This window comes from Xiphophorus hellerii, chromosome 24 (genome assembly GCF_003331165.1).
Source record: "Xiphophorus hellerii strain 12219 chromosome 24, Xiphophorus_hellerii-4.1, whole genome shotgun sequence".
Lineage (NCBI taxonomy): Eukaryota > Metazoa > Chordata > Actinopteri > Cyprinodontiformes > Poeciliidae > Xiphophorus > Xiphophorus hellerii.
The window spans coordinates 3,876,735-4,002,588 of record NC_045695.1 but is presented as its reverse complement, the minus strand read 5'-3'; the positions used below and the strand labels follow the sequence as shown (position 1 = coordinate 4,002,588).

The window sequence follows — 125,854 nt, the reverse complement described above, 5'->3', positions numbered from 1 at the left end:
TATACAGAGGCAATTTTCAGATCATATTTTTAAGTTGTCATTTTTGTTGGCATTTGCTCAGGGTGGTATTAGTAAGCGGATGCAAAAATACAAAGCAAAAAGAAAAATTACTCTGAACAAGTTTTCTGTTGCTTTACTATATGTGCAATCAATACTTTTTTTATTTCTATATATAAAAAGAAAAAAGCCAAAGCGATATGAATAGCTACGTTCATCCTCAAAGCATGGATTTTTCTTCACTCCATAACGTGTTTTTGGAGCCGGCGGCTGGCTGACCTTTCTGCAGCCCCGTGGTCAGACGTGACATTAAAGACATCAGTTTCTGCTGCCGTCCTCAGAGATAAAGTCTCCGAATTCGGCAACGAGACGAAAGCCAACGCAGGCAAAACGAAGCGTTTCATCTGCCGCTGATCTGTCTCTTCGAAAATCTGAAAACAAACACTTAAATAGAAAATATAGAAATACTCCAACATCAACCTAAACTTGTTGTGAAGCAGATCTGCAGATTAGAAATAATCTATCTCTGTTTTCTTCTCTGCCTGGGGAAAAAAGACTGATGCTCCTATGAAGGTTTTAAGAGATCGATATTCTATTCAGTGCCAGTTTGGTGTACAGAGATGGAAATGAATTAATAACTTTACCTGGGATACAATTTATCCTGGTGATGACGGGGTGGATTTTAACATGGATGTTTAACAGTCTGCAGCAAAACACACGTATTCCTCTACAACATCACAAATATACACCGATTCTCAGAGGCAGTGATGGAACTTCAAATTAGAGAACCTCTGTACTTTTAGAGCTTTGCTCAAGTTTCTGAATGAAAGTACCTTTCAATTTCAGGAACTGAAAGAAGTTTTTGTCTCAGTATTCATACAAACTGTATTAAAACACGAAGTGAATGTTGCCGCCGGGAGTTTCTTTCACTCAAAGTATCATTTACAAGCGTTTGCTCTAAAAACGGCAAACTGAAACACCGTGTTGGGGAAAGTACATGTAGTAGATTGTAGAAAGTATGGTTAAGGATTTGTATATTTTATTTGGTTTTTTTTTAATTTTATGAAATCACTTCCTGAATGTTAACACAATCCATTTCTGACCTCCCTGTAATTACTGTAATTATTTTTTTTTAAATAAAATAAAAATGCTCACAAGCTCATTTGCTTTAAAGAAATACCTGACCTCCTGTATGGAGGTCTGAAACTGCCAAAAAGAAGAAAAAAATAATGTAAATGCCAAATCTTTTTTTTTTTTTTTAAATCCTTTTTTTTATCCTTGTAATAATTAATTCCTATTTATGTTGAATTTAAAAATTACTTTACACTATTTTTTGTAAGTTCACATTTAGGATTCATTCTCTTAATACCTTCATAGGAGATTTTCAGATTCATACAGTGCAGCTGGAAATTTTTTACATTTTATTCCAAATTGCACAAAATTAATCTCTTTCCTCAAATTTGTACACACGCATACCCCGTTATGAGGATGTGGGGGGGGGGGGGGGGGGAACAAGAAATCACTTTTACATAAGTATTCACAGCCTTTGCTTAATACTTTAAGTGTGCCAAGCTTGTGGCTTCATATTCAAAGAACTGAGGCTGAAAATGCTGCCAAAGGTGGATCGATAAAGTATTCAGTAAAGTCTGTTAATACTTGCGTACAATTGATCAGTCTTTGTTTTTAATGAACACTTTTGGGATTCACTGCGTATCAGGATTCTAATCTGCAAAACTGAAGTTTGTGGTTTGGTATCTTTGCCCCACAACAACACGCTCCAGATTCAAAGTCCTGCACGAGACCCTTAAATGGAGGAAATTGCGAGCGCTTGTTCTGGGAGACCTGCAAAGCCCTGGGGGCCGGCTGTGACCACACAGCAGCATCTCGTATTTGATCTCAAGTGGCCTGCCGTTTGGGTTTTCCCGCAGACTTTGATCTCTGCAGCCGTCCGGCTTCAAGACAGCTTAACCCTTATCGCTTTCAGGCCAGAGCCCACGAGCACCGGGGCCAACCGCTGAGGGATTTATAGCTAGGCTCCATTTCCCCCCGGATATTTTCATCATGTAATCCATTGTAGATTATTACAGATTAGCTCATCGGACATTTCAGTCGTTGTTTATACGAAGGAAAAATGCCCATTACGAGTATCTGCATGCTGAAGAAACGCAGGCATGTTATGCTTTCAACGTAATAATAGTGGAAAGGAGACAAATCTTAGAAATCTGAAGAACAACTAATCCTCGTCTACATATATATAAAGACATTTACAGAATACAGACAATGTTGTGTTCCCGACCCTGAACTCTTTGTCCTTTTGTCCTCATTTAACAAAAACCTCACCTAATTTGCTTGTTTCATGTTGAATTATGAGGGTTATAGATCTTCCTGAATGAGGTCGTCTCTTCCTTATGTAGGAGTTCTCATTTGAAGAGTGGATTGATGATAGTGCGCAGGTAAGAATCCAAAGAATTGTGCCCAGAGACCGTTTTAATCCTCCGAAGACGTGCTTGACATTTAGCACTTCAGCACCTGAATGTCCATGATTATTTTACAGATTAAGACAGTTTCATTTCCCAAATGAGCCTCTTAACACGTTTAATCCAAAATACAGAAGTCTTATCAATGTAAGAAAAAAAAAGAAGCATTTGTTCCTTCACAGATTAAATGTTTCAGATCAAGCACATTTTTATATCAAAGATGATCAGAAAATATGATTTTCAAACTGATGACAAAAAATGATTTACATCGGTGTGAAGAAATCCAGACCCACTCTTCTTTGCAGAATTGTTTTCAATCTGCCTCATTAGAGGGGTTTCCTTTAAGGTCAATGTTCAATCTTATTTAAATAGACAACTTCAAAACCTTCATTTTGTCTTTTGAGCCATTTGGAGATGGACTTTTTGATTTACTTCCAGTTGTCCCCATGTGTTAGAGTAGGGGTGTCCAAACGTTTTGTCACTTGGGCCAAAATTGTCAAAGGACTAAATGGGTAAGAAAATAAAAGGAACTTAAATCAAGCTGATTTTCTCTTTCTGCCTTTTCTTTGTTACCCTTCCCAAACTGGTAGATTCGGTGTTGGAGCGCAATGTGCTGCTTTTTAAAATCTTTTAACCCGTTTCATGTTGTAATTCCACAGGTTAGGGCTAGGGGCTAATTAGTGCTAGGGGCTAATCAGTGCTAGGTGCAGCTAGCATCTCGTTAAATGTTATTACTTAGAATTGATTATGTTTGACTAATTTGTTTTCATTTGAAACAAAAGTCAGGTTGGCTTGGATAGTTTTCCATCTTTAGGAATGAAATCAATTTTAAAACATATTTTTGTGTCTATCTAGGTAATCATAGTTTCAAATTAATATGTTACGAACCAAAACCTTGTGTGACATGATTGTAAAAACAGAAAAAAAATCTACATTTCCATATCACTGCATATGGTGTAACTTCTTCTCAACATTTCTATCATTCCCAAAGATCCACACGAAGATTTGTATTCAAATCACACCTCTGTCATTTGCTCTGTATAATTCTACAAAGCCTGGGAAAAAAAAAAAAACATAAGCAAGAGCAGAAATCCCTTAAACAGGTTCTTTGTTTTGGAAAAGCAATCAGTGGTCTCCTCTTAGCGTCCACTTAGCAACTCTCTTTAAACCGACAGTAAATGAAATGGATTACAGCGTCTTATTATTTCTGCGTGCAAACCTTCAGGGAGTGCTTCATCTGAAATTAACATTCTGCTTTTGTAGGACAGACGCAAAATAAGGGAGACAAACCTGAACAAAGCATCAATTATTGACTGTATCCCTCGAAAGGTGTTTAATGGAGTATGACAAACTAAGAGGAGGTTAAGGGATTAGCTTAGTACAGAATTTCGTCTTGTACTCAAATCTAGTTTACAAGTGTCGTGGTAACCAGGAATTAACCAGCTTAAACGATGAAGATCTTGAGAAACGTGAAACTGGGGTCACCAGTGTTGGCACAATGCCATAGAGGGACATCAGAAATGACCTCAGAGAAGCAATTGTAGTTGCCCATCAATCTAAGAAGGGTTCTAAAACTGTCTCTAATCTATTCCAAGTCCTCCATTCTCTTGAGAGAAAAGAAATATGTCCAGGTGGAAAGATGCTTCTCACTAGCTGAATTTCTATTAACCATAAAATGACACAAAAAAGTAAATACATATGCTTAATGCTTAATCAGAATATGTCAATTTTGAAAGAAAACATTTTTTTTTTCCTTTGGTAAATTTTTTTTTTGCGCTCTAATGAGGTTGGCTTTTCAGACATCAAAGCACTTCCGTCACATCACAGGATTCACGTGATCAACAGCCGGATGTTACGACACGGACGAAAGAGGAAGGTGATGGTTTGTGTTTGGGATTTTTTTTTTTTTTTTTTTGGTTTTTGCGGACAATGTCCAACTGGCTCCATAGCGTCGCGCAGTTCATAAAAAGTTGTGTGTCGTTCGAACGTGTTGAATCCCCAACTCTTCTGTAAAATGAAGAGTGAAATGAAGAAAACTATAATTTCCCCCAAAACGGCGCATACGTCAAGAAGTAGGCGGAGCTTGTCGCTCCGACGCCTGAATGAAACGCCGACGCCTCCTCAGACGGCTGACAGATGGTGAGCGCCAGAATTATGAATATATCTCACGTAAATCTTTACACAAGTCACTGCCATGATTTTTATTGACTTATCGCGTGAACACGCATATTCACGTGTGATTGTAATTTTATAGAAACAAGCCCGTTTCCTCCACTCTAGAGAAAATAAATAAAAAATATCTCAACATAATGAGATACTTATCGCTATATTGAAATACTTATCTCATTATCTTACTATAATGAGATACTATTTCATTATATTGAGATAGTTCATAGTGTTGGATTTTTTTTTCCCGCCCTTATTTCAGCTTGTCGACACAGAAAAACTGCCCGAAACCACAAGGACTCTATGGCACTGGTTAGAAGGTTGAACATGAAAGTTCATGACAAGACAGCTGAAAAACAAAACAATGCACTTGTTATGAAGGCTTAAAAAAAAGAAAGGTATTTTGTCCAAAAGGACATTGGAGTTCGACGCAAGTTTGTTCTGAATGAACCTCAAGATTTCATCAACAAATTAGACCGAAATATAAATGTTGGCGTATTTTAAAACATGACAAAGGCAAGACTATTTTTAATGTCTTGATACATCAAGAATTTCGAGGTTGTATCTTAGAAATACAATCATTGTCTCATCTGGAATTAGTAAGTTTCCCTTTAAAGGGGTGGCCACATAGAATCCTTTTATAGCACAATCAAGTGACTACGTAACCTGCAGTTGTTATAAAAATGCTGTATATATCAAATATGACTTAAAAGAAATTCGACTTTGTAATTTAGCATCTTGAAATTTGCTTGTGTCTCTTTAAGAAACTCCTATTCTTCCCAACACTCCGCCTTCAGGAAGTCATCACAACGTGGCTCCTCTATTAACCCTTTAGCAACATTTTCACCAGCGCTGCACTGAGAAGTAGCTCCTACGGTGAGCAGATGTGCAGTTCCACCAGGTGTTTGCTAATTTATGCTGGCTAGTCTGAAGGATCGGAGAAGGGGAGTTACGCTCTGTGATTTCTCAGACATGCTCGCAATAATCAAAGCAACGCCGCAGGTATTTGTTTTTTGATAACATGACATGATGTAAAGATATATATATATATATATTCTACATAATACTGCACCTTTAAATATGGTTGTTTATTAAAAATAGACTGAGTAGATATAATTCCTGAGAAACGTGGACTTCTAATTACGCTCAAACTCAAGAAAAGCTCCGATAAGAAAGACTTAGTCTCCGGCCTGAGAGAGATTCAGGAGGAAAACAATCTGTGGACCTCCAGCACAAAAAGACCTCTGCTATCTGTTGATCACAATCCGTCTCTCTTCTCTCTTTAAAAAAAGATGATTGGTGGTATTTGAAGAGGAGCTAAAGGCTCAGGAGGACTCTGGAGGCCGGTTTGAGGATTATGGCCACGTCGACCATCAGAGACGATGGCCTGGTGAGATGTCTGCCGTGAATTTCAGTCGGTCGTGATGGATGGGAAAAGTTCACAAAGACTTTCACTTTCGCTGTGGCACCGAGTGTTGTAAACGCCAGCAGAGAACGGAGCACTTCAGCCGTTGTAACCCTGAAGATGTGCAAAGCTTTCTCTTCTGAGTTGGACCTGGATGCTGTTTAACAAAGCAACATTAAAAAAAAACTGGATTGAAAATCAGTGATAAATCAGCTTCCTGCAGAGTTACTGATCAGAACCCCCTTTAACGATTACAAGAAAAAGCCTCAGAAATAGAAGATAGAGAAGAGAGGTGAACTTCTCTTGAGTTTAATCCTGATTTTATTAACTTTTCTCTTAAAGGGGACGTACAAAGGCTACCTGCTTAATTTTCCAGCTGCGTTCACGGTCCTTCCTCCCATTCTAGAACTCGCTCATAAATCCATGTCGAACCTTCTTATTTATCCTTTCGAAAATGGGCTAAAATGCCAATTTCCAATGAAGTATGGGAATTTGATTACGTGGCTTTGACATAAAATATATTTCAGGGGCCCGAACTGTAACTTATGGATCGTAATTAATGCGCTTTGTAAGCAGAAGCAGTCAGGAGGGAACCGCATGAAGAACACGAGACACAAACGTAAATGATTAGGGCGCCATCTAGTGGTTGTGAAGTGAATTACAGGACCAATAAACGGTCGTTTTTATATTTGCATTTTAAATATCAAATGTACTTGCTATAAATATATAGTACTTAGCTATAAAGATTGATAGTTTTATATTGCTTTGACTGTTTTGTGAACAAACGAAAAAAATATTTAGTTTTGTAGAAAAAATATTTTTATCACCCCCCTGTCATTTTAATATAGTTAAAATGACAGGGAGCAAAATATTACCTTAAGTAGTTTCTTATTTTTTGCTTTTAATATTTAAGACTTTTTTGTTTTCTGATCATGAAACACATGTGTTTGCATCTCTACTTACTAGATTATGTATTTATCTTTGAGAGTCCTTTAAAACTAATTTCTTGCTGGTATGTTTTTTAGGAAATATATACTTTGTAAAAACTGACGTAAAATCAGAATTAGGACTACCAACATTTTTTTCCCCCCCAATTTGCTAAGAATAATGAGAGAGAGAGAAAGAGAATTTTATTCAGGCAATTTGTTTTACTACTTTCTTCATTGTGTGTTCAGGGTTCAGTTTTGTTAAACCTTTTATCACAGAAAACCACATTTTACTTTAAAATCTGAACGTTTTTACCGCCCATTTTATTATGAAAAGCGACCAGGAAGATTTGGAGAGTGGAAGAAAGTTGCAGCTGTCGCCGGCTCCGCCTCCTCCGCCCTCCTTCCTGTGCAGCTATATAAAGGTTTCACCACCCCACTCTGACAGGACTTCACTCACAAAGATCTCCTTAAGGTTGCACTGTGAGAACCAGCCTGTCTAAACTTCTCCTTCTCCCTGCTCCCCCCCGAAAAGGACAAAAAACAAAATGGTGAGTACTTCCTCATCGTCGATAAAGAGGTCTTATCGTCAAATCGACAAAAGGGGTCCGTGTTCAGGGCTTCTTTCTTTTTTTGTTATCGAAAGTTTGAAATGTGACTCACTGTTTCCTGCTTTTACACTTCCTTCCCAAATTTAGCCTCTCGTCTGAGCTTCTCTGTTGCCTCGACAGGCTGCGTTGCAAATCAGTCCAGCAGGCTGCCAGTCTGCAGAGGTTAACCGTTTCCATATGTGGACTGCTTGTCGGCCCGGGAATGCTGCTTGCTGCTTGCTGCGGCTTTGGGTTGTTTACACAACGCAGCTGAAAATCAGCTCGGTACACAGAGAAGCTTTCCTCTCAATGAAATCCACAAAGTCGGACTTTGACTCTGCGGCATGAGGGCGAGCCGTTCTAGTGTTTGGAGTTTACACAATGCTGTTTCTCTCTGGTCTTAACCAACAGGCCCGTGGCGCTTGAACGACCTCATTTAGTGGCATATGAAGCACAAGTTTACTCTGATTCTTTGTATTTTTATTATTTTTACTGTGCTGTTCTGTGGGAAACTCACCAATAACCCCCTGTAGCTCTTTTCCCCTTCCTGTGTTGCACAATGCCCCACTGTGTTTGCCCTCCATGTGTGACCTCGTTTCAGGCGGGACCAGATAGACGTAGCAGATGACTCCCTCCACTCCCTCCACTTCTCTTAAAGGCTGATTCAGCGCAGCGTGTTGCAACAGGCAGCCACACCCACATCTCACTTAAATCTGCTCAGGAATCACCACATAATGATTTAAAAATAAAAAATAAAATCTGCACAGAAACTCTCTCTGACGCTCTGCGCTTGCTGGAACATGTGATTAGAGGTTAGTGGGTTAAAGCGGCGCTCTGTGCGCAGCGACTCAAAATAGCTGGCTGCTATTGCCAAACTTAGCAGCTGACAAGCCCTCCCCCTGTTTTAAAGGGGACCAGCGCTCAAAACGACAGCTTTAAAAGTGATCCAAGAGGCTTTTTTTGTTTGTTTGTTTTGTTTCTCGAACCAAAATGGGGAAACGATTCCCATCAGCAAGGAGACATCGGAAAGAATTTCGCCTCGTTGTGTCACTGTCTAGAACAGAGGCTAAAGATGGCAGCCGCAGTCATCGTTAACGCCGAGGTTTGGGATGCCTGAGCTGCGAGGTATGACTGGCGTTTTGATTGCATTTCCACAAGCGGTCGGCACATCGAGGCGCTGATCTGCCTCCGAACGAACTTTCCTTTCAAACCCGTTTCAACTGTTCTGCTCCGCCCTCACCCTCCCCACTGCTACACCTTTACAACCAGCGCGCAAAAATACTTCAGCAGGGCGTGGAGGCCCTTTGGCCCCTGCAGACATGTTGATGATTTTGTTTTGACTTTGGCGTCACATCCGTGCAGGTACGGCTGACGTGTTTGATTGCAGATAGAGACCGTTGTTTGGAGACCTTTTCATGTCACACACAAGCCGCAGTGTGTTTCGTTTGGATGTGAACTATGTGGCAGAAAGTGAACGCTGCATTTCCCCATGAATAAAATGGCGGTGGCAGTATAATTCTCTGGCATCCTTGTTGGAATTATTTTTCTTCTTTTTTTTTTTTATTTAAAATTTTTTTTAATTTGGCAAAAAACGAATATGGTGCCTTGTCTTGAACATATCACGACAACTAGAAAACAAGGCAGAGGTTGGTTTTATTTTTGTGCTTAAATGCAGTGCGTTGTCTTGGAAACATCATTCCCACATCAAAAAAAATGGTGGTGGCAGTATCATTCTGTGGGGTACTTCTGATATATGCTTACATTTTTTTGAGGTTGTGGAACCGTGTTTTTTATTTTTTTAAATTTTCCACTCAAGATTACATTGAACCTGTCAGTCCCCACCATTGGATTTAGTTTTGGACTTTGACTAGGTCATTCTAAAACATGAATATCGTAGCTCTGGTTCTGAGTTTACAGTCCCTGTGCTGGTGGGAGAGGAAACTGTGACCCAGTTTGACCTTCTTCTATTTTTTTTTCTGCATCATGAGCATCCACACAGCATGGTACTGCCACCACCATGCTTCACAGTCAGTGTTAGTTTTCTTCCACACGGTTTGTATCGCACTCAGTCTAAAAGGTTTGATTTCGATCTGCTCTTTTCATAGCATGTTCTCGCATGTATTTTCAGACTTTAAATACAGATTCTTATAGCTTCCAGCGTTTTAAAAAAAACCTTCAGTCGGTATAAATACTTTAGCGAAGAACTCGTTTGCCTGCAGTGTAAACTCCACCCTGTTTTATGATTTTTTTTTTTTTTAAGCATTCAATCGACAGTTTAATCGAGTTCAGACACGACTGGCTGAAATCTAATTAAAAATTCAGCTTTTTGGCTTTTAGTTTGCACTAGAACCTGAAGCGCTCATCTGTTTATACTGGATCCCACCCTGTTGTCTTCCCTCAGAGAGAGTGCATCTCCATCCATGTTGGCCAGGCCGGCGTCCAGATGGGCAACACGTGCTGGGAGCTGTACTGCCTGGAGCACGGCATCCAGCCCGACGGCCACATGCCCAGCGACAAGCCCACCGGCGGCTACGACGACTCCTTCACCACCTTCTTCAGCGAGACCGGCACCGGGAAGTACGTTCCCAGAGCCATCTTTGTGGACCTGGAGCCGACCGTCATCGGTGAGGCCTTTCACTGCCACACAAGGCGTGTTTAGCTGCAAATCGTTCCCTTTTGTTGTGACTGAAACCAGTATCCCAAGGTGTAAAGGAACAAATGTTTGTTATTGAGTGAAACAAAAGGCAGAGGGTGGAACCGTCAAGAAGCCGTTTTTTTTGGCAGGGAGGGGAGATTAATCTCAGAAATACCCCAGGAAAAAGCCTGAACATTTCCCATAATTAAAAAGGGGGGAGAAAAAAAAAAAGAGAGAATTCTGAGTTTGAAAAGTCCAAAATTCGAAAGAGAAACACTTCAGAGATTTTGGGACTTGTCTCAGAGGTTTTCCAGAAAATGTTCGACTTTTGAAACTCAAAACATCCTTGAGAAATGTTACTTTTCCTCGTTGACTAGCACCTCAAACCATCTTACTTTAAATAACGTCACTCCAGGATGTTGTCTTTTCTCTTTATCCTTCTTCCTCTTCTACTCTAACCTCGCCTCTCTCCCTTTCTTTTCTTTTTCTTTTTCCGCTTCTTTTCTGAGAGAGATTGTTCTTCATAGATGTCAACTGGAGCATTGTAGCAAAAACCACAATGCTCCACTTGTGAAGCATTGTGACTCGGCCCACAGCTCTCAGTGACACACTTTCCGGACGGTATACTTAAAAAAAATAAATAAATAATAGCTCCACCCACTATTAAAATGGTAGCATCTTAATAGATGTTACAATTACAAAACTCATTAAAGCCATTAAATTAGCTCACACCCCAAAGAACTACCACACTCTCCAAATTTTGCATTAGCTCCACACATTTCACTTTGTATTAAATGAATTGAATTTACTTGCTTGCCCCTCCTACATCCACTCATTACTCCACACTTCCACTCCCCTGCAGCGTACAATGTGCTAGTCATGTTTCAGTCACATGGTTAAAGAAGCATTTGAAATGGCATTGAAAGGCAGTTTGGCACAGTACTAACCCTGTCTCTATGGTTTTTTTTTTTGGTTTTTCTTTTCAGACGAGGTCCGAACCGGAACCTACCGCCAGCTGTTCCATCCCGAGCAGCTGATTTCAGGAAAGGAGGATGCTGCCAACAACTACGCCCGAGGCCACTACACCGTCGGGAAGGAGCACATAGATTCTGTCCTGGACAGAATCCGCAAACTGGTAAGGAGAATAAAGCTAACGCAATATTTATCACGGGGCAAAAAAACAAAACTAAAGATGCTGTCAGCCATGGAGGTGGTTTATCACACCAGCGATTTGAATTGACCTACAAATCTAGATTTTGAAGTCAAAGACCAGACATGACATTTGATAGGCTGTTAAGCCTTGAAAACCCTCCAATGTAGGTAAATTAAGAACAATTCTGGAATGAGAAGTGGGGAAAAATGATTCCTTAGCAATTTTCATTACTACTTGACGATGCTTGCTTGCCCCAAAGAGTTTGAGGCAATCATTTTTCCACATTGAACCTTGTTGATTTGGATAACTTCGTAGGGAATTAAATCATTTGAAAATCTGCACTTGGTTTAGGTACAGCTGCTGTACCACTTTAACTAGGACACTCCAATCTTTTAGCCTACTTTATGTTGTAAGACATGTTCTGCTTAATTTAGTTTTTGTAAAACCTTTAATTGGACTTTTTTGTAATGGTGTGACGTCTTGGCAAGTTCTTCTTCACAAAAAGTGGGTTAGTCTCAAGGTAGAAGGTATAAGAGTAGAAGTCACTTTTAAAGGGAGTTTTATATTCAAAAGCACAACTTTTTTTATTCTGATTAAAATTATGATAATTTATAAACACATTTTCCAAGTCTTTCATTGTAACTTGTAACTGTCTTGTTCAGTCTGACCAGTGCACTGGACTCCAGGGGTTCCTGGTCTTCCACTCCTTTGGAGGAGGAACCGGCTCTGGCTTTACCTCTCTTCTCATGGAGCGGCTCTCAGTAGATTTTGGCAAGAAGTCCAAGCTCGAGTTTGCCATCTACCCAGCTCCTCAGGTCTCCACAGCTGTGGTTGAGCCCTACAACTCCATCCTGACCACCCACACCACTCTGGAGCACTCCGACTGCGCCTTCATGGTGGACAACGAGGCCATCTACGACATCTGCCGTAGGAACCTTGACATCGAACGCCCGTCATACACCAATTTGAATCGCCTCATCAGCCAGATCGTCTCCTCCATCACCGCCTCCCTGCGCTTTGATGGAGCGCTGAATGTAGATCTGACGGAGTTCCAGACCAACCTGGTGCCCTACCCTCGAATCCACTTCCCTTTGGCCACCTACGCCCCAGTCATCTCCACAGAGAAAGCCTATCACGAGCAACTCACTGTGGCGGAAATAACCAACGCCTGCTTCGAACCAGCCAATCAGATGGTGAAATGTGATCCCCGTCACGGGAAGTACATGGCCTGCTGCCTTCTGTACCGCGGCGACGTCGTGCCGAAGGACGTCAATGTGGCCATCAGCAACATCAAAACCAAGCGCAGCATCCAGTTCGTGGACTGGTGCCCCACTGGCTTCAAAGTGGGCATTAATTACCAGCCTCCGACTGTGGTTCCGGGTGGTGACCTGGCCAAGGTGCAGAGAGCCGTGTGCATGCTCAGCAACACCACCGCCATCGCAGAGGCCTGGGCCCGACTCGACCACAAGTTCGACCTGATGTACGCCAAAAGGGCCTTCGTCCACTGGTACGTCGGCGAGGGGATGGAGGAGGGAGAGTTCTCCGAGGCCAGGGAGGACATGGCCGCCCTGGAGAAGGATTACGAAGAGGTCGGCATTGACTCCTACGAAGAGGATGAAGAGGGTGAAGAGTATTAAAATGAGACGCATTGGAGAATGCTCATCCATAGCCTGAACGAGTGCTGACCTGCCGTTAGTGGCCGTTTGCAGACAATTGGTTAAACGCTGTAAAATGGCAGTTTAAACGAGCTAAATCCCATGGTGTTGGGTTGTGTCAAAAACCCAACACCAGAAAATGTCTTTTCTAATAAAGCTGTTTACACCAACATCACATGTTTTACGCATTTCTTGATTTTAAAACTAAAATGACTTACCTTTTTTCTTTTTTATATATTTATCTTTATAAGACAGAAAACTGTTTTTAAGAATGAGCAAACTATAATATGATGTTATTAGTATAATGAGGAAAAAAATAATTAGGTAACAGCTCTCTGGACGAGATGTGGGTATTTGGCCACAGGATGGCAGCAGGCTATTACTATGAAAAGGCGATTAAAGTATGATAGAGACGTAAAATCCACAAAATTAAAGACCAAACATAGAATTAATTGCATACAAAGCATTACGGATGCCATCAAAATTCTACATAAGCACTGAACTGTGTAAAATTAATTTTCACTCCATATAATTTTAATAGTACTCATAAGAAATGACCAAATATCATGAATAAGTGAGAGTGTTCTTACAATTACACGCATTAAAATGTGTCACATTTGTTATGGCTCACCGAGGTAATAATCAGCAACGAGAATAAAGTTGATTAAATGTATAATATAATGTATATTGGGCAATGCTACTACCGGAACGTCACTAATTGTGTGGCCCTGCATACAAACGCCACACAAACACATGCTAAATTATTAAGACAACCGATTTAATGGAAGCTTAGGTCATGAGGAGGGTGCGATATCTTGTGGTGCCACCTGTTACACATAACCACAAAGCTACATAAAAGTATAAAGTTTTTATTGGGAAATTATTAGTGCTGCCTTGTACTTTTCTGTCTTTTTTTATGCCAACCATCTGAAGACTCTGCTAGAGTACATCTTCTATCTAAAGTTTCCCCCCAAAAAGCAGAAATGTACGTTTTTCCTGTTTCCCGGCGAGAATTTCCGAAACTTTGAGCTGCTGGCGTTTCTTCCCCTCCTCTGAAGACGGAGGCCTCCATGTTGGTTCTGTAATTGCCTCGGTGTAATTACGGCCCAGTTGGAGCGGAGTCTCTAGTGTTGGCCGTGGGATTTAGAGAAAGGCCGCGAAGGACAGAAGGGAAGATAAATGCAGCTACAGTTTACTGAGTCGCACTTTTACTTCCTGGCCAGACAGCTTTGAGTCTCAACTTAAGGTTGGTAGAGTCTAGAACAAGCTAATTAAAGCATTTTGTACAAGTGAAAGCCATCTTCAATTTTCTTGGAACAAATTCTAGCTCTTACTGACAGCTAGCATAGCATCTTTAGCCACATAAAATAGTGTCTGGAATACTAAAACTAACTATTTACTGTATCTTAATAGATTGTTATACTTAAGATATTGGATATTGCTGCTATCAGAGCTGGTTGGTGATGTACTTTGGCATTCTTAGAAACATTAGAGGTGATTTTATATAAAATCATCTTTATTGAGTTGTACATCATGTTATAATGTTATTCCCTCATAAAAAAAAAAACAAATTAAGTCATATTTGACATATGCAGCATTTTTATAACATCTGAATGTAACACTTTCAGTTATTTCAAAAATATATTTTTTAAATTATCTTGCTCAAAAACTTTCTTGAGAATTTTAATATGCAACTCGAGTTTTGTTAAACCTGTTCATGTGACTTACACAGAGGGAGACTGAGTGCCTTTTATTTTGATCGTCCTTTTGCCGCTTCCTGTGTTTTATTTTGCTAATCATAAAACGCAGCAACTGCTCTTCTGATTTCGGTGTAATGAGGAACAGCTGCGAGTGAACAACTTGGTGGGAGTTCAATAAGAAAGCAACCGAGGCTTCAAGGTATTTAGTGTTTCATTGTCGGCCAAAACATAATTCTGTTGTGAAATTACAAATTTGCATTACAAATCCTGCCCATTGAGTAGATTTTAGAAAGGCAATTTTTCTAAAGTCCTTAGTGTTTCTAAGTGAAAGGTGTACAAAAACTGAAAATGAATGACTAATGAAGTTCAGTTAAAAAAATATTTGTACACTTTACCATTGCCTGGGTTGGTTTGCTACATAGTGTTTATTCCTGTTGTATGTGAAACTTTTCTACCACACTTTCTCCTCCCACTAATCATTGAATTAACATGTCTGAATGAACAGGAAGTGTTTGTAACACTGATATTTAGTGTGGGCGCTCATGTCTGACTTCTTCCTAATGACTATGTTGGTTCTAAAATGACCATGACAAAACGCTGGCTCACCGAGGACATGGATAATATTCTGACTTTTCTCATACATCTGGTTTTCAATAAACTATAAGCAAAACTATTTTCAACCACACTTTTTCCTTACAGTCAACTTTCCATAAATAATTCTGTTTATTTATCTCTCTTTTTCTTTTGCCCAATACATAACCCTTCTGTGTTAAAAAATAATTTCCCTTTATGACTGATCTAATTTTTTTTTTAAAAGAAAGAAGAGGAATGTCTTTTTATTTTTTTTTTGTTAACCTTTTATTAAAAAAATTCTGATTTGAATTTCTGAAATAAATGGCTAATTTTAATTAGCGTGGCCATGAAGAGAGGTGTAACCGTGGAAAAACATGATTTTTAGGTTCTTTATTTGCACCGATTTAAGTAAAAACAAAAAATATGAAACTTTCGTCAATCTTTAATAAACAGCAAGACAAAATAAAAAAACAAACAATCTTATTCATCCAAAGCCTACAGCAGTTTCCAGACTTAATATTTCCAAAGAAGGGTGCTTCTCACCCCTCGCCCCCATATGTAGGCATACAGATTTGCCTATGTGGGTGTGAATCAGCCATTTCAAAATGGGAAAAAAAAAAAAAAATTTTGAGTGTCCACATGTAACTGGTCAGGACCCTCGCCTCCGCTCCAGTCATGGCTGTAACTGCAGCATGGTTGTTTACTTCCTGGTGTTTTTCATATGGAAATGAAGCTCCGCACGCAGAGAGGACGTCGTCGAGGACACTCATCCTGTGATCAGTGGCTCTCCTGTGAGGCGGTCGGTAATTGTGCGGCTTGCTCTCTTAACCACGATGGCACAGAGCGGTTCACTCTGCTGCTGTGGACACTCGCGTTGCTTTTAATTGCAGAGCTTCGTGGGCTTGCGCTTTAACTAGGAAAAGGACGGAGCCCTCGAGGAAGTGCGCCAACTCTGCTGGAAATGTTCACCGCACGAACAGGAAATTAGGTTCACAAGCAAAACACTGCTTGAGTTTTGACGTTGGAGTAATTAAGGGGACATCGGGGGACTTGATAATAACAAAAGAGCTTACACGAACTATAAAAAAAACGTTGAGTTTTACAGCAAAATATGTAAGATTGTCACCTGGACTCAAACGAAAACACCACAAAACTGGTGTGACAATAAATATCTATTCTTAGAAGTAATAAATCTGTACAAACACCTAGAAGACTGTTAAGAAAACACACATTAACCTCAAAGATTACACATTTAGTTAGCGCTGATGCTGTGTACAAGCTGGCTGAGATGCCCCACAATAATGTAATAATAAAAATAATGTAAAAAAAATAAGAATGAAACTTTCCACCCGTGAGCCAGGTTTAAAACGCGTTTTAAAAAAATATAAGATTAAAATGTAAAGCGGGTCCAAACTGACATTAGAGTAATGCTTTAAATGTTTTGTACTTTTTGTTGGAAACTGAATGTTTTTGAGGTGGACGGTGTTTGTAGTATAGCATTTTTTCTTGTAGGGTTAAATATAACTAGATTAAAATCTTATGTACTCAGTATTTTGCATTACAAAAAATATTTAAATGTCTGTAGAAAAAAAAATACTGCCATGACAATTTAGTTTTCAAATGTCTGCTGATCCATAAGAACAATAAAAATGACAGAACCTGTTCTCAAACATTCCTGAAATTGATTATAGTGGTTTAAAATGATCATTGAATTGTGTTCCTAAATTTTAGAGGGAATTCTGCGTCGTAGAAATGAACATTGGACTAATTGCAACTGTGTTTCTTTTTCAGACAATAGATTTTTAAATTATACATTTGAAAAGTAAAGATATGTAATTGTAATTGTAAAGAATTGGATTGGAATGTCAATGGTTTAGCAAAACTGAACACAGAAAACGTATTCTAGAAATAGCATGTCATACAGCAGTAGTCTTTAGTCAGAGGCTTCTCCAGATTTGATGCAAGACTGACTGCTATCAGAGGAGTTTTCGGCCGACAATTCACAATGATTGTTTAAAGCTACTAATATGAGTTACGAATTTAATTTCACTTTGGGATAAAAACAAAAAAGTATTGTGAAGTGCAAAGGTGTAATGTCCTATTTCAGTGAAAACATATTTCTTCATAAGCGTTATATAGTTCAAATTTGTTTCCATCTTAATTTGTGGATGTTAAAGAAAATCATCAAACCACAAAAACCTGTTTTTAAAAATCATATAACAGCCAGTTTCATGTATTTAAATTCAGCAAATTTTGAGTGAACTTGACGCTAAAATACAACACCCAATGATGCTCCACCGTACAAATACTATCTCAGCATAGCTACTCTGTGACCATAAATAAACGCAAAACAATCCTAAACTTATATATCATTTATGTTTAAAAATTAAAAAAAAATCCAAAATGCTAATAAAAAGTGTCAAGGCAATCCAAAAGTTTACAGAGATTTCTGTTTTTTCTTTGTTTTTTCAAAGTTTTGGTCATCTTACTCTTCTTCTGCTTCTGAAGTTGTCTTCAATCATGTGTACAGCGCCCCCGTGAGGAAACGTAAGGAAGTGACCTCAAGAGAAAAAGGCCTGATTCTTGTACTTTCAGAAGATTAGTCGATTAACATTTCATTCCAATTTTAGTCTTTTGGTTCCTCTTCTTTGAAAAAGGACCTGAAGACACTTATTTCTGTTTATTCTACTGTAAAAAATACTTTGGTATTGGATTTTTAAACTAAATAAATCAGAAAAATCTTACTAAATTGATGAATTATCTTGAAGGGGACAATGTTTTTGTTGTATTAGAGCAACTTCGGCCTTAAAATTCCCAGTCGGGTTGATAACAACAGTCTGGCTAACAACACTGAATGTACAGCTGCTGGACTGTGAGAGCATATTGGATATGTCTGATATATCACACAGAAACTGATTTTGTCCATCAAACGTGGCGCTACTGGCTTAGAACAGACACATTTGGTCTTCCGCACATGTTAATAAACCCCGTCCTCCTTTCACTCGTCGTCCCGCTGTTCAAGCAATAGTGACGTGTCAAGCAAGCAGCCCCTGAAATATCCAATTAGAGAGTGAGTCAGCTGAATCCGGCTGCGTGTCGACAGGAAATGGCCTTCGTCCGGGTAGATCTGAGTTCGGCAAGAAATGGAGAAAAAAAACAAAACAAACAAACGAATTCAGTCACAGCCTTTTCTGCCCAGTTCAAGAAACTTTAAAATACAAACACGAGGCGTTTCTTCTTCTATTGTTCTGTTCAAGGTTTATTATCGGGAGATCTTCACAAAATGTCCTGTTTCCAAAAGTACCCCATTATCGACATGGGGAACTGAGCTGAAACCCATTTACCTACTACGTTCTTTTTGCATTTTGCTGAAAGAAATGCGCCATTTTCTCTTATTCTGACTAGCACCAGCAGGCAAGACGGAACTATCAGAATAAGAGGAAATGGCGCAAAATGCCAGCCTCTCTTCCTTCAGACTGCCTCAGGGCAACTGTGGCTACAATCCAGTAGCTTGACATCAGTCTGTAAATGTGCTCTTTGAGATCTCATCATACTGAGTGAGATACAGAAATATAAAACTACAATTTTCTCTGCCTTACAAATCTAAATCTTTTAGAGGTGCTAGTACAACCGAAGACAAGTAGAGTTATCTCCTCTACTTTCAACCTGTTTTATTGTAAGTTATGTTGATGCAAGGTGTTTAAAATCTCTCGTTCTATGTTCTCCCTTTTAATCCATTTTGCATTAAAAAGGGGCGGTAATTACCTGCATAGTGTAGTTGGCTCCGATCTTTATTAAATGTTTAATGAGTTCGGCCGAGTGTTGGAAGTGAACGTTCGCTGTGGACGAAAACACAGCAAACTTCCATGTTAAGTAATATTTGTGACAGGAAAAAAAAAAGAAGACATTTTGTCATTCAAGTGCATTTTACAACACACATTACAGCAATAACAGGACTTTTGAAATCTGTTTTCAGCATGAAGAGGTCAGAGATGTTGGTACCGTCAGCAGTGCCGTGGGCCAGAAACAGAGTTCCTCCCTCAAGACCTTTCATGCCGGGCAGCACTTTGGATGCCTGAAAATGAAATGTAAGTAAGACTACTGAAACTGCATGTTAAAAATAACACTGGAAATCCAGAAAGTATTGGATAAACTTATAGAAAGTGCGGAGAGTACGACCTTTTACATCACCTCGGAATCAATATCGATGTTATGTCAATTGTAGGGATTCGTTATCCATTCTACTAATTAAAAATAAGTATAATTACATGTAGGTTAAAACAATTAAAGATATATCAGCTTAATCTGGGAATCTATGAATATGGCTATTAATGGGAACGATATGATTACCGTAATTTAGACTTTAAAAGTGTAAAGATGATTTTGTTTTCTTGCTAATGCTACGTCAGATAACTGTTTGCGAGATTCAGACTGGAGTTGGGTTTTTTTTTCCAACTTTTAGATTCCTTGGACTAGCAGCACTGAACCAAAATATCTGCTTATAATCGTCAAATATATTCCATGCGTTTTGTTTCTTTTGTAAAACAACAGACGAATTAGGCCAGAACTTCCTGCAAACCTTCAGAATAAGAGCTTTAGGTTAAATAGCACACATTCCAAAATTTGAAAAAAAACAATTGAGGACAATTAAATTGCTTAAAGCATATTTTTTTCTTACTTGTAAAAACTCAAAAGTCTTGATGTATGAGGGCTCAACCTTGTTAATATGCATAATATATATTACCATTTTTATTATTATGAATACTCCTGAACTGTACTACAATTGTAATAATGTTTGCATATTTTTGTACATGTAGCAAAACCTTGATATAAATAACTGATGAATTTGCTCATAATAATTATTAAATTTACGTCAGAAGCATAAAATTAGCTCACAGACATAAATTAGTGGGCACCTAGAAATTGGGTTTCTTCTCTGGCTGAAACCGAAGAAATCTTTTTATTTTTTAAATTTTTTTTAAGGTTAAGCACCAGCTTCCACCTTTGAGACATCATATAAACTCCTTGAAACAAAAAGCCAGACACTATTTAGGATTCCTTCCTCCCGGGGGAATGATTAGTTGTAGAGCTGGAGGAATTCCCAACTTCTCTCTCCCATTATTCACTTACTCCCTGCTGGGATTTGGACCTGAAGACATCATGAATAAGTCGTCCACAACCTGACTTTTTCATACTCTGTCACTCTTAGTAAAACGAATTTCATCTGATCAGATCAGGGTAACATTTCCCCCCCCCCCCCTTTTTTTATCTTCTGGATTTCATTTAAAGCAGATCTCCCACCTCCTGCTGCGAGAGACACAAAAATAGAGCAGTCTGGCCCAGTTATAAGCAACCCACTTCGCAGGAAAAATGCACTGCAACCTTCACGCAGAGGGCAGCCGAGGGAAAGGTTTTTAGGTTTAAACGCCTGGCATTTCCACACCTACTGCCTAGTTCTTTATTGCTACAGGAGCTTTTGAAGACACAACATAACAAATACACAACATTATTTTACTAAAGAGAACCTGTGAGTGAAAAGAGGCATAAAATGCTCATTGTTATTGTTTTCAGGCTAAAGGTTGCACCAAGGATTCAATAGACAATGACAATCAGAACCATGAATGATAATATCGAATGGAAAATGTAAACAGGTCAGCTGTCAGGTGTTAGGATGACCCTGAAATTATGATTAATTCCAGTTAAAAAATGTGCCTCTCCTCGACACAGTAGAGTCATAATATTATCTAATAATTACTAATAATTTGTGGACTATTGAAAAGGAGAATTACACAAAATAGGTGTGTAAGCTGCAGGTGTCCACAATGTGTGTATCCTGAGGTGTATTTATTGCTTTACTAGAATGAGGGGGAAAAAAGACAGAAAAATGATCTTTGCGTGTGGGTCAGATGTCTGTTGGTTTTGTCGCGCACATGGGGATGTGGTTGTGTGGGTCAGGTGATGGGTTTTGTGCGTGCCCTCCACCTCATTCACACTTCCTCAGTCTCTTTTTTTTTTTTTGGTCAGTGGATATTGTCAGCTCAATTCCTGCTCCGCTCGCCTCTTTCATTGTGTCCTTGGTCAAGACACTTCATCTGTCTTGCCTGCTGGTTCTAGTCAGAATAAGAGGAAATGGCGCAAAATGCCAGCCTCTCTTCCTTCAGACTGCCTCAGAGCAACTGTGGCTACAATCCAGTAGCTTCACATCAGCCTGTAAATGTGCTCTTTGAGATCTCAATTTGATATAAAGGACATTATAAATAAAAGCAATTATTATTATTATTTATCTCGCTACTGCTAGACATCTTGTAGAACAGAAATATCTATCACACATCTATCCATCCATCTATCAATCTAGCTAGCTAGCTATCTACCTATCTGGGTCGCTAGTGCTAACCATCTTAAAGTCCAGAAATAGTTAGCTAGTTATTTAGCAAGCTATGTAGTCATCACTAGCTATCATATAGTCCAGAAATAGCTCACTAGCTAGAGTAGAATATACTTTCTTGATCCCCAAGGGAAAATTGATAATTAGTTGAAAGGCTATGGTGATAAACAATACAAATGTAACAATAAGAGATAAAATTTATGAAATCCATGTGCGAGCTTTATAAAAGAGACCTCTGGACAGAGTGTTTCACCTTTGACACTGGAACAAAAGCTCCAGTGACAACTCTCTTTTTAGTATGCGTCATTCGATTTACGGGATGATCAATTCAGTGTTTTGGTTTGTTTGTTTTTGCGGTTTATAAACCTGAAGGGAGACGAAGTAGGTATTTGCAGCTCGAACCCCAGATTTGAACAAATCTCCACTGGGACATACAGTAATAAGCAGCAGGATTATAATTAGCAAAAAGCTTACATGGTATCTGCTGTCCTCTGTTGAAGGCAAGCCGAAGTATCTCTCTGAGAAGGCTGAGGCTGAAATTGAAGCAGGGAGAGGTTGATTAAAGGCGACTCAACGACACACTTTTAATAAATGCAGGAGCTTTTCATCTTAGAATTTCTCTGAGCCTAAATCCCTAAACGCAGAGCCAAAGTATAATTAAAGTCCCCCTACCCTGATGAGACAAATGAGAAAGTCTACATTCACAGAGCTGGTGGTTCAGCAGCACAGGTATTAAACACGTATTTTTCCTCAAAGTTTGTAGTATTTTACCTACCATACATGGTCCAGTCAATGATGGGAGCCTGAGCAGCTGCACATCTTATCAACCTTCCTGAATCCAGCATCATCAGAGTGATGTAACCCCCATAACCCTGCAGAGGAAAGTCAGTAATGGGAAAAAACACTGAAAACAGATTTTATCCTGAAACCTTGAGTTCAAATCAGCATGTGTAAAGTGACAAATGATAGAATTAATAGGCTTTCCTAACCCGTAATGCAACATTCAGTACTTTGTAGGAGTTAAATGAAAATCTATATAAATTCTTCCCTGTTACAAAAACAAATGTTGTTTACATTACCAAGATACTATAGACCAAGAGTCTGCAAACTGCAGCTCTGAAACCACAAGTGGCTCTTTCTCTCCCATAATCCTAACAACTCTGGCTTAAATTTAATAACAAATGGACATTAAGGCCATGTTTTCGTGTACTAAGTGGATTTTCCATAACAGAAGGACAGTAAAAATACCAGCCATATTGTTTTAGATCTCTTTTTTTTGTCATTAAGTTTTTTCATTTTTCATGAATTTACAAATCCCACTGAAGGAACCATATCCATCCTCTTTTCTGCAAATGTTTTAATGTTTTCCTTTATCTTAAACCCCCAAAACAGAAATAATATGTGGTTCTACAGTAAATATTTATATATATATATATATATTTTTGCACCTCTGAGGAAGTCTTGTTTAGCTGGTCTAAAGGCAGACATGGCTCTTAGAATTGTAAAGGCTGCAGACGTCTCCTATAGACTGAGGTATTGAACTATAGCTGGACAGACGAGACTAACCTGTCCATAAACTCCAATACGAGTCCGATCAACATATGGCAGCTTCACCAGGAATCTGAACAAAAACAAAAAAGTTGTATTACATTATCATTTGGCATATTTAACTCAGATCAGGGTCAGAATGAAAATAAAAATGATAAATAATATATTGCCAGAGTCGACCTTCTTCGTGTCACGTTGGATTATAAACCTAGTAAACTACAAAACAAACATGTAATCCACCATTTTTGACCTGTATGACCTGCCTGGGGTTAGGGGTTGAGCTAATATGTTAGCATTTTGACAAAAGAGGAATCTTCACTTAAACCCGTTTGAAAGGAAAATGTTTAGTCCCCTAAAACTCTGCTTCTGTGTGGCACAGACCAGAAAAATTGTTCCTGTGTCAACGGAGAGCAAAATGAGACACTTAAAATCTAAATTTTCTTTGAGCTACTTTTGACTTCAGTAATAACTTTATGACGACAATGCTGATGCTTTCAACATACTCCAGAGCCGCTATCTGGTCCTCGACATCCAACGTCTTAAGTCTGTGGTAAACCTGCTCAGGCAACCTGGAAATACAAAAGAAAACTGTCAGGAGGAAAAATATAGATCAGAAAAATATACAGCACTTATAGTAGTGCTATATAAAAAAAAAAACGAAATATTGTTGCACCTTTGACCACCAAATCCAGGTCCTCTGCCGTCGAGCTGAGCCACTATGATCTGCTCTGATACGGCAAGCACCAAGTCCCAATTCAACCCGAATTTCTCCGTCACCGCCTGTTCTCCTGGAGCGCTGCCTCTGCCAAGAAACATTTCTGATTTACTCACTGCTTGACTCTGGCTTTATCTGGGAGGCAAAGTGACCGAGGGAAGGGGTGGATTCATTTAGAGTCAACTTCTCTCCTACGGCTCAACATCAAGATCCAAACTCTAAGTTGGGAGAGCTCTCATTTAAATTTTTTACATGCAATATTTGCCACATTAATTACCTCATCAATCCATTTATTATTTCTATTTTTATTGCCAATATTTGCAGGAATCAATCCTCCATAGGAAAGAAGGAGCTCCTAAAAAAAACAGGCTAATTTATTGCAGAAGCAAATATTCTAGAAAGAAATGAGAGTAGGGAGAAGGCAAGAGAGAAGAGGAGCTAGAGCGATTACAGTCGCAACCCAAAAGGTTGGGGAGAGATGCAACTGAGAATGATGAAAATAATATTAGCAGTAGCTCATGGAACCAAGAGATGTGATGAATAGAAAAGAGTAAAAGGAACAAGGTCTTCAGCTAAAGTAGGAATGTGGCGTTTTAAAAGAAAATCTTCGCTTGGGTCCCTTTTTCCATTGTGCATCTCTGGATTCCTTCACAATATTGTGTGTAATCTATGCACATTGCTTCTTTTCAATGCTAGTCTGGTTTTCCACATGGAATATAAACACTTCTACTTCATTTTTTTTAGCACTCCCAGCTATAAAGGCATATTTAAATAAAAGGGTGTCAAGAAAGGAATGTATTTCCTAAGTTGTAGTTTTCTTTATTTCATCCTTTTTCAGTAGTTTGACTCGAAGAATTTTTTACTTTGATCTCAGAATTCTGTAATCTCAGAATTTTCATTTTAATCTCAGAATTTTGGCGTTGATCTGTGAATTCTGACTTAATCTCCCAATTTTGACTTTGATCCCAGTTTTGAGTCAAAATTGAAAGAAAAGGGTTAGAATATATACAGTATATATATATATATATATATATATATATATATATATATATATATATATATATATATATATATATATATATACTGTATATACTGTATGTAATCATCCTCTGCAAAAAAAAAGAAAAGAGGCTTTGTTATGGGTGCAAACAATTATGGCATAGGTTAAAAACAATAATTGAACAATTTCCTTTGGGAAAATGTACTTCAATTAAGTTGGACTTTCCAACATCTTTAGATTTGGATTGAGATGATGCAGTAAAAGAAAATTATTCACAGTAATGTGCTTTTACAGATCTAATCAGCGTGAAGCCTGAGTAAATTGCCTTTCATCTTAGATTAGTTGCCGTAAAAACGGTATCTTAGCAAACTGGGAGAGAAGTGTTCTGTTGTCCTTGTCAAACTGAGCCCAGGATCAATATGACATTGCAAACATGCAAATGCAATACAGTATGGAGGGCTCACATGACGAGGAGAAGGCCGTAGAGGTAGGAGTCTGAGAAGTCAGGAGGATAAATGAGCTTCAGAGGCAGCTCTGCGGGAAGAGACAGAAACATTACCTGGTGCAGAGGTGACCCACAGGAGGTTTAAAAAAAATGTAAAGTAGGTCGGGACGGATGCCAGGCACACACACACACACGCACACGCACACACACACACACACACACACACACAGAGATTGTGCTCTCATGTGACGTGTGGCTCGACTATCTCATGGAGCACAAACTGTTGAGGGATCATTTGTACCAAAATTGTCCTGAGTGACATTCAGGAAATCCGTCTTAGACGTCCTTCTGGCGTCCAGCGCAGATCGTAGAGGAACGTTGCTCTCCAGGATGAAGTATGCTGCCAAAGATAAATGATTACAGAACCACTGTTGTTCATATATTTAGGAAATATAACTGGTGTTTTTATTTTTCATAAACAAGATGGTTACATTTAGAGAAAAAGCCCAAGAAAACAGCAAAACATAATGTAAAATGAACAAAATGCACCGGTCTGATCTTAATATCCGTATCGGTCTTGATATTGAAACAAAAACTATATTGGGTATTGGTGACAATGTTCCAGATCCATAAGGGCTGATTTATTTAGTCTAATTCTATGCTTTGTGCTCTGAGTGATGTCATTCTTTATATCTCGCACATTACACGTATTTATTTTTAAATTATTTTCAACCTTTTACAGAGGTATCATGATTTTTTTTATCCAGGCCTGTTTCACCAGTTTAGTATTTTTTTATTATTCTGTTGAACCACATCTCAAAATATCAGATTTTTCACTGGTTATTCTAATTTTTTTTGACCTGCATCATAACACATTTATGTTCTTCTGTTCTCCAATTCATTCATCAAGCCACTTAGAAATCACTTTACTATTAAATTCATTTTCAGCGCATCTTTTCATGATATCCTCCTGGGAACCGAAGAAAAAAAGTGTGTTCCAATTTCTTTTTTTGTGTGATTTCCTATCTAGTTGGGCCTAAAAAAACACCTTACAATTAAAATTTTTTTAAACATATTTTTATTTTTAATTTCACAGCATGTCCACTGTAGTGGACAACAGGATGATTTTAGTGTGAAAATACAACTGAATTTAGAAAATGAGCAGATTATGGATTTAGAGTGATATTAACAAAAGAATAAATTTAATTTGATCAAAAAACTAAATTCTTTATCACTCTTGGTTGTTTTCTGTTGCTTATTGCTTGCACGGACAATAGTTGCCTGTGTATTTAGTTTAACATTGAACGTAAGCAGTTCTACAGTTCTTCTTTTGGATATTTTAGCGGTGATAATCCTGGAAGCACGTTTTCCTTTTGGTGATGCAGAGAAACATCTTGCATTTGGTACACCTCATGTATGTCTTGCCATTGCAGCCCTTATTCCTGCATCTTTCTGCATGCTTGATATCCACCATCTCTGGCATGTGCCTGGCCCCTAGTCTGCGTACAGAGGGCTCTGGTTGAGGAATCCTTGTTTTGGTTGGTGGCTGATACTCTTCTTCACTGTCTTCACTGCTGTCATCAAATGAAGGACTATCCAACAGCTCTTCAGCCAGGTGCAATTTGAAGTCTAGATACTGTTGGGTGTTCTTAGATGATCGATTAATCGCTTTACTGTCAGACTTGTACTGGATCCAAGCGTTTGTAATGGCAACATCAAAGAAATGAGCGATCACACGTGATGTCCATTTCTTGGTCCTGGTTGACATGCGATAAAAGCTCAGCATTCGGTCACACAGGTCTACGCCACCCATGTTGTCATTGTATTCTCTGATCACTGCTGGTCGTCGCACCTGGACATGAGCCTTTTCTTTGTTGGACCATCTGCTACAGATATCTTCTGGATCTTTCCCATACACAGTGGAAGCCATCAACACTGGTTTATTGTCAAACCATTTAGTGATTGCCAGCTCAGGCCTCCTCCGGACCACCGTCACTGATGCTCCTCTCCCTTCTTTTCGCAACTGCTTATCTCCTGGTAGCTGGCATGGCTTTGGTACTCGGTTCCTCATTATTGTTCCAGTTGCTGGAAGACCCTTTGCAAGCAAAGCATCCATGAGATTGATTGTTGTGAAGTATCGATCAAAGAATACACAGGTTCCTGTGGGAAGAGATTCAACCAATCGCAAGACTGCTGCAGCTCCAACTCCCAACCTTTGGCCCCTGAACGTATTCTTCCCTTGATACACCTCAAAATCCAGCACCAGACCATTTGGAGAGGCAAGGACAAAGACTTTTAGGCCAGTAGGGTTTGGCTTGCCTGGGACATATTGCCTGACTGGACAGCGGCCTGTGAAAGGGATGATTTGCTCATCAATGCAGACCTTCTTACACCTTGGAAGTCTGAGACAACCTTGCCTCACACGGTCAAGCAATGGTCTGACTCTCCAAAGAATGTCTGACTCCTTTGTCTCTTCTGTTACATCCAGATCATCAACAATCTTGAGTGAGCTTCTCAGCTTGTAGAACCTATCCCTTGTCATTTTCCTGCTAATAACTGGCACTTTAGTTTTTTTAGCCCAAAACATTTTAACTCTGGGATAGCCAAGGCAGGCCATGTGTACTGATATGCCAAAGAAAATCTTGATTTCTTGAGCAGTAGTATTTAATGACACTCCTGTAGTTTGCAGCTGTCTTTGATTTGTAAAAGCTGCCAAATCTTCAAAGATTTTGTCGTCGATGTACTGCGAAAAGTATTGGATTGGACTCCAGTGTTCTCGGATTTTAGGGTCATCTTGACAGACAGGAAGCCCAGGTAGCACAGGTGTGAATCTATTATGATGGATGGAAAAAAAACACAAATAAGTACTAAAATACTAAATACTAATACAGCAATAATCTAATATGATAATAGAATTGGATACATTAGCCTAGAACTAAATAAAACATACAAGGTAGTCCTGGCCCACAAAGCACGACGACTTTCCTGCTCCCTTTCTGGCTCTGAGTCTGTCTCCTCATCAGATACTCCTGCATCTTCTTCCTCTCCTTCTTCACCTACTTCTTCTTCACCATCTTCTCCTGTCCCAGGCTGATACTCATCCTCATCCTCATCTGACAGCTCCAAATCTGAATCTCCCTCTACTATTCGGTATAAAATCCTCTCTGCTTCACTTCTTTCTCCTACAACAATGTTGACTCATTAGATACATTAAAATGGTCCTGGTGTCCACTACAATTGACATTCATAAAAGGACTGATATTTCAAAACAGAAATAATTAAACTGTTTTCTGAGATAAAAATATTATTATTGACATGTTAATAAACAAGACTATATATAATTATCATGGTAAAAATAGCAATAGATAAAGAATAATTTGCTTACCTTTCCTCTTTCCATAAAATGTGGTTGTTGGTATGGCAGCCATTTTGATTGAAAAGAAAAAGTGAGTTCCCAGCATGCAAACCTATCACATGACACATCACTGGAAAGCCCAGGATGTCCTCTAAAGAGTATTGCAGGGCTTGATAGGGTAACTCAAAATAGTAAAAGAAAATACAGGTGAACAAAATGTCCACTATAAAGGACACAAATGAATGGGCTGGGTCTCAGGAGGTTAAAATCAACACATCTGTGCTGCATCACATTCATCTGGCATTCAAAAAAAAAAAAAAAGAATTAATTAAATGCTGCAAGGCTGTTTTCTGTTTCACAACAGCTGCGAGGGGGGAAAGAAAGCGTAGTTCCAAACCACAAAAGTAAAAAATACTTACAGTCCATGTTGCTGAAACTGAGAAGCAGCACAGCTGGAATACCAGGACCTGGAACGTAAATACTACAGATCAGGTGATTTGCAAAAATGAAAAGTAAACCCAGTTTAATTTTATTTCAATAAAAGTCAAACATTTAATTGTGATACTTAACACATTATCAGAAACCTAGAGCTGCTGTTGGTCCTACTTTGGGCTTAGAGTAAATCTTTGCTTAAAACTTCCACCTTGTCTACTTTCAGAACGATTCTTAATCTTAAGAAACTTGTTTCAGAAACATCTGTGTTCATTCGGTTCATCATGTTTGCAGGGAGAGGTGAATGTCGAAGACCTTGACAGTACAGGATGGCGTTCTGTGCGTTTGGACTGATGTCGGTGTCGAAGAACAAGCAGTCTTTCTTCATGTCACAGGTGAGGCATTCCTTTGAAAATGAGCCATTGGTCGACAAACTGCGGAGGAAATGGGGACCAAAATGTTCCTGTTATCCTTTCTGAAAACGGGGAAACAAACATAAAGCGGACTTGATGGTTTTCACCTGTATAAATGTCTCTGTTGTGGCGCCTTCTCAGAGCTCAGAAAGTATCTGTGGGAAGGAAAGCAAAGCTGCTAAAACTAGGACAAGGTCACAGAGCTACTGCATTTTTCTGGCTACATACTCAATAAAACATCCGTTTGATTGGAATTTATTGAGAGAATTGCAACAGTTGTCCCAACATTTAGTAAAAAAAAAAAAAATAAAAAAAAAGATACTTACATGAGGTTTTTGCTTTCGTCGTAAGCTACGATTCTGATCACCTCCCAGTTTCCAGATGTTAAGTGGCGAACTTCAACTGGGTCACTTCTCGACTGAAATAGAAAAAAAGTTGTTGCTGTTTGCGTTTCAGAGTTGGACAAAAACCAAGGGAGTTATATTCTGTAACTAATCACTATATATTCTATAGGAAAGGGCTAAGGAATAAGATTCATATTTTCTGGTAGGGCTGGATGATACGGCTGTAAAACCTAACAAGTTATCAGTCTATCAATAATTATTGATTCGTTTTTCGTTTCAAATATCAGAAATACTGCCAAACTGGTGGCGTGACCTTTCCTGTTTTATCCACAGTTTTCACTCCATGCTGTTTTTTGATTTTTTAAGCAGTTATGAGACACGGTGGCAAAACCTGAAACTGCTGCTGTGCAAGTTACTCAACGGGTTCTTGCTAGGTAACCAAAGAGTGAGTTAGTTGATGCCACCAACCTAGTTTAGCTTGCTATATCTCCCAAAATGCTGTGCGGTTCTGGCTCAGAGTTCAGTTCATATTCTTAACATTATTGAATATTGAACATTCTACCAGATATATTCTTTATTAATGTTGATCACGTGTCTATCATGATGTACATTGTTGTTGATTTATTGCCCAGCATTAAATGGGTCAACAACTGTTGTCCAATTTTTCTGTTGTTGAGGTTTGGGTTTATTTTGTTCTGAAATTACAATGAAGCTTCAGCTGGAATAAATAGTTGGTTCAGTTCTATTGGTTGTGAATAAAATGTTAAAACGTGGAATCTGACCTGCAGCAGAATACAGGGTTAAGACGTGAACAATGTTTCCTTGAAGGGATTTGATTTTAAATTACAGCAGCATTCGTCGGAAAAGCAGCATGGCTGGGATTAAAATCAAAGCTCCCCATGATAAGATCGCCCTGGAAATAAATCCTTTCCTTGCTCTGAGTCTTATTGCCTGGATATTTTCTTCTGCTGGAGGACAGAAATGGCACAAGAGAGACGTAGAGAACGAGGAAACAAAGTCTGTTTTCAGTCACCTTTTTAGAGAACATGGCGACGTGGTGGAAGTCTCTGTGACCTCCGTGTCTGACAGGCATTATGAGGAAAATCCTGCTCAGGTCCTCTGAGAACAGCGGCTCCTGACTCTGTGGGGGAAAAACGGGGAGGCGAAACATTTTCAGCATGAATGCTTCCTGGTTTCATATCTGTCTGTCGATGTTTTTGGGTGATTCTTATCATAATTTGCAAAAATATTTGCGTTGATTTTGCTTGCGGACGAGGTTTAACACATCATGATGCAAATCTTTAGTTTTTGCGTCATGTGGGTCCTCTTTCTGCAACCTTTTAATCATTTCTCAGGTTAAAGATTGTCTTCTACTTAAATTTAGATACAGATGAGCTTCTTCAATTTTGGGGGGGATATTTCTAATAAAAATCGTTTTTACCTTGAAATTGTATACTTGCATATGACTGTTAAATAATTTGAATTTCTTTATTTACCTGCCTGGTGAGCCATGTGTCTGAGGACTCTTCATGTCTCTGAGGAAGAAAAAGCAGTTTTTATTGGCATATATAAAGAAAGTACATTTTACAAGCAAAAATAATATAATAAAATACAATGCGAAAGTAAAGAAAAAAAGCATAATAAATAAATGAAATCCAATTTATTCTCATGTATTGTTTGAATCATGCTTGAATGTATTAAAATTACACTGACATAATTTAATGTTTTTACATATATGTTTTTTCAGAAGATGCATAAAATTAGCTAGAAATATGAGGATAATACAAAAAAGTTACGGTAAAAAGCACATATTTTTAAAAGTATTTGCATTTTTCAGAAATATACGCGTTAGGGTACACAAACAAGAAAATACAGGATGATTAGCACATTAAATGTAAATTAAATTATTACAGCTTTCATTTTGTAAGTTTGATTGTGCTAACTTTTATTTTTGTATTTTCTTTTTCTTTATTTACTTAATATGATTTTTAAAACTAACAAAAAAAAACTGTTAGGTTTAGAACTCAAAACTCAGTTAATTTAAAGAGCTTTGCAACACATTTTTATGAAACTACAAGGACATGCGTTCATCAAAGCCAGTCCTCAATAAACAAACTTTAAGCATCATCAAAAGAGATGTGTCCTTTATTTAGAAAAAAAACCCTGACATGATAAATCCTCCAAGGCTAATAAAAGCACTCGAGAAGTTTTCTGCTTTTGTTCAGATATTCATGCTAACATCCCTGAAATCTTTGGCATAAAGGGGAAAAAAACAACTAGACCAATTAGCATTTCCTGTGAAAGCGCCGTGTGAATACTGACTACAGAATCATTTGAAGTTAATTGCAGAAATGTAAGAAATTGGAAAAATGCCTAAAGAAAAACAGTTTGAAAGAAGTGAAAACTTTCAGTCAATTCAAAATTTCCACTTAGTCTTAGAAATCAGTGCAGAACACAGCTTTAAAAGCTAAACTGTAAGGTCACAGCAAGTTTAGCTAAACTTAAAGCTAAAGCTAAAGCTAGCTCGTTTTAGCTTTTGTGCTAAAGTGGCAAAAAGAGTTCCAAAAAGAAATGTTCACATTTTCAAAAACATGAAAAGAAACGCTCAGACCTGGTGACAGACTCCAGTTGTTGCTTCACAGACCGTCAGAAGGGAGGCGTTCTGGGGACGGTTGACCCACCGCACAGCAAGGCGTGTGTGGTTTATCCACTTCACCATGGTAATGTAGAACTCTCTGATAATCAGATAGAACAATAAGACAAAATGATTGGATGTTTTGATGCTCCCAACACTGTACAGATGTTTACTTGTCTTCACCTGAGTCTGAGCTGATCTGGGGGATGGAGCTCCTGAGTGTTCGTAATGCCAAACAGGTTGACAACAAACAGCTTGACAGTTGGGTTCCTCTGACCGGCCTGAAGTAGAAAGCATAAAAACAGATTAGGTATATAAGGAAGAAAAAAAATTAATGGTGCAAATGTCTTGAGTCTTCCCTTATTTCTTCCCATTTTCGTTCCAAGCAGTCTGACTTTGACTAGTCCCGTGTATGTACTAGTCAAAGTCAGACTAGTATAGTATTGTTGTCAATTGTAAAAATTTGTGATGATGTGCTGCAAACGACGTGTTGGAAAGAGTGTTGGAAAGGGCCTCTGTCTCTTCTTAAAGGGACAGAGGCCCAATTTCAAGTTTTCAAATTGCGAAGACAAATTTCTTCCCCTAACTGTGTGTATAATAATTTTGTTTGATAAACACAGCATTTTTATGACGACAGAAGGTGCCGCCGTTGAGGACAAATAGTGCCATTTCATAGCACTACTGGTGCCCAGAAAATATATAATGCCTCCCATCAAAACTCTTATTTTTCATCACAAATTTACCAAGAAACAAGAAAACATAATTTAATTTGAAAATTCCACAAAAAAATTAGTTAATTTTTTCTCAAAAACAGCTCGTGCACTCATCAGTTGCCTGAGGTTTTACGAACCCTTACCATTGGGTAGGGGTACTGGATTCCTCGGGGGTAAGTGCTGCCAGTGAACTGTGGCAGAGCCATGTTAGGCACCAGGGTGTTGTCGATCCTCAGGAAGGCCAGCCGCTCTCCGTCAGGCGACCACCAGTGAGCCAGATGTGAGTGGAGTATCTCCTCTGACAGAACAAAACTCATTTAAAATCCCCCTTGTTCTTTAATTGTCTGGTTAATTATGTAAGCTGCCCCTGCAAGGAGTCTCAAGATTAGTCGAGAATAACAACCAACTGATTATACGTTGCTAAGACAAACAAAAGCTGAATCACCAAATGTCCTTCATCTGCCAGGTTTTTTTTTGTGCTGCTGCTTGTCCAAATCTTTCCCAGACACTTCAAGGATTGCAGAGGCTTGCTTGTTTTCCATAACTAATCTCTTTAGTTTGTCTCATCTGCTCTCCTGCAGTCTGAACACTAAAAACAAAGCTTTGGAAAACCTGATTTTTCACACTAAACTGTATCCACCAATTGTGACTGCAACAAATTTTCCTCTTAAAGAGTCAGTTTTACGTAAAATAGATTGGTTTTTTTTCCAGCTTTACATTATGTTATGTTATTTACTCATCAAAACATATCTGAAATGTTGCCTTGATTTTTATTTATTTATTTTTTTCATGAATGTTTGAGAAATACTTTAATCTCCCATGGCAACCACTCAGTAGTGCAAAACGCCTGGGTGGCGCTAGCCCCGCCTTTGAGGACGAAACTCCTCCTTTGAGCTGCAGTGTCTAAGGTTCTGAGCTTTTGCCTCACTGACTCTCCAACTCTGCTCCTTCAGACTAGCCAGGAGGAATTAGCAAACACCAGGTAAAGCTGGGCATCTGATGAGCTCATTATGCAAACTACTTTTACGTGAAACACCGATAAAGACGTTGTTAAAGGGTAAATAGAGGACCAAAAGAACGGGAGTTTTTAAGGAGACAGAGGCCCAATTCGAAGGCGTTAAATTACAAAGTCAAATAATATTTTATATATGTAGCATTTTTTTCATGAAGTTAACATAGTTACTTGATTGTGCTATAAAATGTCATTATGTGGATGGACAATGTATAATATTGCCCTTTTAAACATCTGAGGGAAGGACAAGTGTGGTGATTTCTCCAAGAATTAATCTGCATCAAACAGCCATCAAAGCCACAGTTTGCTTTGAAAGCCCAAACATCCAGAGAACTGGTCTGAATAAACCCACCTTCATACAGCCAGTCAGCTATCCCGTTGAAGATGGCGCCCTCCATCCCAGAGGAGGTGATTCTCAGAGAGCTGCTCTTCACATCCGACTGATAGTAGATGTTGTTCTCAAATATGTAGATCTGAAGAGGAAGAGTGGACTTTATTTTATCTTTATTGCTTCAAGAAGGTGTTTCTCCACTTTGGTAGGATTTTTATGGACCACTAATGCAGCTGGTTTGGATCATTGATGGAACAATAAAACCTGTACTCATCAGATTGTCTGGCAGATTTGCCAATCCCCCTGAACAACATCTCAGAAAAGCCCAGGCAATTTTTGCCTTTAGGTCAAAGCGGGTCCCTTTTCAGAATGCTAATTATGTAAATTTAAGATGACTAAAACCTCCAGTTTGGATTACAACCATTATTTGCAACAAGTTCTGATTCCTTGACAGTGGTTGCACTCTAAAACATCCCAAAGAAGAGAAAAGAAACTTCAGTTGAGAAGACAGAGCAGTACTTAATAGCGATGGAACATGAATATCAACATTTTTATCAGTTACACTTTAAATATATATATATAATTTTAATCCTGATAATCTATAGCAGCAGGAAATTCAATAAGAGATGAGAAGAAAATGGTTTGGATTGTAAATGTTTACAATTCGATTCTTTTACAGCAGTTAAGGAACATAATTATGCATTCTCTGAAAATCATAAAACTCCTTTAATTTCAAAGTTGTTTTGTAGTAATAAAAACATCAGATTCCTGAACAACAGTAACCATCTAAATCTTAAGTAAATTCATCATTAAAAACTGTAACAATGTATATAAGAACAGAATGGACTATAAAGAAGTGATTTACAGCTAAAAACTACAAAATATCTCATTTTTGACAAGAAGTCTATAATACTGGCAGTTTCTTCAAATCGACAGGTAATTTTAAGAGAGATTTCATTTCTATTTTAAAAGTTAACACAACAGGACCCCATCAAATAGCAATATTTTAAAAAACTCAGAAGTGTGTTGCTGTATTTTCATGATAAAAATCTAGTCCTTTATTCAAGCGTCGGAAAGTAACAGCTGTATAACGGTTTGAGACCATACAATGTAGCTTTGACTTATTCCCTTTCTATTACAAATCCTGGTTCTTGCACATTTCCACTGGGTGTGGAGGGATTTTAGTAAAACTTTAGAATGTAACCGCTGTTAATCAGTCTCAAGTTTCTATATAAGGGGATGTTATGGCGCTTTGTGCTCTTAGTAATATCTGCAAGCCCTAAAACAGTTAATTTTGCTGTTTACAAAATGTGATAGTTTCTGTTTAAACCTTATATAAATTGTGTTGACTTGATCATAAAGTAGTATATTGAAATAAGTTTAAAAGTAAGATTTCTTATACTCCACAAAAACTATAAGAAAACAACTTTTTTTCTGCCCACCTAATTCCTCTCAATAAGCTGGTGAGCAGGACAAAATGTAGACATGAACACAAACTCAGACAGAGAAGGTAAACATGCAATATATTGTTCATATACGTCGAAGCGGCTCCCTCTGAAGAGACAACGAATTTATAGCAATAACTCAAGCGAGGGAAGAGGGAAAACGAGAGAAATGTCTTACCAGCTGCCGTCCCTGCCTTCCCCAGGCTGCATGCTGGAGAACAGAGTTTTGAACCTCAGGTGGGTTCAGCTCCCATACCTCCCTGATGAAACACGACAACATCAACAACCGCCATCTGTTTCCGCACGCAAGCAGCGACAGAGGAGCTAAAGCCGTTCCTTACCTCGTGTTGATGTTGTACACAATGTACGATGCCGTGTACGAGTGTCTGTACACCTGCAATGACAGCGGAGACAATCACCAAAAGCAAACACTGATAAAGTGTCGAGGCTTTTTGATATTAGCCGCTCTGAGTAAATAAAACGGCAAAAGCTAATGACCCTGAGACGTCCAGGGAAGTAATAAAGTGTATGACACAGTGAAAACGCCGCATTCAAATCTTATATTTTAAACTGAATCCACTGAAAGTAAAATGTTGTAGTCCTACCAGTACTGTACATTATGTAAATTAATTGGTTTGTTTGCTTATTTGGCATACAGATATAATTTTATGCCTATTTAAAAAATATTGTTGAGCAAATCTTTGAATAGAAATGTAAGTAAATGTGTGAACTGTGACAGTTTGTCCTAACATCATCTTTTAAAAACAAGAACAAAGAAAAAACTAAACAGAGATCTATAATAAACTACTAAGTGTTTTTCATGAACATTTATAGAGATTAAGAAGCCTCCATGTCATATTACATTTATACACCAGGTAAAATGGAAGTTAACTTATCAGAACTTCATAGAAACTTTAGCTAAATGAAAAAAGTCACAGTACGTATATTTTAAAAGTCCTAAAACTACATTTTTTTTCCAAATGGGACAGTTGACACCAATTGTCCCTCTGATAATTGCAACAAAAACAATCTTAACATTTTTTAGGTAGCACATAGATGTAGCTACATAGATGTAGCAGAGTTCATGGTTGAATTGTTCACCAATCTTTAGAGTGAGACAAAAGAGAAAATCCACAACCAAAGTTATGTTAAACATTACTATGACATTGCTAGCTTTTTGAGTTTCTTGATTGAAGTATTCAACTATAAAGCTGAATAAATTTTTTTTCAAACTCTTGCATTCATGCGTGGCTAAAACGCTGGACCGTGGAACCACAAGCACCACCAGTCAAAGTTTAAAAATCGGGTAACATTTCTCCAATCTAGAAGAAATTTCCTGACCCTGAAAGCCATTGCTTCTGCACAGAAATGCTCAAAAGCCTCCTTTCCATAACGCCTCAACACGCTGAGCACCTAGTTAGTGACATGCACTGATACAGTAGGCAGGTCAGATGATTTAGTTTCCTCCGGTGTACTCTGGCTATAAAGTTGAAAACGTGTTTGTGTCTGCACCAAATGTCAAAATGACAGATGCCTTTCAGCTGTTTTCAGTCATACTTTTAAAATACCGGTCAAACACGGAAAATATTCGGGGAATTGGGGAGTTGTCCAACAATATAGTACCCACCATGGCCAGAGGCATTCATTCTTGAAAGCTCATCTTTGTGGCTGAATAAAAATAATTCTGCAAAGAGTGGGCCAACATTCCAACATAGTGATGTAAAAGAGGAAAAAGCAGATCTTACTGCCAGAGCCTGCACAAGCGTTAATAACATTTATGATTAGGGCCACAGTCGGTTCGGATAGTTGGAAATCGTCATTTAGAAAAGAGCATTTTGCATTTCATAAGGAACTGAAAGCTTCGGTAAGAGGTGATTGTCTGTTGCTAGAGCAACAAATGAAAATGGAATTGAATTAATTAAGGTGAATTTTAAGGTGCACTCTTCCTTTCAAATGAGAGGCTGACAAGCTAAGAAATTATATTGGCAAAGCAATCACTGGAGAGCATAATGTAGAACACACACCCTTTGCTCTATCAGCTGCAGCCATATTTCCAGATAATTGATGGAAGACCTTCACTGTGGGGAGAAAGGAAAGCCCTCCTGCAGGTTGACTGATGGCACAAATATTACTGGGAACCCGGTGTTTAAAGAAAACCCCCGAAATTATGCAAAACAAATCAGCTCGGTGCAGGTGGTACAATTTGTTCTCAGAGGGAACTGCAAGAACTCATGAGAGGAGCAACGGATTTATTCAGCCCTCAAAAATCCAAATGATCAGAGCAACCCTTCGCCAAAGCAGAAAAATCACTTGTCAGAGAAACGAAGCCAGTCAATATGAATAGAGACATCACAGGCAGGTGGTGTGTGTGTGTGTTCTTGTTTTTATCACGTCATTGGGACCTCAATCTGTTTACACAGTCACGTCATGGGGACCATCTTTTAGGTCCCCATGACGTGACTGTGTAAACAGATTGAGGTTTTAAAAAAAGACAAAATGGGGTTCATTGTTTAAATTTATTAATAACTGAGTATGAAACAGAGTGCATAAAAGAAACGTGTAAGCATTTGTGCAAATATTTAGTTAACCAATATCCAACACTACCGTTTTGGAACAGTTTTAAGACAGCTCTATATACAGTATTTGTTTATCCAATTTTTTTTAACTACAGTTATTTTGTAATAAAAAATAGGCAAGTGTTTTAGTCTATATCTACATTGTTGTTGAAGCGGTTGAAAAAATTAACAGCAAAAGAATTTTACAGCTAATTGGCCCAAGTGGACTGTTAACAAATGGAAAATCTTTCAGTTTTATTGACAATTAAATTGTAAAAATGTACAATATATTTCTTCAACTTCACAATTAAAATTCCTTTGTGTTTACTTCCAAATAAATTGCACATAGCATATATTTAAGCTTGTGGTCATGAAATAAAAAAGTTAAAAGGTCCAAGGGGTGTACCCTGTTTCTGACAGTGACTTTTTAGCAATCACCTCTCCTAGATTAATATTCAGTAAATGTCAGTCAGTTGTATCAGGTGTGTATTGTACTAAACTTCTTTCACCAGTTCCTGATGTTTAGAAGATAAAAAGTACTTGTGGAGATAAATTTTTTGAAACCTCTATTAGAACCTAACAAAGTGTCAGTGACTATTTGCCATAAACAACTAGCATTTGGAAAAGACAAACCTCCTCCCCGGAGCAGAAACTTCGTGAATGCAGACAATATCTACATGCATTTAATTTTGAGCCAAAAAAATATTAGGACATCAAAATGTTGATACGAAAACATACTATATACTGAAGTTGAACAGGTTAACAGGTAAGGTCAATACCTGCTAGAACACTCCTGCTGTCCTGCAACAAGCTACATTATTACATTTGCTCTATCACTAGTTTTTATTTAAAAAAAAGAAAAGAAATCAAGCAGGGACACTTACTAGCAAAGCACAAATGTGGCCAAATTTGCATCAGTTATGAATCTTTTCAAAATACGTAGCTCAACACAACCTCAAAAATGCCTCTTTGATGTTTACCCTCATTTCTGATGAACCTCAGCAGAGGTGAATTTTTACAAATGGGAATGCAACTAAGGGGAGGTGGCAATGGAGCTGGATTTCCCCCCCAATTATTATTTGTGTATATTCCAAATATGTGTGAAAAACATTGTCCGCTCCTGAAGCTCTCCTAGCATGCTGCCATCTTCTCTGGTGGTGCTATGTGACTCCTCTATTTTTTTGCCTTTTCTGTCTCCAAAACTTTATTTAATGAAATATGCAGGGCCCATATCGCCATAACTCTAGATAGGAACAAGCTACAGCAATGGGACTTACATTTCTGTCATTGTTTCAAAGACTAGATGTCAATTGGCCTATACCGTATTTTTATCTAGTGTGGACTGGCAATGCAGTGCACTGAGTAATCCAGTGTGCACGGCATTGTGTATTGCATAGCTCAGTGCACGGCACACTTGATTTTGCCGTGCGCTGTGCACTGTGTTGTCGGTGCACATTGCATTGGGTTATGCAGTGCATGGTACATTGTCCAGTGAATCTGATGTGTTGTTTTAGAAACTTAATGAGTCCTCATGAAGCATTGTCCAGACAGGCTGATGACCCTACTTTTGAAATTGAGTTATTTGAAGCTGTGTATAGGGTAATACAGCCATAAATATTGTACAATATTTTTTCATGAGCCTATAGAGTCACTAGAAAGTGTGGTCCCCACAAATGATAAAAAGATTGGTCCCCACTCCCCATGGAAACCAGTCGGGGTGTGTATGTGTGTGTGTGTGTGTGTATGCATATGAGTAATGGCAGCACTGGGTATTTCACGGGAGCACAACGGAAATCTGGCAGGATATAAAACAAAAGGTGAGAAGAATGGCTGACACCCAGGATGTAATAATAATGATAAAAAAACTAAACACCAGCTGTTATGCATGGAACCTTTTATTTATAGAAATCAGCTTTAATTTGAAGCTCACCTGTTTGACATCGTATGCGAAGAGTGCATACTTCAGATCTGGAGAGAGTGAATATTTTGCCACCTTGAAAGACACCTAGAGGTAAAGAGGCGATCATTAAAATGGGTTTAAATGGGATGAATTATGTCAGACACAAGAAAAGATTTCACTACAGTGAAACGCTCAAAACTGTTCATCAAACTTCAAAGACTTGGAGCTCATCATTAAAGGTGAATTGTCTAAATAGTAGTGAAAACAGGCAAAAAAATAAGAATCACAAAAGTTATACAATGGGGTTGACTATTGGAAAAGGTAGAAATATTAGCTATTAGACATGCCATTCTTTTAATAAAATCTAAATAAAATCATGCCCGATTTTCAAAATTGAAAATTTACACCCTTTTCTTATGTTTGGAGAGATGTCCATCTCATTTCCTGACAGGAATAAAAAAGGAAAATAAGATGGTAGACGAGGCTGGAAGAGTTGAACAAAGGCAGGTAGGAGGAAGGATGAAAGGACTTTGGGGAACAAAAGGAGCCAACCAAATAGAGGCACAAAGAGGAGAGAAAATGAGGGTGGAAGTAAAGTACAGACATGGAAAAGACGGGAAGAACAGGCAGAAGAGAACACATAAGCAAGAAAAAACAGGGAAGGAATGGTAGATGGGAAACAAGGGGAAATGATGGAAGGAAAACACTGGGAAAGAGAAGTATTGGCAGAAGGAAGGGAAGAAAGATGTTATTTGAGCAAGGGATTGAGAGTAAAGTCTACAAATACTACATTATCTCATTTTCATATACTTTTAGCTGGAAAACACTGAAATCAAACTCCAGATTTTTTTCTTTAAAATTTTTTTAAAACTTTTATTTTTGGGGCAAGGGGAAAGTTTGTGTTCAGAACGAGAACCAAACATGGAAAAGCAGCATTCAGCTTCTATGCACCACAAATCTGGAACAAACTTCTCCCAGAAAACTGCAAAGCAGCCAAAACACTGATTTCCTTTAAAACGAGGCTAAAAACCCGTTTACTTGCTTTTGAATCATAATAAACGGAATATTGTCCGCCATTTTTGATGTGTATTGATAATTTTTAACAATGGCACTCAATACCATCGTACCGATAACAACGGTCTTGATGTACTGTCGATTGTGTTTCTTTTTTTGGTCATCAACAATGTTTTTGTTGTTTCATCAACAATACACAGCGTTATGTCCCAGTGGTGACAAATAGATCTGCACCTAATGACAAGATACATATTTATGATGTGTGCAGAGAGATCCTGATGTGTTTCTGAGGTTTTGCTCTTATTTTACATAAATCAAGTGGGAAGAGTTCAGACACATTTCCATCTGTTGCGTCAGTTTCGGAAACAAAACGTCTTCTTTTCTCTAAAAGTCCCACAGTTTTGAGGAAACGGGAGCAACCTGCAACACTGGCTCGAACGCTAACCTCCAGTCTGGAAAGGCTTTAAAGCTTTCCAGTGATTCTCAGTGAAACGTGGGTGAGACGATGACAAAAAATGGAACGATTTGTTTCACCGCACAAGGATTATGGAACAGCAACAGGATTAACACGATGCCAGCAGAAAACGGCTAAATTTAACAGGAAACGTCAATTATTCACTGAGCTGCAACTCAGGATGTGAATGTATATTCCTGAAGGTAGCGCAGCTGCAACTATTGTGGAATATCTGGCAAAGTTTGAGTTGAGATGGTCGGATTGTTAAAAGTTTTCTTGGTTTCATTCTCATAAATATGCTAAATAAATATCATTTTAAAGAAATACTATTAGTTGAACTGATAATATACATAAATCAATATCTTCCATCCTCCATTTGTGTTTTTTGCCACTATTACTGCAAGATTTAATGCAATTTCTCATTTCTTAATACAGTGAAACTGTTACAAAAACTGCTTCAGCCTGCATGGAATCAACTTTTCGGTAGTTAAAATGCAAAATGTAACTGATCCCAGTTGAAGTTTATGCACGACAGCATAAACTTCAGCATAAAGAGCATTTTTTTTAGTCGTGAAAATGTGAAGAAAAGAGTAATAAGAGCGGTAAGAATAGCTTACAAACGTGGTGTTCTTCAAGATGACCTCTGTCTCGTTCAGGGCGAAGTTGAACCTGATGACATCACCGTCTCTGTTTCTGTACACCACCTCTGAATCTGAGAGCAAAAGCAAAAAAATATATCAGTAAAAAAATACAAAAGGATCATTTAAATCCAAATAAAACAACATAGCATAACTTTGTGCTTTAAAACGTCACCTAGACTCATAGACGCTATAGACAGAAGGGATATACTTCAAATTGTTGTACCGAACAACCCTTCTCAGATTGCAACAATTGCTTCTTCCATTTAATTGCTACGGTTTTTCCATTTTGGCATTGTTAATACTCACCTGTAACTTTCTGATTTTCCATTATTTACATCATAAGTTCTCCCTGAGGCGCACTGCTGTTAGTTTTCCTCTTAAAAAGGGTTTGTTGGGGCGTGCCGTGGTGGCGTAGTGGTTGGCGCGACCCGTATTTGGAGGCCTTGAGTCCTCGACGCGGCCATCGCGGGTTCGACTCCCGGACCCGACGATATTTGCCGCATGTCTTCCCCCCTCTCCTTCCCCGTTTCCTGTCAGCCTACTGTCATATAAGGGACACTAGAGCCCACAAAAGACCCCCTGGAGGGGTAAAAAAAACCCAAAAGGGTTTGTTGTGTATTAATGTATGTTTTTGACTTTTCTTATCTATTTTTTAACATTCTCAGGTGCATATACCTTTTTGTCCTGGCATTGCTTTGAGAACATTTTGGTTCCAATATAGGTTTTGTTTTTTTGTGTGTGTTTTTTCACAATTCATTTTTTTCTAGATCCTTAAACGTTTTGTTGCGTCTGACAAAGGTAACCAATGAATGCTTCCAAAAAATTACATCAAAAGTGCAAAATACTCACCTTAATTTCATGAACAATTTGCAACAGTACGGTACTAATTTAATAATAATAAAAATCAACAAGAATAATTAAAAACCCATTATGAAAATCAGTGCCCACCACATAATAGGAGTTATTCACTACAAAGAGTCCACCACTCTGGTTTCACATTGAAGTGTTGAGTCAGAGCTTTTTATTTTTTTTTACCTTCTGCTTGGACTGGCCTCTCTATCCATTATAGGTTCAAATATCAACACACACAATGTCCTGGATCTGTCTCATTACGGTCCGGTCCTGGCTGCAGCCAGCAGCGAGAGGCTAATGATATGCAGGGAATAAAGAACGGCTGCTTCATGCAGCTGCATAGATCATGTTCATGTCTTTTTAAGAGAGAAAAAAAACAGTAGATGTGTTTTTTTTAAATCGGTCTGTTTAATTTACACAAGAGCTGAAAGTGCAAAGTCTCTGAGTTTTTCATAACCGTTCCATTGAATCCCGGTAATGTATATCTTCATAAAGTCAGTTTAGGTCAATAAAAGGTCTTTACAATTTAAAAAAAAAAAGTCTAAATATGCCCACATTATTGCCTGTGTATTTAAATACACAGGGACATTTTAAAAACTGGTTTTTAAGCTAGCTTTGCATCATTTTTACAAACGTCTTTTAGTGCCCGAAATCCCAACCTGCATTCTTCCCCTCATATTTCACGCTGAACCGTTTAATACACACTGAAACGGGGATTAGTTTTAAATTCCCAGAGTCATTTTCTGTCATTCTAATCCAGAAGCAGCCGCAGCAAGGCCTTTCTTCGCCTTGCCTCCTTTTGGAATCTCGGATCTCATTTCGGAATGAATTTGTAGCTGATTGCAGCTGAGAGAAATCACTCTCCTGCCGCGCGACGGGTTCAGGCTGGGCGTGTGCACTAAGGCAGTTGGAAAAAGAAATCCAAATGTGGATCCACATTTCTCAGTAAGCTGACTGGCGGCGAGGGTTATGTGAAGGACGCCTCAAATTTAAATGCGCAGGGAAATTAAAGTGTTTTTAGGCTAGCTTTGCATTGTTTTTACAAAATCCTAAGTGGTGCATTTTCTCTTGTAAATCAAGCAAGCATTGTGTTTGCATTCAACTTCGTTGCCCCATTGATGAGCCTACTAAGTTGTGTTGACAGATCCATTATCCTTGGTAATTGAGCTTTTTCAGCAGATCTTTTAAGACGGCCTGTTTCGGCTCCAAACTGGAACAGGAATTAAGCTGTCCTTAATTTGTTCGTACTATAAGGTGTTTTGTCCCTTACAGACATCTTCTGCTAATACTTGTCATACCAAAATTAGTCAGATTATCAAAAACAATAATAGTATCAGAGAGGTTCCCTGGCATAATCGCCTGTTTGTGATCTTGCAATAATATCTCAGACTTAAAAGTGAAGGATGCAACTTTTTATAAACAATGGTTATTTTTACATATTTGTGAAAACTGTCCCCATGTTGTGACAGTATAACATGAAATAAAAAAAACAAAACAATCTAAATCGTCCGCCGCCTTGTTGTGGTCCTACAGCCATATGCAGAAATGCACTGCTTGGTCAGAAGCAACCATTCAGAGAAAGGACGAGGGTGCTGTCAGTCATGCTTGTGTAAGCTCTGGTCAAACTAATGGTGGAGAAAAAAGTTACCATTACAGGAAAACTGTTTATCCATCACCATCGGTGGCCGTGCTAACTAGCTAACATGACGTTTTTGTGACATTTTGTATGACGAGAGGGAGTCATTTCTGTAGTACAACATAATTATTACATTTTTGTGCAGACATCAGGTTTATTGTATTGCAAGAAGCTTTGAGTGTGAAAATAACTATTTTCAAAGTTTTTTTTGTTTTGCTGATAATAGCTTTTAGCATATTATCAGCAGGTGGAGCTGCGGAACCTAACAGCAGACTGATATAAAGGAAAGTCGGTTAGTTACCAATAATATTTAGATTTTCTTACCCTTTCAGCCTTTCAGTAACATGAACAATAGTGTATCAGTGAAATATCCCACAATCCTCTGCTGCATCATGGTCAGCCTCTGACACTCCCCAAAACAAAACACAACACGTTGCCTATTGTTGGCTTTTCATATTAGCAATGGTTACCTACTGAGAACTAGCCTCAAAATATTTGCATAAAAGTGTGTAAAATTGATAATAGTATTGCACCTGAAAGAACAATTTTCTGCATCATTAAATACTTTAAAGTGAGATGTTCAGCTAGAATGATGGTCTCAGATTTATGTGTTTCCTGAGGTTTTTCTAGTGGATTTACAGTTTACTGGTTCTCGTCCTGCATAAGCGTTTGGATTTTTCCACCTTGTTCTCGGCTAAATCCCATGTAATCTATTCAGAACAAACAATGTAAACTTCATGAATAAATCACTCATACACAATTCAGGGGTTAGTCTGAACACACTCATCACACAGCGATTATACCGTTCCCGTGGAAACATCAGATCACCGTAGCATCCATAACGCTGATAAGCAGGGAAACAAAAGGTTCGTTTTCAACTCTGCTTTAGTTTGATCTGCCTAATAGGTGTTGAATCAGATTCCGGTGCGAACCGAGAAGAGGGTTTTTCATTCTAACCTTCACAATAAGCTGTATTTGTTCGGTCGTTTCCAAATTGTTCTGTTTTTAACTTTACCACCGAGCCAGTAGAGTCTGTGATGAAGCTGCTGCGTTTTCGGGTTGAATTTCCTCCAATATCAACTCCTGGGAAGACTGGCGGCTGCTTCCCGCTTGTGAATAATCCTTCTCTCTGTTGATTTTTAGAACTTTAAAAACCTTCCGTGGTTGTTCAGCTATAACAGTTCCTTATCTATGGTCATTTCTTTTGTGTGTCCACTCTGTAATCATGTTACCAAACTGCCGAAACTCCCACTCTCACAGGAGTGATGACACTGTTTTCATAAGCAGCACCTTTCTTCCCCTTTTCCCACTTTAATCCTATATAAAACCAGGTATGTTAAGTTTCTACAAACACTATTGTTTGTAGAAACAATTTTCTCATTAGAATAATATGGAGGAGGGCATCAATAATCGGCCTCGCTGTGACCAAAAGCGAGGCCAGTCTTCTTAAAAGTATCAATTCAGCAAATAAACACAGAACTTCCTGCAAATCTTCACAATAAGAGTCTTACATGTAAATAAACTGTGGACCAAACATATTTTAAAGCTAATAAAGTTGTTGTGGGTTCAGACTGTAGACTGTCCCTCACATCATTTGATGAATTTAATAAAGGACGGTTGTTAAATCCAATAATATATTTTATAACTATCCCTTCTTAATAATTAATATGACTAAAAATGCTACACAATATTAACACTACTTGTAATATGATGTTGATGACAACATTTATGTGTTGTATTGCCTCAGAAGATTTGCTGCAAACCAAATCTTAGTTTTGCTCTTGTTCCCGGGCAGCACTGATGTGAAACATTAATTCTAATAATATTCAACTCTTTAAAATGTTTTCTTTTTTTTTATTAAGACTGAACTCCGCAAGCTTCAATCTCCCAGCGTGGCTCTCTTTCTATGATTACGTTTTCAAAGCCCGGCTTGGACGCTTCCCCGCTGGAGATGCTTTGCGCTTGGTTTCCTGGAATTTATGAACAGCCATTTGAAGAAACGTAAGAAATCACTTCATACGCGTCCCCTGGTCTGTTAAATGTCTGCGCGGCCACCGCCGAGACCCAACTCCTATGGCGAAAATAAGTCTGAGGATGTCAAGAAATGCAATTTCCATCGGAGGCCTGCTCGGAATTAGAGCTGCAGTGAAGTCGGAGCCGGAGCCGCGTCGTCTGCACCGCCTCTCGGTTTTCATCACACCTGATGGAAACTACTTTTACAGCACACAGTGCGTCAGGCTGCAGTTCCCCCCATTTCATCATCAATCTCAATAAAGCAGCTAATGGGACAGCTGACCCTCTGGGGCTGAAAACAAATCATCACAGCGGTGCAAACGGGCTTCCTGCGGTTTGGACGAAGACGAGCTCAAAAAAAAAAAAATTCATTCATGTTAATGTTTTTTCTGATGAAATAAGAAAGCATGTCTGAAGTCTAGGGAAAAAAAAGACTTTTGTGTCATGATTGGTGACATGGTGATGTAGTTTTCTTACTTAAACAAGTGAGCTCCTTGATGGACTGGTCCGCATGCAAACCGCTAAATGTTTTGCCTTAAAAGAAGCTAGATGTTTGGATTCTGCATAGACATTATCATTGTGATTACAGAGGTCAAATTTTATGTCTGCATGTAGCCAGATGGTCATGTTGTAGTTTTTCTGCTTTGTTGTCAGAAAGGGTATTAAGTTTGGAGTTTTGATAGAAAAGTTTCCCTATGAAACCAAATTTTTAGTTGTGGAAAGCTTGTGCAAATTTTTCTACGACACTTTTTCCTTCCACTTAACTTTCCACCAGTATGTTTGGGAACAGACTGTCGTCAAGAGTCTTTTCATTATTATAACTATTGTAACATAAATATATTTATATAAATTAGATTTTTTTTAAATCACATTTTCTACCAGTTTTTGCTTCCACTTAACTTTCCATCAATATGCATGGAAACCGCACGCCGTGAACAGCAAGCTGTTTTTAATCAATGATTCTTGAAACTACAACGTCTCTGCAATATAACATTTCTGGATGAAGCGTTCTCTTTTTATTTGTCTGATGCAATATTCAGTATTTTGGTTTTATCTGTCAAGATGTCAACCTAATGAGCTAAATCTTAAATGTACGCATGATGTATAAAAGAAAAAGGGACGCAGTGATTTTCTATTAATTGTCAACACTATCATAGCTCGATAACAAGGTCCAAAGGTAACAAGTCAGGAAATATTTTTAAGGAAGTAGGCCAGTTATGCTAGCTTGACTTTGACATCTTAACATGTAGATGTGCTGTGGAATTCAGTGTGTTTTGGCAACGGAACTGTGCGTAGCGTAACTGATGCAGAGCGATGAGAAAACGATGAATGCGAGTGTTTTTAAGTTGTTCAACTGGTTTTATGTGTTATTTTGCCTTTGTTGTGGCGCACTGCACCAAATTAATAATACCTACATCTCCAGTTCTGCTGCGGCAGTTTATTTTATTTTAGTATTTTTTATTCAGGGGCGCTGCAAGTTTAAAAAGAGTAGTCTTCTTGCCCTTCAGCATTGTGTGCATGCGTGAAATTTCTGGATGTAAACGACATGAAGCGCGTATATTTGAGCTTTTTAAGGTTGTTTAATTCCAATGAACACAAAACTAGACTCAGCTGAACAGTGTGTAAGTGAATTAACTTACATTTTTTTAGACTGAATAAGGTTCCACATAAGTAGACCTGTCCAGCTTGTTTTGTAAAGTGCCTTTACATGAGTTATTTTCTTTACAAATTGGTACTGTATTAATATAAATTCAACTGAACAAAGTAAAGTAAATGTGCCACATGAAACCACAATTTAAAATACAAATAGAGGGACAATTGTAAATCGACAACAAAGTTGGCAACAGAGAAAATGTTGAAAAACAGCAGTGAGAGCTTCAGAAACCCCATAATGAGCAGAGAGATGATGAAAATCTAACATCCACGGTTGCAACTGGTTGAGTTCGGTCAGTCGTGACATTAAAATGTAGATCCACAGGAAATTAGCCCTTATAAATATATTTACCAACACACCAGAGTGTGTCAGAGGCTCAACCATCCAATAACAAGAAGCCACAGGCTACTGAACTAGTCATTAGTATTATCTCCCTGTGAAAGGGAAGGACTCAGCAGGCACTGGATCTTTTGTTTCCCTTTCAGAGCAACAAGGTAATCTTTCCCCACTGTCCTGCGCTTCCCACCTTCCCCTCACCTTCTGTCACCTTAGCCAGTCTCCACAGAGGTGCTACGGATATATTTAGCCATCAACACGTCTGAACTCGCCACAAAGACAATAATTTAACTGTCAAGTTGTCAAAGAAAAAAAAAATCCTGCTGCCATTCTTTAAATTGTCCTCTTTCTCCAATAGGTTATTGTCCGTCTCGCCTTTTCTTAAACGAGAATTTTTTTTTTTAGACATTAACACAATTTCTCAGTGCTGTAGGGGAGCCGGTTAAACAAAACGCTGGAAATTCATCCCCAATATGAGCGAGGGGAGAAGGACTTGATATAGATCAAGGTCGAAAATATGATCTTGAGGCGTTGGCAACGTGGCCTGGAGGCAAGCTGAGGTAAGGAGGGTTCATTGTGATGCAAACCAGAAACGGGTTTGCAGCATTTCTACTGATCCCTGACAGTCTGGATCCCTTTGTTCTGAGCTACACCTGGATGCTTCAGGCACGAAAAATGCTCTTCTGCAGATCGTCATAGAAATAATGTGCGTCAACAGATTGTTTTTTTTTTATGAGTGCCATTATTAACATCCGTCTTCACCATTACTGCCACACATTTTAACCCCTTAAAAGCCAGTTTTTTGCTATTAAAATGGTCAATTTTCTGCCAATTTTATTCACTTCAGTTCCAAGAATTGGCGATATTTCTTACAAATGTACACAAACCTTTGTCAATATTCCGCAAATCTCAGAAAGAACAACAATTTTGCAGCTGTGACGTTTCGATTTAATAAGAAACACAATTGAATTCACATGTGAATACGTTTGTTCATGTCATCGTCCTCCGACCACTTCCTGTCACCGTCACCTTCGTGGTTTGTGCTAGTGGCAACATCCAGATGTTGATCATGTGACTTGTGCGATTAGGAAAAAGTGCTTCCATTGCGGTTTTGCGAAATAAAACAATTACAATACGGGCAAAAAGAAACATCTCATCTTAGCACCGAAAAACAGGAGTTTTGTCGGAATTGGTGTGTTTCCATTGAGCGAATTTATGTTTGAAATGTCAAATTTTGCAATTACAGTTAGGGCCAGAAATATTTGGACAGTAACACAATTTTCGCGAGTTGGGCTCTGCATGCCACCGCATTGAATTTGAAATGAAACCTCTACAACAGAATTCAAGTGCAGATTGTAACGTTTAATTTAAAGGGTTGAACAAAAATATCTGATAGAAAATGTAGGAATTGTACACATTTCTTTACAAACACTCCACATTTTAGGAGCTCAAAAGTAATTGGACAAATAAACATAACCCAAACAAAATAGTTTTTTTTCAATATTTTGTTGCGAATCCTTTGGAGGCAATCACTGCCTTAAGTCTGGAACCCATGGACATCACCAAACGCTGGGTTTCCTCCTTCTTAATGCTTTGCCAGGCCTTTACAGCCGCAGCCTTCAGGTGTTGCTTGTTTGTGGGTCTTTCCGTCCGAAGTCTGGATTTGAGCAAGTGAAATGCATGCTCAATTGGGTTAAGATCTGGTGATTGACTTGGCCATTGCAGAATGTTCCACTTTTTTGCACTCATGAACTCCTGGGTAGCTTTGGCTGTATGCTTGGGGTCATTGTCCATCTGTACTGTGAAGCGCCGTCCGATCAACTTTGCAGCATTTGGCTGAATCTGGGCTGAAAGTATATCCCGGTACACTTCAGAATTCATCCGGCTACTCTTGTCTGCTGTTATGTCATCAATAAACACAAGTGACCCAGTGCCATTGAAAGCCATGCATGCCCATGCCATCACGTTGCCTCCACCATGTTTTACAGAGGATGTGGTGTGCTTTGGATCATGTGCCGTTCCCTTTCTTCTCCAAACTTTTTTCTTCCCATCATTCTGGTACAGGTTGATCTGTGTCTCATCTGTCCATAGAATACTTTTCCAGAACTGGGCTGGCTTCTTGAGGTGTTTTTCGGCAAATTTAACTCTGGCCTGTCTATTTTTGGAATTGATGAATGGTTTGCATCTAGATGTGAACCCTTTGTATTTACTTTCATGGAGTCTTCTCTTTACTGTTGACTTAGAGACAGATACACCTACTTCCCTGAGAGTGTTCTGGACTTCAGTTGATGTTGTGAACAGGTTCTTCTTCACCAAAGAAAGTATGCGGCGATCATCCACCACCGTTGTCTTCCGTGGACGCCCAGGCCTTTTTGAGTTCCCAAGCTCACCAGTGAATTCCTTTTTTCTCAGAATGTACCCGACTGTTGATTTTGCTACTCCAAGCATGTCTGCTATCTCTCTGATGGATTTTTTCTTTTTTTCAGCCTCAGGATGTTCTGCTTCACCTCAATTGAGAGTTCCTTTGACCGCATGTTGTCTGGTCACAGCAACAGCTTCCAAATGCAAAACCACACACCTGGAATCAACCCCAGACCTTTTAACTACTTAATTGATTACAGGTTAACGAGGGAGACGCCTTCTGAGTTAATTGCAGCCCTTAGAGTCCATTGTCCAATTACTTTTGGTCCCTTGAAAAAGAGGAGGCTATGCATTACAGAGCTATGATTCCTAAACCCTTTCTCCGATTTGGATGTGGAAACTCTCATATTGCAGCTGGGAGTGTGCACTTTCAGCCCATATTATATATATTATTGTATTTCTGAACATGTTTTTGTAAACAGCTAAAATAACAAAACTTGTGTCACTGTCCAAATATTTCTGGCCCTAACTGTATATTGTCTATAGAGATGAAGCTACTAACTAGCTCCAATTGATGTTTGAGAACCTCAAAAAGTAGTAGATTCCCAGACAGAACCAATAATTAGAGATATTTGCCATTACCAATTTTTTTTACACCTTTACACTTAATTGCAAAATTAACAGCAACATAACTTTCTGGTTTAAACTTGTAATTCTGTTGTTTATATTAAAATTTGAGGCTTATAAATAAATACTTCAATTATGTAGAGATAAAATCTCCAGGGTCATTTGGAACGAAGGAAAAGATTTTTTTGAAAGGCAAAATCGACTTAAAAAACACAGGAAGGCCAAGGTCTGCATCTGGAAAAAGCGAGAAAAACTACAGGAAGGTCCATCAGAACCACAACGGGGGCAAAACATTTTAGTTCCAATTTTCAGAGTTGGCTTAAAGCCTAAAACTCACCACTGATCCACCTGGCTTCTGGGTCGTGAATCTGGAACTCAGGTTTGAACAGATCCGCCACGGTCAGCTTGGACTTGCTGCTTTCTGGAGGCTCAGCTGGGAGGAAAACAAGACGCTGTGTTTCAGCTTCACATAAAAACACTTAACTGCTAACCAGGCACTGTAAATAATCGGAATAAAACAAATTTTAACGTACTGGGTGTGAGGACGACTACGGACAAGGTGATGAGCGAGCAGACCACCACTATAACCAGGAGAGAGATGGCGATGCCCTTCCAGTTCCTCTGTGGGGGGCTGACGTCCACAAACTCCTGCAAACCCATTAAAAAAAAATACAAATAAGAATCAGCAGAAAACTAAACTTTATGACAATGGCATCAAAACTCCAACGGTCAGAAACACCCATCTGTCTGGCTATGAGAGTTTTCTTCATTTCCGGTTTATTAAACTTGAAGAGCTGTTGTGTTTAAATATCACTCTGTGAATAAATCAGTTATTTTATATCATTTACAAAAAAAAAAAACAACTCCAGATGGAAGACCGGGTATTGCTTTAGAGCCATTTAGCCACAAGATAAAAGCAAATGCAGCGTAATCATGATGTCTAGACAAAAGATTGTCTGCAGAAAGAGCTACTGTTTTTTTTGGGTTTTTTTGCTTTAAATTATATAACCTAAGATTTTGTATGAATGCTTTCAGCTCTTATTTGAAGAAAAAAAAAGCCGTAGCAATCTTTCACAAGGAAGATTTAACCTGCAGTCACAACTCGTAAAAGAAAAAAAAAAAGAGAAAGAAAAATGGACAAAAAGATGCAGGCTTCCGGTTTAACCTCACATTCCGAAGCGGAAACTGAGCGAAGACGTGACGTCAGGCGCGTTTGGCCGGGGGCCCTAACCGGCACCCGACACACGGCCGTTTCTAAGAGACAGAGAGATGCCGAGGAAGGAAGTGAAGCTTCGTTCAAACAGGAAAAAAATGCATCCCACAGTGAATTTTTCTTATGTTAGAAAAGAAAAAGAAAGGCAACAGAAAAACTTGCCTCAACAACAGCTGAAATCCAACTGCAAAGAAATGAATTTCCTGTTAATATAATCATGACTGGACATAATTTAGGGATATTTTATAATTTAAAAAAAAACAAAGAAAACACTCAATTCCTTACATTCTATTTCAGAATTATGACCAACTATGTAGTCCTACTGCGTAAAATCCCCCCAAAAATCTGTAAAAGTGTGTAGCTGTCACATGGCAAAATGTTAAGTATAAACTACAAGTGGACTCTTACGTTTGTTTCAGGAACATCAAGAAAACAGCAGCACTTTTTTATTTCAAATTTTTTCCCTCAATAGGGAAAGAAATAGTGTCAAAATGGTCTGGAAGAGATATAATGGTGGTAAAATGAAAGGAATTCTCAAACATATGAGATAACAAATACAAATTTATCAAACTTGGTATTAAAGATGCAAAATGTCCAAATGCTTCCAAGTTTCATCAGGAAATAAAAATGAACATTTCTCCATCTGGATCAACGTCAAAGTAGTGTCGCACCGCATATCCACACAAACCCCTGATCCCGCTGGTCGAGCACGGTGGTGGAGGGCTCATGATGCGGGCTGAGCACTTTGTTGTAAATGAGTCAGCCGTGAACTCCTCTATTTAACAATCGCAGATTCAAATGTGACCCAAAAGCGTTCTCCGTTAACCGTGATAAAAAATACGTTTAGCTGTTTTACCTCTTCTAAATATGTCCCATTCCATACAATAAACAGGTCTCACCCAGTAGACCGCACACCCAGTTAAATTAGCATCAAAATGAAAAGAAGGAAGTGAGGTTAGACCACAGCTGGCTGCCTCTCCAGCCGCAGATTGCTCCCGGCCACCATTTCAGTACAAACAGCAGCTAAAGCGACATCGGTTCTCAATTATCTTTTTTTTTTTTCCATGCACCCCAGGATATATTTTTTTATTGAAGTACTATGGAGAATCTAATCGTATTTATCTGTACAAACCCTCTGTACGAGTTTCTGCCACCAGTATTCTGCATTTAGTCACCTGAGTTTCAAACCATTTTCATTTTAAATGACCTCATTTTATTATTTGATGACTTCCAAGTTCAGTTCTTGGAAAATCGATTTGTAACATTTAATTAAGACTGTTCAAAAAAAGAACAAAAAGTTCAAATGATTCACTAGGACATGCACAGTCAGTCGGGTTGGACTGAGGTCTGAAATTGCAACATGATACGGCGTATCAAACGATCCCAACTAATTCAAAATCTTGTTGACCTCCTCGCCTGTGGTGGCGCTGCAGCAAGAACTGCTGACGGAAATTACACGAAAACATCCAAAGACGACTTCCTTAAGAAAATGGAAACAAAAAAAAATGGAGTCGCCATTTTCCTTTTTTCCATCCGTTCTCCTCCGTCAGCTTTGTACTCCAGTGTACCTGTGTGTTGAAATCGATGCCGGATGTCGATTAGTTTGAGCACTGCTTCCACTGATTGTGACTGGAGACTTGTTTATCAGTCAAGCATGAACAGAGACACTAATACTTAAAAGTCTGACCATCCTACCAACACTCCACTGTTTGAGAAGTACTAATGTAAGAGGAAAAATCTGAGTAAAAGGATGGAAATTGAGGTCTAAAGTGGTTATTCGATGACGGACATCCTCATGCAATAAGAGTGATTTCGGAGTTGATAGCAGAAGAATCACTCTTCCCCATGCCGAGGATAATTGAGGCTCTTCTAACAGCACTTGATGTTGCGACAATAGAACATCCCAATAATTGTTTTTTGTTTTATTTTTTGCCTTTTATTTCCATCTCTGAGAGCCTGGAGTCACAGTTGTAACCATGAACACCAGCTATTTTATTTAACATGTCAGGAAATACAACGTTTACGACCGAAAACAGGAATCCTGGTGGTGTTGCAGGTGTTACTTGTGCGCTTGCAATTTGAGGCAAAGGTGGGATTTCAATTGATGAAAGTGTTTTTTTTTTTTTTTTTTAAAAACCGGTGGTCATTTTATAGGCATGTGCTTTCTGCACTTATCAAGAAACGTATTCATTTGTAGTCATTTTTGTTTTTGTAGAAAACATATCGCAGTGGCGACTCTGTTGTTTTGCAGATGAAAATAATGCTTTTTAAGCACTGAAAATGGAAAAGTGAGGCAAAATGCTAGGTTGTTTTTTTTCCCCCCCTCAAGACAGCTGGTTCTATATTACAGGCGAAAATCCTAAGAGTGAGAAAATTTCACAGCCTCAGGGCAGAAAGAATAAGGCACACTGCCTTAAAAAGAGGAAATGCAGGACCAAAAAAACTAACTAGCAGAAAGTCTGACATCTGCAACGACCTTTCCGGGCAACTGATATGACATTGCTATTTCTGAATATTTTAAGGTGTGCAACAGAACGCCAAGAGATTCGCAATGCCATTCGTGGGTACGTAAGTAAGGTTGGACAGTTGTAGTGGTTTTTCACTGTCATTCAGTCAGACTCTGATTAAGGTCAGTTTGTTTCAGCGAAGGTAAATTCAGGAATAATAATAATAATAAATGTTCTATTCTGTTCTTAACACTCTGAGATTTACACACATTTCCTTCGCATTTGGTTGTTTCTCATCCACCTTGTCGCTTATTTGGCGGCATGCTTAGGATCATCGTCCATGATGCGGAAACCCGTTTGTACCCAAGCCTTATCTTGCTTTCTGTTTTGTGATGTTGCTTCAGTATGCCCACATATTGGTTTTTCCACATAATGCCATCTGTTGCTGTAGTCTCCATACTTCACAGCTGGGATGCTGTCCTTTTATATACACAATGTTTTTAAGATGTTGGGATTTTTATCTGTAGCTGCGGTTCCATTCACCATACAACTGCGTCATTTGACATTTCAAAAATAAATTAACTCGACGGAAACGCGGCAATTTTGAAACGACTCGTTTGTCTATAAAAGGTTTTGGCGCTGCGATGAGGTGACATTTTTTAGCGGTATAGAAATAGTTCTACCTCACAAAACTGCAAAGGAAACACTTGTTTCTCATCACACAAGTCACTTGATCAACAACCGGATGTTATCACTGCTGGAAACCACGAAGAAGAAAACAGGAAGTTGTTGGAGGATCATGACGCGGCAAGTTTTTTTTATGATTTATCGTGCCAACAAACTTGTTCACATGGGATTTTATTTGTGTTTATTCAATCTGAACCGCGATTATGTAGGGGGTGGGGAGTTTTGACAATAGTGGAATATTTACAAAATTTTGTGCACGTTTGTAGTGGAAACACAGCTAGTGAGAATTACAAGAAGGAGTAATTCACATAAAAGACACCTGAGTTTTAGATGTATATATTTAGCTGCAAATCTTTCACAATATCACTAAAATGATCACTTAGTCATTTTTGACGTTGTAAGGAACAATTTGTTTTCAAAGAAACATTGTATGAAACATTTTCAACATTGAAGTAGCTCCTTTTTTCTGTTCTTTTGTTTTAACAAAGTACACCAGCAGAATCCACATCGTGAGGATAACGAGGCGCAGAGCAATCCGTATCACATGCGCAGCTGCCGAGGCGCACAGCGTTTAATCAATGAAGCAAGAGGAAGTGATTCCCACCGACACACTCGGCAGTCGGTGGAGTTTTTCTGGACACACTCGCTGAGCCGTCATCGACTCCTCTGTAAGCATTAATTCAACACCTCGGAGCTAATTCCCGCCGTGCTCCCCGTGCGCGCCATCAGACACGGTCCGCTGCAAAAGAGTCCTCGTCGGCCTCGAATCGGCGGAAAGCAAAGCAGGCGAGGAAGGCAAGTGTGATTGTCGGTGTTTTGGGGTGACTGCCGTGTGTGTAAGGACACAAAAACACAGAGAAGATTTAAACCTCGCCTCAAGATTGGATGGTGGGAAGCTGCAAACGGACAGAGGTGTTCCTAACTGGACTACAGAATAAATCAGCCTTGGGTGTCTAGCTGAACAAAGCAGAGTGGCAGATTATTATCAGAGTAACTGTGACGACTAAAAGCAAATATAATGCAGATTGATGCTGCCAGCAGGGCCAGTCAAAACATTACCATGGTCCTGAGCACAATGTGATCTGGGGCCACCATTTCCTGTAAACACGGTGCTGTGTAGTGACCAAATATCTCTACTTTATTTTGACATTGATCCAGAAAGAAAACATATTTTGTTTCTAATGAAACCCCAAGTTTCATTTTGACATTTAACATTGTTATTACTAAGTTTGATGAATTTATGTTTTATTACTTTATAGATTTAATAGATTGTTTTCTTAGTTTTGCCACCATTATGTCTCTTCTTGACAATTATGACGAGCAAGTTAAGTGGTTTTAATGGAAGAAACCATTTTTTTTTTCCCTTTGAGGACCAAATAAAGAAATTATACATTTATCTACAATTTTGTTAGAATTTCCTAAATAAAAGCTGCACCTTAAATCCAACAATTGGATCTGGTTAAATGTTCAGATTTAACAATACTGCTGCAAACTAGTGACAGGCTGCAGTTAGTTTCAAAATAAAAGCTATTTCTTAAACCAACAACAACCTCTGACTAGTTTCAGAATTTACAAGTGTAACTATAAAGAATTTCAAAATAAAAGCTTCCACTTGACTCACAAGACTATATCTATTATCTATTAAAACAAAAAGCTACCGGGTTTAAGTTTAAGAACCAAAGCTATTACTCAGAAGTGAGACAATCGCTAGTTAGAGGTTTGAAATAGAAGTTATTTCTTCAAACTAACAACCACATCTGGTGAGTTTCAAAATAAACATGGCTGCTCTTGATTGCCCCCTGCTGGTCTGGAGGACCTAAGATTTAACTGTAATAAAAGTGTAGGAAATAAGTACAATAAAAGGAAATTCAGTCTTCTTTTTCCCCCCATAAAAACAGCACAACTAATTCGAAACATTTCAAGAGTTTATGAGGAAAAGAAAATATGGAAACTTATACCTGTTTTATAAATCTAAAGATTGGGCAATAATTAAAAAATACAAATTAACTCATAATGTTTTCTGTGGTCTCATGGAGTCAGACTTTCTTAAAAATAAAAAAAACCTGCATCGCTCTCACTAAAACTGAATAAATGTTGACTTGGAGGACAGAACTAAAACTCAATATTTGCTTTTGGAATAAAAGGCAGGAAGCCATTTGGCAAAACAAGTGGGAAGAAACACACAAAAGTAAGTCAAATTCTAAAAGAAGAGAGTATATTTATGAATGAAGACTAAACAAATAAAGGTATGTAAAAGCATTTATATTCACCTATCATATTGACACATTCCCCAAATAATGACCTAAGTCATTATTTCCCATAAGTGATTTTTTTCTTCTTTTTTTTTGCTTTAATCATTTTATGAATGCAATAAGAAGGGGGGTAATTTGTTTATTTATTTACATACCGGTACTTTGACCATTACTTTATTCAAAATTATGTACATACTGTATATTAAAAAGGATGTATTATTTTCTCCCCACTTACAAATCTTAGTACCCGTCTATGTACTTGTAAAATAAAAGAATGATACTCCAAAATAAGCTGAAATTGAGCACAAAGTCACAAACCAATTTTCAAAAGTTGAAAGTCATGAACAAACACAACCAGGAGCTAAACTGAAGCTTTAAGCAATGAACAAGTAAGTGAGAAACACCTCAAAGATCACAAGTCAACTGCAGTAAACTGACGGTCACAATAACACCAAACAGTAACGCCAAGAAAATACCTTTTTTTTCTCCTGTCTGTCTAGAATAACTAATTTTTTCTTTGAACCTGTTGAAGATACCGTTAACAGCATATTCCTAAAATCTCATTCTGGTTGAGCTTTGAAGGAGGCTGATAGCTGTGTGCTGACAGACTTTAAGGCTTCGCAGCTTGCAGACAGATCCTCCTGTGAGATAGAAAACGACTGGGTGTGATGCAGCAGCTGCAGCTTTCACCTGGGATTTTAAAACTGTCAATATCAAATCCCAACTCCACTCGTGGAAGTGGAGAACACTCTTTCTAAACGCATGGTGTTGCATATTAAAACCCTACATTTAGAGAATACGCGTTTTTTTTTGTTTTTTTTTGTATTTGTCAAATATGTAGTGATTTATAAACCTGTAGAATGCTCATAAATAATCTAACTGACCCCATAGTGTTGGTGTATCAATGCTCTAAGGTGACTGCTGTAACGCCTGTCTGAACGTGTGTTTTTCATAAAAAACAAAGCGGGTATCAGTGGCTCTACCTCGTCCTGTTGAGAGTCCTTCGGCTTTTTCCTGACCGGATCTTTAGACGCCGTCATTTCTCCCGCTGCTTCTGTCTCAATCCGCAGCCTCAATTCAGCCGTTCTCCCGGTGATAATAACATTCAGAGACCCCGTCGGAGCGATTATTAAGCAGCGGGGCGTCAAGTTCTTGCTCTGCAACAGCGACTGCATCCGGTTTGAGCTTCACAATAAAAGCTGTGGCATACGCGTGAGCGACCACATCTTGCGGTAATTTATTTTATTTTTTTTTTAATACAAAGCACTGCCTGAAACCGGCGACATACGTTATCGCAAAAATACAACCAGCAAGTACATCTGGTTACGGTTTCAAAGTAAAATCACAATTATATCGGCGGAAATGTGAAAATATTTGAGGCGCTTCGAAACCGACTTAAAGCAGCGTTCGCCTGCCAGAGCTTGAATATGAAGTTAAAGAGCATCATTTAAATATTTATCATTTATCTGTCATTATTTAAATGAGAAAGCTTTCTCATTATACCGACATGCAAAATACTTTAAAACGAGAAGTCTTAGATTTTAAAAACTCGTTATAGCAGTTTTTAAAATGAAAACCAAAATAGTAAAATGAGGTAGGAACAGGAAAACTGAATGGAGAGAATCAACGAGCCCCTTCATGCCTCGTTGAAGGGGCATCTGTGGGGCAGTCGTGGACTATCTGTGATCAGCACATTTTTATCTCGTTAAAACGAGAAACTTTATCGTCATAATGAATTATCACCTCATTAGCATGAAACGAGATATAAAACTTTCTCGCTTTAACGAGTGCAAGTTTTATCATTTTAACCAGAAAGTCTTTCTTTATAAGAAGATTTAAAAAAAAAAAAACTCGTCTCGTTATAATGAGAAATGTTCTTGTTTCAACGGGCTTTTCATGTCGTTATAACAAGAAAGCTCTTCCTTACCGCTCCTTATTTCCAAGCTCTGGAAATGAAATACTACATGCAAAAAAAAAAAAAGAAAAAAAAGGGCGATGAATGAATTCAGTTTATTTTAAATAAACCAGGCTGCTTGAAATCTTCTGATTTGGAATTTGATGTGAAATATAAGGTATGATCAACAATAGACAACTGTATCTGGTTGGCGTTTCAAAATAAGAGTCGGCATGCAAGCAACAACAGGACCTGGTTTGTTTCTATAAATTCTGAAACGATTACCAAATGATAAATAGTTGATACAATGATTGAGAAAGAAACCGGTCATTGCCGAAATGATTTCAGACTCACCTTAATTTTTCTCCGTGTAACTTCTTTTCATAGACAGCAATATAACACAATTTAAAACTAACAACCAATGTTGTATTATACAGTGTATGCTTATTGAGAATTGATTTCGGGGATTATTAAACCAACAAAAAGCCACCAGTTCAATTTAAACTACCAACCTTCATTCATCGCAGCTGTTTATTCTCTACCACTCAGACGGTCCTCTGGTATATTTCTTTGTAATCAACATTCTTGATAACTATAACATCCCCACAGAGAACTGCAGTCAGTCTGTGCGATGACTTGTTATTTTTACCTCTGATGTCATGCCACTATTTCTACTGTATCACTGAAGGGACCAGGAGTCCTTCTGTGATATCTGCCGGTAAAGCATCTCATCTTCTAAACGACGGGATTACGTCTCTGCATGTCACCGGAGAAGGAACGGGTCCAAGACTCCGTCCGAAATCCCCCTGGACGACAATAAGGCGAGGCTGTGGAGCAGATCAGTGACCAGCTGGTCTTTACAGCTGCCAAGTGGCTGAATGCAAATAGATAGGTGTCACCGAGAATGCCCTGAAGGAAGAACGCAGACACTTCCCCAACACCCCATCTAAAAATAACGATTATAGCACGAAGGAAGGAAATGGAAAACCAGACAAATGAAGATGGGGGAGTCAATGGAGAACACAAAATATCCTGAGGGGGTTTTCTGTATCTGACAAGAAAATGACGTATTTCAGCTTCCGATGCCAACATGTACAAACATTTTTTAAATTTTAGGATTCCACGCAGTGCACCATGAATTTATGGGTAGAAGGATTTACAGAACCCACCAGATCTGACACTTCATGCCCTTCTATTACCTTTGAAATTTCTTTTTAGATCAGTCAAAAGAATCTCTCATCCTGCATAAAAAAGAATCCTAAGTCTTCAAAATATTCAATATTTTTATGACCTTGCCTGTTATGATCAAAAGAAGTCTTCTTCTGCCTATGAAGACCTGTCTCTTACGTGAATGATCTTATTTTGATCTTGAGATAAAACCCAAAAGCCAACCAGTAAGGTTATTCTACTCTCTTGTTGTGTAGCCTGATGATTGATCAGGTTGCACAAAGAAAACGTAGTTCACCGTCTGCTCTCATTCACAGGCATACTTATCTTTATTAAATATGTGTAACAATATTGAGTGTCTTTTGCACACATCAGACAGTCTCTCCTGGAAATGAAATCTAGCAGGTTCAGTTTTTCCAGACATGACCGATCGTGACGGGGACATTCCATCGATTAGCTGATGTCAAGGCCAGGTTTGGCTGTCAGACGAGGTATGAAAGAGTGATACAAGGATGAAAAGTCTTGGACAGCAGGAGTAATTAATCCATCCAAACAGAATGATTTAGAGTGGTGTTGTCTAACCTCAGACACAGAAGGACCTTTAATACTCAAAGACTGACTTTACTGACCTAGCATTACGAACGATAACACAAACAACACAAGTCTTCCTGGGCAGGAACTTGAACCGACAACCTTCTTGCAAACAGTGCTGCCCGCACTTGTAAATAGTTGTTGCCAACATCTGATCTTTGGCAGCAAAGCAAAACAAAATTAAGTCAGAACTTTTGTTAACATACAAATTTCACTTATGCAAGTACTTCTGTCGTGGAAAATGCTTTTGCTTTTGTAAAACAAGCTCGTTTAAAATAAGTCTCTACCTCTTTCTTAAAACAGAATACTCACGCCACTCTGATCTCATGACTAACAATTGCCTTGAGTGAGAAGAAACCACATTCTCTAAATAACTTGGTTATAAATATGAGTGTTTGAGGTTGGTCTGGCAGAACAGCTCCGTCTTCAGAATCTCATTGCTCTCACTTGCTGGAATTCCCAATAAACTGTTTGAAATGGTCATACTTTGATAATTTTCTTATTTTGATGTGGCCTGACGTTTTTTTTTTTCTTAACACTTCCCACTTGGAAAAAAATTCTCTTACCAGTCTGAATTTTGTTGAACAGCTGAACTCTGTTTATTAGCGACGGAATTCACCTCTCTATTCACACAGCCCAAACTTCACAACCAATGCATGAGTACCGTCTTGGCGTCTATCAGTTTTGTGTTGCCCAGCATTATGCTAGAAATTAAACAGTGTGAGCCACCAATAAACATGCCACTAATGACACAAGCAGGCAGAAAAAGCAGGAAGACAAGGGAACGAGAAAAGGATAAAATAGCTAGCTTAAACTTTAACCTGAGCGGTTGTTGCGCTTACGCCTAAGTAGACCGCGGCAAATGTCACGGTCGGACAGTGTGGAAGTGACGAGGGTGTTCCGTCAACTCTTAAGTTCCCGAAACCAGAGGGGGGAATACAACTTGTAAAATTGCTGGACCACGCATACAGTAAAAGTTAACATGTTGAAAATAGATGCTACTAAAAATACAAGCTACTTTATTGCCACCTACTGGACTAGGAGTGTAAATTTACTCAAAATTTGCTCAACATGAGTGCTTCCATTGGAAGTAACCTTTTTCTGCAACCCAGATGAGTCTTGAAAGCAAATGAGCAGCATAGTCAGATGAAGAGGGAGAATGTAAAGACGCTTCAAAAATTCAGGAGAATGAAAGCAAACAGCAACAGAAAGTGAAGGTGATAGAAGAAGAAAGAAAGGAATAAAAGTGTAGGAGGCAAAGATCCTCAAAGCTTATGTTGGACTTTCTTCCTTTCGCCATTAAATATTCAACAGACGGAATAAGAAACCAGATGGAAATGATCTCTATCTCTCTTTCGATGACCTTTCCTGGTGATTTGGAAGTTCACCGCATCCCAAAGGCGCCCGATCCCCCAGCAGCCGTCGCACCAAAAGCTTTACTGTCGCATCTTTGCTTCAGCCGTTATTGCGCAGCTCCTTGTTCTCGTCGATGCATATTGCTGCAACTTTCATTAATCTGCTTTACAAGCTGCAAAACAGAACATTTTAGGTTATCGCCGCTACATGTTGCTTTTCTTATTAAGAGCTTCATAGCCTCCTGATGTGCAACCTTCAAACCTTCAGTGCCTGTTTTCCTTGCAGCCTGGACTTTTAAGAAAGAGCTCTGCTTAAAACCAAAGAAACATCAATGGCATACATAAGATAGAAACACAGAACTTATAGGAGCTGCTGTCTAACCAAAGCTGATTTACACCTGGGCATGAGGTGAAGGCAATTAACCTGCTGTCTGGGTGGAAACCCACAGGGCTCTGATCTTGGACCCACTGAGTACTGTTTTGGTGATAAGGAAGCGGGTTAATTAACTCAAAAGATTCTTGGCCTTCCAGTCCTTTTCTGAGGATGTGAAGACTTTGCTGGCTACTGAGGGGTTTGCTTTGATTTATTTGAAAGAAGGAAGAAAAAAAAAGCTTAGCTGTTTAAGCACAAAATATTATAAGTGTAGGAATAAAAATGAGTCCTAAAATATATATGTATTTCACTTTGTGACTCTTTTTCTTTTTTTAGCTTTTCTTTGGTTAAGATGCACCTAAAAGACCCGTGAAAGTCTTATTTCTGTGTAAAGCATCAATAAATATGTAACGTATGTATGATTTAGAATATTTTAGGTAATTCACATAATTGCGTATGTATGCGTTGACATTTTTTTTTTCAAGTTGCAATCAGAAACTTCATTATATCTTAGTGGGATTGTATGTGCTGGACCAACGCAAAGTAGATTTTATAAGATACAGATTGTGTAATCTTCCTCTAGAAGTATTCATACCTATTTTAAAGCTTCTTTGTTCCAACTCAAATGAAGATAACACACCATGAGGGGGAGTGTAGATCAAAACAGAAGTGAGGCGCATTTATATTTTAATTTATGCACAGAGATTACATAATATTACCGCTCAAATTTGGTTAAAAATATATTTTTTTTCCTTTTCAGAACATCAGGAAAAGCCTACATAAAATAATTGTTCCCTCTCTCTTCTATAGACAGTTGAGCTTTTAGTATATTTTGCTTATTTACAACTTAAACCATCAAAAAATAAATTTTTAGTTTCTTGCATTGATTAACTGAAGCAAAACTATTCCAGTAATGGAATAAATAGCTGCTGTTTGGGTGATGAAGCGGAACCTTAACCTTGGAAAAAGTGGGTCAGTGTTGATTTATTGACCCATTAACTGGTCTGAGGCTCTGCTGGGCTAATCACAAGGGGAGACAATTAACTGAAGGGAAAATCATCTGCAATTTTCACATTCAAACAAAGTCTCCTTCCTTCAGTACCCAGCTCTAACTGCAGGAGTCTTTTTTTTTTTTTTTTACACCCGTATTACGGACACAAATATCAGCACTACCGGCAAAAAAGCTCAGTCAAATTCCAAATCTTAGTCTCAACTTTCAGGCATAAAGAATGAGGGGAGAAAATATGGAAATACAAGTGTTTTTTTCATACTCTAATGAAAACCACTCAAACTGAAATATGAAACACTTTATAATTCTTGCATCACAAATGGCAGGCAACAAAATGCACTTCCTACCAATGATGCTTTACAGAGAAACCACTTAAAACATTTGCACTTATTACTTGGTTAATGATGATTAATAAAATTAATAAATATTAGTGTTTGTAGATTTTTCTTCTGCCCTCCCCCTTCTTTCCTGCCGTCTTTGTCCTTGTATATATTCTTCCTTCCTGATGTCTGCCCTCCTTTTTTGTGTCCCACCAACCTTCCCTTCCATGCTTCAGTGTTCCTTCCCTCATTTCCTTCCTCCTTGAGTCCTAAGATCCTCCGCTCGCATCTCAAACAAACACAGCCTGACACACTTTGAGTCCCAGAGGAAACTATTTCAGCTTTTTAGAGCTTCCCGCCTCCCTGAACGTAGTTAGTCCTGCTGGGAATTTTCAACGCAAAGGAGTCTTGAGAATGGTCTCAACACGTTTGTTGAATTCAAAACCAGCAACGCTTAATCGACTGGAGTTGACGTGTACAAAATGTTGTAAGCACGCACGATGCTGTAAGTGAAACAGTAGAACCACCGTAAAATCTCACCTCTATAAACCTGAGCTCTTGGTCCATGGTTTATCCTGAAATCCAGGCAGATCACCGCCTCCTGCCACCTGATTCCACGTAACTTTGCCCAAAAGTGCCTGCCGTTCTTTCCACTTGAGTCCAACTGAAGACGGACTTTTGACTTTTGTCTTTTGTCTTGTTCTTGCCAAGAGGACGTGTGTCTTTTGGTCTTCAGGATAAACAGAAGCTTAGCACACACGTGTGTGCACCAAAAAAAAAATGGTGTCATTCACACGTAAAGTCAGTCAACCCAGTTTCACTTGACATCAGTCTGATAGACTAATCTGTGTCAAGGCGATTATGGTTGGCATTGTAGTAAATTAACTTCCTTTTCTGGGCTAAAAGGCAACAGAGGAGTTCAGGTACAGCTGTTTATTGCTTTTGCTTTTCCATATTTTGTTTTGTAACAGCACAACTGTCGACACATACTACAACTCCAGGTACAGTGAAATTAGGACATTGTGGAAAACGTAAAAACAGAGTTTGAAGATTCTGTTTCCGATCTAAATTCATTTGAATTATCTACAAAGACCAGATGTTTAATGTTTTTTTGTGGTTTTGCAAATATCCACTCATTTTGGGATTTGATGCCTGCAACACGTTCCAAAAAAGTTGTGACAGACGCAACAATAGACTAGGGGCAATTTAAGAGACCAGTTGAACTAACAGCCATGCTTTTTGGACTGTGGGAGGAAGCCAGAGTGCCCAAAGAGAACATCAGAAAGTCCTGGACCAGAACCAGGACTAGCTTAAATAAGCTATTAGCTAATTTTCTTACTTATTAGCCATGTTTAGTATACCGAATGGAGTAAGTAAAGTACAGACAACATGCTAGTGATGCCCCACATGCTACTGACAGCATTCATGCTAACATTAGCATTTTGGCTAATTTCAGCTGATACACTTACTTTAACATACTCAATGGTGCAAGTCCATGTTTTTCAGCATCAGAACGCCTTTAGCAGGCCCAGGTTAAATTTCTTCAGGAATTTTCTAGTTCTCAATTCTGCCACAGGATGGAGCGGTTTCCCCCACAGGGTGAAAAATTCATAAAAAGCTGAATATTATAAAACGTATGAAGGTTATGACTACCAAGAGATACAGCCGGCATTAGGAGAGCAAGCTGAGTAGTATAAAAGTTGAATGGTGAAAATAGCACAAAGTATTCAGGAGAAGAAGCGCGGCGAAATTTACGGAGCAACCAGAAAAGTGAAACTCAATAGTGTGAATGAATGCCTACAGCATTCACACTAATAAAAATGTGTTGGGCGGTAAAGTGGAGGGGCCAATGGTTCCCTGGCCCCCCCTGTTACCGCGAAGCTGCGCAGGTCATTTCCAGTTCAGACTTGTGGGAATAATGTATTTAGTGCCCACAGATTTTTTTTTTTTCATAGCGCATGCTCACTGTGAGCTGTTAGTACCCCAGCAACAGTTGCCATGCTGCTGACAATGATGTCATCAGCCTGATTTCAAATGATGTCAGTGTCATGAGGCCCTTCTAAGGATGCCTCTGTGATGTCATAAAGTCCATGACATGACCAACTGATCAGTTAAGTCTCTGGTCAGTCAACACAAAATTCATTTGGACATTTTAGCTAACTAAATAAAGATGAGTAACGAAAGTGAAGTTTATGTGAGACCCAAGGTCTCTTTTTGGAACAAAGTAAATAAAGACTTGTTCCAACAAAATTCATCCTGGGCAAACCACCCCAGATTACCGGAAGAGGAAATTTCTTGGTGAACTTCTTTGGAAAGTCATTGAGAAAGTGGCAGACGGCCCAACAATGCATCTCGTCAGAGAAATCTTTTGTGAACAACACAGAAAAATTTTGGCCTTACTGCTGAGAAAAACAGGAGAAGTAAACGTGGACGTTCTTTCCGAAGTATCAGAGGAACTCAGCGAAAGGATTTTCCAGAGCATTGCGAGAGATGCATTCCACTTCGCTTCTGGACTGAATTTGATTGCACTTCTCGACTACCCGGAAGGACACACAGCAATTGTGAAAAAATTCAAACGCCACTTGGAGAATCCTGTTCCTACAAGGAAATGTTTACATCTACAAAAAGAAACTTACAAAAAGACTTTTTCTCCGGCCTCTGACTTGGGACCGGCCTGTGACTCGGGACTGGCCTCTGAGTCGGGACCGGCATCTCAGTCAGGACCGGCCTCTGACTCGGGACCGGCATCTCAGTCGGGACTGGCCTCTGACTTGGGACCGGCATCTCAGTCGGGACCGGCCTCTGACTCGGGACCGGCCTCTGACTTGGGACCGGCCCCTGGCTCGGGACCGGCCTCTGACTCGGGGCCGGCCTCTCAGTCGGGGCAAGTCTCTAACTCGGGACCGGCATCTCAGTCGTAGAGGCCGGCCTCTCAGTCGGGGCCGGCCTCTGACTCGGGACCGGCCTCTGACTCGGGACCGGCCCCTGGCTCGGGACCGGCCTCTGACTCGGGGCCGGCCTCTCAGTCGGGGCCAGTCTCTAACTCGGGGCCGGCCTCTGACTCGGGACCGGCCTCTGAGTCGGGGCCGGCCTCTGACTCGGGACCGGCGTCTGACTCGGGACCGGCCCCTGGCTTGGGGCCGGCCTCTGACTCGGGACCGGCCTCTGACTCAGGGCCGGCCTCTGACTCGGGACCGGCCTCTGAGTCGGGGCCGGCCTCTGACTCGGGACCGGCATCTCAGTTGGGACCGGCCTCTGAGTTGGGACCGGCATCTCAGTCGGGACCGGCCTCTGACTCGGGACCGGCCTCTGACTCGGGACCGGCCTCTGACTCGGGACCGGCCCCTGGCTCGGGACCGGCCTCTGACTCGGGACCGGCCCCTGGCTCGGGACCGGCCTCTGACTCGGGACCGGCCTCTGACTCGGGACCAGCCCCTGGCTCGGGACCGGCCGCTGACTAGGGACCGGCCTCTGACTCGGGACCGGCATCTCAGTCGGGACCGGCCCCTGACTCGGGACCGGCGACTGACTCGGGATCGGCATCTCAGTCGGGACCGGCCCCTGACTCGGGACCGGCGACTGACTCGGGATCGGCCTCTGACTCGGGACCGGCCTCTGACTCGGGACCGGCCTCTGACTCGGGACCGGCATCTCAGTCGGGACCGGCCTCTGACTCGGGACCGGCCTCTGACTCGGGACCGGCCCCTGGCTCGGGACCGGCCTCTGACTCGGGACCGGCCCCTGGCTCGGGACCGGCCTCTGACTCGGGGCCTGCCTCTCAGTCGGGGCCGACCTCTGACTCGGGACCGGCCTCTGAGTCGGGACTGTCTGGAACAATCGCATGTACAAAGGCAGGTGTGGAAGTGGAATCGACATAAAGGTGGGTCCTTGTGATTCTGTTTTGAAAAGTCACAAACCAGACAATCCTGAAAGAGAAGACAACACCAATGAAGACCCGACACATGTGAACATCGGTGGCACAGTTTTGGAAGAGCCTGAATCGATAGACATTGAGGACCATGACAGAAATGAAGACCCTACATTGGTGATACTGTTTTGACGTTATTGAATCAGTAGACTAGGAAATAAATGAAGACTACACATATGAACATTGTGATCTAGTTTTGGAAGACATTTGGAAGACATTGAATCATCAAACTTCGAAGACCCCGGTCAGACTCAACAGAGCTCAACAGAGTACAGATCAGGAGAGCAAACATAGGATCCAGCACCTAACATAACACACAGGTGATCTTAAATAGACAAGGGAAACATTAGAGGTCCAAGGGACAGCTGAAACCAATAATGGGGTAAGAAAGAAGAAGAAAAATTAGAGAGAAAACTGAGCTGTACTGTAACAGAGAGAGTCTGGGACACGTGGAACCAGAACCACAACATACTCTGTTGTGGAGATGATTCAGACGTTCAGAGGCAAGAACCCTTTAACAGGGGACCGTCCTCCGAGTCAGGACCTGCCTTCGAGTCGGGACGGTCCGCCGAATTGGGACCTGCATCGGAGTCGGGACCGGCCTCCAAGTCCCTCTGAATCGGGACCGTCATTCGAGTTGGCAACGTCCTCCGAGTCTCTCTACCTTGGGCCATGCCTCCGAGTCGGGACCTGCCTCCGAATCAGGCCCTGATTCCAAGTCGGGCCCGTCCTCCGAGTCGGGACCGGTTTCTGAGTTGGGACTGTCCTCCGAATCGGGACTGGACTCCAAGTCCCTCCGAGTCAGGACCGGCCTCTGAGTCTGGACCAGCCTCTAAGTCTGGACCGGCCTCCAAGTCCCTCTGAGTCGGGAGGAGTTGAAAAAGACAGAAATGTTCCCCTGTTCCCTCTGATGAAATCGGTGGGTGAATGAAATCCAAACCTTTTAAGGTTCCTGAGATGTCAACATTTGTTTGGAGGCATCGGTTAGCACACAAAAAGCATGCCTCATGCAGCACGAAAAAAACCAACGTCCAAAGCTCAAATTATTTCCAGGTGTTAAACAGCACAAAAGCTGTTAAACTGTCCAACTTCAAAATGGCCACTGCCTTGTGTCCTCCATCAGCCCTGAAACTTGATGATTGATTGCCATTAATAGGCAGGACCTAAAACATTCACTGTGAAACACAACAAACATTTTATATTGTAATTGGGGCCTGCCCATAGCAATGCATCAGGAGAGCAGTGACTGACTTGCGGAGAAATTCTTAACATCTTCTTCCGTCACCGTTAATGTGGCTCGTACCGCTGCGAGCCCACCCACAAAAGTGGTATCAAAACGTGCGGCTTGATGACGGGAGGGGAGTTATTATTTTTATTGGGATTCAGACTTACGATGGCGACGTAAAATGCGAAAAACGAGCAAAATTTCCAACTGCCGAAACGCAGAGTATAACTGACACCAACTGCCGCTCCATTACAGTGAGAAATGAAGCGAATTTTTGACCCCAAAACAATTTTGAAATCGCCGTCCCACAAATATCGCCCAATTGGTATCAAACTCGGTCATGACATTGATATGAATGCCTGCTCCCGTAAAATGTTTTCGAAATTTCTCTAGGGCTTACGGTTTTCTGTCAAGGTGCTTCAGAGCGAAATCATGCTCCAGGGTAACTGACAGATCTCACAGATTCACTTCCATGTATTTCTGAAAAATTTCAGAGCTCTGCACACACCATCTTTCTCTCATCACTGCAGTTACTGTGAGTGAGCTACACATATGAATCGCGGTACTATGGGAGATGACAGATAGTCCTCTCATACGCTTCAAACAGTTTTCCAATACGTCTCTCGGTTCCTGAACGGCAAGGAGTTGTTCAGGCTGCTTTTTCCATATAAACTGACTGGGTGTCTCACAAAGATAGAATTCTTTCTCCACCTCTCTGTCTCACACACACATGACAGTTAGCAAAGGATTGATAACCATAGCAACGGAACACAGGAAGTGAGGGCTGCTGGTTAGGACTACAAAAACGCATCACTGTAGTTCAAACTAACACTCAGTTAAAACAGAGTGCTGAGCTGCCATTTAGAGTTGCTGGCTGTTTTCGCCAGTATATAACTGATTTAACCCAAACACTGTTAGACATTTTAATTAGTGTGGTCATTTAATATGAAGCTTATGTTTTTTTTTTCAAAATAAAAGCCTCAATATCCCCCTCAGGTTAATGCACCACCATAGACAGTGCAATAATATTAGCCTGCATAATATTTTTCTCTCAGGTTAGGGAACTGCCTTGCACAGCAAAGCAGTTCATTAGCATTAGAACTGCCTTGTTCTAATGCTAATGAACTTCTTGTTTGCTTTCTCTTTTCATCATTTCATCAAATTTGTATTTTTAGTAGATCTGTTTAGTAATTTCTGAATAATAAAAATTTGAGACAAGCAAATTTGAGAAAAGGGTGGTGAAGATAACGCAGGCTGGTTAATAGCTTATTTTACCTTAAATAAGCTATTAGCTATTTTCTTACTTATTAGCCATGTTTAATATACTGAGTGGAGTAAGTCAATTACAGACAACATTCTAATGATATCCCACATGCTATTGACAGCATTTAGAGAAAGATATGTTCGTCCTGCTTTGTTCAGAAAAACTAACTGCTTCAAACAGTTAGAATTCTCTCTCTCCCTCTCTGTCTCAATCACATGACAGTTGAGCTGCTCTTTAGAACTACAATGACTGAAGGTTAGGACTACAACATGGCGGAACACTCAGTGCCTACAAAAGAGGTCAGAGCTAAATGTAAGAACTACAACATGGCGGAACTGTCAGTTACTACAGAGGAGGACTGAGCTGGCCTTTAGAACTACTTGTGTTTTGGGCTTTTTATAACTGATTTTACCCAACCATTGTTACACATGGGTTTAGTGTGGCCATTTAAAATTAAGCTTACTGAAAATTTCAAAATAAAAGCCTCAATATTCCTGTTAGGTTAGTGCACCGCCATAGGAGGTGAAATAATATTAGCCTGCATTATCTTGTTCTTTTAGGTTATTTCTTGGTCTAGCTTGGTCTCATCACTGCTATTACTGTGATTGAGCTACAGATATGAATTTAAGCCTGAGCTGAATGTCAGAACTACAACATGGCGGAACTGTCAGTTACTACAGAGGAGGACTGAGCTGGCCTTTAGAACCGCTTGTGTTTTGGGCATTATAGAACTGATTTAACCCAATCACTGTTACACATGGGATTAGTTTGGCTTACTGAAAATTTGAAAATTAAAAGCCTTGACCTTTTTTATATCAAGTAATTGCTATTTTGGGCTTTATGTGACTGGTTTAAACAAACCACTGTTAGACATTGGATTACTGTTTCCATTTAATAAGAAGCTTATGTTTTTTTTCAAAATAAAAGCTTAAATATCCCCATCAGGCGGTGCAATAATATTAGCCTGCATTATCTTTTTCTCTCAGGTTAGGGAACTGCCTTGCTGTGCAAGGCAGTTCATTAGCATTAGCCTTTTAGCTTAAATAAGCTATTAGCAATTGTTCTTACTTATTAGCCATGTTTAGTATACTGAATGCAGTAAGTACAGACAACATGCTAGTGATGACCCACATCCTACTGACAGCATTCAAACTAACATTAGCATTTTTGCTAATTTTAGCTGATACACTTACTTTATCATACTGAATGGTGCAAGTCCATGTTAGTAAACATTCTTGTCATTCTGCTCATATGATTGCAGCTTTCTTTAGCATTGATGCTAATTTTTAGCATCAGAACGCTGGGTCCAAACCGACGGGCACTTTGGCAGGCCCCGGTTAAATTTCTTCAGGAATTTTCTAGTTGGGGTTATTCTGCTGCATCCTGGACCAACACAACCGCTGGTGATTAACTGAACAAGTGCAATGCGTAATCTTCTTCCTTTAGACAATCAAATGTTCAAACTGATAAAATGCAAATAATAATACCCAATCTGTATTAGGGGAGAGATGAACTGATTGCCTACAGTTTCAAAATGGCACAATCAGAGATCAGTGTGTTCAGTTATAGCAGGAAAATAATTTAACTCCGTTCAAAAAATACTTTCCTAATCCCAGATGGAACTTAATTGTTGTAACTCATGCTACTCAAGGCATCTCATCAAGGACAAAACTTTCTATGTTCTGACATGGTTGGGGAAAGTGTAAATGATGGGCATTAGCTGCAGAATTGCTCACAGAAATGCAATATAATGAACATTAAAAGCGCACCAGCCAGTTTTAGGTGTTACGCATGAATCTAAATCCCTTAGAGACCGTCTTCTCAAACGTTATGTTCCAAAACAGACCCCAGGTTAAAATATGTCAGTGTTAATTGGACGGCTATGGTTTTAGGTACGTTTGTAGTGCAGTTATGTAGTACAAACATAACTGCACTTACATGTTAATTATAATCTTGGAAATATTTCATCAAATTTTATACTTTTCCAAACAACGAAGGAATCCTGGAAGTGAAATTTGATGCCTCATGTAAACTGAGGAATCTTAGGTTCTGGTAATCGATTTCTGCATTTTCCAAACTGCAGAAACTGTAGATTAAGAAAAACAAGAGGGAATATATACACTGAATCCATATTTCCTATGTTATGGCCTTATTCCAGATTGTAAATTGATTTTCTTACATTCTGTCCTTCTCACTTCTTGTCTCCTTTGTTTCTTCCTCCTTTCATCCTTTTTGTTTATCTCCTACCATCCATTTTCTTTCTTCATCCATGGATGGATGGATGGACTTGGTCATCTTAATTTGCATAATCACCAGAGACTAAATGATTAGAAACATTCCATCCGTTCATCCTTTCATCAGGTCCGTCTCTGAAAGGTTCATGTGTCTTTGTGGTGTTTATCTTCAGTAGATGATGAGCTGCTACAGCTGCAAAGGTCAGACCAATATCACATCAAACTCTTCGGATCAGGAATGTGACGTCACACAGCTTAACTTGTGTGACGACAGGAGAGAGTAAATGTTAGTAACATAGTGTCGGGTACATTCCCTGTATTTCCGCTTTGGTATGCAAACGCAGCCGGATCTCTCCTTGAATCTTCCGTATGCTACGTGTGCTGTTTAGCTATGCTGGCTGCCTCCCATCACTGTGCTGGGATGTACAGGCCCAGAGCAGCCTGCGGCCTGCAGCCTCCGTAGCAATGACCTTCATCTGGGCAATTGTGTTTGAGAGCCACCTCTAACCTGAGATGATTCCTGAGGTGGTGCGTGGCGCCGAGTGGGCCACGCTGTGACTCACTGTAACAAAAATAAAACCGCGTCTGAGTAAACAAGCAGCCTGAGACTAGACCAGTGTGGACGCTTTCATCAGCAAACGCTAGAATGAAAAAAGATGAATGGGACACATTAGAGATTAAAGGCCTTTAGTTTCTATGTTTCATTGTTTTGGAAAGAAAACTGTTTTTGCTTTAATTTTAGGTTCTACTTCTATATATTTCATATCCACTTTGTTGATTTGACAGCAAATGAAAAGAAAAACACTTGTGCAATGCTGCCCTCTGGTGACAAAACCTAAACATAGCAATATACACAATAAAATATGTTACAATCTTTAATTGTTTGGTCTCTCAGTGTGCAAACTTACCAGGTACTAAATTATTAGAAACATTGTAGTTTTACATGTGCACCATTATTTCTATATCTCTTACATTATGATGAATGTATCAAGATGTAAATAAAAATTATATACTTTTTTGTACTCTGTTTTCTTCTTACATGTTAATCATAATCTAGGAAATATTTCATAAAATTGTATATTTTTCCAAACAACGAAGGAATCCCGGAAGTGAAATTTGATGCCTCATTTAAACTGAGGAATCTTAGGTTCTGGTAATCGATTTCTGCATTTTCCAAGCTGAATAGCTGTAGATTAAGAAAAACAAGAGGGAATATATACACTGAATCCATATTTCCTATGTTACGGCCTTATTCCAGATTGTAAATTGATTTTCTTACATTCTGTCCTTTTCATTTCTTGTCTCCTTTGTTTCTTCCTCCTTTCATTCTTTTTTATCTCCTACCATCCATTTTCTTTCTTATACCCTTATTTATTTATTTATTTATTTATGTGTCTTCCCTTTCTTTCCGTCCTTTTCTTCTGTGTACTACCTCAATTATTTCGTCTCTTTGCTTATATCTATCCTTTCCTTCCTTGTGTCCTGCCTACCTTCTTTCCTTATTGCATTTAGCCCTTTGCTTGTATGCTTCCTTTATCCTTTTTTGCGTGCTTCCTGTCTTCTTCTTCTAGTTGTATTATTGCCGATTTCCAACTTGAGCTCGTTTCTCATAAATCTGCCCAAACGTTGCCACCCTCAGTGAGCCGTTCACAGATTCCCTTGTTGACACTTTTCTTTGGTTTCTAGTGTTAAAATCACACGTTGCATCACATCGTTCGGAACTTGGTCAAAAAACTGTGTGTGAGATGACAAGTCACGCAGTTTCTGACCAAGCATGGGCAAAAATGAACCTTTAAGACGCCTAGATAACAGCCTTGTTGCCTTTAAGTCAAATATCAGTTGAGCTTAATAAAGATAACAAAGATTTATTAGTCATTTCCCTCCATTTCTGATGCTAAGGACCTGTTTTCCTTCAATGCCCGTCTCCACGGTAACAGATGGTGTTGACAACGTGGGGTTAGTGTTAATATTCAGTGGCTGTGACGGTTGTTAGGCACAGCAGAGGTGGCTGAACCCTGGCAGGACGGCAATCTGCTCACTTTCGCCCATCGTCAGAGTCTTGTTAGAAAAAGATCAAACGTTCAGCCTGATGCTTCTCTTAATCACTCCTAAGCCTCACTAACTTCTTGTATATGTTCCGTCCAAGTTGGTTCTCTAAGCCTGTATTTGACAAATCAACAAAGTTGTTGAATTCTGGTCCACGGGGACAACCTGCGGATCCAGGATTGGCGTAAATAAAAAAAATATTACACTTTCACTCATTTTATGGTTAAAGGAATCTAAAAACTGCCACAGAATCATAGCGACACAACTTCTGGCCTCGGTAGGGAATTGGTCTTAAGCCAATAAGAAGTGTTGGATTCTTGTCTGCTTCTTTTTTTTTATCACAGCTTTGATAAAAAGTGGCTGCAAAGTGGAGTTTCTTACACTTTGCAGTAAGAAAGTGTAAGAAACTCAAATGAACCTCAGCAGGTGGACCAAATGTTCTGAATCTTTCCGTTTATCCTGACATCTTCTTCCTTTGTTCTTCAGCGTTCTTATCAAAGCTTTGAGCGCAAGAACGTATTTTAAACATGTTTTTGTATACTCAAAAAATATTCTAAAGGAAGGACGTTGTCTATCGGACTCGGGCTCTCCAAATGAAAGAAACATTTCAGTGTCTTTTCATTCTTAAGAGATTCTTTTTTCTTTTTTTTTCCCCCCCGACAACTGACTCACAGCGAATTCCATTGAACAAGCACACCCACTCCTCTGACCCTGAGCGAGTGGGATTTAACTGAGATATATATGATAAAAATGTCCCAGAATAACAAGTTACTTAGCAACAGCCGACATGATCATAGCAGCAACTGAGAATAAGGAAGCAGACGAGACTAATGGCGCAGAGAAGATGATAAACCTTTCTTTATGTTTTATTGTTGCCCAGGCATTAACACAGACTAGACCTAAACCCGATGTCTGCTCTGAACATGTTCGCTCTGCAACACTCGACGGACTGACATTCTTCCTTGCATAACTTCATTCTCTAATCAAAGCTCCCTTCTTTTGATATTATTATTATTTATTTTTAACTTTGCAAATACACAATATTGTCCAAAGTATTCACTTGTTTACTTACATATGCACATAAATGCATCTTATTCTTTATCCAGTAGATTTAATATGATGTCTGCCCCACTTTTTTGCTGTAACATTTTTATTCCCGTCTATGTTTTTGTTTCATTCCACCAATTGAAGTTGTGTGCGCTTAAGGGACGTTTTGACCATTAGCGAGGTCAGACACTGATGTTGGACAACAAGGCCAGTTTTGCAGTCTGCACTCTAATTAATCCATTAACTCAACTGTCCATGTCTTTATGCTCTGGTATACATGCAGCCAGATGTGTTCACCATTGTGCTGGTTATTAGTGAAGTATATGCCTGGGTGTCTTTCTGTTTATTCTGATGAGAATAGTAAACAACCACAATATACTGCTGCCCACTCAAAGTCCTATCGCGACCACGTCACACAACTTTTCTTATCAACAAAATGAACTGATAGTTTACTTTGTTGATCCTGAAGGAATCAATTGCTTCATTCCAAGATTTTATAGACTTTTACAGAAGTGACTGGATCAGCCGAATTTAATGGATGTGAACACTTCCAGCAATATAGACACGTCTCATGTTATTGTTTACATCCAGAAATTTCACATACGCTCAACGCTGGAGTGCAAAAAGACGATTCTTTTACTTGCTGCAGTAGAACAACTCAATTTAGTGCAATGCGCCTCATCTAAGGGAGAATTACACAGGAAAATCATTGAAGAATAACTCAAAACCACTTGTATTCTTTTTTCTCGCTGTGTCAGCAATGCTACACACAAACTTTGTTTCCATAGCAACTGACTAACCAGAGCTCTACTAGTGTATCAGAATTCAACACCAAAAAACACACAGAACAGGACATTCAATCTGTTACAGTATTATGTTTTCAGGCTTGATGTTTATTTTGCAATTATTAACAAGTGATCATCTGAACGTAGCAGTGGTTGATTAGCTCATTTAGAAACCTGCTCTACTAATGATCAGTCAGAGAGTTGTTAGAGTCGAGTTTATTTTTTCAACTGAACCAAAACACACCAAATTCCACAGCATAGTTACATGTTAAAATAGTCAAAGTCAAGCTAGCATAGCTGACCTACTTCTCTCTCCCTCACTATAATTTTTTTTTAATTAAAGCTTTTTCCTGACCTGTGAAATGTGATACCCTTGGACATTGTTATCTAGTCGTCGTAGTGTCAACAATTAGTAGCAAAGCACCGTCTTTCTTTTCCTTTTTTTAATATCATATTTATGATTTAGTGTATTATGTTGACAACTGGACAGCTAAAACCAGTGGTACACATCGTCGGTGAGCAGTTTTTTTGCGTGAGACGTCACGTAGCAAAATGTCTATAGTGGACATTTTTGTAGTCAATATTTAAAACTACAGTGAGCCAAAGGAAATACGTACAATTGGGGCATTCAATGAACCACTGAAACAAGCAGCTACAGTAGGAAAGTTCAAATCAAAATCTTCCAAACATTATACAGCATGTAAGCCTTGCATACGCTATCCGAACCCACTTGTATCACAAGAACTACTCAGTAAAGTGACGTGTTTTTTTTTAGAGGGTTTGGTTTTCCCTTATCAAGGCTCCCTTCTGTCAGATTACACTAGTCCGGATGAGGGACTGCAGCAGCACGCAGGATTAGACTTTGCCTCACTGTCAGTCCTCACTTCTTAGGGATATGCTTACACTGAAAAACCGCTTTGCATAAACTGCAAGCTGCAGTAAAGCACTTTAGTTTGAAAGAGTTTTCTGTTGAGGTTTCTCTGCCTCAATGACAAAACATAAGGTCATTTTACAGTTTAAAAATGACATTGAATTCAGGTTTTGTTGCTAAAATGTGTTTGTCAGGGTACGTATCACACCAACATACATGTTAAACCGGTTTTCCACAGTATATCAGTGTTTTGAGGCAGCCTTACAGCTCTTTTCGCAGAGCTTTAATTTGCATACCTCAGATTTAAAGGAGGAACTTTATGTGCTACTAAGCTTTTTGTTCAAACTGTAGCTTTGAATAATTTTGGATTCACTGGTTTTAAAATGTACACGCTTGAGAAAAGCTCTGTATTTTAGATACGAAATGTTGCAAGAGTTGGTCTTGTTTGACATTGGGCTGATAAAAACAAGAATCCAGGAAGAAACTTGAGATTTGAGGTGATAGAAAAGTCGAAGATTAGCCTCCAACCAATCCTCTATTGTTTTTCACAAACAAGAGTACAATTACAATTTGTACAAGCACAACTTATTTTTACTATTGCCAAATCTTTTCTCCAGACCTCAGTTCTCCTTGCTTTAAATTGTCAGAGAATTGTTCCATACTTCTGACACCTTTTTATTAATTTAATGAAAAGGATTTTTTTTTAAGGGGCGGTATTATGTATTTTCCAGGTAGACAGTGCCATTTTATAGCACAATCAATTAACTGTTAATTTCAATTGTTTTATATATCTATATATCTATATACATATAGATATATAGATATATATATATATATGTGTGTGTCTTGAAATTGGGCCTCTGTTTCTTTAATAAATCCTGCTATTTCTGAAACTCTGCCTTCAGGAAGACCTCACAACATCGCTCCTCTGTTAACTCTTGAAAAATGTTTTCCACCAGCTGTTGGCTAATTGCTGCTAGCTAGTCTGAAGGGGCTCCAAAGAGGAGCTGTGCTTGGGAGGCGAAGCTGGGTCCAACCAGACATTTTCCCATGGAAGATTAAAGAATTTCTTAAACCTGCACGAAAGAATCAAAGCAACACTCCAGGTATATTTTTGATGAGAAGGTAACATTACAACATGATGTGAAGCTCAAAAATAGTTGATTTTGTACAACGCCGCCCCTTTAATTGCATGACAAAAGTGTACGAGAAGGCAAGAAACTTAAAACATCACAAAAATAAGCAGTTATGAAGATAAAATTAGATGTAGGGGTTAGAGAATAGCAATATCCCTAAGAATTGTGACCTTTTAAAAACCCTTTAATAACATAGTCTTAAATAGCTGGAGGGGAAATATTAAATTAAAAGCCAAGGCAAAAAAGTACTTCCAGCTCAGCAACCCAAATGTGAAAAGTTCAGAGGCGCAACACGAGCAGATGCACCGTACCTTGCTGTCTCTTAGGGGCTGAGAGTCTATCTGATGCGCCACCGATGCAGTTTGGTTCATCTTGGCTCCACAAAACGCTCCTCAGCCTGACAGAAGGACCAGAAAACAATAAAATCCAGTACAGAACCAAAGTTTCCCCTGACTTCCTTATCCACTGGAGCAGCCCCTGCAAGTGTCACCAGACGGAACACATTTCCACCAACAATCTGTTTTCTTCCCTTTGTTTCTCTCTCCGTCTCTGAATGGCTTCCAGTGCGTTTACATGCGGCTTCTCCGGTCTTTCTTTTTCTCCTCTCTGCGCGCCTACCCCTTCTATAGCAACGATGCGCTGCTTCACATTCAGCTGACGGGCAGCTCATAAACTAGGATGTTTGCCAGCGCCTCCCACATTCGAAGACATTTCTTGATCAGAATGCAAATTTGCTCCAGGCGAAGACTTTGCAGGCGTTTGGTTTGAGCTCTTACATCCAACGCTCCTCGTGTAGATGTTTACTTTGACAGACTGTCACTGATAACATTTGTGTTGAATTCATCCCTTCAGCCTGTCAAAGACTCCCAATTCAAATGTGAGCTAGGCTGGGATTTTCAATTATTATTATTATTATTAATTTTTTTTAACGAGCATATATGGAAAATATTTTGGTTGAAATAAAAAAAAAGATTTTCATTTATGGTCTAAACGTACTTATGAGATTTTATGATGCAAAGCACTCAAAACACATTTATACTAGAATCTCATTCTCTCATCTCGAATTTTGTTATGAAAAACCATGTACTTTGTTAATAAGTACGTTAATCTTCTATATTTCCTATTTCTCACTAAAGTTTTATAAACCTCTAGTAAGCATCATTTTGAAATAATCCAACTGCTATATCAGTAATATTTTTAATGTCTTGACTGCTTGAGAGCATTTACATCCCACATCATGTGAGCCAGTTATTATTATTATGCTTGTCAGTTTGTGGATCATATTTCAATGCTTGCGTCCAGAAATCCCACAAAACGGCAGCAAGCCAGATGATCCAGTTCTGTTGCTGTGTTTGCTTGAGAAAACGCCATTAAAGGTTCGCCGTCATCAAACCGGCTGAAGCTCCCAGAAGATATTTGGTGTGAAGCAAATCTTGACAAGATGCATAATTTTTAATTTGCTGGCTGAAGTTAAAAAAAAAAAAAGAAGAAGAAGAAAAAAGATCTTCAGAGAGAAATTGATTTAAAAAGCTAATGCACATAATTATTCTGCGTTTAGGCCTAAAATGTTCCTCAATAAACCATTTATTTGAAGTCCCTCCTTTGATTTTTTTTCTCTCTCAATAAAACAGTTAATTTCATACTGCGCTGCTTCTTATGAAATAACAAAACGCTATAATCGCTGTGGCGCATGTTTAATTAAAGCAGCCGTGCAGACGACGCAAAAGCAATCAGGACAAACGCGCGAAAGCCGAGCAGTTAGTTATTATGTGAACAATATTCCTGAGCCTGTTGTGTGCATGCAAAAACGGTGCTTCGCATAGTTTGAGATTTTAAATAGTTCTTAACGTTCTGCCTCTTCATTTTTGCTGCTTGTTGTCGTTTGGAGTCGTGTTGAAAATGTTAGATGCCAACCTTGCGTGTCGACCCACATCCTGCTCCTTTCAACCGAGCTAACAATATGTCCTCATATACTGACCCATTTCTGTCCAACTTGTTGCCTGTTTTCATCACTTTTATGTCTTTTTTTTTATCTTCAGTTGTCATTGTGTGTCTTTGCCTATGAAATATTGGTCACTAAAACCTGAGCTGAGCTTAGAGTTTTGCCTCCAGCAGGAGATGAGGAGATACCGTCTGTCTCCTGTTCAAGGCTTCCTCCCACAACAAATCCACGCTGTTTGTTATCTGTTATGACACTAAACCACTGCACACAGTTTCAGGTGGAAACTCTGTCATTGCAGAGCTTTACTAATGTAATGCCAAAGGGACACTGTTTTTTGGGGGTTTTTTGCATTCTCATATACAGTTGAATTTCTTTGATGCCCCTAAAAGTAAGAGTTAGCTTCCTCTGCTAACTGTAAAGACAATTCATCCCAACATTTAAAGCTTGCCGGGCAGACGTACAACTTTAACCTCTGGAGGTTTATGAGAACACAGGGTCATAAAAGAGTTGAGTGGACTAATAAAAGGGAACATTAAGACATCTAGTGCTCGAACTCCTCTTTCCTGAGTTTAATAGTACCTGTGGGTCCTCTCCCTGGTTTCAGATGTACTGGTTAAATGGTGGAATATACAGCAGTGTATTATAAGAACTGCATCACGTCAGATAACTGAATCTGTATGTTGTCAGAAATATACATCATGGGCATCAAAATTCCATTTGCTTTTTAGTTCAGATAACAAAAGTTCATTTTTAAGGTTTATGCATTATTTGTTGCTACAATTCAAATACCACTTTAAGAATAAAATGTTGTTTTTTTTTATCAAAACAGTTTCGTGAGTATAATCCTCATTTTATAGCTGAAACAGCGAATTTGTAAACCATGTATTACTTAGATATTTTGTTGTCGTTTTTCTTCCTTTCATTAGCTGGCCCGTTGCTTTGTTCATTCGGTGCGGATTTGTCGCCATCTTCTGACCACAATTATTATTGTTTCCCGCCGGAACTTAAACAAAAGCTAGCCTACACGCTAATCTCAACAGCGACCCAAACAAACTTTATTTATCTGATTTCCCGTTCCCCTGGTGTTCTGCATGTGGATTAAGAAACTGGAACCCATCATGACAGTTCCATTATTATTATTACTATTCATTAGGTATTTGTCATGTTTCTTTTCTTTAATACTTTTCCCTAAGTAATAGTAAAAATCAGTAACTTTTCCTTTACAAGTTTTAGCTTTTACTAATAAATAATCATACAAACTTATAGAAATTTTCCGCCTTTTCAAAGTGCAGTTGTGACTCGCTACAAAAAGCTAAAAATGTATCTTCATGAAATTAGTTTTGACTTTTTTTTTGTACTTCCTGGTTCTGCTTATATTATTTTGACTGAAATTTGTTCTGATACAATATTAATATGTGCAGAGAACTGAAGCCTGGCCAAACATTCAGCAAATTGCCCTTTTTTCACTTTGACAAAGACGGCTTTACGTTTTCATTTTGTGAAATTAATTTTGACTTCAGCGTCTCGCTAATTTTAGCCAACACTCTCATCTTTAAACACACCACGCTGCCATCTGTTGAATTGGCTGGGAGGACATATTTTGCTAAGATAAGGGACCGTTGTGTGTGGGAGCTCAGTTAGTCAACCTTTAATCTTATGCGAATGCAAAAAAACAGCAGACTTTTAAAAATATATATTTTAATAGTGGCATTACATAAAAATTCCATTTATTTTATCACTTTTGGCTCAGGACAGTTAAAACGTAAAATAAATGCATGCAAATGAAGTCCTCAAATATAACAATGGTTTAAAAAATGACGGATTGTTGGGTCCTGGTTAACATTATACAGTACACTTTCTATTGGAAGGTGACTCTGTAATAAAAGTTTTAACCTGCTGCTCCACATTTCTAGATTCAAATTGCACATCCATCAGAAAGAAATAACATGAAATAAATAAATACCCAGTGAAATAATTACATATATTTTTAAATATGTTTTCTTTAAAAATACTTACTACTTTTAGATTCAATTGTTTAGTTGCACATGTCATACTTTCATGATGTAGTTATTAAATTATGCTTAAATTGTTTTATGATAATCAATTAATGCAAGATTTACACTGATGTATTTCTTTGTATATTTAGTTAATTTTGCCATACCAAAAACTTTCAGCTAGAACGGTGTAAAAAACCAACTTGAAATGTTTTTCTTTTTGGCCACTAGAAGGTGTAAGATGATAAGTTGGCACGTGTGTTACGCCGTATCATCATACATCTATATTAAATTTGTTTTAAATTCTAACAGTATGAATTGTTTTTATATTATTCATAAAAAACAATTAGATTGTAGTGATTATATTTTGTTACAGCTCACTCATTCTAGTGGCAATTTTATCAGAAAAGCCTTTATATCTGTAGGACAAGACTCTTCGTCTCGCAGATTTGTTTGTTTTTCAGTTGAACTGTACAGGATAAATAATTTGAAATAATTTACTATGGTCTTCTTTCTATGTGGCTTTAGAGGGGTGTGTGAACTTTTAGGAACCAGAGTAGTTCCTGTCTGTGCAGGATGTCGTCAAATCTTGACTTCCCATCGACCCCTGAGGCTGGAAAGTTTTGTGGAAGAACAAGTTTGTGCTGTAATGCTGAAGGAAGGTGGGAGGAAGCCCTCACGAGAGGGGTGTAAGTGGGAAAAAAACAAGACAACATCCATAAAGATGTTATGTTCAGTCAGATTTCCAGATCAAGATCCACAGCGGGCAAAAATAAATGCCATTTCCTCTGGCAGTAATGAATCTTTAAGCATTAAAGGGTAAAAAAAAAAAAAAAAACACTCCCAGGAACACATCTACAGAGTCAATGACTGGCATGTCGGCCAGAAAGGCAAACATGCTGTAGAGGACCTGAAGCAGCAGAAAACAAATTAGTGGAAAACTACTGTTTTACTGTCATAAGAAAGATTTCAAAAAGCCAAACAAGACGAGATATTAACCTAATTATGGTTCTAATCAAAGAACTTTTGATTAGAAAAAAAAAACATATATTATTTCTCTGCTTGAGAATCTGGTGTAAACTTCTTGCTTATTTACTCCACATGCAGTTGTAAACAATGTGCCAGCAGGACTTGAACGTTCAAGTGACACTCAACAGAAACAGTCGGTATTGCTACTGAGGCGGCTACACAACAAAGGCAGGTTAGGAGGTTTCCCTCTGAGTCTCTTTGGAGCAGATTTCATGCATAAGAACTGTTTGGGATTTATTTGTTTTTATTTGCCTTGCAGAACAACCTGCTAATCTGATTTTTAAGCCTGTGTTGATTTGGCCAAATGTTTTTACGAAAAAAGAAAAAAATACGTTTATAATTCTCCTAGATTTAGAGGTACCTGAACAAAAGAACCCATTGTTAAACCTTCTTGTAAAATGTATCTTAAAAAGGGACATCTCGTTGCTGATCCTTTGCTCTCTAGACTTACCAGGATCAGACATTTAAACTGGACCTGTGTGTGTGTATGTGTGTGTTTAAAACTAGGTCTGGATTAGCTGTCACACAAAGCAGTGGAACTCCTTTTTTCTGAAGTTTCATAAATAGATGTATAAGCTGTGTTTTATATTAGGATAAGTTTGGTAATTTAGCCTTACCAGTTATTAATTTTCTGTGTTACAAATAATTGCCCTTTACTAAAAAGTTGGATTTGAAACTTGCTAACCTTAGTTTTGTGGGGGGAGGGAGGTATATGTATATAATTTTACAATGAATTATAAACACAACAAAGTTATTTCTTTTGTACTCAAAGATCCAGAAAATCTTTAAAATTATAGTCTGAAATTTGGAAATAATTGTGTAGAAACCCTGCAGCAGTGTTTGGATCACTCCCATGCAGACCTAGTTTCACTAGAAACTGAGAAAAAAACAGCAATCACTACTTCCATAGTGTCACAAGGTTCAGGACTGAGGTGCAAATCTGGTTTCGACCGTTGCTAAATCTGCTTCACCTATTTGCCCTGCACCTACTGGGTGGCGCTGCATGTTGAAAATAACATGAAGAGGAAAACGAATCACTGTCATTGGCATGATGTAATCGAGTCAAACCTCTTGCTGTTTCTGATGAATGACTGGGACTCAGAAAAGACTTGATTCAAGCTTTAAGGCTCACCTAAAAAAAAACTTGTGTGGGGACCTGCAGTACCTTATAAAATCCACATGATGGCAGCAGAGCACAATTCTGTGATTCGCTTAACGACATGGCTTTAAAATATGACAGATACAAGTTAATATGATGTAGGCTACTACAACAATGTGACTGTTACAAGTTTATGTAAAACAATATTTTCTGTGATAGATAAAGCACTTTCCTCACATGAAACCGCAAAAGGTTTAAATAAATAAAATGATTAAGAAACAAGTGGCAGGTTTGTGAGTGTTTGTAGTATGCTAGCTGTACCAAAAAAACAGGTTAAGCTATTGGGGAGATAAAAGCTATAACTAACAAAATTAACATTTTCGCTGGATTTCTGGATTCAACTTAACGGGTGATTTACTACCTGTTGAATTGCTTAGACTTCCCTAAACAAGTAGAACAAGTTACTAGACTGATACAAGCTAGCTACAGCAATGTGAAAAATATTTTGCTGCTTTCAGACTTCTTCTTTTGCTTTGTATTGTCTTCTAAAATATTAATATACTAAGTTAATTTAAAAAAATGCAACCCAAATAGGAAGTCGTTTTCAAGGGTCAATTGCCTTTATGATGGGAATGGGTTGAGGAAAGCTATCCAAAAAGTCTATCACTGAATGGCTTGTGAGATGAAACAGCTTAATCAAAGTCTATACATCTATATGAGATAGGATGCCATGATCTTAAACAGACTTTCAATCCCTGGAAACTCTAAAATTAAAACAATTTTACGTAGAAGAATGGCAAATTCGTCTAAAGGAGTGTGCAGAGTTATTGCTGGTGTTACAAAGTGGCAGTTTTGTTCCCAGATATTGAATGTTTTACTTTTTCAACATTTTGATGTGGATTTCCTTCCTAATAAGTCAAATCATTGCTTGAAAACAGTTTGTTATGTTAAGTCATGTGTCCTTTGTCTGATAACATTTGTTTGATGATCCGAACATTTAAATGTGACAAGAAACAAAAGCTGAAAAAATCTTGAGGTGGGTGAATACTGCTCAAAATACATGTGCATTTACAAAGAATAGTTTGTACAGATGCTTTCTTATGTCATTTGTTTGTTTGACTGAATCCAATTTTATCTTCAATGCAGACTTTGTGGATACTTAGGTTTGTTTGTGTGGTTTTCACTTGCTATATAATTGCATTTTCATGCATTATCCAACAAACAAATTTCTATAGTTCTTTTTGATAAGTATCATTTTTACAGTAGCAATTTTCACATTTGTTAGTGCTACTGTATCTACCACAATAAAATGAAATTAATATTTGCCACTAAAACAGACATAGAAATACAGATGTGTAGAATCACAATTGAAGTTGCTATGTTGAAATACTAAAATAGGTAAATTATTACTACAAAACTAGCCTTTTATAATGAATAGTTAAATAACCAAATATCACAAGATAATGACAAAATATATGCATTTTCATTTTAACATGTAATTTCTAATATTTTATGCCCTTCTCTTAAAGTATTTCCAAATTATTAACCAGACTTCTCTAAATCAAAATACCTAAAACCCGACAGTATTTTTTTAAGCCTAAAAAAGACCAAGTTTTGTTTTGTTTCGTTTTATTTTATTTTCATTTTTATCCAGTAAAAACTGAACGCGCTGCGTAAGACACGCAATGACGTCTGGCTGTTCTTGACACAAGGGGCGTGGCTAAAGGCAGTCACTGCTGCGGCTTGGGTGACGTCCAGAAGGAGACATAGTGAAACTGCTGCAATTTTCAGACACCAACTTTCAGACGGTTGTCGTGTTTTCTTGGCGCTACCCGTTTTATTTTTGTTTTTTTTCTTTCATGCAGACAACCGAGCCAAACTGGTATGTAGCTGCGACACATATGCTTTTTTTAAAACCCGAAGTTGTGAAATAGCGGCTGTTTTTATCGTCTGTGGGAAGCGAACTACCACGGCTTTATTGTTTATAATGCTGGGGATAAGTTCTTAAACGGAAGGAGTTCATTTCTGCCTATTTGTAGGCAGTTTGGTATGTCTATGTTGTAAACCCTGCATATGTCTTGTCTACTAACAGCTTACAATACACCGAGTTAGCATTATGCGCAGTATAAGAAGCTGGAATTTAGTTTGAATATGGCAGAGGACTACTAACCTTCTTTAGCGGGAAGTCTTTTGAATTTAAGTGGTTTATTTCTGAGCTGCGGAGTTATGAAATAATGTATCTTCAAGGCTGTGTTTGTAAGTGAGTAACATTTCGGCTTTATTGCTATAGGGCATGCTTTTTCCATTGCACCTGAGCGGTAAAGGTAATGGACACCTGCGCGCGCGCGCTACAGTATACCCTGCGTGGACGCTGACTGCACGTGTGTTCCTGACAGCTCGCTGCAGACCTGCTGCTTTTTAGTTTTCACGCCGAAGGAGTCCAGGCCAGCGGTGTGGAGGAGATGAGGATGCTCCTCGGCTTCAAAACGAGGCCTTTTTTTTTTTTTTTTTTACCGCGACTGGGATGAGTTGACGTGCAGAGCCAGTGTTTACGAGCATATGTGCACCCAGAGTGTTTTCTGTTTTCCTTTTCTTTTCTTCAGGGTTTAACAATCTGATTTACTGGAAGCGAACTGCTTGAGAACAAGAGCAAACCTAAAGCCAGCTTTTCTGTAGCTTCATTTAAAGAAACAAAAACAGGCAATAAAATGTTTAGGTGGAATCTTGGTATTTTGGGGATGAAAAGTGTAGAATTTGCTGGATAAGTATGGACTAAAAAAAAAAGGTCTATGTTTGGGTTTTCGTGCTTTACTCCATTTTCTGTTTAAAATATTTTTTTAAAAATAGAAATTTCTAGACAAAAATAAAACAAAAGATTAAATTTTAACTTGGTTAGAAAAGAAATCAAGAAAATTTAGAATTTGTTCCTATTTCATAAAATCTTTTTTAAAAATTGTGGAAACAATTTATTTTCCCTTTGATTTTTTTTTTTCTTGTGCTACTTTTAAGGACTATCATATTTGTTAAAAATAGAATAAAAAAGAAATCAACATTTAGATGGAAGAACAAGCGATTTTTAAATTGATTTGATGAGTGTCTGGAAATTATTTATTTATTTTATGGACCGTTTTGTTGTCCCCTTTGGGATCTGGACTTATTTACATCATAATTGGACCTGAATCTTGTTTTGGGAGCAAATAAATAATTCTACAACCGCTGATTCTGTCACACCGACTACACTGTAGAACCTACTTAGAGCATTACAGCACAAACTTATTCTTTCACATCTGACAATTTTAAAATGGATTTCACCAACGCAAACTTCTGTGTTGTATCGCTTTTGAAGTGAAAGGAGAGAAAAGAGAACAGCAAGGATAGCTATAAACTTGGGAGTGTTTCTCATTGCTGATGCAATAGGCTGTTTGCTTGTTCCACAACGTAAGCGCTGTGTTTTACTTCAAAGTCAGAGGAAGTTTTTAAGCCCGAAAGACGGGTTTCGAAGAAAAAATGTTACACAAAGAACAGGAGCAACGCTTCATTAAAAAAAAAAATTAAAAATGTTGTCCCAACAAGACATTTGTTTTGGTTAAACTTGTACTTCTTCCTAGTAAATGCTATCCACCACACAGGGAAAACCCTGATCTGCAAAAACCGGTGCCACATCAGAGTAACGGGTAGTCACTTTCTAATCAGTTACTCTCCCTCAATAGTTTAAGATTTAGCAAAAAAGCGATGATTTCCATCATCTCAACTGATCTATTTGTTGATCTGATGATTGTGTTTGTTGGATTTAGCAGGGAGCCAATTGGAGTTTCACCAGAAGATTTTCTGGATACCTTTAGGGTAATTTTGGCACTTTTAATACATAAATCACTCTAGTCTTAATCCCCCCCCCCCCCCCCCCCCCCCCCCCCCACGCTGTCTCCTCCGACTAAATAGGAGTCCCTTGAGGTTACCGGCAGAACTTATCACCGACTGCATCTGAGCATCTCTGGTGGACTGTAACGCGACGCCATGTGCTTGTCGTGACTCATCAAACCCGTCCAATCAGCTGTGAGCAGGGAGTCTGTTGATCCACGCTCCTCTGCTTCTGTGCATCATCTTCCCCCACGTGTGGGTAGTTACCAGCGCATGCCTGCAGCCCGCTGGTTGTCTGGATGCTTGGGAGCTGGGGGAACACTGCTTATCTAATGACGAGACAAATCTTTATCAAACATGTCATGTAAAGGTCACACAAGAAGATTCATTTAAGGCTTTTATTTGCTTAACATGAACTAAAATGGAGTTGTTTTCAGTTATCTTACAAATTAAGAACACTGAAATGTCAATGTCCTTGTTCTTTAGCTCAGTAAAAGCAAAATGAAAGATAAGATGCAAAAAATTCTAATATTTATTGACTTAGAGCTAAAAGCCACAGCAGCTTTGTGTCTTATTTTAAAATGAATTGCTCTTCTTCTGAGCACGTTAAAGCTGCAGAACCTCCTGAACATCACCCTCTCTAATTTGTGAGCACATATGCGGTCTGCTGCTGATACCGGCTGCTCTCAAGTAACGGCCTCTTTAATATTGATGAACTCTGGGGGAGGTTAGAGACGCATCAGCACTCCGCCATGTAGCCGGCAGCTCGGGTTTAGCAGCGGTTTCGCTGCGCTTCTTCGTGTTGAACAGCTGTCGCAGAGTGACGTGGGGCGTGACGGGGCTTCCTGCGCGGTGAGCGCTCTTGAAAAGCATCTTGAGACGGTGAGAAAGAGCAGCTGAAAACAGATTTGTGTCAGATGCTCAGCTTCCGATATTAAAATATCGAAAGCTATTCGACTAGACGTCGGTGTACATTCTCCTTTCATCTGGTGTCTGTGATCAACAGTTGAGTGTAGGAGGAGTTATGGTGGATTTTCTTCAATTGAGACAGTTTCAAAAATTAGACATACAGGCTCAAATAGATCATTCTGTCTGGACATGTGACTGCTCTTTCTGGTAAAAATCGTAAAGCTCATTTAAATCAGTTGGTTTCCTGGCCTGCAGTGGAGCCCTTCGCTTCAAGGTGAAGTTGGAGCACAGACTTATTCCTTGGTTGTACTTTCTGAAACCTGGTTTCAGTGGGGACAGTGTCGCTTGTGTTGTGGCAGTCTGCAGTTCATGGCTTGAACTTCGTTTGCAGTTTGGAACACCCAGGTCTAGCCTCCATTGACCAAAACCGACCCCTTCATCTCTCTTGCTCCTCTAATCCACATCGACATCAGAAATGATAAGTGGGTAATCGTGTTTTCGGTCGTTTCTGTTCTTTGCACTTTGCATTTCTTGCTCACCCCGTCATTGCGCCTAACGTGGGACAGCCGCTGCGGTCCACAAAGTGTTAACTGGATCAAGTGTTCAAGAGGCAGCAGCAGTTAGAGTGAGTATTAAAAGTGCAGCAGAGGAAATGGGTGAGTGCCTGTGCACTCGCGGCTGCTGCCTCGTGACGGCATCTGCAGCGTGAGTTTGTTTACACCCCGAGGCTGCAGACCGTCGTGCACTGGAACGCTGATGTCATGCATACATTTGGCTGCAGATTTGTGCTGCGATGTACGGAGGATCTGAGGGGAAATGCATTGTCACGCTGTTTGCTAATAGGACAATGCAACCTCGTTAGGAAAGACGTGATATAAATTGTGACTGGACTCAAACGGAAGCACAGACGTGGATGGACGGTGCACACTTTAGTACTTTAGTACGGTGCACTTTTTGTTTGTGCGTCCGCTGGTTGTTTTTCTGACACTGCAGGAAGTTTAGCTTGTGGTGTCCTTTCAGAGAGACTTGAAAGTTGACCCTCTTGGCTCACTTCTGCTTTCAGGGTGGTTCTGCTGTGAGTTCTTCTCTCTTAAGTGAAGTCTCACAGTACAAACACAATGTTCCATCGAACTTGTAAAGCAATTGTTGCTGCCTGTCAATCTAGGAAAGGTTATAAGGTAATTTTCCATCTACTCAACACAATAAAGTTTCTGCAGATGTGCAAAACTTTAAAGATGGCTGCTGATCTTACAAAGAGAAAATTCTCTGAATATTGCATATCAGAACAAAAGGTGGACCTTGCAGTCATTGGGTGTATCACGATTTCCTCTGTATTGAAAAGTTGTACATGATCCTATATGGTCAGCAGTGACTGAGGATCTTACAAGTGATGAGCAGGCTGTTCATTTTTAATCTGGTCTTATGTTGGGGCTCATTTCTATTTTAACTTGTCAGTAGGTCCAGCCTGGAGAATGTGAAGTTGATGATGCTATTTTAGACTTTGCTGTTAGGCCAACTTCTTTTAACAAAACCTGAACACAACAGTAATCTTCTCCAGCGTCCAATCTGCTTCTTTTTTTTGAAATAACAATGTGCCTCAGTGGGCCAAGAGAAGTGGCTTTGTTGTCCATTGCTGTTGTGTGCAGATGTAACTTGTACGTCAGATTTGGAGGTGTACCAGTATGTTGAAAAATATTTAAAATGCTTTAAAAATTAATGTAATAAATTTATCAAAGTGAATAAATTAAAGTCCCATCCCTATGTTTGATATTAGTATCAAGTATTTCTCAGTGGGCCAAGAGAAGAGGCTTTGTCATCCCTTTTTGTGTTGCGGATGTCGCTTGTGCATCACGGATTGAGGTGTACCAGAAACGCATCAACACAAAGGTTCCAGCTGGAACATTTTGCATGTTTAAAAAACAACAACAAAAAACATTAAAGACCCAGCTCTAGATATTGGTATCAAACGTGGTACGGCTTAATTCCATTCAGAAATGTCCCAATATTGAAAACCCATCCTTAAGATGATAAGATGGCATTTTCTTTCAGCTCTGTCATAATTGTCACTTTTGTATTTTTATATTTTTCTGGCTGCCAACCAAATGACCACCCATTAATGCCAAAGTTCAGATGCGTGTGTGAGGTTAAGAGTACCTCGGGCCACGCCCTTAAAAGTCCCACCAGAACTGACACTACACTGAATTTAATTTCAGCTCTGACTACGTGAACCTGGTTGTCTGTGACTGCTGTCAGACACAGTGAACGCTCTGCCAAAAGCCACTCCTCCACAAACAATAGAAGGAACATGTCATTTTTTCTACTTTGAGTCCCTGACAGTTTTACAGTCTGACTTTGAGAGGCTAATACGTGTTGCGTCAAGTCCTCTTATTAGTGAAGTAAGAAAGGGCAGGAAGCTCAATGCACTGCTTGTTCAATGGTTCAACAAAGACACTGAAAGGACCTGGAAATCAACCTGGAAACTTAGGTTGCTTTATTTGACGGTTTACATTTGGTTAACGATGCTTATGTTATCTCACTCTTTGCTCAGTCAGTGAAAGCAACTGTAAAAAATCAGACAACTGGATGTGGCTCTGGGAGATGCTCGCTACGTCACTGTGTGTGTTTTTGTGTCTGAGGCCTAGGCCGGAGCTCATTTTCATGTGAAAGGGCCACAGCTGCTCTTTCCCCATAAAGAAATTATTCATGTCTCGTTCTGATGCCCATCCCTGAGGGTGGACGCGTGCTGTCGGGGGAGCATCTCTGATTCTGGTTCAGTCCTGCAGCCTGATGATGACTAAGCCAAGGCTTATTTTACAGTGTTTATGTTCAGCTCTAGTGGTGGAAACCAGCATCAAAAACAATGTGAAAATCCCAGAGGGCTTTATTATTGGCTAATTTACATGTCCTGGATGATTTTGATGAGGCATTGTTCCACAATGACTGACATTTTAACATTCAGGTAAAGGAACAGACAAGAAAACGGATGTTGTTGGGTTTTTTTTTTTTAATGTTTACAAAATACAAATTTAGCCAGTTTTGCTATATAAGGACATAGTTGTTATTTTTTCAAATGTAATTTTGTTTCAGTTGTAATTATAGATGAATATGTCAATTTTGTAATAGTCCTTATCATTCTAATTTTGATTTATTTGTCATGTATTATAGCACCATTGTGTTGTGGGAATTCCTTTTATTTACTTAAACTTAAATTAATACATAGAAGTTTGTGTTGCAATGTGAGAAAAAAACAAATCAACTGCTACGTTAAATATTGACGACGTACAAGGTAGGGAGGTCCATAAAGATTCATTCTTAAGCTAAAAAGCATCAGTTGAAAAACTTTTCAGAGACTTTTCACTCATGATAAAATACCTCCAAGAAATCCACACTTCCTATAGAGATGTCTGCTTTTGTCGAAGGAACTCTTTTTCTCCTGCCACAACCTATCGGATGATTTTACATTTAGGTATCTAAATTTAGAGCCTTAAAATGCCTTAAATTCATGTTTTTAAAAAAATGTAAGTTGACCTTAGATACGTCCACCACGGGTCTTAAATTTTGTGGCGACAGGACTATTTAATCTAGCTTTTAAACATTTATTTTCTCATGGGACTTTTCTGTCAGGCAAAAGTTGAGTAGCGTGCAGATATCTTTATTGCGGTTTGTGACTTGAGGTTGTTGCGCTAGCGGTGACTAGCTGCTAGTATATGCCTTCTCGCTAAGTCAAGTAAAGTTTATTTGTATGGCACATTTCAGCGACAAGGCGGTTCGAGGTGCTTTACATCATAAAAACGCAAAAATATAAAGTCACAGAGCACACAGTCAGCAATTATAGCTAGCTTAACTGTTAATTAACTGGCCAGCTTTTCTGCGTCTGTCGTGGAAAAGAGCAAATGTATCACCAATCGGCTGGATGACGTTGGTTAACACCGCTAGTTTTATTCTGTTCAAAAAATCTTGGCAGTAAGAAGATTAAGCCTGTAGAGAGCACTACAAAATATGACACTCTTTGTTTAATTTCCGGTTAGATACAGGACTGAAATTTCATTCATTATGGTCTTAAAAACATCTTAAAAAGTCTGTATTTTGAGTTGGTGAAACCTGCAGGAGACCTGTTTTTTGCAGTCTGATTAAATCAGACCTAGTTACATGCGGCTTGTTAAAAGTGAAACAACATGTGTCTACATCACTAACTTCCCCCTTTTTTTAAAACTAAAATCTTTTGAACTGTTTCCGATTTGTTTCATATTGTCATTTTTCCGTCTGCTGTGTTTTACAGGCATCGAGCAAAGACCCAAATTTGGCCGTAATAAACCGTTCTCGGTCCTCTGAGTGAGAAAAAGTGCTGCTGCTCGGAGAGAGGAAGCATTGAAACGTGAGTTTTGCCATGTATGGTCAACTGGACTGTCCCTGAATCTGGCTTTTGTGCCTGAGGCTTAAACCAAAGACAGAAGCTGTAAACACTCACAGACGCTGTTGCTCTTTATACAAATCAGTGCAAGGACAAGCCTGGCGCTTCTTTCTGCTGGGATCCTTAAACAAATTCCTAAAAGTGTAGTGCAAATTAGAAACTCCCTTCTACTTCTTTTTTCAGATCATCAAACTTAATAATCATTTTTTAAAGTGAAAAAGCCATCAAAATCAACCTGGATTGAAGTGAACTAGTGCCTCATACAAGCACCTACAAATTTCAGTCCAGAAAAAGACGATCTGTCAGCATCTTTTGTCTCTGCTGTGAACAAGCTTGAGTTCATGACAGACTTGAAGCTTGCTGGGCTTTTCCTAAGTATCCTAACCAACTTCCTGTAAGTAGCAGCTTGGGGCTTCCTGCCAGATCCTTGCAAAGTAGTGATAGACTTGAATAACCTCTGCTTAGTTTCTAACAGGAAATACATATATTTAGTGAAATATGACAAAGTGAATATAATCATAGATGACCGGAGTTTGTGTTGCTCTTGGTTCCACAGAGCAAAATTTATGCAATACACCCCAGATATGGGTTATAAGTGTCAGGAGCTCTGACAAGCCCTGTCTAAGATTTATACAAAGTTTGTGTGAGTGTGTGCCCCAGGTTATGTGACTCACAGACATACACACTCTTGGATCTCATGTTAGCTAAATTTGGAGCTGCCTTATATGGCTGCTTTTCCTCATTCCTTGTAGCAACACCATGACTTTATTGTATGACTACATTTCAAATTGGTAAATGACTGTCATCTACAGATCTGACCAATAAACATTTCTATTCTTCATTCTTGCTTTGTAGCAGTTAAGGCCTTCCTTACATAAACATAGAAAGAGCTTTGTAGAGATGTTTAACTGTCTGCAGAAACAGAAGAGAGGCAATAATGAGTTGAGTTGGTATTTATGAAGAAACATAAATTAGGATGATGTGATGATGAAAATGGAAGACAAAGAAGCCCCTCTAGACGTTTTTGGCATTGGAAATGGAAAAAAGTGACTCCAGCCAGACGAGAGACTGGAAAATTCTCCCTAGTTTTCAAAACAAAGGAGTACAAATGCATCAATTCTGGCAAAGATGAAGAGTTTCAATCAATGTTTCTGTCTCTAAAGAAAAATCAGGCTTCGGGGTGTCTGCACATCCTCAAAACATCTTCATCATGTAATGTGACTCACTGCTAAGATTCCCTTGCTAGCTAGCTACCTTACTAGCTTTTTTTGTGTTTATCTTTAGTACAAATGTATCGCCAAGCTATCTCTGCAGTAGCACACAGGCATACAAATGTTCTGTCCTCTGCCAGCATTACCCACATTGTTCTCTTTAAATTGTAAACACCTTTGATAGAGTGCAGGACCTCGGAAACTTTCCACCTATGTCTGCTTTTATTCCAAAGGCTTCACTGATCCATGATCACAGTTCCACTTCAGGGAAATAAAATTGCCAGTGCTGGCTAAAACACTTCCAGACCGTAGATCTCACTCATCTGGTCATCAACGCTTCAGTTGTGTTTCAGCTGAAGCGTAACCAAGTTTTGTCAACAAGTATAATGACAACAAACAGACAGTTTTTGTATGATAAAATCAAATTCTATTTTATTGAATTTCAGTCATTCACACCATTGAATTCTTTGCAGTTCATTCTATAAAAATGGCTGTTTTGGAAAATTGAACAAACCAGTTGTTAAATGAAAACTATAATAAGAGATATTTGAGGTTTCATGCTCAATGATTGCTTTTATTCAGAGCCGTAATGCATGCCACCTTTCAAGTTTTTCTTTGTAAAAAAATTACTGAAAATGAATATTTGTTTACAAAAACCCAGTAACATGCATGGAAGGTTTTCTGTGGGTTTAGCATGTCAAAATGGGAACATTTGAGGAGGTTTGCACTCCATTTTCAGGTCAGGCAATTTAATCCTTTCTTTCAGCTTCCTCAAAATCCAGGCGACAACTGTTGTTCGTTTTGGAAACAGTAGATTGTCAGGTCGTCTCGGTTTATGTGCTGGAATATGTAAACCATCTCGTGCTCTCATGCAAACGGCATTCAAATTCGGATGGAAATCAAATCGACTTGCTTTGATCCGCGAAGGACACCAGCTGCTCCAGATGTTTGACACATGTGGGTCGTTCATAAAGTGGGGCACTTTGAGTGCTGGACCCCATACGCCAGGAAGTAGGCCAGACCCACCGTAAAACAAGATCCTTCTGTTTTGAATCGGTACGGAATATGAATGTCAGCTTTTAACACTTAGAAACTTTTTCAGAAAACGGAACTTCTCATTTGTATGAGAAAGCTGGTTTAATATATTTTATTTTTAATGTTAGCTTAAACCCGAATCATTAATATTGTAGATATTTGTATTGTAGATGGAGCTGAATTTGTCTCTCCTTCTTTGCGCGTTGTTAAAGCAGACCAGTGAATCTCTCCATTGGAGCCGCCTACTGTCCCCTGTGTTCACAGCTTTCATCCAAATAGGCTAATTGCTCTTTTATTAAAGTGGGACAGAAGCAGCGGAGACGCCCGCAGTGAGAGCAAGACGTCCTCATTCCCAACAGGGAGCTCAGAATTTCCTAACTTTCCCCAAAAGCAAAGATGGCGACAAGGACGTAAACATGGAATATGTAAAACGAGTTGAGTACAGCATTTAGTACTGGATGGACAAAAAAAGCTTTGTGAAATACAAATTTATCTTCTTTATAGAAGTTCTCACTGAAACCCCCCCACCAAAGTAAACCAGTTAAAAGTGAGAGTCTTTGTGCAGATGAAGATTAGATCTTTTTAGGGTTCTGAAATTCCTTCACCAAACCTCAAGCGTACAGCAGATTGGGTAAGCAGTGGGTGGAAAAACTAATTATGGCCCATGAATCTGTAGTTTAGAGAGAGACAGCAGCTATAACTCTTTTTATCTGCATTGTTTACAGTCTCTGGGTGGCTTTATCAGCTTTTCTCATCGTTATGGAAGAATTTCAAATAAGTTGAATTATGGATATTGACCAGCCCACTGCCACACCATAATACTTTTGTTTTTCAGCCATTCTGTAGATATTATTCTGTTGCCAACCCAGATTGAACCAAGCTTCTGTTGTCAAATTGAGAGCCTCGCAGTTTTACACATAATTACAAAAACCTTAAAGAAAAAATGGTTTCAAACAAATATATATGGTTATATCATTATGAATCAGCAGTTAACTCTAAAACTGATTGTTTTTCTCTCTCTGGGTTCCCTTAGAGGTGGTGAGGCGTTCAGCGGATCAACCGTGGATCTTCACAGGGCCTCGCCACATGGGAGTGCGCTTCCGCACTCATAAGGGTGTGCGTTTGGGGCTCCCGCCGTCCCGTCGCCTGCTGCTGCTGGACCGACATGGCTGGTGGCAGAGAGCGCAGAGAACGAACACAGCGGCCATGGTCGGTGTACCGGGCCAACACCTTCGAGCTTTCCAGCGAGATGATCGGCCTGGCGCTCGCAGGTGAGGAGTCACAGGATTTATGGAAACCTTCTGAGGATCGGTTGTCTTGGAGTCTAAACATTGCGGGTTTGATTCCAGCTTACTCTCTTGGCACATATCGCTGTGTTCCTATTTTCCAGGAAATAGTCAGGATCCAGACGAGCCTGTTTTGGAGTTCAATGTCGGTGAGCATTACCACAATCTTCTAGAAACTACTTGAATACCTCTTGGTTTGTGCCTCGGTGACTGTAGAAGTGTTGTCGGTGTATTCCAGCCTGCACAGAGCTGGCCACTCCCTCTTTGGAGCGAAAACCTAACAGCTTTGTAGCAGTGAGCTGCACTACCCCACCACAGGCCTTCTGGACCAAACACGCCCAGACCGAAGTCATAGAGGTCAGTCTGTCCAGAGGAACCGATTATAGCCGCTTCTCCATCACCAAGTCTCACTCTAACCGGTTAATATCTGGATTTGTTCAAGTTTACAGCATCTCCTTTGGAGTCTGTTCCTCACTACAGACATGCGAACGTGGTCGACTGATGATTTTGTTTGTAGCGACACTCTGCAATGGACAACCTTGAGGTTGTGGATTTGATGGACTTAAATAAATCCATATATTTACTTTAGTCTCATCAAAATGGAATATTTTGATATTTAATATCAAAGTCATCTGAATTAGTCATCTTATTCAGATTGTGGAATTTCATTTTTTGTTTTTTTAAGCGCTGGATTTAGGCAATGCAGTCAAAAGATGTACACCATTGTCCATGCATGAAAATAAAATGCACGACAAACTATTGTTATGTAGTATAAAATAGGATTCTGTTTGACCAGAAAAAAGTTGGAATTTCTCTGTTTGTTTGTTTTTTTACTAGATTGTTTATACATATGTTTAGAGTAGAAAAATATGTTAACATGGTGTAGACACAGCTAACTATTGGAACTGTTTTCTCCATGCAGTGTTTCAGACTTGTTGTTGTTCTCTGAAATAAATAAGCGGCTTACATTTCAGGATCTTTAAAATAGCAGGACCAATCCTATGTAAACCACATTTGGACATTTACTCAGGCAAAGCTTTCATCACAAGAGTACCAGCAGAGTATTGCGTGCAAACGAGTTGATTGGCCTGTAGAATCTGCGACAAGATTGTAGTAGTTGGCGAGATGGAGAGATCCAGATTGTTAACTCCATGGTCAAACCTTTAAGTCTGAAACTTTTTAGCAATTGTAGGAGAACAGCACCGAGAGTGTCAACTGGACAGGGACCAAATAAATAAATAAATATACAAATAAATGTACAAATGCAAAATTACATCATTGGAGCATCCGCCCACGTTCCTGCTCATAGTCAGGAGACGCACCCAACTTGGGTAAAACCAAATCAGACATTAACCAGATGGAGTGAGACTTGACCACGGAGAAGGGACTTAAGAGGATACTGTCTTAAGAATTTGTACCATTAGTGATTAAAATCAGCTTGTCAAGAGTGCTAAGTTGAACAAAAACTGCTTTATGTAAAGCATTGTGTAACGCGAGTCCCCTTGGTTTCCCCTCAGGGCACCAGTAACCCCACGTTCCTCAGTAGCATCGCCTTTTTCCAGGACTGTAACATTAACCCCCAGACACAGGTCAAGCTGGTCGTGTACGACGTAAAGGACCGCTCGCAGGGCACGGTACGAGTCTTCTGTCATGTACCTGTGGCACCTTAAGAAAACCAAACATAAATCTGAGCTGTTGTCTCTCTCTTTATGTTCAGATGTACATGTTGGGGTTTGCACTTTTTGCTGTGAAGGAACTTCTGCAGGAGAAAGGCCACAGATTAGAGCTTGAACTGCGGTAAACCACCTACACATGAAATTAAAATCCTGTAGAGGACGCATAGCTTCTAAGATATTTTCAGTCCTTTGTTCAGCAGTTTTGATTAAAGTTTGTTTTCCTGTAAAATAAAACCCAGCTTGTGTTTTTTTGGATGGACAGATCGGCAGAGAACCAACAGGTTGGGAAGGTCACCATCGCGGCGTGGCAGATGGAGGACAGGGGTGATCATAGGATGCCTGTTAGAAGTCTGCCAGAGAGCATCAATGGTCGAGTAAGGAACCAATTAATCAGCTTTTTGTTGTCATTTTTTTCTCCTTACACTCTAGGTCAAGACCATTATTTCGTCTCAAGAAACCTGATTGGGTTCCTGGAAGTTTGGAAGACCCTATTCAGTGACACGGCTCACCAAATAGCATGTAACGCCGCATTGTGTAATAATCGATGCAAAATACGGTAGATCCTTGGACGCATTTTGCAACACTTTCGGCCGCATTATGTGATGACATTATTATGTTTTGTGGAGGTTGCTCCTCTTTTGGAAATGGTAATATGATAATGTAGCGCATTGTGCAATAAATGATCACACACTGTCTGTTCTCATCTTAATCATTAAACTTGTAAGAACGACCATGTTGTAAATACCAAACCTTTTGGTCGTTTAGTTCCTTTTCAGACTCATAGCCAGAAACCTTGGTATTAACCTATATGTCAAGGCAAAATGATTCAAAATGTGTTCAAGGATTTTATTACATTGATTATGACACAATAATAGTTTTAATGCTGTATTATTGGTCTCCCAGCAACCAGCAGAACTGAGCCTGGATGTGGTTACAGTTATTGCGTTATTCCTTGCCAGTCTAGCTCCAAATCGCCTTGTGACTCATACATGCCGGTGTATTCTGCCTCACTGACAGCACATTACTATATGCTCTCTGCCTATGAGAAAGACACGGTGTCTAATTTCTGTCTTGATTCAGCGTAAAGCAGGTCAAATTTGCACTCAGTCTGTGTTTGTTTTGGCTGCAGATGGTACTTCCCGTCGATGAGAGCCTGACTGAGTCGATGGGAGCCCGGATTAAATACGCCTCGCTGTCTAAAGACAGCCTACTACGCTCAGGTGAGACTTCACTGACTTCACAGCAGCAGATAGATTTAAGCATAAGACACCACAATAGCGTGAGGGAAAAACTAGGCCAGGAGCACAGAGTACCTGCAGGAAACAAGGTAACTAAGTCACAGAGAGCTGCCAGGTGAGGGAATGAAAGCTCCTCAGTGTTGTAGTTACATGCAGTTTTTTGGTATGAATGATTGTTTGATAAGAAAAGGTGCTGGCGCACTTGCGAAACCTGTCAAACTGCATTACGATGTGCATGTGAAACAGTGTTTGGAGGAACCATGTCCAGGATGTACCACTTCCCAACCACTGACGGAAAGCACCTGCGCGTCCTGGAGCAGATGGCCGAGAGCGTCCTGTCCCTCAACATTCCCCGGCAGTTTGTCAAGCTGCTGCTGGAGGAGGACTTCGCCAGGTACTGAACGATTATTTTAGTTATCGATTATTCTGATGATTAATCATATTTTTAAAGAAGTGGCATTTTCTTCAGATTTTTCATCTATACCTTTTTAATACAATACTAGAAAACTGAAAAGATACATATAAACAAATATTTCATATTTTTAAGTGGAACATTATTGCCGAAAATGCAATAACGCAGAATTCCTTTAGCGAACGCTCAATCATTTGTAGTAAAGAATGCATCTGCAGCTAAAAAACATAAAAAGCTCAACCCATTCTGCAAGACTTAAGGTATAAAAACACGGTAGGCAGCTTTGCTTCAGCCTATTCCTTTTTTGGTAAATTGTGGGTTTGTTCATTGTTTTTTTCCTTTCTTGTTTCCTGTGTTTAATGTGGACAATTTACCAAAATAAAGTGATTGATGATGATGAATTAACATCAATACTGTACACAGCTGAGGTGTTGATTGTTTTTTAGATTAACTGATTGCAGAATTTGAACCAGATGAAGCTAAAACTATCTGATTTGAGGAGGTTTGGCTCAATCGTATTTGCAGACAAAGTATTTTTTAATCTTTCACGCTAAATGTATGTATATTTTTTTCAGTTTTGACTCGAGTCTGTACACTCCAGTTAATGATTAATCGGTTACTAAATTAGTTTATGATTATTTCAATAATCAATTAATCACAATTAATACAATTAATCGTTCCAGCCCTACAAAATCTGCAGTTCTAACCTCCTCAGAATTTAATTTTATTTATTTTCACTCTTGTTCTGTGGTTTCTAGTGTCTAAAATCAGGAAGTACATCCATAACAAGCAAACACAAACTTAACAAATTGAAACCTATCTTTGCATAAACAGCAGGAAGTAAGCAGCTATTTTATTTTACTGATTTAATAAACTTGCCTCAATCTTCAAATTTTTACAATTTTGTGGAATTGAATCAGTTTTGGGATACTGCTGTAACATTACATTACTACTCTAACACTTTAGTAACATTAAATGTTGCAAAAGTGAGGCGCCACCGTGAACATTTTCTGGCACCAAAATATGATGAAATATGCACTTTGAGGTCATTTCTATTGAGTCTCTCTTTTTTTTTTCTCCACCTTAAATATCTCTGCAGGGTGTGTGAGCTGGAGGAACTGGGAGAGTTATCACCCTGCTGGGAGACTTTGCGACGGCAGATCGTGTCCCAGTACCAGTCCATAACGCTCGCATATCAGGAAACGCTGTGTGACCTCAACAGCTACCGAGGTCGGTGTCTTCACGGCTCCCCAAACGTTGGTCAGTGAGTAAAAACTTTAAGCTTTCTCCCTCATATGCTCTCGGCGTCAGGTCCCTCCTTCAAAGCTAGCAACCTGAAAGCAGACAGGAAGCTGGAATTCATGCCAACCAACCTCCATGTGCAGAGGATGAGGGTGCAGGACGAGCTGGACTTCAGTAAAGCATCAATTCTTGGAAGCATTTATTCTTTTGTGTGCTGTCCTTCCCTCTGTAAACGGTCATCTGTTTCATCGCAGAGCACACCTATGATGTCATAACGATTGGCGCTCCGGCTGCTCATTGCCAGGGATTTAAAAGTGGCGGCCTCAGGAAGCTCATCCATAAGTTTGAGGAGGCCAAGAAACAGTAAGTTAACGTGAATGTGCACGGATTTTATACAGTTCAAAAATCCAGATAAGTCATGTTTTTTTTTTCCTTTTCCTTGAGTTAATTTTTTTTTTTTACTTCATTCATATTTCAATTTTTATTTCAGATACTTCCAATAAGCAAATCATTGACCTGCTTTGATTTTACATTCAATTAATGCAATAATATTTTGTAATATTTTCTGGCTTTCTTCTTAATTTGTTTCTGTTACTGTTTTTTTGATCAGCGTTTGTGAGGAGGGATGGTGAGTTGCTGCCTTAATTTTGCTTGTTTTCATTTCACAGTTTGTATCTCACTGCTACAATGGAAAATTCCAGGTTATGGCTTGTTTACAAAAACATGAAAGCAATAAAGAAACTGAACTATTTGTCTTTAAACGTGAGTTTCAACATGTCAAACTGAACTCACACAACTTTGACATATCTTTAGACATCCTTTCCGAGAATTTACAATCTCCACCAATATGTTTATATCTTGCTCTTATTTTGAAAAGCAAAAAGAAACCAGTTTAATAATTCATTAAAAGTCTATGCCTCCTGGGTGGTTTTGAAGTGAATGGTGACGGAGTTCATCTGGCTGCGCTGCAGGGCACGTTTACAAAGCGAAACTGCAAAATATATTTCCTTCTTCTTGTCCTGTTTGCAGAGTGCGCCCTGCAGAAAATAGAAAAATAGCAAATAGATTCTTATTTTCTGACAGAGATCCTGTAAGTCACATGGACACATAAATTATCAAAAGACTGGAAAGAGAAAGTTCCTCTGTTACATTGTCTGAGGAGGACAAAAAGTGAGCTATTATAGGTGCATTTTCTAAGCTACAGAATAGTAATTATTATGAAAGTTAAAGGTAGGACACAAGCAGTTTTCCTAATGCCATAGATGGATGTACTGGAGGTAATTTTACATGTACATGGCAAATGCTAATACTTTTTATTTGTCTCAAAATTGGCTAACAGACTAGAGTTATATGGGAGAGACGGTTTACCGTCACCTTACAATCTTTTCAATTTTTTTTGTAGTTATAAAAAGCTTCCATCTTTTGTGGCAAGCCTGTTTTCGAGTGGTAGTTGCCACTGCTGCAGATTTTCTTATTTGTGATCAGAATCAGATTCAGAAAGGTCTGATCAAAGGACGACCAATCAAAATCAAGGTTTGATACCAAGTTGTTGAAAATTTTAAGACGTGTGGTTCAGCTGGTCATTACAAGATCAGTGCTTAATTTACTTCATTTAACAGGCTATGAACTGCAATTTTCAAATAACACCGCCTCGTACCACCACACAAACTGTTAATGTTTTTAAGTTGTCAAACCCAGAAATGACGTAAAAGAGTATCACTTTATCGAATTCATTGAAATGTCAGTTTGTAAAGTTGTAAGTTGGCTTTTTGTTCAAGTTTCTAATAAAAGTCACTTGGAAAAAATCATTTTTAGAACTAATTCTCAAGTTCAAATGTCAGTGGTATTTCCCTCTGCTCAGAACATGTTAAGGCACAGCAGGCATGTGCATGTAAAAGCTGTAAAGTCTTATTTGACATGTCAGTAGCATCCCTCCCTCCTGTTTTGGAAACAGATCTTCTTAAAATCAGGAGCTGACTTTTTCCCGTTAGAAGTGTAGAGCAGAGTGTCGTCAGCGTATGGTTTGGTAACGGTCTTTTCTCCCCGCAGCAGCGCGCTCTCCAGCTCACAGTCCATCGTCTACATACCCCAGGACATTGTCCGAGCCAAAGAGATCATCGCCCACGTCAACACGCTCAAAACTCAGGTCAACTACTACGCTGAGAGGCTTTCCAGAGCCGCCAAAGACCGATCGGCTAGCGGGCTGGAGAGGACACTGGCTATCCTGACGGATAAGGTACCACAGGCAGTTTAATTTGGGAGTTTGTCTCCTTTATTCCACGACTAAAAGCGATATGTTCTCATCGGATGATGTCAGACTCGTCAGTTGGTGATGGTGTGCGACTGCAAATTGCTGGCTTCGGCCATCCAGGCTTTGAACGCGGCGCGGCCTGACTACATTGCCTCCAAAGCATCACCTACCACCGAACCAGAACAAGTGGTCCTCCGCAACGATCAGGACACTCTGCTGGCCAAGTGGAGCGGTTGCAACAGTCGATCTTCGCTGCATGTGGACTGGCACGAAGAGGAGTGGGTAGGTCTTTACAACATTCCTCGACGTTTTGTCATTATTACTGTTGGCTATTTTTAGTTTTCTCTTCACATCCGGCATATTTGAGTTAAAATCTTTTGCCTTCTGCCCAGGAGAAGGTTTGGGTCAATGTGGACAAGTCTCTGGACTGCATCATCCAGCGAGTGGATAAGATGCTGCAGAAAGAGAGGAGACCCAGCAGCAGTAGCCTGGACAGTACCCAGCATGACCTGCAGGGCGGCGACAGTAATAAAGGTGCACCTGTTCACCATTTAAGTTTTAGCTCTAACATTTCTGCTTAATCTGCTCAGCTGGAATCAGTTTTCATCATCATACGTTATTAAAAAAAACAAAAACACAGGAATCACAATCAGATGTTGGTGTAAATTGACTCTTGTGTATGTGGCTATGAAAAGGTGAGGAAAAACGACGGGCTTTCTGGATCAACCCAGGAAGTTTGTCACAGGACTCAATATCATCAGAACCACCTCCACCATCTTCATCAGCACCACCATACTCTTCCTCTTCGCCTGCCCTCTCCTCATCTGCACGACCCCCCTGCCCCGAACAGGAAAACTGTACGTTTCTGTTTCTACTGCTTTGTTGCTCAGTTTTTCCACAGAACCGCATAGAAGTTGCAGTCAGAAGCTTACATCCACTCAGAATACACTCATTCTGGGGTAAATTTTTGAGCACTGGGCTCAAATCGGGTCTATTGATTCATCGGATTTTTCGGTTTTGAGGATTAAAGTTTTGGAAAATCAGGATTTTTTTCACCAATTGACTTCTTTGGTTTTTATAGTTTGAAGTGATGTTAGCACAGCCACGGCCGCCATTGTGTTTGACAATGTGTTTTACAGCTTCTATTTATTTGGATTTTGAATTAAGGTCAGCTCTACGACAAAATATAGATGTAAATAAAGATTTATATTTTTTTAAGTTATAATGTTACCAGAACAAAGTCGTAATATCAGGAGAATGAAGTACCCAGAAACCATCTCCCTCTTTAACTGGTAGTTAAAACTCGTTGACCCTATTTTTTTTTAAGCATCTGAACATTCAAAAACTAATTAATATGACATGAGTGTATGTAAACCTCAGACTGAAACCGAACTTCTCTCACCTCCTCGTCTGGATCATGTTCTTCTATTCGATCGAGTCTCATTGTTTAACCTTTGTTGTTGTCCACAGTGTTTCAGTCAGTATGTTAAATGTTGTGGACCATGGTCAAACATCTGTTCCATCTACCCCTTTAAACCAATGTGGGAATAAAGAGGAAGCCTTTGCTTGAGATATCTAATCATATTCAGGCAGAAGAAGCTGTATAGTACATTTTTATTGTTAGATGTTTGACCCTGGTCTGCAGTGTTTTCTATGTGTGTCTGCTAATCATGCATGTTGCACCTTCACTCCTTCCAGATGGAAGCCCGAGTGCAGAGGAGGCGTACCCAGGTAAGAGCCGCTGCCTCTTAACTTTGAATTAATGTAGGTTTGTTTTTGTTTTTGAATAATCACTTTCCATAAGTCTTTCTATCATTTCAAAAAGGAAAAAGACACACAGTGTAACTTGGCTTTCATCAGCGCTTCTGCTTTTCTTGCCCTCTAACTGTCCAGTCTGTTTCTGTCTCTTAACAGTCTAATTAAGATTAATTTCAGTTTCAGTCTTCCAGCTAATAACCTCTTGGTTTTATTCTTGACTCCGTTTCATCTTTGTTCCCAGGTGAGTGGAGCGAGGCTCTGTACCCGCTCCTCACCACGCTCACCGAGTGCGTCGCCATGATGACCGACAAGGCCAAGAAGTCCATGGTGTTCCTGCTGATGCAGGACAGCGCCCCCACCATAGCCATGGACGTGTCGCTGCAATATCGTCGGGACGTCGTCTTCTGCCAGACGGTCAGCACGCAAAACATGACTCAAGAGACACTCGCCCCCTAATCCAATGAAAAAACTTTTCTTTCCTCCTGTTCTGATGTCTCTCCTTGTTCCTTGCAGCTCACTGCCCTGATCTGTGGCTTTGTCATCAAACTGAGGAACTGTCTTCGAGACAACGGTTTCCTGCGGCAGCTCTACACAATCGGCCTGCTGGCTCAGTACGAGTCCCTGCTCAGCACCTACGGTCCGAAACAGACTCTGTCAGGTCTTATTCGTTACTTTTTTAGCTGGATTTACTTCGCTGAGCGTCTCCTTGTGCGTCTAGGAGAGGAGGTCGCCATGTTGGAGGACATGAGCATCGGAGTCATGGATCTGCGGAACGTCACCTTTAAGGTAAAATAACACTACATAATATTTACACAGCAAAAAACCCAAGAAGTTTCTAGTTAAAATATTTTAGTACATTTGAATTTGGGCAAAAAAAAAAAAATTTAAAGCAAGTTTTCAGCAAGATATATAAGCTAAGTAAATAATTTTTCAACAATTCTAAAAAAAAGATGTAGCAGTTCTAGTACTTTTTATATCTAAATTCAAGAATTATTTACTTAAAACAAGCTTGCATATCTTCCTGAAAAGTTACTTGTAAGTTAGTTTTATCTTATTTCAAGATATTTGCACTAGAAACTATATAAAAAAAATACTTGGCAAATTTGTGCATTTTTGCAGTGTAATTTGTGTGCAAATATTCTAAATCAAAAGAGAAGATTTTGTTTTGTTTTTTATTTTATTATTTTGACTCAGGTCACCCAGGCAACCGGCAGCTCCGCCCCCGACATGCTGCCGATCATCACGGGCAACAGGGACGGCTTCAACGTCCGCATCCCTCTGCCAGGCAGCATGTTCGACGCGTTGCCACGGGAGATCCAGAGCGGAATGCTGCTGAGGGTCCAGCCGGTGCACTTTAACGTGGGCATCAACGAGCAGCAGACGCTGGCCGAGAAGTGAGACAAACTCACATTTTCTCCTCCAGAGAGTTTGAGATGAAGGGGGGAAAAAAAGAAACCTGAGTTTGTGTTTGTGCCGCTCAGGTTTGGTGACACATCCCTGCAGGAAATTATCAACATGGAGAGTCTCTCCAGGCTGAACTCGTACTATGAACAGTTCAAAGAAGTACTTCCTGAGGACTGTGAGTTTGTAAAAGCTTCTTCTTCTTCTGTATCGTCTCAGAATATGAGAAATGAAAGAGTTAAAACTCCTACAACCATCCTTTCCCACACCCAGGCCTTCCCAGGTCCCGTTCCCAGACTTGCCTCCCTGAGCTGCTGAGGTTTCTGGGCCAGAACGTCAACGCCAGGAAGAACAAGAACGTGGACATCCTCTGGCAGGCGGCCGAGGTGATTAAAAACCTCTGAATGAGGAAGAAAGGACGAATCTGCCTGTTGAAACTCAAACCTCTTCGCTTTCCTGCGTTAGATTTGCCGCCGACTGAACGGCGTCCGTTTCACCAGCTGCAAGAGCGCCAAAGACCGGACGGGCATGTCGGTCACTCTGGAGCAGTGCCTGATCCTGCAGCATGAACACGGCATGGCGCCGCAGGTCTTCACGCAGGCGCTCGACTGCATGCGCAGGTAGGAGAATCAACCTGTTCTGTTGGGCCGTAATTCCAGTATCACAAATCAGCTGAAATCTGATTTGTCTTTATTTGATTGAAAAAAATAAAAAGCAAAAACAAATCTCAGACAAAAATGTGTAAACTTTGTTTTTAACTGGCAGATTTATTGTTTTTGCCACAATCATCGTCATTTTTTCCTTTGTCATCCTTTTGCCCATCGGCTACCAGTAATAACTAGTGAACTATTATTTGTTTAAGATTTGTATTGACTGCAGGAATCGGGGCCCAGCTAGATTACACAGATTGAAATTAAACCATAGAAGCAAGAGGTTATATTTCAGGTCTTAAAATAAACTTTTACTGCTACTTTTTGTTGGAAATTTGAGGTGCACAACAACTAAAACTGCTATTATTTGCAAACACATTTAACTCATTTCTCGAAAGCCACTGTAAAATTTCTCCAAACTCCACAGAAGTGTGTAAGAATAACGCATTACAAAGAACATAAGCTAGTTGTTGATATTTACTGGTGAATTACACGGCCAGGCCAGTTAAACCAAAGTTATACAAGATTCAAATTATGTAAATTACAAAGCATATAATTTATTTCTTGGGCACTTTACAGTATATAACACCAGAATGAACCATACCGAGCAATAAACAAAAGTTAGTATTTTGCTAATTAGCTGCTAATGTACAAAATAACCCATAAAAACTACTGGCATTTTAGTTAGCTTAAAGCTAATCTCCCACACAACCTGTGGAGCTAGTGGAAGTAGGCCCATTGCTATTATTGTATGTTGATGACTGGCAGAAATTTCCGACTAAACTCAAGAGGTAAGTGGTAACAGTAACTAATCTTTCTAAACTCAGTTAAATTTTGTGAAATTTGCCAATTTTACAAGTTGTTGAATCATAGCCGTTACTTTCGAAAAGAATCAGTAAAGTCAAAAATATATATACAAAATTACAAAGTGTGAAAGCAGTCCTGTTTACCTCCAACAAAGGGGGGAAAAAAAGAAACAAGCTGAGCTTTTTTTCCCCCCGCGAAATACGACGCTGATCTGAGACAGGAGACAGTGCGACTGAGCTGCTGCTGCTGGTCGTTATTGATACCGATATTGATCCACAGCAAATGTGATTCCCAGGTTCTCCAAATGCCTCTGTTTGGTACAAATCCCAGAGATGCTCGCACCGCTCTGTTTAAAGTCTCTCCATCTTTCTCCTTCTCCTCCTCACGTCTGCACGCGTTCCCCTCCTCCTCCGCAGCCGGCCGGCATGAACTCAGATTTGATTTGACCCCAGACGCATGTCTGACAGTAACAAATTGTCCCACACCCGTAACATTTGCATGCCCTGAGCTTCGCTCTTCTCCTTCATCTTCCATCCATGTCTAAAGAGAAGATAAACATGGTGAACCATTTTGCTGTTTCCTCTTTCCTTTCTTTAAAGAACATCTTTCCTAATTTCTCTTTTTTTCTCTCTCCTCTCTTTCCTTCCTCTGCTTCCCGTCTCATGGTTCTTGTCGTTTGACAAATTTATTTTTGCCGGATCGTGTTTTATTTGTTTATCGATGTTATTGTTTTGACGTCGCCTTGTGGGAGCTGCTTTCTGTCAACACGTTTTTGTTTTTTTTTCCTTGTTCTCACATCCCACTTATTAATTTGCCATCTCTCCGCTGGCATATCTGCGTGCCATCTGTTTATATCCCTTCCTCCTCATCCGTCGCTCTGTTCCTCCTGTTTTGCCGCTCCACCTCCTTCCCGTTCTTCTTCCCCACACCGGACAGCGTTGGGACGAGGGAAGGTGTGATCCAGAAGAACCTGAGCGGCTTGCTGCCAGTGCGCGACCTGCGGCTGGACCCCAGCCTCATGTACTCCCTGCCGCTGTTGGCGCTCAGCCCCAACCTGCTGGTGGTGTGCATCTTCCTCAGCGTGGCGTATTTCTTGGCCAAAGTCCGCTGCAGCTGAGCCAGGCCTGGTCAGGTTTTTTTTTGGGGGGTTTATTTTGAAACGCAGTAGGTCACACACTGTTTCACCTGAACAAAGGGCTTTCCACAACCCCCACCGGAGTTTCTTCATGGAAAAAAAAAGACAACTGAATTTTCCTTCACTTCTTTCTCCTTTTGCTGAAAGTGAGGCATCACGCATCTGATTTACCATTTTAAAGCTGCAGTATGTAAATCTATCATAATTTCCCAACCAAAAACAACCAATCAGAGTCAGAAGGAGGGTCTTAGTGCTGTCAATTAACCTTGTGAGAGCACTGCTAAACATGCTAACCACGGAGAAACAACTTAGCGTTACAGAAATCCGCCGTTATTGGTAGCCATGCTAACTAGCCTTAGCACTAGTTAGCATTTGCTGAGCAACAGTTTCAACAAATATAGCAAAAAATATTTTTTATTAAAGTTATACCTACTGCTGCTTTAAAGTTTAATTTTTGTGTCTTATTTTCATATTTTCTCTCTAAATGCTGCCGTTCCTGTAATTGGTCACTAAAGTGCAACATTTTGTCTTTTTTTTAACGTGATTCCTCACATAAAGAAAGAGGAAAGGCTTCAAAACAAAGTTGCTTAACAATAAATGATGTGTTTTATGGGGAACATGCGATAGAAGAAAAAGTATTTTTAAAAGGGATGTAATGGATATTTTTTAGCAAATGACTTGATGTCACGCTGCCTTATTTCTCACAAATAACACCAGAACAGACAGAAGTTCAGAAGTTCTGCTCGTCGTTGTCATAAATATTATGATATATATATTTGGTTTCATCCGATGCATGTAATTTTAGATTAAAGACGATCCAAAATATGATGCTCACACCAACTTGTTCACTCAATGACCAAAAACTCAACTGTAAGATTAAATAAAATTTAAAAAATAATCATGGCCACGATGAGAGCACATAACCTTCTGACTAAAACTGTAGAAAATGACAGTAAATTTGTGAGTTTATGTATATAAAGTAAACTTAAAATATATTAAAAGAGCTTCTGGAAGAACTGAGAGTAGCTTTTATTTAAAAAAATATATATATATATATATATAAACAGCTTCTTCCATTTATGCTTTCATAGTCTTCCGTGTGCGTCGCTTTAGCTTTTGAGCGAATGTAGATGAACCTAAAGCTTTTGATGCAGCTATGCTTAAGCTTACATATATTTATATTTTTGTCAGCCTTGTTTTTTGCTTTTCAGCGGGTCTTCCTGGTTTTATAGAAAGTGTGAGGCTTTTTGCTTCGACCACATATTGCTTTCATGACAAAGCAGCCATGGCAGATTGTAGGATATCCAGGTGAAATGTGTTTGATTATGCAAAGTGATGCTGCCGGTTGTATACCGTTTACGTCCATAAGCTTTAGAGGCAGTTATGAAAGTCAAAGACTCTATTTAGGTTATTATGCAACAAGATTTTTGAATTATTGATGGATGTATTCCATCGATAGCCAAATGCTAGTCAGGTTTTACTGCAGGGTCTGTTTTCAGATGTTTGCTAGATGCAGCGAGGCCTGTCACAAAAAGCAATAAATCAATTCATTGCATAATAAATTAAAATTAAAGCTGCAAGCAGCCTCGGGCGGCCCTCGCAGCAAGCGCCGCTCCGGCCTATTGGCCACCGCGGGGGTTCCAGCCACCGCAGAAGCTCTCGCACGATTTCCAGAGCCGCAGCTAACTCCCCACCGCAGAAGCTCTGCCGCAGTTTCCAGCACCGCCGCCCGCTAGCCGCCGCAGAAGCTGTCGCGCATTTTCCACGCCCGTCCACCGGGCGACACGCGTGAATGCGTTCGGCGGCGCTCCCCGACGACTGTCAAAAAATCTGGTGCAGATCGGTCGATGCGTCGAGGAGATACGGCCGATGTATTAACTTAGGGGGCGCAGTGGAGCCAAATTACATCTCAATCCCGTTGGGCTCTTTAGAGGTGAACAAAGGTCATACATATCCAGTTTGGCGCCAATCGGATGATCCATGTGTGAATTAGAGCCAAACGTATGTATATGGCGAGGGACTGATATTCGCCGTTTGGCCACGCCCACACGGTTCAGCCCGCAGCGAGCAATGACAGAGCTCATCATCCGAATCATCTTGATTAGGTCAAGAGAGCCATAAACGGAGCTTTCCAAGGAAAAAAACGGCACTTCCGGTTCCGAGGGGGCGGGGCTTAGATGACGTCATAATGTGATGACGTAGGATCGACGGGCAAGCCTCCAGGATCACTCAGGCCAAGTTTGATGCAGCTCGGTCAAAATATGTGGAATGTAGAGGCAAACGTATACGAACGGCGTTGCCGCCATTGAAAACTCTTGGCACTTTAAAGCAAGCGAGACCAACTTCCTATCTGTCATCCAACACAGAATCACCTTGATTAGGTCAAGAGAGCCATAAACAGAGCTTTCCAAGGAAAAAAACGGCACTTCCGGTTCCGAGGGGGCGGGGCTTAGATGACGTCATAATCTGATGACATAGAATTTTCAGACATCACACCAGCATCACTCAAGCCAAGTTTGGTGCAGCTCGGTCGAAACATGTGGAATCTAGAAGCAAACGTATGGCATCGGCGTTACAGGTCACTTCGCCACGCCGCCACACCCAGCTGCTTCATCGCAGCCGGTCAGGGCTTGGATCCACAACACACCAACATGTCTTCTGTCTCTGGACACAGTTTCATGTTGATTAGGTCAAAGGGCTAAGAAAGCGACCGTTCACAGTAAAACATGACACTTCCTGTTCTCAGGGGGCGTGGCCTAAGCGATGTCATAATTTCACCACAGGGTATTTTAGGACACCTATTGATGATCAATAACTGAAAGTTTGGCGTCTCTGTGAGTTTCTGTGCAGGATATATAAGAGTTTCGTGTTTCATGGCGAGTAGGTGAACTTTGACCCCTGGTAACCCCCCTTCAGCAATCTCAGACAGTCACCAATTTGATAACTTTAAATCAGACATGCCTTATGATCAGACTGACCGAGTTTGAAGCCGATCAATCGAAATCCCTAGGAGGAGTTCGATCAAATACGAAGGCTGTAAACGTCAAAATCGAGGTCAAATGAACTTCAATCTAAAATGGCCGACTTCCTGTTGGGTTTCGACCATGGCTGTAATAGACTTTTTTGTACGTCCTGACAAGATACACATGTGTACCAAGTTTCGTAATTCTAGGTTAAAGCATGGCTTAGGGCTGTTCATTTAAAATACTCTAGGGGTCGCTATAGAGAAATTAGGCCACGCCCACCACATTTTGTTATGAATTCCTGTCGGTGGGTGGATAAGGATCCATCCTAGTGAGTTTGGAGCAGCTGGGCCCGAAATTGTGGAATTCAGAGCCAAACGTATGGCAACGGCGTTACAGGTCACTTCGCCACGCCGCCACGCCCACCTGCTATGTCAAAGCCGGTCGGGGTTGGAATCCACAACACACCAACATGTCTTCTGTCTCTGGACACAGTTTCATGTTGATTAGGTCAAAGGGCTAAGATAGCGACCGTTCACAGTAAAACATGACACTTCCTGTTCTCAGGGGGCGTGGCCTAAGTGATGTCATCATTTCACCATAGGGTATTGTAGGGCACCCGATGCCGATCAATCAATGAAAGTTTGGTCCCTCTATGTGTTTTTGTATAGGAAATATAAGAGTTTCGTGTTTCATGGCGAGTAGGTGAACTTTGACCCCTGCTAACCCCCCTTCAACATGCTCCAAAACTCACCAATTTGATAACTTTAAATCAAACATGCCTTATGATCAGACTGACCGAGTTTGAAGTCGATCAATCGAAATCCCTAGGAGGAGTTCGATCAAATACGAAGGCTGTAAACGTCAAAATCGAGGAAAAAAATGGACGTTCAATACAAAATGGCCGACTTCCTGTGATAGTTGGCTAATAACATTAAATGTAAGTTCTGAGTCTTTTGGTGAGCTCTACAAGTGTACCAAATTTCATGTCTCTACGATGAAATACGTTCATAACATTGTGTCAACAGAAAATTGCTAGTTGCCGCCGTTGAGCAATTTTTTTTGCGATTTTTGCGACAACCTTAAAATTCAAAATTTTTAAATTTTCTAGTCGCGACCGCCAAGTTTGGTGAGTTTTTGAATATGATAAAGCCCCCAAAAAGGCGCCTCTTTGGGGGGGCAGAATCGTAATAATAATTAAAGCTGCAAGCAGCCTCGGGCGGCCCTCGCAGCAAGCGCCGCTCCGGCCTATTGGCCACCGCGGGGGTTCCGGCCACCGCAGAAGCTCTCGCGCGTTTTCCAGAGCCGCAGCCCGCTCCCCACCGCAGAAGCTCTGCCGCAGTTTCCAGCACTGCCGCCCGCTAGCCGCTGCAGAAGCTGTCGCGCATTTTCCCCAAATTACATCTCAAACCCGTTGGGCTCTTTAGAGCAGAACAAAGGTCATACATATCCAGTTTGGCGCCAATCGGATGATCTATGCGTGAATAAGAGCCAAACGTATGCATATGGCGAGGGACTGATGTTCGCCGTTTGGCCACGCCCACACGGTTCAGCCAGAAGCGAGCATTGACAGAGCTCATCATCCGAATTACCTTGATTAGGTCAAAAGAGCCATAAACAGAGCTTTCCAAGGAAAAAAATAGCACTTCCGGTTCCGAGGGGGCGGGGCTTAGATGACGTCACAATGTGATGACGTAGGATCGACGGGCAAGCCTCCAGGATCACTCAGGCCAAGTTTGATGCAGCTCGGTCAAAATATGTGGAATGTAGAGGCAAACGTATACGAACGGCGTTGCCGCCATTGAAAACTCTTGGCACTTTAAAGCAAGCGAGACCAACTTCCTATCTGTCATCCAACACAGAATCACCTTGATTAGGTCAAGAGAGCCATAGATGAAAGTTTCCAAGGAAAAAAATAGCACTTCCTGTTCTGAGGGGGCGGGGCTTTGATGACGTCATAATCTGATGACATAGAATTTTCAGGTATCACACCAGCATCACTCAAGCCAAGTTTGGTGCAGCTCGGTCGAAACATGTGGAATCTAGAAGCAAACGTATGGCATCGGCGTTACAGGTCACTTCGCCACGCCGCCGCGCCCAGCTGCTATCTCAAAGCCGGTCAGGGTTGGAATCCTCAACACACCAACATGTCTTCTGTGTCTGGACACAGTTTCATGTTGATTAGGTCAAAGGGCTAAGAGAGCGACCGCTCACAGTAAAACATGACACTTCCTGTTCTCAGGGGGCGTGGCTTAAGTGATGTCATCATTTCACCACAGGGTATTTTAGGACATCCGATGCCGATCAATCACTGAAAGTTTGGTCCCTCTATGTGTTTTTTTATAGGAAATATAAGAGTTTCGTGTTTCATGGCGAGTAGGTGAACTTTGACCCCTGCTAACCCCCCTTCAACATACTCCAAAACTCACCAATTTGATAACTTTAAATCAAACATGCCTTATGATCAGACTGACCGAGTTTGAAGTCGATCAATCGAAATCCCTAGGAGGAGTTCGATCAAATACGAAGGCTGTAAACGTCAAAATCGAGGAAAAAAATGGACGTTCAATACAAAATGGCCGACTTCCTGTGATAGTTGGCTTATAACATTAAATGTAAGTTCTGAGTCTTTTGGTGAGCTCTACAAGTGTACCAAATTTCATGTCTCTACGATGAAGTACGTTCATACCATTGTGTCAACAGAAAATTGCTAGTTGCCGCCGTTCAGCAATTTTTGTTGCGATTTTTGCGACAACCTTAAAATTCAAAATTTTTAAATTTTCTAGTCGCCACCGCCAAGTTTGGTGAGTTTTTGAATATGATAAAGCCCCCAAAAAGGCGCCTCTTTGGGGGGGCAGAATCGTAATAATAATTAAAGCTGCGAGCAGCCTCGGGCGGCCCTCGCAGCAAGCGCCGCTCCGGCCTATTGGCCACCGCGGGGGTTCCAGCCACCGCAGAAGCTCTCGCACGATTTCCAGAGCCGCAGCCAACTCCCCACCACAGAAGCTCTGCCGCAGTTTCCAGCACCGCCGCCCACTAGCCACCGCAGAGGCTGTCGCGCATTTTCCACGCCCGTCCACCAGGCGACATGCGTGAATGCGTTCGGCAGCGCTCCCCGACCACTGTCAAAAAATCTGGTGCAGATCGGTCGATGCCTCGAGGAGACACAGCCGATGTATTAACTTAGGGGGCGCAGTGGAGCCAAATTACATCTCAAACTCGTTGGGCTCTTTAGAGGTGAACAAAGATCATACATATCCAGTTTGGCGCCAATCGGATGATCCGTGTGTGATTTAGAGCCAAACGTATGCATATGGCGAGGGACTGATGTTCGCCATTTGGCCACGCCCACACGGTTCAGCCAGCAGCGAGCATTGACAGAGTTTATCATCCGAATCATCTTGATTAGGTCAAGAGAGCCATAAACAGAGCTTTCCAAGGAAAAAAATGGCACTTCCTGTTCCGAGGGGGCGGGGCGTAGATGACGTCATAATGTGATGACGTAGGATTGACGGGCAAGCCTCCAGGATCACTCAGGCCAAGTTTGATGCAGCTCGGTCAAAATATGTGGAATGTAGAGGCAAACGTATACGAATGGCGTTGCCGCCATTGAAAACTCTTGGCACTTTAAAGCAAGCGAGATCAACTTCCTATCTGTCATCCAACACAGAATCACCTTGGTTAGGTCAAGAGAGCCATAGATGAAAGTTTCCAAGGAAAAATATAGCACTTCCTGTTCTGAGGGGGCGGGGCTTAGATGACGTCATAATCTGATGACATAGAATTTTCAGACATCACACCAGCATCACTCAAGCCAAGTTTGGTGCAGCTCGGTCGAAACATGTGGAATCTAGAAGCAAAAGTATGGCATCGGCGTTACAGGTCACTTCGCCACGCCGCCACGCCCAGCTGCTATCTCAAAGCCGGTCAGGGTTGGAAACCTCAACACACCAACATGTCTTCTGTCTCTGGACACAGGTTCATGTTGATTAGGTCAAAGGGCTAAGAGAGCGACCGTTCACAGTAAAACATGACACTTCCTGTTCTCAGGGGGCGTGGCCTACGTGATGTCATCATTTGACCATATGGTATTGTAGGCCACCTGATGACGATCAATCACTGAAAGTTTGGAGTCTCTGTGAGTTTTTGTGTTAGAAATACCAATTTTTCATTTTTTCCTGTGTATTACAAAATCGAAGAATTTCATCTGCAGGGCAATGCTGCCCTCTGGTGTCGAATTACTGAAATAATGAAACTATTTCAGTGGCCAGCAGAGGGCAGCATTGCCCTACAAACGACGAACATGTACTGTTTATTATGTAATTACACAGAAGATCTCTCTAATTCATTCTGAGGGGGCGGGGCTTAGATGACGTCATAATATGATGACATAGCATTGTCAGGCATCACAACAGCATCACTGAGGCCAAGTTTGGTGCAGCTCGGTCGAAACATGTGGAATCTAGAAGCAAACGTATGGCATCGGCGTTACAGGTCACTTCGCCACGCCGCCACACCCAGCTGCTTCATCGCAGCCGGTCAGGGCTTGAATCCACAACACACCAACATGTCTTCTGTCTCTGGACACAGTTTCATGTTGATTAGGTCAAAGGGCTAAGATAGCGACCGTTCACAGTAAAACATGACACTTCCTGTTCTCAGGGGGCGTGGCCTAAGCGATGTCATAATTTCACCACAGGGTATTTTAGGACACCTATTGTTGATCAATAACTGAAAATTTGGTGTCTCTGTGAGTTTCTGTGCAGGATATATAAGAGTTTCGTGTTTCATGGCGAGTAGGTGAACTTTGACCCCTGGTAACCCCCCTTCAGCAATCTCAGACAGTCACCAATTTGATAACTTTAAATCAGACATGCCTTATGATCAGACTGACCGAGTTTGAAGCCGATCAATCGAAATCCCTAGGAGGAGTTCGATCAAATGCAAAGGCTGTAAACGTCAAAATCGAGGTCAAATGAACTTCAATCTAAAATGGCCGACTTCCTGTTGGGTTTCGACCATGGCTGTAATAGACTTTTTTGTACGTCCTGACAAGATACACATGTGTACCAAGTTTCGTAATTCTAGGTTAAAGCATGGCTTAGGGCTGTTCATTTAAAATACTCTAGGGGTCGCTATAGAGAAATTAGGCCACGCCCACCAAATTTTGTTATGAATTCCTGTCGGTGGGTGGATAAGGATCCATCCTAGTGAGTTTGGAGCAGCTGGGCCCGAAATTGTGGAATTCAGAGCCAAACGTATGGCAACGGCGTTACAGGTCACTTCGCCACGCCTCCACGCCCACCTGCTATGTCAAAGCCGGTCAGGGTTGGAATCCTCAACACACCAAGATGTCTTCTGTCTCTGGACACAGTTTCATGTTGATTAGGTCAAAGGGCTAAGATAGCGACCGTTCACAGTAAAACATGACACTTCCTGTTCTCAGGGGGCGTGGCCTAAGTGATGTCATCATTTGACCATAGGGTAGTGTAGGGCACCCGATGACGATCAATCACTGAAAGTTTGGTCCCTCTATGTGTTTTTGTATAGGAAATATAAGAGTTTCGTGTTTCATGGCGAGTAGGTGAACTTTGACCCCTGCTAACCCCCCTTCAACATGCTCCAAAACTCACCAATTTGATAACTTTAAATCAAACATGCCTTATGATCAGACTGACCGAGTTTGAAGCCGATCAATCGAAATCCCTAGGAGGAGTTCGATCAAATACGAAGGCTGTAAACGTCAAAATCGAGGAAAAAAATGGACGTTCAATACAAAATGGCCGACTTTCTGTGATAGTTGGCTTATAACATTAAATGTAAGTTCTGAGTCTTTTGGTGAGCTCTACAAGTGTACCAAATTTCATGTCTCTACGATGAAGTACGTTCATACCATTGTGTCAACAGAAAATTGCTAGTTGCTGCCGTTCAGCAATTTTTTTTGCGATTTTTGCGACAACCTTAAAATTCAAAATTTTTAAATTTTCTAGTCGCGACCGCCAAGTTTGGTGAGTTTTTGAATATGATAAAGCCCCCAAAAAGGCACACGAAGAGGTGGGAAGAATCGTAATAATAATAATAATAAACAGTACAGATACAATAGGCCTTCGCAGCGCTTTGCTGCTCGGGCCTAATAATAAGAAACAGTACAGAAACAATAGGCCTTCGCAGCGCTTTGCTGCTCGGGCCTAATAATAAGAAACAGTACAGAAACAATAGGCCTTCGCACAGAAACAATAGGCCTTCGCAGCGCTTTGCTGCTCGGGCCTAATAAGATTAATAACTTCCAGTTAGACAACAATCATTAAATAAATAATAAATCAATAATTTCTGGAACAATTTCTTATCGTGACAGGCCTAGATGTAGCAGTTTTGCATAAAGTCTCCTGTTTATTTATTTTTCTTCCCCCCCCCATTGAATATGTTTTCTGTAATACAAACGCTGTTTTGTTTTAGCAACCATTGCTGCTTCTTGAATGACAAAATGGTTTAAAAACAAAACTAAAATCAACTATATGAAAAGAGCAGCAATTCAAACGTATTTAGAAGAACAGTTCTGTATATGGAAGGCAGAAAATATCACAGAATAATTTGATCAAATAGCTTATTATCAAATTAATTGGTAAACAGTTTCTATAAATATGTGCTTTTTTATATAAAAATTATAAATAGTAATTACAACAAAAGATTTCATTGTAAAAAATATATTATGTCTGTTATGGAAAAAATATATGCCCATATCTGGACTCCGTCTCATTTTCGAGGCAACAAATAAGTGCATATCGTTTATTCAAGGCAGAACTGTACCATAATTTGATGTGTCTGGAAGAAAAAGGATGAATAGTGTGTTTCTTATTTTGGGGAACTGAAAGCATTCAGGCTGCTTTACTTGGAAGTGTGCTATTTAAAAATCAATATCTTGGCCTGCAGCATCAGCTGCCTCCCCAGAGCGTTCAGACATGGTATCGTTAAGATCGACCCAGTAAGGAAATAGATAAGACCAAATTAGCCTCCCTTGGGAGTTTATTGGCTCTCATGTCCTGCTAGCATTCACATACACTGACCAGTGATCAATTCTTTGGCTTGTGAAAGTATAACAAGCTTCTCTGTCTTCTCAAATAGACTTAACAAATATTTTAATCACGGTTGATGCGGATCCAAACGGCTGTGCTAGCTAGCATGCTACACAGAAAAACCTCCTATCATTTTAGCACGTTAGCGAAGTTCTTTGTTTGTTCGGATACAGTGTTAAATTATTTTATTTTGTTTACAAGAATTAAAACGATGCAGTGGCGCGTGTTTCTGAAAACTATAACTATAAATTTATGTAATTATAAATCAATCAGGAGCATTATTTACCTCCTAGTTCAGCTGAAATATGCTGATCTTATTTACTGTAAGTTATGTTTATGAATGAGTTTAGTTAGAGTTGATGTGCTTTTCAGTTGTATTGCTTTTGTTAGTAAAGGTTTGGTAAAAGCCTTCTTTGGTTTCTGCCTTTTTCAATATTTTTGTGCCACTAGTAGCATATTAGCTTCAATATTTTGTTGTTTTTTTTATTTGGATAGAAACATAAAAATAGATGAGGATTACCATTATTCATCTCTAGTCAAATTGCCATGTTATCAAGATATTTAAAATGGATAAAAATTTCAAATCAAATTTCAAATCCAGTGTGTTTAAAAAAATTGCTAAATAGTCACTATTTTTACGTGTGGCTAGCTTATAAGCAAGTGGGCATAATATTTTTCTTAAGAAAAAAAAAGATTATTTAAAAACAGATAATGATCATTAACTAATCAACTAATGAGTTAAGTTGTTATGTTTTAAAGTACCAATTGGAAAATTAAATGCAAACTACACTTTCTTTTTTTGCAATTTATAACTTGTTGATTTTTACAAGATTACTGAGTTCTCCTTGATCTGCAGACCTGCCACCGTTACCATTTATTGAATAAAAACAATAACCTATTTTAAATATTTTAAATATATATAAAAGATAAATAAAGTCACAGCTGCTAGACAATGAGGTGGAAATTACAGTTTGTTGGAGAAAGAAATATCAGGTTCAGAGATATATGAATTATTTTCTATCCATCTTTAGATACATTATGATAAAGTGCTTCCTAAAGGGTTCAGTTACGTTACTGTTTCATGGAGCTTTTTGTGCTTGTTTTTGCAGATCTATAAGAGAATATATTTGAAATATGTTTTTGGAAGAATTGTATTTAAGTGCTTGTATTGTCTCAGTACATTGTTGTCTGTGATATGTATTATGAATCAGTAAAGGAGTGTATACATAAATCAGTGCTTCTATGCTGAATATTATGCTTGTGCCATAACTATCCTACTCTAGTCACTTTATTTCTTTTGCTATTTATGTCTGTTTTTACTGTCTATTGAAACTGAATATGCATTTTCTTGTGCGACTAAATTTCTTCACAGATTGCGGTTTTGTCCAAAACTCTAAGCCTTATTGTCAGATATTGTTTTTGGGGATGTTTGACTTGTAATGTGACATTATCGTGGTATTACAATCCTCATGTCTGACTGTAAACTGTTAATATGCTGAAATTCACTCATTGTATTGACAGAAAAATGTTCTGCATTACTGTTTCTAATGAGACTTTTACAGAGATTTGTGCAGGACGTTATTGCAAGAACAGTGATTTTGTAGCTTTCAAGGTGTCAGTTTTGTTAATTTATTCCAGTGGTAACGTTCATATTCCAGCTGCACCCAGACATGTATTACAGTAAAAAAAACCAAAAAAAACAGTATTTTCAACTATGCCTCAAATTAATGTTACTTTAATGTCTAAACTTTTGCTTTGTCCAGCACCCACACTGCTTTAAATGTATACACAAATCCAAGAAAACCCTTTGTCTTTGTGCCCTTACAGTCATAATGCTGCTCAAATAAATGTTTTATGCCTCCACTTGCAAAATTTATATACATCAATATTGTTACTCTGTTGTTTTTTTTCTTTTGTGTGTCGGTTTTACACTTCTTTTTTTTGTTGATGTTACATAAATGTTTCTTTCTTGTAATATTTTTCATGTATTTTTTTTTTTTTTACATTATGTGGCTGAATTTAAAAACACTCACCATTGCAAAATCCATTTGATAAATTTCTTGGTAATTGATCGTCTGGTTGGCCAGCCATTTACTGGCTAGATATCAGCTTCTAAGCAAATAATTTAACTTTTTTTTTTTATTTAAAAGCACATTGTTTTCTATTTATAGATGTCGATTTAAATGCCATATGTCCTAGCTAACTTGTTTAGCTTACCTGAACTGAAGTTACAAGCAACAGAATTAAATAAAACGTTAAAGAACATTTCAATTTAGGCCTTTTATAACGTACATAATCTTGCTAGCTAAATAGCAAGTTAGCGTTGCCATTAACACCTCTGTGATTAAAGAAAACGCTAGCCCCAGATCAATAATCTAAACCTAGAAATATTTAAGCTAGTTCAAAAATAAGAGATGCACTAGACGTTATTAATGAAAATTGAGCTATTTTAATGTAAAATACAGTATGTATCTTCTAGCTAACTAGTTAGCTCGCTACAAGCTTGCTATGCAGATAAGTTACAGACTGATATTTACAAGTAGTAAACCTTTGGATCCTAACCTAGCTCATTTATTCAACCTAATAACACAAGTTAGTTGGATAACAAGTTAAAAAGGGACATTTAAAATCCTTATAATTCAAACATTGTACTGAAGTGTTAAATAAGGTAGCTTGTCTTCAGTAAGAAACACTTTTCTAAAACATTCAGCTTTCACTGTGTATGAAAGGTATTACATGAAAAGACTGCCTGATTGATTGGTAAATTGATTTACATTTTTTTAACAAGTTAGGTTGCCAAATAATATTATATATTACATGTTTATTGTTATACATAAAAAAGGTAATCTAACTTGTTGTAGTCGCTTCGTAATTTAGCAAAGCAACTCAATCGTCCGTCAGTTAGCAAGTTACCAGTCGTCATGCCTACCCACAGTATGTTTCGCTTGTGTTTTAACCCTTTTCGTCTCCCCCCTCCCGCTTCTTTTGTCTTCACAGCGAGGGCTGCAGACGAGAAAACACTGTGAAGAACGTTGGCGCGAGAAAATACGCCTTTAACTCGTTCCAACTCAGGGCCTTCCCCAAACACTACCGGCCACCTGACGGCACCTTCGGGAAGGTGGAAACCTGATCGAACCTCCCTGGAGGTGCTTGTCAGGACAGCATCGCTTCACGTGACCTCTTTGTTTGGGAAGGATTAGACTGAGTAGAGTCAGGATGCATTTCAGACATTAATATCACCTGGTGAGATATTAAAAGATATCTACCTCCAGAAATGTTGTTTTCTGGAGGTAGAGTCTGTGATTCAACGTACACTGTACTACCACACTGAAACCGCTGAGGCAAATCCTATGACAAAAACTGTTTTCTGGTACATACACCAGAAAACATATACGGTTTTCTGGTGTATGTAGTAACACACATTTTGCGTATATTACGTTATTCATAAGTTGCTAAACAGTGTTTTTACCTCACTGCCTCAATCTTTTCAATCACTGATAATCGATATATAAATACCAAGCTTTTAGTTTAAGCAGAAAAAACTCAAAATACTTGGTAGGTTAGAGGAATGAATTGTGTAAAATCAAGCCTTTGAATATGAATAGCTTATATGAATAGAAGCACACCTAGTGCAATTATCATGTAGCATAAGAAGCAGTGCCTTCAAAATGTTGTCTGAAGTGCCCATGAGCAAGATATGGATTCTGTCATACCTCTTGTTTTGTTAGTTGGACGGGTCAGAAAAGTTTATGTCTTGTTCTTCAGTTTAAAAAATCATATATTTTACCATTAAACTATTAAAAAGACCTAATGAGGAGTTTTATATCAAAACACTGAGAGTGGTTTGATATATTTTATGACACAAGAGGGCGCCACTCTGCTTCTACATGTCTGTGAATCAGCTGCCATGTGTGCAAATCCATGTACATTTTAGTCATCACTGAAAGTGTTTTTTTTTTCTCCTTATTTACTCTGACACACACGTGTTTCTCTGTTCTGTGAAAACCGGCCATATTTGAAAGTGTTTATGTTGCAGCGTTGCTAAAATAAACTACTTTTTTTGTATTATTGGTTTGGAAGTGAATCTATTTTCCTGATTAGTTACAAAATATAATAGATGTGGCATTCTGAGAAAATAGCGTGCAGTGATTTAAATATGATTCATTCTCCTGTCCAATCCGAAATGACTCAGTTTGGCAGACATCTTTTTATGTTCCTGTAATGTTTGCTGCTCCTGACCGATTTACTGCAGGTAAAACTGGACTATTTCATTACTCATTTTAATTTACTCTCCATTCTTCAAATGAGGCTGATGGGTCAAAGCTGCCTGGTAACAACGAGGAGGGATTAAAGGTTTGTCTCATTAAATGTATTAACATGAAACCTATTTGCACACAACCTAATTCAAAAAACCAAAACCAAAATAAATTAAGAAGAAATGCAAACAGCACCGGCATTGTCTCATGAACACGGACACGTCTTCATTTAATCTCTTTAGAGGTGCATCTTTAACTGCTTAATGCCTTTTCATTATTGA

The 125,854-nt window shown here is 39.5% G+C and overlaps 3 protein-coding genes across 16 annotated transcripts; 2 read left to right on the top strand and 1 right to left on the bottom strand.

The window, feature by feature from the left end:
- The first annotated feature begins 7,396 nt into the window (after nucleotides 1–7,396).
- Nucleotides 7,397–13,179, top strand: LOC116715516 (tubulin alpha chain-like). Its single transcript, XM_032555935.1, has 4 exons — nucleotides 7,397–7,522; nucleotides 9,963–10,185; nucleotides 11,183–11,331; nucleotides 12,012–13,179. Exons 1-4 carry the CDS (start codon nucleotides 7,520–7,522, stop codon nucleotides 12,984–12,986), a joined length of 1,350 nt encoding a protein of 449 aa, XP_032411826.1. The 5' UTR covers nucleotides 7,397–7,519; the 3' UTR covers nucleotides 12,987–13,179.
- A 2,522-nt stretch (nucleotides 13,180–15,701) lies between these two features.
- LOC116715515 (inactive dipeptidyl peptidase 10-like) lies at nucleotides 15,702–80,732 on the bottom strand. 2 transcript variants are annotated; one of them, XM_032555934.1, is made up of 27 exons: nucleotides 80,249–80,732; nucleotides 52,627–52,741; nucleotides 52,431–52,526; nucleotides 42,591–42,685; nucleotides 40,536–40,610; nucleotides 36,392–36,444; nucleotides 36,229–36,310; nucleotides 34,627–34,747; nucleotides 33,406–33,560; nucleotides 32,733–32,830; nucleotides 32,526–32,649; nucleotides 31,411–31,449; nucleotides 30,948–31,055; nucleotides 29,897–29,988; nucleotides 29,678–29,725; nucleotides 29,473–29,591; nucleotides 29,145–29,192; nucleotides 25,672–25,770; nucleotides 25,390–25,459; nucleotides 23,884–24,012; nucleotides 23,714–23,779; nucleotides 23,229–23,283; nucleotides 22,438–22,534; nucleotides 22,137–22,195; nucleotides 19,280–19,352; nucleotides 19,043–19,116; nucleotides 15,702–18,404 (listed from the first exon to the last, which is right to left on the bottom strand). In XM_032555934.1, the coding sequence occupies exons 1-27, from the start codon at nucleotides 80,306–80,308 to the stop codon at nucleotides 18,276–18,278; spliced, it is 2,379 nt and encodes a 792-aa protein (XP_032411825.1). In that variant the 5' UTR covers nucleotides 80,309–80,732; the 3' UTR covers nucleotides 15,702–18,275. The 2 variants fall into 2 exon arrangements, with proteins under 2 accessions (XP_032411825.1, XP_032411824.1); XM_032555933.1 differs by lacking the exon at nucleotides 80,249–80,732 and adding an exon at nucleotides 59,676–59,882.
- A 7,003-nt stretch (nucleotides 80,733–87,735) lies between these two features.
- On the top strand, nucleotides 87,736–125,382 carry LOC116716026 (inositol polyphosphate-4-phosphatase type I A-like). Of its 13 annotated transcripts, none has more exons than XM_032556753.1 (28): nucleotides 87,736–87,883; nucleotides 95,048–95,143; nucleotides 98,459–98,696; nucleotides 98,816–98,860; nucleotides 98,950–99,068; nucleotides 100,229–100,345; nucleotides 100,429–100,508; nucleotides 100,650–100,761; nucleotides 101,517–101,607; nucleotides 101,872–102,019; nucleotides 103,137–103,267; nucleotides 103,349–103,453; nucleotides 103,534–103,642; nucleotides 103,890–103,907; nucleotides 105,332–105,515; nucleotides 105,597–105,812; nucleotides 105,923–106,064; nucleotides 106,226–106,387; nucleotides 107,229–107,261; nucleotides 107,530–107,702; nucleotides 107,802–107,925; nucleotides 108,007–108,074; nucleotides 108,483–108,682; nucleotides 108,770–108,867; nucleotides 108,963–109,075; nucleotides 109,155–109,309; nucleotides 111,083–111,273; nucleotides 124,315–124,419. In XM_032556753.1, exons 3-27 carry the CDS (start codon nucleotides 98,591–98,593, stop codon nucleotides 111,261–111,263), a joined length of 3,030 nt encoding a protein of 1,009 aa, XP_032412644.1. In that variant the 5' UTR covers nucleotides 87,736–87,883; nucleotides 95,048–95,143; nucleotides 98,459–98,590; the 3' UTR covers nucleotides 111,264–111,273; nucleotides 124,315–124,419. The 13 variants fall into 13 exon arrangements, with proteins under 13 accessions (XP_032412644.1, XP_032412642.1, XP_032412649.1 ...); XM_032556751.1 differs by having other exon boundaries at nucleotides 105,329–105,515; XM_032556752.1 differs by lacking the exon at nucleotides 87,736–87,883 and adding an exon at nucleotides 90,720–90,741 and having other exon boundaries at nucleotides 105,329–105,515.
- Nucleotides 125,383–125,854: the final 472 nt, after the last annotated feature.

What these genes read in the sequence shown, in the direction of transcription:
- LOC116715516 (XM_032555935.1), top strand. An exon ending in CCTGGAGCCGACCGTCATCG is followed by an intron (nt 10,186 to 11,182) that starts GTGAGGCCTTTC and finishes TTTTCTTTTCAG; the next exon opens with ACGAGGTCCGAACCGGAACC. An exon ending in TGGACAGAATCCGCAAACTG is followed by an intron (nt 11,332 to 12,011) that starts GTAAGGAGAATA and finishes TGTCTTGTTCAG; the next exon opens with TCTGACCAGTGCACTGGACT.
- LOC116715515 (XM_032555933.1), bottom strand. Translation starts at nt 59,867, where the DNA reads ATGCAGTCGCTGTTGCAGAGCAAGAACTTGACGCCCCGCTGCTTAATA. An exon ending in AGCTGACTGGCTGTATGAAG is followed by an intron (nt 33,561 to 34,626) that starts GTGGGTTTATTC and finishes TTGTTCTGTCAG; the next exon opens with AGGAGATACTCCACTCACAT. An exon ending in GTATTGGAGTTTATGGACAG is followed by an intron (nt 22,535 to 23,228) that starts GTTAGTCTCGTC and finishes TTTCCTCTGCAG; the next exon opens with GGTTATGGGGGTTACATCAC.
- LOC116716026 (XM_032556751.1), top strand. Translation starts at nt 98,591, where the DNA reads ATGGCTGGTGGCAGAGAGCGCAGAGAACGAACACAGCGGCCATGGTCG. An exon ending in TGGCTATCCTGACGGATAAG is followed by an intron (nt 105,516 to 105,596) that starts GTACCACAGGCA and finishes GGATGATGTCAG; the next exon opens with ACTCGTCAGTTGGTGATGGT. An exon ending in TGCGGAACGTCACCTTTAAG is followed by an intron (nt 108,075 to 108,482) that starts GTAAAATAACAC and finishes ATTTTGACTCAG; the next exon opens with GTCACCCAGGCAACCGGCAG.